This window comes from Mytilus galloprovincialis, chromosome 2, assembly GCF_965363235.1.
Source record: "Mytilus galloprovincialis chromosome 2, xbMytGall1.hap1.1, whole genome shotgun sequence".
Taxonomy (NCBI): Eukaryota; Metazoa; Mollusca; class Bivalvia; order Mytilida; family Mytilidae; genus Mytilus; species Mytilus galloprovincialis.
In genome coordinates, this window is record NC_134839.1 from 13,922,026 (window position 1) to 14,043,921 (window position 121,896).

Consider the following 121,896-nt stretch of genomic DNA (forward strand, 5'->3'; position numbering starts at 1 on the left):
ATCTGAAATTAATAAAAATTGAAAGGGAGCTTACATCAATAGATATAAACAATTCACCAAAGTTTCATGGACATTGGTGAAAGCCTTTTTGAGTTATTGTCCGAAGTGTTAAAAATCCCCCTTTTTTTATGAATAAAGCCCCATAAATCCAAAACTTAAAATCTGAAATTAATAAAAATTGAAAGGGAGCTTATATCAATAGATATAAACAATTCACCAAAGTTTCATGGACATTGGTGAAAGCCTTTATGAGTTATTGTCCGAAGTGTTAAAAATCCCCCTTTATTTATGAATAAAGCCCCATAAATCCAAAACTTAAAATCTGAAATTAATAAAAATTGAAAGCGAGCTTACATCAATAGATATAAACAATTCACCAAAGTTTCATGGACATTGGTGAAAGCCTTTTTGAGTTATTGTCCGAAGTGTTAAAAATCCCCCTTTTTTTTATGAATAAAGCCCCATAAATCCAAAACTTAAAATCTGAAATTAAAAAAAAACGAAAGGGAGCTTACATCAATAGATATAAACAATTCACCAAAGTTTCATGGACATTGGTGAAAGCCTTTTTGAGTTATTGTCCGAAGTGTTGAAAATCCCCCCTTTTTTATGAATAAAGCCCCATAAATCCAAAACTTAAAATCTGAAATTAAAAAAAAAACGAAAGGGAGCTTACGTCAAAAGATATAAACAATTCACCAAAGTTTCATGGACATTGGTGAAAGCCTTTTTGAGTTATTGTCCGAAGTGTTGAAAATCCCCCCTTTTTTATGAATAAAGCCCCATAAATCCAAAACTTAAAATCTGAAATTAAAAAAAAACGAAAGGGAGCTTACGTCAATAGATATAAACAATTCACCAAAGTTTTTTGGAAATTGGTGAAAGTGTTTTTGAGTTATTGTCCGAAGTGTGGACGACGGACACACGGACAGACGGACGGACGGACGGACAGACGGACGGACGGACAGACAGACAACAGTATACCATAATACGTCCCGTCCCGGGCGTATAAAAATTGTTTGGTTTATGTGAGCAAAGCAAGGCCAATTTTTATTTTAGTGATTTCATACAATGATATATCATTCAATCAAAGGAGGTGGGATTCCTGCTACACCACTTGAGTTATTTTATTATTGCTGAAATAAATTTACTGGAGGTTGCCAATTCTAAAAATCCTTTGTTTAGTTACTGTTCTCATCAAGCTTTTAAAAACACTATCAACAGATGTCAACTTTAAATAATAGGCATGCAAGTTCAATTACAAAGTGGATGAGATTAAAGTATTTATTCCTAAATACAATCATAAATATATATATTGAATATATTAGTTATATTTTTATATAGCGGATGTTGTCAAGTGTTCTTGAGCTCTGGACATGAGGCTAAGCAATTGGTGCTGTAGTGAATCAAAGGTGTGAGTTCCAATCCCGTTGAGGGACAAAAATATGTCAGCATAAAAATCTAATTCTAACACTGTTTGGTGTAATTTTCAGACTTATATCAATATATGTATACATACCTTTTCTGTTGAACATCAAACAATGTGACACCATCAGCATCCTTCAATAACAAACATCCAGTGCCAGCATAGAATATATCTTCACAGTTAGGGGCAGGAACTTTCTTTGTAACCTCATTCTTTAGATTCTTGATAACAATCTGGAAAATAAACACAAAGTTAACTAATCATTTTATTTCAAGTTACATGGTCAAAATTTAGAACTTTTAATTACTATTCAAAAGTAAATCCATGAAGTATGGTTTTTATCTCATAGTTAAAGGAGTAACTGTTGCTTGTAATTGCTTATATCCACTTATTTGAACTATGATTGGCAGTTTTTTCATTGGCAATCATGCCACATCTAACTATTTTTAGCAATATTTGTAAAATCTGAATAACATTGTTCATTAACCCTTTCCTTCATAATGACGCCTTTTGACGCCTGTGTAGAACCTCATTTGAAAAGATTTGACTACGAAGTGACTGCATCAGAGTTAATATAATTTGTATCCCATACGAAAAGGATGTTCATAAGAATATCTCACTTAAATCTATTTGATGAAATATTTGTTTTTTGAATGCATTAATACTTTAAGGTGGCTCGGCCCTTTAACAGTGCGCATATTTTAACGCATGTTTCTTACGACGAGTGCCTTGGGAACGGACGCTTTTAGGGGTCTTCTCAAAAATAGCTTTGACGACCTTGGAACGCGGGCGTGTATGAAAGCACCCTTGACGATGTAAACAAATGATGCAAAACGTTCTTCAAAACAGGAAATATGTTCGATCAGAAATTCAGAGTGCTTTCTTCATTTTTCGCATAAAAGTTAAAAAGGACAGAAATATACATGAATATAACATTAAAAAAAAAGAATATATAAATACTGACAAAGTCACATGTATGACGTCGACGGTATTTGGTGCCGTTTCGCTCCCAAAACGCATTCTCATCTTACACGGTCGCCTCTTGGGTCCGTTCGTACCATATTTTAAATTCACTTATATACCGGTTGAATTAAATGATGTCTTGGAGATTTATTTTTGAAAATGTTTTGCCAATGACGCAATGATTAACTGTAAACAAATGATAGCGATGTAAACAACTTCATGTCATCGTACAGCTTTCAAAAACAGGTAAACTTGTGACCCGTATCAGAGACATATGTGTGTATATATGTCTCTGCCCGTATAGTATGCTTTAAAAGCATCGGGGCGGGTTTATTTTCAAGCTATAATCCGTTTGACGTTTTATAACAGTTTGTTTCTGTCATAAATCAATTCAAAACTTGAAATATCTTTATTTCCAAGTATTTTTTGGAGTTTATTCGCCGAGTATGCGATATATTTTTCCACTGCAAAATTTTGATAATTATAGTTAAATATTTTTTATTTTCCCCAAAACAAATTTGAACATGCCAATTTTCTAACAGACTTAATACTTGACAGGCACACCTAACATTTTAATTTAAAGATGTGTTAACCTGCACGAAAATCATTTGAAATTTTTTCTCGTATCACAATTCCATGATTTCCGGTGTCCTATAGCCATTCTTCCCCCATGCCAATTTTCCGGGGGAAAAAACTGGATCGATCCAATTATTCCCCCCGGAAAAATTGGCATGATTCAACTTTTCCCCCTCAGTGTTATGGGAGGAAAACCAGGATCAAGCCAATTTTCCCCCCTAATAGCACGAGAAGCTAATGTTTCCCCCTTGAATTATAAGTTATAACGTCGCCGACGTCAGTTCCAAATTTTTATCTAAAAAGAAAATAGCATCATTTTTTTAAAATTATTTTAGCGGTACGAAACCTTCATTGCATTAATATACAATCCAGCCTTGGACATCACACCATTAGAAAAAATGTTAAATATCAGTTGCAATTGTCTTCACTAAAAATGTTGGTATGGTGTACTCTCGGTTACTGAAAGCTATTTCAAAACCAATTACAACTAATAACAATCATGTTCTCCAAGACTGGTTGTTGTTTAATAATGAAATGACTACTAACGATTTGTTTTGTATTAAAATGCATACATACTGGTGGACACATAGACAGACCGATGAAAATGTAGACAGACTAGTGGACCAAAGACAGACTTGTGGAAACATACCAAGACTGTTGAGAATGTAGACAGACCATTAATATGAAGACTGATGAATATAAAAACAAACTAGTTGACACATAGAGATGAAGATGTATAGACAGACTTGTGTTAATGTAAATTGACAAAAAATATTTGTCAGCGTAAAAATATAATTCAAACTCTTGGGTTTAATTTACAGAATTGTATAAATATAGTGAAATCTATACTATGGGGGAAAGATTGACTTTGGTGGAAGTGACTATATGTATACGTATTGCCAAATTTCCGCGGGGGAAGAATGGCAATGATCCAAAATTTCCCAGGGGGAATGTTTTCTATTTTTATGATACTTTTCTTCTATTACTTATTTTACTGAATTGTTATTTTGTTGATTTGCAATTTTCTGTTGTATCTATCAATATGTCAACCGAGTTCATATAAAAAAAAAAGAAATATCAGCATTAAAACTAAAATAATTGAATCAGAGCACTGAGTGTTATTAAAATAGACTAATGAATCCAGCAACTTATTTCTCTAAAATGATTATTTGGTTTCCTGTAGAAATAAAACGACACTTCAATAATTTTCTGTTTTCCGCTGTTTCATGAAGATGAAAATTGATCAATCGGGGCGGATCCAGCCATTTTAAAAGGGGGTTCCCAACCCAGGACAAAAAGAGGGTGTTCCAACTATATTTCCCCATTCTATCGTCCAAAAAAGGGGAGTTCCAATCCCCGGAACCCTCCCCCTGGATCCACCACTGTCAAACGTAACCAGGACTGGCCTAGTATTCCGACCTTATATATCGATCTTTGATATAATTCCTCAATACTGCATGATTTGCGGAGAACCGCAAAATTTTTGGTTTCACCATGTCGGGATTTTGCTAGTACATACACCCGCAGCGTGCCGGACAGTCTCAAACACTACTAAAGACTTTATATATAAATAAATCTATACTACTACTAAGTTCAGGAAAAATTTGGATTGTAATTTAAAAACTACTTCCAGTACACAGGAACGCTATATAAGCCGGTGATGTTGGCAAACTTTAACTTCTATCTTAATTTTTGACATGGTTTTTTTAAAGTAAGCTGATAAGGAAAGTTCTTGATTTAAAAAAAAAATATAGTTGAGTGATGTCATTGCGGCAAAAAATGTGAAAGACTATTTTGTTTGTGAACACTGATTTGATCTTACCGTGGCAAAGAAATGCATAACTAATCATCGATCTATGCGTGATGATAAAAGGAGATAATGTTTTTTTATTTATAATATTGAATTTTAAATTTGAACTTTGGTGGATAGTTGTTTCATTGTCAATCATACCACATCTGCTTATTTTAATATCGTATGGTTAACATAGAAATATGACTAATCTGACAGATGATCCCTTGATTATACAGGGTGTTCAAACAGCTGGATGTATACATACGAAGCCTCGTAGGGTAAAAAGGGGGAATTTTGCCTATACATGCACCAAGCATAATTGTCCATTCATTTTCTTATGGCAGTCCATATATCTAGCTCCTCTTACTTTGCATAACTTTCATAATTGATACTTACATGTATCTGCATGTTCTCATCCGTATTATGCTTGAAATATTTGCCATTGATCATTCAGTATGCAAATTAAATTTTCATTATGTGCAATCGTATAAAAAAAGTAATTTCTGGGACTTTTATTTGTTTGACTATGTGGTATATCAGTTAATAGTAATTGTTGAAGTCCGTACGGGGACATTATTGTTATCTTCTATGTTAATTGGTCTCTGGTGAAGAGTTGCCTCATAAACAATGATACCCCATCTTCCTATTTTTATACCCTATGCAACGAAGTGGCGCAGGGTATAACGTTTTTGACCCGTCCATCCGTTCATCAGTCAGTCTATCCAGTGGCAGATCCAGAAATTTTCATAAGTGGGGGCCCACTGACTGACCTAAGAGTGGGCCCGCTCCAGTCACGCTTCAATGATTCCCTATATAAGCAACCAAATTTTTTCCCAAAAAGGGGGGGGGGGCGTCCCCCCCCTTAAATCCGCCTATGCTATCAGTCTTGTCATCACAACTCCTCTCAAACCGACCAACAAAATTTCATGAAACCTGTTTAGATAATAAGGACATACTATGCAGATGTGCATATCGACAGGAATTTACGAGTCAAATTTTTTCTAGGAGTTATGCCCCATTGAACTTATTTGCTTCAATATACTACTGCATGTTTGTCCTTGCAACTCCTCTCAAACCGCACAATAGAATTTTATGAAACCTTTTTAGATAAGGACATACTAGTCTATTTAGATGTACACATTTTTTTTTCTAGGAGTAAGGGTGCTTTGAACTTATTTGCTTCAATAACAGTTTGTCATTGCAAATCCTCTCAAACCGCACAACAGACTTTCATGAAACCTTTTTAGATAATAAGGACATACTATGTAGATGTGCATATCGACAGAAAATTATCATGATTCAACTTTTGTTTCTTATACCATTTTTTTTCTTAGTTATTTTATTTCTCCAGTGGCAATGTGGGGAATGACTGCCAAAGCAGAGCCTGCTTCAGTTATTCACAATATAATCAACCAATAAGCCTGCACCCTATGTCGGAATCTGTAACAATCATCCCATCAACCAAATATTTTGAAACATATTTAGAATTCAAGAAACAGACAAGTCCATGAAAATGAGGTTAAGTTCAGATAAACCCTGCAAGACAGACATATTTGTTTTTCATTCATTATTTTTTACATAAATCACCCATTAGTTTTCTCATTTGAAATGTTTTAAATTGTTCATTTGTCATTTCGAGGCCTTTAAAACCAACTATGCAGAATAGGTTTTACTCATTGTTGAAGTCCATATGGTGACCTACATGTATAGTTATTTCTGTGTTATTTGGTCTCTTGTGTCTCATTTACAATCATATCACATCCTCTTATTTGATATTTTAATTTGTTATAATACATTTAATAATCATTTCATACACCAAATATACATGAAGATGACCTATTTATTTCACAATATAGCATATTAAAAGCGGACTTACTGCTGACCAATGAACCATACAAGTGATTATGTGGTCAATTACAATTGCCAGACAGAATTGTAAATTATTGCACGCAAATAGTTCATCTACTACATGTACCTTTTAGTATTTATTATTTTTGAGTATATGTCCGACATGTTGACTACGGACAGTCAATGGTATACCATAATATGTCCTGAAAACGGGCGTAAAAAAAGCCTCAACTAAATCAAATTTTTGAAAAGTGATTGATTTTATTCCTCTAATATCTATGAGATCAAATTTATAAAACATTTATTAATATAATTAATTTCAATGTACTAGTATACACGTAAGAATTGTTGCCATTTATACATCATGTACATGTACAATTATTAGCTCATCAGCTCTATATTTTCATTATTTTTATTCTCCTTCACTGTTTTTTTTTTTTATAAGACTCATATATATGATCTGTATTCATCACTGGGACAGGTAGCAATATATATTGGTGAAGTAGGTCCTTTTGATTGGATTTTTTTAAAGGATTTTGACAGCACTAAACCATATACATGTAGTTCCAATTTATAGTTGATCTTAGCTCCTTAAGTGGATTGTGGCCACACATATTGCATATATAGTACATGTAGAATGTTGTTCTTAAGTTTCAGCACTTTACGAATAGTTTCCGGTTGCAAGACTAGAATATGATACTGGCTTCTCATGAAATTCTGTCAGTACTTTGCCAATAGTTTCCAAGTAAAGTTGAACATTCCAAGATCACTCCTTCCATTTGCAATGTACATGTACAAATGTACTTGCAGCCTGAAATTAAATATCAGAGTAATTCTGTCAGAAAATCAACAATTATTGACATTCAAAAGCATATAGATTTAGACTAGTTCATAATGGGGAATGTGTCCATGGGACACAGACGAGCAGCCGCTTGCATATATAGAATGAAAAGAGTGACACCACCCAAATTTGTACTTGATCTGAGTGTTGTTGTAGTCAGCATTGCATATAAGTTTCAGAACATTTGGATGAAGCAAACTTGTGTTAAAGAAAGGACCAAAAATTCAGCATTTTTTTTTATTTGTAAAGGGGCATAACTCTAGAACAGTAAAAGCGACCCCACCAAAAATTCAAACTTCATGTTTGTTTGTTTGTAGTATCATATATATGCATTAATTGTGTATTACAGAAAATAATGAAAATGAGACACAAAAAAATATAACCAAAAAATAAACCTGTGATAATATTGCTTCTTTTGGTACCAGGATGCTTTAAATCAATCCAAAATATTTTTTTTGAAAAAATGTAGTTTTAAATACAATATACATTAACAGCTAAAAATCTCAAGTGACAAATACTTATGGCCACACTCTGTACATGTTTAACCCTGATACTTCTATTACTAGACCTTAAGACATTTTTGTATACCTAACAGAATTAAGGGGGGGGGGGGGTAATGGTAAACAAATTGTGATTGATCAAGACGAATCCTTTAAGAAGGTGTATGGTTTATCATTTACAAATTAGGCCAATTATATCATATTCCCAAGAAAATAAACAAGTCAATCAAACCCCTTGAGGACCTTAATTGAGGGGTGGACAGAGGTAAGGAGACAGGGGAATGAGGGATCAGAGAAAAGGGGGTATCTTGGAAATATATTTTGTTATTTTAATTTTGTCTGGGAGCAAGGAGATGGAAGTATTGAAGTAAAGGGGCGGGGGGGTTTAGGGTAAAAAGGGAAGGGAAATATAGTTAGGGCTAAGCCTAAGGAGTAGAAACTGTTGCGAGGGAAGTTATGGGATACCCCATATACATATGACCCTGACTTGGCTACTAAATTACATATTACAAATGATGATTAAAAAAGACTTAATTCATTGACACTAACGGTAGCGTAAAAATGACAGTTGTGGCCATGGTGCTTCATAGTCAGATGTCATCCTAGTCCAAATAATTATGACGTCTGGCAAGGCTATTTTAATTCTTTTCTGGGACGCCTTCCCAGAAAAAAATTAAAATTGCCTTGCCAGACGTCATAATTATTTGGACTAATGAGTAATGTCATCCTTCTTCTTCGGCCGTTTGCACACGGATATTTTTCAAAACTGGCCAAACATGTTTACAACTTGTCTGTAAAGGGTAAAATAAACACATAAATAAGATACCAGCTATAACGATCTATAACATTAAACATGGAACAGAAATTGAGCCCGTGCAAGGTTTCAGCCGCAGTGATTTTCAACAGTAGCGAGTATTTTGAGACAACCCCCAAGTTTGTATTTTTCGTTATACTGAAAACATTTGGCTGCCTAATATATCGAAATCTATGTTTTCTTATGTAATAACTCTACCTTCATCGTTGTATATTTGCCACAATGTCTGTTATGCATGTACATGGTCGTATTCATCAATATAGTATGCTGCTCGGCAATGGCGACCTTGAAATTCCTCTGGTCCTATAATGGCGCCAAATTAGAGGGAAGCAACTCGCGCCAGACAAAATTACCGTATTTCACCAAAATAATCAAAATTTCGCTTTTTGATAACAAACAGTAATACGATATCCACATTTATATTCAGTCATCATTTATTGATATAATTACAAACATTATTTTATTAAAACCATCAATAAAAAATTCACATTTAATGGAGTGCATTGAAATCAGACCTTATGGGGTAGAGGGGTTAAACAAAAGCTCGTAACTTTTTTAAAAGCCTGGTGACCCCCATTTTATTTTACCTTAAAATGTTCGAAAAGTTCATAGCTTTGACATATCTGTTTTTAAAAAAAATCTACCGGGGAAATTTTACGAAAAATCGATTAAACCAATATTTTTTGCCTTAAACTGAAATTAGAAAATGCAAAATTTAGACATTAATCTGAAAATAAAAGGATTTTTAAGTCAAAAACAACCAAGGCAAAGGTTTACATTTCAAATTCTAATGTTTTTTCACATAAAAATCATACTGACTTGGTTTTAAAAGTCTTTGAATTTGATGTAACCGTTATTGTTGAAAGGGTTGGCATGTTTGGAAATAGGGTCAAAATTGCACATTTCGCTTCAATTTGAGGGGAAAACGAGCCTGGTGACCCCCTTTTTTCTTTACATTTTTGGATTCAGCATAAAAAGATCTACAAAATATGTGAAAATAAAAAAATTCTACCGGGGGTCCTTATTGGGGTGAGCCACCTTAAAGCATATTTTTAGCATTTTATTGAAAAATCCAATGCGAATCAAGTATGCAACAACAAAAAAAAATCCATTAAAGAAAGGATTAATCATGTAGTATTTATGATACGTAAAACTTAAATATCAAGTCACTTACACTGTGAGTTTTGTCTAAGACTGCAAATCTGTTCCGGGCAACCCATACAGCGGTCAGTCCAGCTGATCTCTTTCCATCAGGAGCTAAAGAAAATAGCATTTGTAAATCCATTAAAATCATTTGTAAATCCATAAAAATCATTAAGAGCTGCAATAGTGAGGTATCAGTAATACAGTGTATGTCAGACGGACAACACAAAGTTTAAGATATTTAGATGAACAAGGTCCCCTGCAAATTTTGACTCTGCTTTCATGATTATGTTCCTTCTTTTATTTCCTTGTTTTATCCTAAGTTATTCACTAAAATCATGACAATGTCAGCTTTTACAAACAATTTAGTTAAATTCTTGCAATTATTGAAAATTATAACAACATATATTGTTTTGACCATGACCTATTAAAAGTTTCAAAATAAATAATCAGTATCTTTAATAACAGTAATAATCATTTATATGACTTACAATCTGGGTTCTGTGAATCACTATCCTTTGGTATGGGATATAAATCATAGGTAGAGTTTTCTACAACCTGTGTTCTCTAAAAATATTAAATCATTGATAAAAATAAATTTAGTACAAATGTTCTATGTTTGTGAAAAAAAATCTTCTTCATGAATACCAGTTAAGTATTCTGTGAGTAAACTATATTCTAATGACCAAATTTAAGTTAGTTACTGATAGCAAAAGTTTGAAGAAGATTTTGGATAAGCTTTCCCTTGCATCATCATAAATCTATAAAACCTCAAAATATCCTTCTATCATGGTTGTTAGTACAAGTACATCTGTAAAAGGGGGGCCTTTAATTCTGCATTTTTATTAAATTTTGTTTTAAGTGATTTTTGAGTGAATTTTGCACATTTATCTATATTTTTTATATTTTAGCACCCCGTTATTCTCTATTCTTTTTTTGGTTTTTGGTCCTATTCTTCTTTAATCTTTAAATTGTTGGTCCATGTTTCTGTATCTTTCGTTCATTATTCTCTTGTCTGTAGCCCCATCAAGCCCCTCCTTAATATAATCCTAACGACATTCATGAACTTACTGTACAAAGCAGGACAGCATTCTCTGCTGGGTTGTAGGACATACTATAAACTGGAGATCTGCTTCCCCTGAAAAATAACATAAAAAAAATTAAACATTAAAACAAAGCAGGATTGCGAGATGATTACATGTAAAATAACATTTAATTCAAACTGTAGAAAAAAGTAAAGATTGCAAGTCAAACTTGATAGTTTTACATATTTACTATTTTAGTGGTATGTTTAATATGAAATGATCTGAAAATTAGTGTAGGTCATTATACTAACTTTATAAATTTCTTTTCTTTTATTGTTCATATTAGGTTTCAACTGGAGACTGAATACTTTCAAAACACTTTGTTCTTGGCAACAATAAAAACATAAGTTCAAAATTGGTACCCACAAAAATAAATGAATACACAGTATATCTACATACCCTCTGATCTGCATGACTGCACCATCCTTTGAAGTGCTAAAGTCCAGTTTCCTCAGGTATTTGTCTTTAACATAGTACACTATATTGTTGTGAACTGCATGTGCTGGACGTTCTCGTTCAAGCTTGAACACAATCATTCCACTGTCATGACCAGCAGCAAACAAGTTCAGAGTTGGATGAGCAGCCATTATCCAAAATCTATCATGTTCTCTACGGAAAGTCTGTACTCCAGTCCTGTTTAATAAAGATTGATTTTTGAAAAATAATATTTTTTGTTGTTAAATTAAACAATTCTGGATTTTCATGCAGAGGTAGAACCTGCCCACTATACATCTCATAATCGATAATCAATTTTTACTTCTAAAATCTGGTTAAAAATGCAAAATCAATTTAAATGTGCTGTTTAATGGTGCAAATAATTGGCTTTTTAGTTTGGGTCTTGCTCATTGTTGAAGGCCCTACAGTGACCTATAGTTGCTAACATCTTCATCATTGTTTGGTCTAGTAGAGAGTTTTCTTGATGGCAATCATACTAAATCTTGTTTTATATTATTTTACAAACTGTGTTTAACCAACTGCTAATTTATACTTGCATCAGCCCCTAATATTTGCCAAAATTTTTTTTTAAAATAAAGCACAGTAAATGAACAGGCTGAGGTCTTTGCAATGGTTTAATTGTACTTAACTGTTTAAGATCTAGAAGGGATTTATCATAAGAACTTTGCGAGAGTCAATGTAGATTTTCTGCTTTTTATTATATCTTGAATTTCTATTCTGCATTCTGAATGTACTCAACTCCTATGATCATATCAAAAGCTTAAATTAAGTAGTCCAAGCATTCTGAATGTACTCAACTCCTATGATCATATCAAAAGCTTAAATTAAGTAGTCCAAGCATTCTGAATGTACTCAACTCCTATGATCATATCAAAAGCTTAAATTAAGTAGTCCAAGCATTCTGAATGTACTCAACTCCTATGATCATATCAAAAGCTTAAAATAAGTAGTCCAGAAAACTCCAGAAAAGAACAGAATTAAACCATTAAATATGATATATATATAAGATATCAAGAATGCAACCATCAGATATCTTATTGATGTCAGAACTATGTTTACTGAGTTTTGTTTGATATAAAAACACACTTTATACAAACCTTTTGCTCATATCCCAGACCCGAATACTCTTGTCCTCTGAGTTACTAAGTATAAGCTCATGTCTTGGATGGAAAGTACAACAGGAAACATTGTTATAATGTCCTCTGCATGTGTCCACCTCCCAGGCTTTAGCATCTGTTAAAATATAATGTTTTGAATGTTATTTTATTTTATTATAAAATAAAATAATGATACAGAAACATACAATAAAAGAAAGGAGATGAGCTAGTAACCACAATAAATGGCACTGCAAAGGTGTATTTTTTAAACTTCAATTTAAATATTTGAGAAAATCTAAAGTGTTTGTATTGCAAAAAAAATTAGTTTAATAACAAAAATTAAATATATATTCTTCAAATTTATAAATGTTTTAGCCTGAAACAGGAAAAGAGTTCAATTTAGTCTATTATTTTTCTAGGAATTATGTTTGTGACACCTTTTTCGATAAAATACTGTGAATTCATCTATTTACATGGAATGAGGAAATATTATATGCTCCTGGCTTTCTGATTTCGGGGTTATGCTATAAAATCTGTAAACAAGCCGATGGTTAATTTTTAATTCATTGAACATGGTTCACAAATACAAAAAAAAAAGTATCCAGAGAAAAAAATCCACAATTGTATACTTGAACATATATGTAATCACCATTCATTCTCCATAACTTGACTTGTCTGTCGTCTGCTCCTGATACAATCAGGGGGAGTGTAGGATGAAAAGCTGCCCAGTTAACTCCCCTGTCATGACCTTCAAGGACATGTTTTACAACAGCATCAGACATTCCAAATAAATCTGTCTGTCCTGTGGCTCTTAATCTGTCCTCAATACTTGATGGTCCAGGTGATACATTTTTCTTCCTCAGACCTGGAATAAAAGTCAAATCATAACAAATAATAGATAGCCTCTATGGATCCCTGAAATGATGCCTCCTTGGTGAAAAATTTACCACCTCTCTAGCAACTAACATGCAGTGATTATCTATAGTTAGTATAACAAAATATCTTAAGCTAGCCACTTTCTTGTTTCTGCTATTCCTAGACCAATTTATTTTGCTAACAGATGTATTAATGAAATTTTATCAGACACAGTGCTCATAAAAATATTAAATACAAAAAAATCCAAAATTTGATATATAGGATGAGGACCAGGAATATATTTAATTTTTAAAACAGACTAGGGATGCAATTAAAATACTATTTTTAATACAAAGTTACTATATATCTGAAATTCACTAAATCTTAAGCTTGTTTGTGATGTAAAACTTGTGCATTTGATTATCATGTTGAAGCAAAATTGTAAACATTTTAAATACTCAGTTTAATTCTGTCAACTAACAAAGAGAAATCACCCTGCCAAGTTATAGAGAAATCATGCTTTCAAGTCATCATAGCAGGATGCAAATAGACTATCATGATCTAGCATAACAAACTTCATCCATATATACTAGCATTGACCATGGATTTATATACTAGGAAGGATTATTAAAGGCGAATATCTGTTTGTGTTTCTTTTTTTTATTATGAGATGAGAGCAAAAAACATGTAATTTTCATGAGTCAAATCAGTTCTGCAGTTATTAAATTTTAAGGTAGTGTTAAATTATTATAAATGGAATCTTGAAGTATAAATGTTTGGTGATACTATTTGTTTGCTCCTAAAATAGCAAATATAGAAGAAGAAAAAATATATATTTTTAAAATAAGTACACTAAACAATTAAAGAACTACATCAACTTAAGTAATTTATTTGTTGGAAAAATTTCTAAGGCATATAACTTTTCAAAAAGAGAACCAAATGAGTCAAAAATTTTGACACAATGTTAACATCAAATTCTGTAAAAATAAGAATTTAAAGAATTTGTATTTTACATCTTTAAAATAATTACAATTTTAACCAATGAGTAAAAAAATTGCTAAACTTGTAAAAACTAAAGTCTTTTGTAACTTTTCACTTGAAAACAATTGAGATAACTTTGATCTTCAAAGTCTTGTTTGAAGACAAACTAAAAATTGACTTAAATAACTAATTTTTTTATATTTTTTTTTACTTTTGAGGTTAAAATCTAAAGTGTTGCCCCTGAAATGATATTTTCTCTGTCAAATCTGCATTAATTTAAAGACTATGCTTAAAATATAACAGATTTTTACAAATTTGTGTCAAAGACATGAAACTGTGAAACTTCTATATATGGTTAGATGTGGCACATTATTTATGTTTTTAGGTACACTTTAGCAATGCATTCTGGTCTAATTTGTTTAAATGTATAATTAGGATGCTGATATTGTTTTTATTTAATATATGGCAAGATTCTTCCCTAGCAAATTTTATTTTCACTAAGGAAATCAGGTGAGGGAGGCTTTATTAAATATACACATTGAAGGAAGCATAACAACAAACATGCAAAATCTCTCAAACACATTCACATTTTCTTCAATGATTCACATTTTCTTCAATGATTCACATTTTCTTCAATGATTCACTGTTATTTCAATAAAATATAATCATTGATGAAAATACTTACAAAATAAGGTTTTAAAAGAATCTAAATAATTTTGGTAGTTTAAGTATGTCTTATCATAAATTTCTAAAGAATAAAAATTCCATACAAAAGATCTTTTTATTCTCTCATCTTGAAGGAAACCAGGGCAAAAGATTGGTAAGAGTATGAATTAAGATTTAAAGCAGGATTTCTTTTAAATATAAGTTTAAGTTTTGAGGGATTAGGAGCGATATAAAAGGTTGGAATGGAGTAATTTATCTGGGTCGAGTATGCTGAAATATAGTAGGGGTTCACTTCATTTGGACACCTTCTCTCAAATCTTTTAGCCCTTATTAACAAATTAACCCATTCAATTCTTTAAAAAAATCATTCAGAGGTAATTCATTGACTATAAATGATATTGAAGTTTGAGACATCCAACTACCGCCATTTTTTGGACAATTCACATTCATAGCAAATATTAATCAATTTCATTCCGACACCACAGGACAATTAGAAATCTCACCCTCCCCGCTTGCACTTTTGGCAACCATCCCTAGAAGAAAAAGCAAAGAATTACAGCAAAGTAAACAAAAACAGCTGAAACAAGTGACAGACAGAATTTGCAAACACTAATTCCATCCAACTGTGTTATGACAACACCTTGTGCAAATCAAACGTCCTTTCACTCCAGATCATTTAGTCAGTCAAATAGATTGAAAATGAAATCGCTAAAACTGTAATGTAAATTCTGAATAAGAGTTATATTGTACATGCACTATTTTGTTTACAAAAATGACACACTCAATCTTTAATATAAATTCTGAACTAGAATTATATTGCACATGCATTATCTACACTTAAATCTGAAATTACTGAGTGTAGTTTTGAGTATACCTGTCCAAAATAATTCATGAAATTAAATCTATGTGCCCATTCTTAAACAAACGCCATCTTTAAACCAAATGATTCATACACTATATAAACAACTTAGTGATCTTTCCTCACAGAAAAGATACTTGTCTCTATGTAGTATGATAATATTGTACATGTACAAATGTATTCTGATATAACAACATATTCATTAAAGACTAACTGTTCTATACGGTACCAAAGCCTAAAAGTATTAAACAAACATTAGTTGAAACAAACAAAACTACTTATGTGGTTTAGATATGTCTATAAGAATAATACTTAGGAGATAACTGTATTGTAATTTAAGTTCCGACAGCATCAATTGGCAATCTGATGGTCCCAAAGGAGTAGGTTCGACAAGGCCCTAAAATTACCCTCTTTTTTAACTTAAATTTCAAATTAGGATTTATTGACGAATATCACAATGAAACATAGCTAATACATTGACTATATAGGAAATGAGCCTTTTTGTTGAAAAAGTATATCCCTGCGTTCTTCTGATGACGTCAAAGAGTACTTATTTTTTTTTCCACAAAAAATTAATGAAAATTGGTAAATTTTGCATCAATTATTTGACAGGAAACATGGAGTGCATACGTCGACAAAAAAGATCTTTGAACACACTGTTTGTAATGACATTTTGCATGATTAACTTGAATATTAAGTTTGTGGACCCCTGCGCTCTATGTTTCCTGGTCCTAAATTCGGTTGAAATTCCGGCTAATTTTGTCAAATTTCGACAAAATCTCTTATTTTGACCTATTTTGGATGTAGATATCAATGCTTTCGAATAAAACTTTGACACAAATAGGTCAATTTCACTTTTTCACATGTCTTAAGACAACTTAAAACATATTTTATCTTGTACCATTCAATTTTATAATCAAGGCCAAATAGGCCCTTACTGAACTTACTCCTTTAAAAGATTTCTGGCAACTCTTTAGCGGAGCCAGTAAACATGTATTTGCGACCTTCATATGACAAATTAATGCCATCAGAGCTTAAAATACAATAATGGTATCTCCATTCTAATGAAACTGACAGAAAATAACATCAATTAATATATTTAAAATCTGTCCTACATCGTCTGCCCTTGCACATACATTTTGATGCCACGAAAATTAGTGACGTTATCCAATCAAAACAAAGAATGCTGTAGATGTTTTTAATTGAAGGAGTATCAATTCCACAGCTGCAAATATATAAGTAATTTTATTCAAAGTGTTACATTAGTTTATATGTAAAATTAAAGAGTGAAAGAAGGAGAAGGACACAAACAATTTCTTTGCTTAATTTCAACTTTGAACTGCAAGACTTTTTCCATTACAAACAAAATTTTAAACTTCAAATAAAAAAGTTTGAATGTTTTTTTCTTTTAATAGATGTGGATGAGAAACAGAACAAAAACCATTAAAGACTTATAATGTACAAAAATTAAACTCAAGTGAAGAAATAAGTACAACCAATTTATAGGTGCAGAAAGATCAAATAACTGTTAGTAAAGATAATATATATTTTCTATAAAAAAAATGCAATTTGAAAGGCACTATTTTTACAATCAGGTATATCTTATATAAAAAATATACCTGAAGTGTACTATATTTTTTTCAACTTAAATTATCTTCTATTGTATACGATATATCTGATATCACTATTACTGTTCCATCTTAGAAATGTCTTTTACTAAAAATACAGGATGTGTCCCACATTGTCAACAAAGATTTGTCCTAAAAGTTTTGAACTTATAAATGTCCTATATTGCACAAAACTTACTGTGGATTCATAATTATTCGTGGGATACCAATTTTCGTTGATTTCGTTGATACCACGAAATTAGATGTTCAACGAATGACAAATTTTACAAAGGCTTGTATGCAGACTTCGGTAAAACCACGAAATTAAATATCCACAAATATGTAAGTTTTCATGAATCCACGAAAATTGGTACCCACGAAAATAAATTAATCCACAGTATGTGTCCTACATTTTGTTCAAGTTACACATGTCTATGATTTATACATGAAATGTCCCAATTGTTTTTCAACCTATGAAATTTACCTGATCTGTTCCACAAGTTTTCAACTCAGAAATGTCTAATATAATTATACCTGATGAGATTGATTTATTGTTAATATTTAAACGCCACTTTTCAGCTCTACTTTTGGGCTATTTCCTGGCTGTCAGTTTTTATTGGTGGAGGAAGCCAGAGTCAATTAAGATTGGAGTCAAGTGCACCTGTCATAAAGAAAATTTAACTGATACACCCTACCAGTTTTTCAACTCAGAAATGTCTTTCATAATATTTACCTGATGTCTCCAACACATTAATCAAAAAATGTCTTATACAATATATACCTGATATGTCCCATACTCTAACAGTCTGGTCAAGGGAGGCTGACACTATTAAGTCCTCAGATGGATGAAACTGTGCACACATTACAAAATGACTGTGTCCTGCCAATACACTGTAAATGGAAAAAATATTCTTCTTATTAGCAAAATACTTCTTTTAAATAATATTCTATAGTTTTACAGACAACTTAAATGTAAATCTCTCTTTTTATATTTGTACAGCTTGTAATTATGGTTTATGTTTGACCTATTGAATTATCCATATTAAGTTAAATTGATTGATTGACAATTATTTTATCCCACGTCAGTGCAGAAGAGCAATAAGGTGAAATATTTTTGATGTTTGTTAGATAGGATCAAGGTTTTTATCATTTGCCCAAGTTAATATTCCCATTTGTTTTCTTCTTTTGTGAAGCGAAAATAAATTGCACTTAAGAATAAATCGCTTAGTGAAATTAATTGGTTTAGAGTTAATGGCAATGAGACCAACTATCCAGCAGAGTTCAAATAAATGGATTACTATGGATTCATTTATTTTTGTGGGTACCAATTTCATTGATTAAGGAAAACTTACATTTTCATAGATAATTAATTTCATGGGTTTGGCAAAGTCCTTTTTATAATTTGTAATTTGTTGAATAATTAAATTTATCTTACCTCCTATACATTTCTAGGAATAAGATTGGTTAAAAGCGTCCATGTGAAGACCGTGTATATTTGATATTAGGAAGTAGGGAGGTGGGGCTTATTTCATACACGGTTAGTAGTGGTGTTACATCCCTTTATAAAAACAAAACGGAACTGAGAAAAAATCTTAAAGGTTTCAACAGACGAAGAAATTGATGATTAACATTGAAATAAATTCATTAAACACATTACCACTGGGTCCATGCCACTGCTGGTGGACGTTTCGTCCCCGAGGGTATCACCAGCCCAGTAGTCAGCACTTCGGTGTTGACATGAATATCAATTATATGGTCATTTTTATAAATTTTCTGTTTACAAAACTTTGAATTTTTCGAAAAACTAAGGATTTTCTTACCCCAGGAGTAGATTACCTTAGCCATATTTGGCACAACTTTTAGGAATTTTTGATCCTCAATGCTCTTCAACTTTGTATTTATTTGGCTTTTTAACTATTTTGATCTGAGCGTCACTGATGAGTCTTATGTAGACGAAACGCGCGTCTGGCATATAAAATTATAATCCTGGTACTTTTGATAACTATTAACACCACTGGGTCGATGCCACTGCTGGTGGACGTTTCGTCCCCGAGGGTATCACCAGCCCAGTAGTCAGCACTTCGGTGTTGACATGAATATCAATTATATGGTCATTTTTATAAATTTTCTGTTTACAAAACTTTGAATTTTTCGAAAAACTAAGGATTTTCTTACCCCAGGAGTAGATTACCTTAGCCATATTTGACACAACTTTTAGGAATTTTTGATCCTCAATGCTCTTCAACTTTGTATTTATTTGGCTTTTTAACTATTTTGATCTGAGCGTCACTGATGAGTCTTATGTAGACGAAACGCGCGTCTGGCGTATAAAATTATAATCCTGGTACTTTTGATAACTATTAACACCACTGGGTCGATGCCACTGCTGGTGGACGTTTCGTCCCCGAGGGTATCACCAGCCCAGTAGTCAGCACTTCGGTGTTGACATGAATATCAATTATATGGTCATTTTTATAAATTTTCTGTTTACAAAACTTTGAATTTTTCGAAAAACTAAGGATTTTCTTACCCCAGGAGTAGATTACCTTAGCCATATTTGACACAACTTTTAGGAATTTTTGATCCTCAATGCTCTTCAACTTTGTATTTATTTGGCTTTTTAACTATTTTGATCTGAGCGTCACTGATGAGTCTTATGTAGACGAAACGCGTGTCTGGCGTATAAAATTATAATCCTGGTACTTTTGATAACTAATTAAGCTGATTGTTCTTGCAGGATCAATGGAAGTAGTTTCTTAATGTTAACAGTATTGAAGACTGGCTTGCTCATTTTGATAGATCACAAGTCTAAATTTTACACATTAAGATAATTGGTAAGATAAATTCATTACACAGTGTGCTAGTGACGTAATACGGTATATATGGGGTCAGTAAATTCCATATGGGGATTCGAGCTTCGCTCTCACCCCATATATACCGTATTAGGTCACTAGCACACTGTGTAACGTAATACGGTATATATCGGGTCAGTAAATTCCATATGTGTAACGAATGAATCCACAGTATGCATCCTTGAAGTTAATATTACCAAACACAGGTTCTTGATTGCCAGTTCCATACTCTGATCGTCTGATCATCTGAAGCACTCAATATCCAAGGATATTCCTGAAATATTAAATAAAGTCATTTATTAAAGCAACATTATATGATTAAGAATAATTAAACTACACTATTTTGATGTATTTCAAAATAGTTTATTTTATCAAAGTGTCACCAATCTAGAGTATGAATCTTTTGTACTGTCTGATAAGCTCCAAAAAATTGCAATTTTTTTACTGAATCCGAGGTTTTGTTATCCTAACAGCAATTTAAACAGATGATACAGTAAGGATTTCTCAATTACCATTCGAAAACCTTACATTTTAATATCTTAAACTTTATCAAGTGTCATCATTATGGAAAGAAAAAAGTAAAATTGCTCAATTTTCAAGTACATAAAGTACTCATATTGAAATCTATACCTTTTTCAGATTTCCAATTTAGGAAAATTTATACATGAATTGTATACTAGTTTCAATAACATACAAAAGAACTTGTATTTATGTATGAAATCTTACATGATGAAAGAATGTTGTTCTTATATAATCTTGATGACCAAGTAAAGTAAATAGACACCTTTTCTGTTTGTAGTTCCAAACCTGAAAAGAAAAAAATATGTTAAAACCTTGTTAGAAATCTGTTACTTTTTTTTATACATGTGCATACAAACATAAAATGCCCCTTGTGTAGTATATGAAGCAATCATTGCCTAAAGTGTACTTAATATCTGATACAAGATTAAACAATTTCTACAATTTTTCCAATAATCTACAGACAAACATACAAATAGTTGTCCCATTGGCAATCATACCACATCGATTATTACTTTCAAACAGTAACAGTAATAGTTGTCTCATTGGCAATCATACCACATCGATTATTACTTTCAAACAGTAACAGTAATAGTTGTCTCATTGGCAATCATACCACATCGATTATTACTTTCAAACAGTAACAGTGTTACTTTACTTTCTCTTTCTCAACTTATAAAATAAAATTCTGCAAACTTAACAAATCTAGTAACATTTCCCATAAAATCATTACCTATCTTTTTTCCACGACTAATATTTTTTATTAAAACATTACTATTTGTTTACATTACAAACCTTAATTTTATAATCATCACCACCAGATACAAACAATGGTTGCTGACTATGAAAACATATTCCTCTTACCGGACCTGTAAGTACATGTGACATGTTACAATCAATTTATACAACTTCTATGTCAATGATTCAGTTCATTGATTTAAGTTACTCCCATTTGTTAAATCATTTAAGAGAAGTAATGAACATAATGAAAATGACTAAAAATAATAGTTTTTATATTGAAATTAACTTTAATTGATAAATACTTTTATCTTTTCTTTTTATTCTTTAAATCTTCTATAGTACTAAAGATATGCATCCAAATAAAAGTACATTTGATGGCGAAATCTGTTGACCTGAATAAACTCTTACCATGCAGTAATTGATGGGTGTTGCTGTCTTAATTTTCGTTTTATTTTACTTATCTAGTGAAAGACAACTGTGAATACCTCTCGGTATCCCCCACTATTACAAAACTGCACGATTACCACTTCAGGTGTTGGTTAATCTTTTATAAAATGAAAGTACAGTTGTAAGACTAGTGGAAAAAATATAATTATGTAATACTACATTGTACTATAAAAGGTATAATGTATTACCATCATGTTCATCAAACTTGTCGATCAATGTACACATTCTGTAGTCCCATAACTGGATAACACCATTGAATAAACTTGTCAGCACCCATGGTCTCTTAGGATGAAAAGTAAGACCTGAAATAGCAAACATACAGTTTCAACTAAGTGTGATATCAACAGCCTTAAACATTAATACGTACATTGTAGGAATAGGTAACAAAAAAAACATTTAGCACAATGACAATGATATTTAAACTAACAAACAGATGAGATTACCCATAGTCATTTAGATTCTGAAAAGGCGAAATTTCACACATGTAAATATGTTTTTAATGAGCACCATATTGAATGACTTAATTAGTACTTGTGTGATGGGTCTTAAACCCTTTGCATTTCAATGATGTAGATGTAGGTTTAGTATCAAACCATCATAAAATCTACGAGAAGAACACAACCTGTATCATGCCAACAACTGGTTTTAGAATATGTGTTTATTTCTGAGGCAAAGACCCTATGAGTGCGGTAGGTCTTTTTTAGCACCGAACACCATCAAACATGGCAGCCTTTTTTTAAATTTGATTCTCAACTTTATTAATAAAATCACTAAAAATGCACATAAAAATATGAAAAAACATGAGAAATGGGAATAATATTACATAATTTAATCGATTTGTTTTGTGAAACATTACTGTTTTCCTTAAAGTTTAGTGGTCTTTTGGAGTGTTCGGTGGTGTTAGGCGGTGTGCAGTGATGTTCGGTGGTGAAAAGACAAACCCCTATGAGTGAATCAATATTTAAACATCAAAATATACCATCTTTAAATGACCTGCAACAGTATTGATATTTTATAAGACAACATATTCATTGCGTATATTGATATTTTCAAAGCACATAAATAAAATACATTAGTGATTTTAATTTACAAAAGCGAATAATTTATAAGAGAGATTACCCCAGGTGTCATCAAGAAAAAGATTGAAGACAACGTACTGGCGTACTATATAATCATATTTCGTTTAATAAATGGGTCAAATTTTCTAAATAGTCCACGTATGCAGACAATGTGTAATCGTCGGATGTCGATGATATATAATTTGTAAGATAGAAAAATATGCCTGTGTCTATGATTTTATGAAGTTTTGTCACATTTTAAAGCGTCTACACCTTGTAACTGGAAATAAAGCCTTTTGGACAAAAAAATGCTTTCATTCACCTTTCACTCTTGCAGATTTGGTTTCAAATTTCGTCAACATAATGCCATAAGATGATTCTGTTACTCGTAAATAACTATAATTTGTGTACAACCGATATTTCCACTATGGCAGTTCCACGTAAAACCGGAAGTTACTGTTTTGACTGGTTCCCTGACCGAGTTAATTGACGGTAAGGGAGCAATCATTTCACCTCAGGCTCTGAAGAGGCTCTTGGTGGGGAATCTTTTATAACTTTATTATTGCATTATTAGCGACCAGCGAACAACAATAATAAATATCACCGCAGAATAAATATATGTACAGCAAAATAAGAAATACTATAATAAAGTAATTATTAAATTAAGCAAAAAAAAAAAAAAAAAATGAACTGCTCTCTATTTTTAAGAATATGTGATTTTTTTTAATGTTCCAGGTGGAATCCATATCGCTGGGTTTTATTCACCAGTTTTGTATATTTTTGGCAGTTTTTTCCTTGATAAGTGTATATATTCAGTGTTCTAATCAACTCATTCATCCAAATCATGTTAAGTATTGTATATTCTGTCTTGAAGTCACTAATTCTGCCCTAGTACGGGCACTGTGATTAGCCAATAAAATTATTTGTATTTGTGAAACACAACTTCTTGCCGTCATACAAGAACTATCCGTTACAGACACAATTAAAACAATCAAACTGATTTAAATAATATTGATTTTGCTAAGGCCTTTGATAAAGTCCCTCATTTAAGTCTTCTCTATAAATTACAGTATATTATGATAAGATAAGATATTTTATGTCCTAATCATAGGGCTTATAACAAGCATGTAATCACATAAAGTAAAAATAAAATGCCTTTCTCTCCCACTCGCATACACACACATATACAACTCACTTTCTGATTAAAGATGATTGATTTAGCAGTACAACATGTAAATGAAAAATAAAATACAGTAAAAGTACAAAGGAGTTAAGCAAATATTTAGTTTCTCAATGTGTAAAATGAGGATAGCAATTCACATAATTTAGAGTTAAAATGAGGGCTATCGTTTGACATGAACCAAATAAGCAGATTACTATCGGATATTTGGGATAAATATGGCATCTCTGGACAAACACTTAACTGGATAAAGGCGTTTCTTTCGAACCGTACATACATGTTGTCAAAGATGGAAAGTCATTACCCACTGACCCTGTTACGTCTGATGTTCTGCAAGGTATTGTATTTGGCCCTCTCTTGTTTCTGGTTTACATTAACGACCTTTCAGACTACTTGACCCACAGTAAGCTCAGGCTATTCGCAGATGATAGCATAAGATACAGACCGATTAGATACCAGAGTGACTGTGATAAACTCCAAGTAGTTCTAGACGCGACAGCTTATATAACTGCTTGGTATGTCTGCAATAAATACCATAATACTGAGGGAATATCGTATACCAAATGAAGAAGAAGTCATTTAAAACACTATTTCAAGGCATCTTTTATCAAGTATTCTTATATGACCTGCTACTTTCGATCACTTTCGCTTTGTGAACAAACCCATGCTCTAAATTCAATAAAATTTGTCGCACATGCAGTTCAGTTCATTTTTTTGTATAATCCTCCATTAATTGTTGAGCACTACCCAAAGGGTATAATTTTAGCAACTATATACACCTTAAAACACAAGGAAACATTTAATTATATACAGATAACTGAATTTGGTTATAATAATCCCTTAATAATAAATATCATAAGTAATTCATAGGATTATCAACATAAAGTTTATATAAAAAAATGCGTATATGGACTTCTTCAGAATAATGAACTTTATCAAATTATCACTTAATATATTAAAACACTTTCAAACTCTTGAATGGTGCACATGATGTTACTAATTCATTTATTATGACTGCATGAATGATGTGTTGCATTCCGAAATTGACATATCTGACCTAGATACGACTACCGTACATGCTATGCTGGCTGTTCAAACTCCTTTCTCTGAAAAATCACAGTGCCAGCCGTTTAGCTTTTTTACAAACAAAAAAGGGATGTTCATGGAAGAGCCTACACAAGCGCTTAAAATTACACTTATACTTATCGGACATAGATATTACATTAATTGTCCTATTGAGAATCGAAATAATTCATGCAAGCTATACTTTATTGTAGTTTTATCATGAGTATGCATTATATTCGTGATTATTTTTGCCCGAGCTATGCATACCCATGTTAAAACTACAATATAGTATAGCCTGCATCAATTATTTCTTTCTTTTTTATTAAATCCGGCTTTTTCATGCTTGGACCTAAATATATCGCTTGTCATAACATATATAAAGATCATATTATGTCCAAGTTCCATGTCAGAGTTTTGCGTTATACAGATACCTTATATATTTTATTGAAACCCAAAATGCAAATTATACACATTGAAGTTTTGCTTATCTTCGCTTTTAGTTTATCTATGATGACTCTACAGTCGATCACAACAGAGACATTTACTACCTATGTGTATTATATCTAGGACTAGCTATTGTACTAATAATTATAATAGTATAACAGTCCAAAATTAAATATCTCAATTTATTCTTATATTTAGTTATATAAATAAAAAATGTCTACACTGGAAGTGAAATGATTAAACCAAGGCAATGTATATTTAAATATACAATGCCTTGAAGTTAAACCTATCAATCAAATTATTTCGGTTTAGCAAAGTCTATGCATGTGCACTCACAAGAACCCATGTATGACTTGAATTCATTTAGATATGGTAGTTCTATAGAATTCATGATCAAAGAAAATTAATATTCTCGCAGCATGAGAGGAGTATTTGAGTAGTTCCCTGTCTGTAGTGTCAAAGTCTATGCATGGAAGCAAGATGTAACAGTTTGGTTCTTTGTGTCGTTAGATTGATGTCTCTGATTGGCATAAGCCCTATCTCTTCTTAATCATGTGATTAGTGAAATTTGGTTATGAAGATTGGTCTATGCTTCAATTAGTCCAAATTGTTCCCTGAACACTTTCTTTTTTTATATAGTAACTTTTCATTCAAAGTTATATGTGTAGAATATATCTCCCAGTTGAAACGCTATTCAATTAAGAGCAATATTATTTAAAACGGCATATGCCCACAGGCACTTGTGTTATATTATGGTATACGGGGGCGAGTGGATTCTGAGACAAGTGCCTGTGCATATGCCGGGCCATCAACGTCTTTTTCCGTCATAGTCCTGATTCTGCGAACAAGAAGAGTTGACACCTTAGCAGTATCCACAAGTCGTAAATATGTGGAGTTACTCATCATGCACAAACCGCCGAAACTGGAGTGCTCTCTCTTGCAGTTTTACTAATTTTATGGTATTGTTTTCAGCGCAACACAATGCCAAACCAAGGACAAAATTGAAATAGATCATTACAAAAGAAAGAAATACGATGAGTTTATTTCATTTGGATGAAAACGTTCTTTTCAAAATATTAAGCTGCTGAGATGCCTCTATGCAAATTACTATTTATATAATAAAATACGTAAATCAAATTTAAAAAAATGGTAGTCACTGTCTATGCCCAACAGTTTTACCACAGTTTCGCAAGATAAATTATATTTTCTTTATACATGTATATGTTTTGATGGGGTTTTTCTTCTCAAAATCGTTTTGCCAACGGCTAACTAAAATCCTTGAAATTGTCAGGATTAGCTTTCATTTTATTAAATTTAAACTGGTCTGCCAATTTTTTGATACATATTCTATTATGTATACATTAGTCTGTCAAAATCAAGACTACAGAACGATATCATAATGTGTTAGTGTCATATGCGTAGTAATTAAATGTAGATCTGCTAAAAAAAACCCCGACATCGTTTATAAAAGTTTTAAACAAAAGAGGTCCAAGAATATAACTCTTTGGCCTGCCTTTCTAAATGTCAGTCGAACTACTGAGTATCTAAGTATATGGTACCAACTTTTATTTGTTTTCTATTGTCATTTGACAAATGTGAATTTAAACAAGAGGCTCTCAAGAGCCTGAATTGCTCACCTTAATTTGTTTGGTAAAATCTCTCATCAATGATTATTTTGGCTTTTCAATTTATTTAAATGTTCTTTGAATCGTCCTATTTTCTTCAAAAGCAAAAAAAAAATCATTTTCTCCTATGTTCTATTTTAGCCATATGAGCTATGTTTCTGACATACAAGGAAATGAAATATAAAATTTATACTAGATACTCTGAAACTCATTTAGCCTAAGTTTGGCTGAAATTGATACAGCAGTTTCAAAGGAGAAGATTTTTTAAAGTAAGTCAACATGATGAACAAATTGTGAAAAAAGTCTTTAAAGGGCAATAACTCCTTAAGGGGTCAATTGACAATTTTGGTCAAATTGACTTATTTGTAGATCTTACTTTGCTTAACATTTTTGCTATTAACAGTTTATCTGTATCTATAATGATATTCAAGATAATAACCAAAAACTGCAAAATTTCTTTAAAATCATCAATTCAGGGGCATTATACCTGAAAAACCAGTTACCCAATTCGGCTGTAAATTTCAGGACAGGTAGACCTTGACCTAATAAATACTTTAACTTCTTGTCTTATTTGCTCTAAATGCTGGAGTTTTTGAAATATAAGCCAAAAACTGCATTTTACCCTGTGTTCTATTTTTAGCCATGACGGCCATGTTTTTTGACGAAATAAAAAATAAAGCACAAACTTTATTTTATACACCCTACTGATCATTCAGTTGAAGTTTGGTTGAATTTGGTTAAGTAGTTTTAGAGGAGAAGATTTTTTAAAGTTAGCAAATATGATGAACAAATTGTGAAAAATTGTCATTAAAGGACAATAACCCCTTAAGGGGTCAATTGACAATTTTGGTCATATTAACTTATTTGTAGATCTTACTTTGCTGATCATTTTTGCTGTCTACAGTTTATCTTTATCTATAATAATATTCAAGATAATGACCAAAAACTGCAAAATTTACTTAAAATTACCAATTAAGTGGCAGCAACCCAACAATGGTTTGTTTGATTCATCTGAAAATTTCAGGGCTGATAGATCTTGACCTAATGAATATTTTTACCCCATGTCAGATTGCTCTAAATGCTTTCGTTTTTGAGATATAAGCCAAAAACTGCATTTGACCCCTATGTTCTATTTTAAGTAACAGCGGCCATGTTTTTTGAAGGATCAAAAATCGAAGCACACACTTTGTGCAGGATAATCTAAGGAACAATCATGCTAAGTTTCATCCAAATCCATTCAGTAGTTTCAGAGGAGAAGATTTTTTAAAGTTAGCAAATGTGATGAACAAATTGTGAAAAATTGTCATTAAAGGACAATAACCCCTTAAGGGGTCAATTGACAATTTTGGTCATATTAACTTATTTGTAGATCTTACTTTGCTGATCATTTTTGCTGTTTACAGTTTATCTTTATCTATAATAATATTCAAGATAATGACCAAAAACTGCAAAATTTCCTTAAAATTACCAATTAAGTGGCAGCAACCCAACAATGGTTTGTTTGATTCATCTGAAAATTTCAGGGCTGATAGATCTTTACCTAATGAACATTTTTACCCCATGTCAGATTTGCTCTAAATGCTTTCATTTTTGAGATATAAGCCAAAAACTGCATTTGACCTCTATGTTCTATTTTAAGTAACGGCGGTCATGTTTTTTGACGGATCAAAAATCGAAGCACACACTTTGTGCAGGATAATCTAAGGAACAATCATGCTAAGTTTCATTCAAATCCATTCAGTAGTTTCAGAGGAGAAGATGTTTGAAAAATTGTTAACGACGACGACGACGACGTCGACGACGACGGACGCCAAGTGATGAGAAAAGCTTACATGGCCTTTTAGGCCAGGTGAGCTAAAAAGGACACTGATTCAGATGAAACACCATAAAAGGACAATTTGCCAAGTAAAATTTCGTCAGGTAAGCAACCAAAGATTTGGAGAGACGGTCCTTAGTATAAAGCAATGAATGATATCAAGGCCTAATTCCAATCATCCAAAAGTTTTAGTAGTGTGGACTGCAACCATTGCCTCGTCTTAACGCACACACATACCCCCTCTCCAAAAAAAATAAAATTTGGTTTAAAAAATTGTGATCACCGGCCGTTGCTATTTCTTTCACGATCATTTTGTAGATAATCTGAATGGCATCCGAGTTGTTTAAACCAGGGGCGGGTCCAGCCATTTTAAAAAGGGGGGTTCCCAACCCAGAGTAAAGGGGTCGTTCCAGCTATATGCTCCCATTCAAATGCATTGATCGGCCAAAAAAAGGGGGGGTTCCAACCCCCGAACCCCCCCTCTGGATCCGCGCCTGTTTCAACCCTCCTCTCTCCGGATTGTTCTTAGATCACCCAGAGACATACTTTTGTCTGCAATTTTATTTATGCAAACCAATGCCTAATGTTTTCAAAACATGTAAAACAAAAAAGTAGTCACAACTTAATTAGCTTTAGAACATGGAAATCAAGAAATAATAGAATATGTACTATTTGTAAACATGATATAGAGGATAGTTCCATTTCATCCTCATTTTTTTCAAGGTTTTAGAACAATTTATATCAATCCATAATATTGGAAAAAAATCATCAATGTACAAACAATGCCGGTTAAAGAACTGTGTAATCTAGAAACTGTATATCGAATATGGTGTAATTTAGGTAAATTTATATTTGGATCTTTTAAATTCTGACACATATTTTGTGTTGATGTGTATAATGTCTCTGGTTTACTGTATGTATTCAAGGAACTATGATATACGTCCTTGATGTATTGTATATATGTGTAATTTAAATGTTTACCTATACTTTAAATGCTTTATTTTATAATGAAAAATAAAAGTTGATGAAATATTAATTAATTATACTTTGAAAAAAATGGCATGGAAAATGTAAGTACTATATTTTAAAAAGTTTACAATTAGTTTTTATATCCCTTTTAGGACCTCTGTCATAGGAACCGGGTACTATCTCAAAAGTCGCTTCTTTTATGTAAAGGTACCAGTTCGTGCATAAGTCATAAAACATAAGACGATGGAAAAAGTATGAGATAACCGAAAGGTAAACAATTTCCTGTGACGTCACTTCTAGAAAAGCTGCCATTTTCTTAATGCAAATGCGAGTTGCCCGAAAATTATAACACAGTTTTAAAGAATTGAACGAAGAACAGGTATGGTGAAATCAAAAAATGAAATTGTTAATTGTTTTGTCATCAATTAGAATTGAATTGCCATCGATTTAGCTAATGACTAAAGTGTTTGCAGCGAATGCGTATTAAAGGTCCGACACTCCACTCCTGCTTCAGGTTTCCAATTTAATATCAGTCCAAATGCTGTTAGTGTTACTTGACTGCCTTCTGCCTTTTGATTTAGAGCAAAATAAAAATACGTAATAGAGTATTTTGATAGGTATGGTGAATCGATGGCTGTTAATTTTGATCATTCCTATGTTCAGTAAGTCCCTTCAATGAACGTTTCTCCTCAGAGAAATTATGTTGATATTTCTGATACCCTTTTACCCATTCAATGACCACAAAAGGTAATTTTCTAATTGTTATACTGTCAGATTCCATTAACCAAGAATTTGCTGCTCATTTTTATACATATTATTAAGACTTCCTAAACCTTCTCTAAAATAATATACTGCTGAAACTGAAATTATAGACCTTATTCATTATTGCTATTTGGAAATCAGTGCCACTTGACCTGCGAATCTGCACCTCTTCTGACAGGCTCCTAAACTATTGACATCCTACAACAATAACTTTTCCATTAAATCCTTAGATATATGTTCTATGATGAGGTCTAAACTTTGTGATGTCCAGTATTAGTGGCAAGTTGTATAATTAGGCTGAGAAAAAAAAGATCTGTGTTTCCGGTAACCCGACCGACCCTGTTTTTTAGCCCCGACCCTAACTTTTTTATTGGATCTTCCAAAAAAAAAAAAAAAAAAAATTATCAACCGACCCTGTTTTTGACACAGGCTTCTGATAGATGACATAATATTTTTTCTCTCTTGCTTCCTCTTGCATAGAAAGCCAGAAAAACATTTTATTAATGTCAAAAGGTATTCCAAATAGGTTAAAATCCAAGAAATTTGCACAGCAGGCGCTTCAAAAACATTGCAAATGGCACACTTCCGGTTTTTGAAACTAATTACGGATCCGGACTTGGAAAAAACATGATAATTTTCCGGATTTCATTTACGATGTCAAAAAAAAAAAAAAAAAAAAAAAAAAAGAATTCCGACCTACCGACCCTATTTTTCAAAATGATGTTACCGGAAACACATATCTTTTTTTTTAAGGCCTTATTGATACCCTGTGAACTAATTACACATTGCATGTTTTAGTCAATTGGTAATTTTTAATGGCAAAATATCTACAACCAAAAATCTACCAGCCGTCAATTGAATGTCTGAAAAAAACTTGCAGGCCAAGAGAATAGTGTTTGCACATAAGTTTAGGGCATACAATTCACTAGCATAGGCTTCTTGAAATTTACTAGACTGGCCAAATAAAATATTTGTGTGGTTCCAGTTACATTCTTTTAAAAATAGGGTCGGTAGGTCCAGTCTTCACGCTGAATGGCAGCCCAGACAGCCCAGGCTTATAAAATTGCTCTTGGGCCTGTAAAAATCATATTTACAGGCCAACAGCATCTAACTAAAAATTTGCAAAAATTGATCTCGGGGCCTGTAGATTTAACAGTTCATCGTGAAGACTGTAGGTCGTCAATTTTTTTTCTGAATTTTTATTTTGGATTGTCAAAATCCGGGAAAAAAATTATGTCTTTACCTAAATTTATTCCGGAATTATATACCTTCAAACAGGAAGCTTCAGTTCTCCATTTACATGAGTTTGGTTGTAAAATGAACAGTCATGTTCCTTTTTTTGTTTATTTTGCTTCATTCCGTTCTGAATTTGTTGCATTTTAGCCCAAAGAAATATTTCTGAAGGCAATGTAGATGACAAGAATCTTGGAATTTAATTATTTAAATTTACAATCCTCAAACTTTGATCATTTAAAAATTCAATTTTTCAAAAATGAAAAAAAAATTCTAGGGGTTGGGGGGGGGGGGTTCAGCTAGGGATGGTCAGGTAACTGGAACCACACATATATTTTTATTTGGCCTCAGTCAGATGAATAAAAGATAGGTTATCTGACAGTTATATTTGTTGTGTATTGTTAGTTTGATTTTAATGATTACAGCTTCTGGTGTTAGTGTTACTGTATCATGGTCATCTACATTTACCACATAAAATACTGATGAATATATTAAAAATATTTTATTATTAAAATGCAGCTCCTGAAAACTTACTCCCATAATGTCTGATGGTTTTTAGTTTTAGAAGAAACTGATAAGTTAAGAGCAAAGGATATATTATTTTTACACCCATTATTCCATGAGCATGATAATGCTGAGGACATCATTACAAGAGAAAACATCAATAGCATAAAATAAGAAAAATACATAACAAATCAATTACAAACAAACTGCGCGCCGCGACAAAGTTACTGAGAATTATTGAAAATTATGCCCTTACCACAGCGCTATCCAAAAATCCTGGAGAGAACACTGGTGTTAGAAAAAAACAGTATATCAAAGTTTCAGGGTTCCAATGCCATAGAATAATGGAAAATAATTTTGTGTGATACATGTGTATATGGCTTGGAGTGTTGCAGTTTCCTGATGTTGATCATGATATTTCTGAAGTTTACTCTAGCTATTAACTTCAAATGTATTGTACCATTAACACGATAAATTTAGTAAAAACATCTGCAAAGGGTACACAATTTAAAATTCTATTAGAGCAAAGAAATCTTAAGAATTCAAGAAAAGAAGAAAGGATGATTTTTTTACTTATACAAGTAAAAAATTCTAAATGCCTAAGGGACATAACTAAGCCAATTATTTTTTTACCTATACAAGTAAATAAAATTCACTTGTATAAGTATCCTACAAATTTACTTATATGTGTATATTTTTTTTTACTTCTTCAAGTAAATAAAATACACTTGTACAAGTAGTACCCCTGACTGTACTTTGCATTTAGTAAGTAACACTGTTAACATATATTTGCTCGTGTGTGCTCACAAATAGCATGCATGTTCCACTATATTGCATTATTTTAAATACAGTTGTTGTAATTGAATTATACCTTGTACATGTAATATGGAGAGAGCTTTTATAGGCTGTGCCTGTTGCTCAATCCTTTTCATATCTTAATGAATAAAATATGTTTAAAATCAAAAACTATAGTATTTGCATTTAAAAGTCTTAATAAGCATGCTGAACTTGTGGTTTTTTTTCAGAAGGTGAGCAATATAATACAGGCAAGGTTGTGTGTGCTCCTTGTTTATGTTGAGATAGGGCATTTTTAAGCCATTTCTTTGGATATAAGTACTATATGCTGTATGTTGCATTTACAGATTCATCACTTAACAACTTCCTGTTTACCGAACACTTGTATAATTTTAGACATTATAGCCAAGTTGAAAATTTTTGTCACATTTTTCTCAGGAACTACAATACAAGGATTTCTGAAATTTGGTTTCAAGGTTTGTATATGTCAGCTATACTGTGTGATGCATTTTCAGATTTATCACTCACAAAATTATCCACTTGCAGCGGGGGTATCATCATTGAGCAGTAGCTCACAGTTTCACTTGTTTCTTTTTGTTTCATTATAAATAATTTTGATTCCAGTGATATCTTGTTTTATACAAGTATCTATAAACAAAACCACCACAGGCACTAAGGGTATGGGTAGTAGGTGTTCCTTTGTGGTAGACTGCAGTAAGTAGTATGAAAAACATGTAAGCCTGTGGACAGAAATAGTAATTGCAAAAAAAAAGCCAATACAGGTGACATTGAAGCTCTATTCTTATATTCCAATCTTCCCTATCACTCCTAGAGATTTGAGTTAGATCATATTTTTATGCTTCAGTTATGGGAATTTTGTTTTTTGGTCTGTGCGTCCCTTTGTTCGTTCGTTTGTCCTGCGGCTGCCTCAGGTTAAAGTTTTTGGTCAACAAAGTTATTGATGGAAGTTGAAGTCCAATCATCTTGAAACTTGGTACACATATTCCCTATGATATAATCTTTTTGATTTTGATTTAAGTTGCAACCCCAATTTCACAGTCCACTGAACAGTGGGGCATTCTGGCATATACTATGGACACATTCTTGTTTATATTTAGTACAAGTATATATAAATTATCAATTACAGATTGTCTGAATGGGATTTTCAAAATTATAGTGATTATAGATAAAAAGTACAGAAAAAAGTGGCAACACATATAAATACAAAAAAAAGAGAAAAATTAGGCAAAAAAAATAAAAAAAATAGAGAATAATGTCTTATCATGTCTACATGGGCCAAAAATATAAAGAATAGAGAAAAATGACCTTAAAATTCAAGAACTTGCAGAACTGAATTAATGAAGGTCTCCTATACGAGAACCTCATTACAGATCACTCCTAGTTGACACTTTAATTTGTGTAATGAAAGTTGCAGGTTGATCCTGATGTTGCAACCTGGTAGTGTAGAAAAAAAAATCATGTACATTATTTATTGAACATTAAAATATGTTACATGCTGTAACAGTTATATGATTATGGTAGCATACTTTATATATGGTCTGTTTTCCAATTTACAGAAGACTCATTTATTGCATATTTATACTATGCTGGCAGCTGATTTTTGTCAGGTTGTCATGGTAACATGTCAACAGCTTCCTTACTGATTTAATCTTGAAAAAGTTGTTAAAGTGTTAACTATGTCTAAACATGAACATATGAAAATAACTTGCAAGTTAGCTTGACTTTTTTTGTAAGAATCAATACAAGCAAATGTTTTGCAGAAAATATTTAATGTTTATTTGTTGTGGTGATTCGATTCGATTAGGTCTCCTTTTTACAAGGTTAAATTGGTTTTCATTGCGTTAAGACTGGTTTGATAAAAGGCTTGTTAATGACATGTAATAAGAGTATTTTTATTATAAAAACTAGGTTATTAATTTAAATATAGAATAGTCCATTTACAGCTGAAATTACAAACTGTTTGTGCTTTCAAGGTGGACTTTTATTTAAATATATATGTTACATTGTGCATATTATAAATGTTGATCACTTTTCCTTGTAATTGATAAATCTGAACAATAGTTGTAAGCCAAAATTGTTTCTCTATTTATTTTAAAACCCAGTTTTACATTTTGTATACTGATAGAATTAGTATACAGAATGTATATATCGTGAAAATGCAGGTGAATGGTTAATACTCTGAATCTACTTAGTATGAGCCAAACCAACTGTTGTATGACTTCAAAATCTTCCTGATTTGCCCTCTCTTCATAAATTAAATGGGCACAGTTTTACAGGAACAATTTTTGAAAGGTGAGCATTCTGAGGCCTTCAATACCTTGCTATATCATATGTGTGATAATGGCGTTGCTGATTGTTGAAGGCTGTATGGTGATCCATAGTCGCTTATCATTTGGTTTCTGGTGGAGAGTTGTCTCATCAGGAGTCCATACCACATCTTATTTTTACAATACAACAATCTAGTTAAGTATTGTATTACGGAAAGTTTACAAAAATGTAAACTGTTCTTGAATTGAAAAAAAAATATAACTATTTGCTATGTACCCTATTAAATGTTACAGTATTTTCATTATTCAGTACCTTTACACAGTTGAAAGTATTGATTTTTTTAACTTGTTTATTTTATTATAAGCACAAATATTATTTGATGGAATTATTAAAGACAGCATCCTACACATTTGACAGAAGAGCAATATAATTTCTCTTTCTCACTGAGTCCATCCTGTATTGATAGGATTGCCACCCTCGGCACACAGCAGAATTTTAACCTGTGAAAATAACATTTGTTACTCCTCTGACCTTTACTTTAATCTTCTTACAAAAACCCTTGGGAGAATTTAAATTGGTTATAATTCTGGGTCTTTCTCAATTTAGTCACAAGAATTGAGGATAATGAATTTGATCTCAAGAAACGGAGTCTCTTTAAATTAATGTAGGATGTATGACTGACATTATCAAGGTTCTAACCGAAATCTTATTCTTAGAAAGTTCGCTACACATGAAATACTGTACAGATCACCTTTCCAAGAAGGGGATCAGTGCCAATTGATTTATATGTTTTTTTCTTCAAATTTTTTTATCCATTGTCTTTGAGATAGAAGATGTTAGATGTATGTCTCATTTCTGTTTATTCCTATATTATAACAATTCTCTCTTTATTTAGCAGCTAGATTTATAACTGCCTCCAGCATACATTGTATGTATATGTTTGGTAACAATAAATTTGTGGTTATTTTTAAATTTTATTTTTACCTTAAAACAATGCATAAGTCAATGATTGGGACCCATTTACATATTTACACTTTAATTTAATCAAAATCATGACTGAGAGATGATCACTATTTAATAATTCAGTATTAATGTGCAAAATTTGTATTCATTCAATGCAAAATACTGTACTGAAATAGAAGGCACTATATTTATACATTTTGTATTAAGGACAAACTGTTTTTGACTTTGACACTTTGTCTGTAGACATATCTTGGCATCAGGGGTATGTACCTATCTCTTGTTATTATTCGATTTTTAGGCAGATGCACCAACAAAGAAATTAAGTATAGAATGAATGTTGTCTGACATCTTTCAGAAGTTTGTTGGTATAGTGATCTACATGTACATACATGTAGTTTGTTTAGCTCTTATATATAGATGGTTATCATGAATTTAATTCATGTCCACACAAAATGTGTATGTATCATTTGAAAATTAGTTAAATCTTGACCATGGAAGCATGAAATGTAGGTCATTACAAAATTGTTTGGATCAGAAATGGTTAAACATTTTGCATTTACAAGTATGTCACTTCATATTTAGGGAAATGGTTTCAGATGATAACTAAAAGATCTTATACAAAATCTATATAGATATTTAAACAATTTCATGATCGTTAAATACAGATTAAGTTAGATTTTGAGAGTAACCTGTATGGCAATTTACATTCATAGAGTTATGCCCCTTAATATTATGTTTAAAATTATAAGTTTTGTTCATTTATCAGATGATATCTAAAGTACTGTACCACTTTACAGAATCAGTTTATGTTTCATAGTTTATTAAAGAAAACTCAGCCGCAGAAGACTGTGTAACAGGAGCATATTATACACAATATAAATTACAACATAGTTCATAATACATACAGTACACATTTTTAAATTATACATCTTCAGAAATAAATCTTTGTTTATTTCAATTTTAAATCAGACAAGCATCTTTTCTACCTTTTGAATAAAAGTTGACAGCTTAGACAGCACATTACTATTACAATATTTAAGCACTTTTTTAACATTTGGATATTTTAAATAATATGGAGGTATGAACTTCCCCCTTAAATTCTTAACTTCACAATTAGGACATTTACATATGGACAAATTCTCTCATATCGTGGTACCATTTCTCCATCTTCCTGTTTTGATGGGAAACTTTGTATTACATACCCTTAATTTACATATATTATAAGTTATCTACGTTCATATCCGTAGATATGGATATTTTAACACCCTGAAGTACCCAAGTACACCATGAGGCGTAGCCGAAGGGTGTACAGGGTACTGAAGGGTGTTAAAATATCCATATCTACGGATATGAACGTAGATAACGAATTTATCCCCGGTCTTAGTCCGAATCGGACGAGTTTTATGGAAATTCGGGTACTAAGTGTAACGTGAAAACAACGTTTTTTTCATTATCTAAAAAAGTTTTATTGAAATTTGGAAATTTTACATACTTTCTACGGGGTGTAGGGTACTACCTTTGGTAGAACCCTACAGGTAGTCAAATATAAGACGTTTTTAATACGGAGACAGAGAAACTTGATTGAGTCAAATTTGGCGCTCAATGTTGTGAGAGTTATGTCATAGATAGTGTGACGTCAACGTGGGTCATTTGCATTGCTAGGTCAGTAGTCCCATTCCTTGAAAATGTGGTAGTCAAGTGATGCATTAAATGAAATGAGTGTAAATGATCGACATAATAGGACAAAATTGAATTAAATATTTCATTACAAACATCATGGATAATCTACAGAATTCAATATTTCACAAGGAGCAATCATGGAACGAAGTAAAACTGGCGTGAAGTTCCCCGGGACAATAGTTAGCAACGTCCGGGGATATGGGTTAGCAACACCCAGGGGATATGGGTTTTGTAACGACGTGCGTTAACCAATCAAAATCCTAGATATATACTAAGCCGGGGATAATTACTCTATGACCCTGCCTCAATTCTAATAGATATGGTTCTAAGCAAAACTCTTCTTTATAAAGTGTAAATAAAATTCCCCCTTTGATGAGTTGTTTATATCAGAGAATCATTTTTTAATAAACTGGTCCTGGAGATGCTGCCTTACATTAGTTTTAATATTATTATAATCAACTTGCTCCGGAATATTATGTTGATATGGAAAAACATTAACTGATCAAGAGTGTAACTCAGTTTCCACAAGAATACTTTTGAATCCCCAAGACTGAGGCTCGATTTTACCAAAATGTTAGTTAGATTCTGCTGGCTTGAAGAGAAGCAAGTTTACAAGCCTGTAAGCAATTTTACAAGACTAGGCTGGTGTGAATATTGCAATGTTGCACCTACATATATTCTCTTTTAAACAAATTAAAATTTTATGCCCTATTTATGGACATTATGATTTCTGATCTGTGCGTCAGTTCGTTCGTTCATTCGTCTGTTTGTCCATCCCGCTTCAGGTTCAAGTTTTTGGTCAAGGTAGTTTTTGATGAAGTTGAAGTCCCATTAACTTGAAACTTAGAAAACATGTTCCCTATGATATGATCTTTCTGATCTGTGCGTCAGTTCGTTTGTTCGTCTGTTCGTCCATCCCGCTTCAGGTTCAAGTTTTTGGTCCAGGTAGTTTTTGATAAAATTGAAGTCCAATCAACTTGAATTTATTACAATTGTTCCCTATGAAATTATTCTAATTTCAATGCCAAATTAGAGATTTTATCCAATTTTCACGATCCACTGAACATAGAAAATGATAGTGCGGATGGGGCATCTGTGTACTAGGGACACATATTCTTGTTTTACTTTTCTTTTCCTTGATTTTCCACTTGACAAAGTTTTATTGAATTTCAACAGTATATTTTAAGATCATTGACCATAATTTTAAGAATTTTTTTGGCAGTAAAATTTATTTGTTTATTACAGCTAATTTCCTAATGCATGTAAAGTAAGACTTTGATTATAATTAGCTTGCTTGATTTGTTTGTAAATTGTACAATTGTAATTGCAGGGCTCACACTACTTCAGAATTATAGGGAGAAGTGACTTCTCTTTTTGAAACTGATAGGGAGAAGTGGTGAGATTTGAAAGAGAAGTGCTCATTCGCGCGGTGTGCTACAATGTTTGGATTTTACAATAGGGCCATATGTAAATAATGTTCTTTTTATGTTGTTCAATTCATATGAGTTTAAATTTGATTGGACATTATCTCAATTATTGAGATAATGTCCAATCAAATTTAAATATGATACATACATGTACAGGTTAAAATATGGCCATATTTATATTATACATGTATATTGTTTGTAGGTGTCAATCTTAATTACAAAGCTTGAATTAACATTTATACACACCTAGCAAGCAAGCCTACCAAAGTTTTACTCTACAAGAATTAGGAAATTAGCTGTAATAATGCTGATGGTGTTAGTGAACACGAGATCATCTAAGTAAATTAGTTTATGTGCAAGTGTGTTTTCTCAAATATGGTCAGTCATCTTAGTAATTACCTAATGGCATAGTGGTTTGTTTTTGTGTTTTAAAATTTATAACATAAACAAAACATTCATATTCATGTCAGATATTTATTGTGTGGGTGTTGTCTTGTATATTGTTTTAATTTATGATTTTCAATTTTATATAAGTAATTATATACCATAAAACGTATTTACTTTAAAGGAGTGATTAAGTAGAGTGCATTCCTATGAAAAATCATCAGATATCATGTATTTTTGGTTACACTTAATCATTTATTTGATATTGGCTGTAGGGCAAATTTAAAACAAAAAAACAAATTAAGTGATGTTTAAGTAGGGAAATATCAGAGTTATAATTTATAATTGGAAGAGAGAAATAAAAGTCTGGAATATACATGTATATCAAATACATGTACCTGATGTTCAGGGTTATCGTTTGTTGATGTGGTTCATAGGTATTTCTCATTTCTCGTTTTTTGTTTAGATTAGACCGTTGGTTTTCCTTTTTGAATGGTTTTACACTAGTAATTTTTGGGGCCCTTTATAGCCTGTTGTAAGGTGTGCGCCTAGGCTCTGTGTTGAAGACCGTACCTTCACCTATAATAGTTTACTTTTATAAATTGTGACTTGGATGGAGAGTTGTCTCATTGGTACTTAAACCACATCTTCCTATATCTATATATGAGGTTTATGATGGGGGAAACTCAGTTGCTAGTACCCAAATGTTTTCTTAAAAGATGTGTTATGGATTGACTTAGACCCTCATCCCGGGAAAATTTGAAATTTTGTATAACCTTATATAAAGCCCCATCCTTCCAATTCTCTAATCCTTTAAAAGATTTAATGGGAATATAACTGAGCCCCGTCGAAGTGGAAATTAAAAACGCATATTTTATGGTGAGAATGTAACCATGGTGATATTTTCATTAAACCTGTAAACATGGTCTAATTGAAGTTGACTGACGTATTAGATGTAGTGACGTAAATGTAGTACTGCTAACTGATCAAGGAATATCATATAATCAATTCTGAGAAGTCTAAACATTGTATAATACTTCCACATCTAAGATAATTGATTCCTTAAAGTCAACCTTCGTCATTGATTCATGTGTCGTTTTCTGGAGGAGACTGTACATACTTACTAATTGTCATTTTCTTACTACCAAATCTCTCAATATTTAATATGCTTGTCTTTATTTACATGATCATACAATTTCACCAAACATATATGCTTATGTATTATATTTGTGAAATTTTGAATAACAACCTTATTCTCTGTTTTATACTCATTATGTCAGATGATCCTCAATATTCAATCTTATGGCCTTATTGCCCAACTTTGTCCATTGGTGCATATTACACCCTAAGTGGATCTCCCTCCATGTAATTTTCTCCATGTACTTAAATTTTGTTTTTTCTGTTACAATGCTGATGTTCTGGTAAGTCAAAACGTCTTGTTGTTGCAATAAAGTCTGAAACGATTTCTAACTTCTGTTTATATTCTTCTGTGCTTTCTTGTTCTAATCTTGCTAGTAGGATGCCTGTGTTTATATTACAAATTTATGGGTTCCTATTTCCTTTGTAATTTGGTGGTACATTACTTCTCTGTAACATTCCTTGTTGGAGCACTCTGAGGTAATGTTGTGGTGTTTCCCTAGTTCCACAGCTCCACAATTAGGCGGTGTTTTGCCCAGTGCGTTGTTTGTAGTGATTACGGTTGGTATATCCAGTTCTTAGTTGAATAAATGACATTATTATTTTAAATGTTTCAGATTTAGTATTAAATGAAATAGAGGTTACAAAATAAGAACATGTGATATGATTGCCCATAATTTACTATTGAGACAACTATCACTAGACTCCAAATGACTTGGATTTATACAATTATGGGTCACTGACCAACCTTTAACAATGAGCAAAACCCATACTGTAGAGTAAGCTATTAATTATAAAAGCCCCGAACATGCAGAATGTGAAATAATTCAAAGGAACAAAATAATAGATGAAAAACAAATATAACAGACAACAAACACTTCATTACAAACTCCTGACATGGGACATGTTATGTACAAACAGATTAACATGAATGATTTATAATTGGCAATCTTTTTAAAAAACATCAGACATACTCATAATAATCCAAGGATGGAGTTACAGAGGTTGGTTAAGGTGGTAGGGTCCCTGGCACTCCCTTATGGAGCTACATTTAAAGATAAGAAGATGTGGTATAATGTCAATGAGACAACTCTGCAGACCAAATGACATAGCAACAGAGAGAGAATACGTTTTTTCAGTGACTTTCATTGGCACCATATTTGATAAATACAATTTTGTCTAGAATTTTTATCTAGTAACTATAATAAGTATTTTCTAAAAATTTCTTCATTTTATATGCCAGCATGATATTTTTGGAACACTAACCCTGAACTTATAAATAAACGTAATTGACCAAACATCTCTTGTGGATGGTAAACAGTTTTATGCAGTGTATTAAAAATAACCCTGGGGTCAAATATGAGAGTTCTACTGATATAACCAATGACAGATTATCATTACATTGTCTTTAACATACATCTATCATTGTACACTGCAAGTCGACAGGCTGAATGTGCTTACCTTATGAAATGACCATGTAGATCATAATATGACCTGATACATGTGTGTGCTACTTGTATGTAGCTTTTCAAAGAAAAACTCTATAGTCTAATTATAAGTGGAACATATTCTAAGAAGAGGAAAGTCTCTAAAATGTAATGTTAAGTTGGAATCGAAACATTTTGTTTATTTTCAGTTTGTTATCAAAAACAAATAATCAGATATAAACCACTTTGCACTACTTTGCTATAATGGCTATGATCTGTGTTGTTTGTGTTTTAATACTGAGACTGCAAAATTTGTAATTATGGTATTATATAACAGTATGTGCCTTGCATGTCTTTATTGTATTATCTATAAATTTTTATTGAAAGATGCATTAGGGAATAATTTTCAAGGTCATATCTCTTATATATCGGTCAAAAGTTGCATGAACATTAGTACATACATGGATAATTAATCACAACATACTATAATAGTGAAAAAATAACAAGTTTTTCTCGAAACATGAACAAATTAATGTCAAATAAAACAGTTTCATTGAAAACCCCTATGGCCTGTGACAAGCATTTGTAATTTTAAGAAGATCCTTCTCACCTGCTTGTCAGGTATAAAGGTCATGGCAGGTCAATTAGTTCTGAGCATGCTTATTAAGAATTATTGATCTTAGTTAGTTGAGTGTTTTTCTTGTTTTCTCATCAGCTGATCAGACACACTTTAGAAAGGAATAGGACTGTGATGTGCAATTAACGATTACTATCTTGGCCTAGTTACTACCTTTTATTAGATCCATTTTATTCCTTTGGAATTTTTTGTCTGGGATTGATTAATTAATTACTGCGCTTTGTAGAATGTCATGTGAGCAATAACAGTGGATATTTGTTTTAACAATGACAAGGTAAAGATTTTATTTTTATTTTTATATTTAATATATTGATAGAAATTTATTTTATCAACGTTTACATATTGACAAAATGTTATTTCTATATTGAAAACACAGAAGTTTTCATCTTCAGGGTTTTAGGATCTCTTTCTAAACGTTACAATAAATAACCTCACTACTTTTTGTTTTATTCTGATTCTGAAATCAAAGAAAAATAATATTTGCAGGTAAATGTTTTTTAACTTAATAATTATGATCTAAAGTTTAAAAAATAAAAGGTCAGCCCTAGTATCCAAAGTTAACTGTCAAATTGTTTACAACTGTTAGTGACATCACAGGTCTTCTGCAACATTAACTTGGACTGTCTGACTGTTTCTGACTGTGTTTACACCACCTCCGTGTTTAGGGACAGTCAGAGACTGCATTTGTGCATTAATTCATGTGATATTGTCCTTGACAGTCTGCAAAAGCATGTTCACCACTTCACATTGTGAGGCAGGCTTTTGAAAACAATTTTTTTTTTTTTTTTTTTTTTTATTTTTTTTATAGATTTTTAAATTTAAAAGTTTTGTTTGAGTAAATGTTGATGAGACTCTAAACCAAAGTAGAAAAATGTAAGTCATAAGACATCTTTATCTCGGAAAACAGTTTTAAACGAGCCGTAAATTGCCAAGTTGTGAATTGATTTAAGTTAGCCTATCAAAGATTTGTCATTAACACAAATTCCCTAAAGGACAAAAAACATAAAGCTAAGACTAAAGTCAATCTCTGATGAAGCTTCTTACTGGACAAGCACATAAATATGTGACAAGGTTTCCCGTAAATTTTTTGAGCTGTCATCAACACTGTTCTTTTTAATCTGTCAGTAAAATAGCAAACAGTGCATTTTGAAATAGCACAACTTTTTAATTGTAAAAAAACACTTGTATATGTATGTACACTGCCTACTTGCTGCTTTGAAGACCCATTTGTGAACTTGGGCTGTTTACTGATCAAAGGTTCGACGCCTTCTCTGTTTCCATTCTAAATTCTATTATTATAGTTACCTGTACCTTCCACTAACTACAGATGAGTAGAATTTTATTATATATGACAAATGTTATCATGATTCTTTCGGCGTTTTGCATTTGCGCCGATCTGCATTTCATTTGCGCCGATTTTTGTTTTCATTTGCGCCGATTTTTTTACAGGTAAATTACAGGTGAATAGAGTGTCAATGAGAGAACTCTCCATCCAAGTCATGTTATATTTCATTTATCATTATAGACCTCTTCCATTTGCCACTTGTACAAATGTAATGAATTGTCAATCACAACATGTATATAACTGTTGTCCCCTGCTCACCACTGGGAGGTGGAAGAAGGCCTACAAGATACATCTCCAGACTTTTTTCCTTGTTCAGTTGACTGTATCCGTAGTTCTTTAGCATCTGTCTTTCGGACATTTACCACATGGTTATGCTCGATCTGTGTTTTGACAATAGAATCCGTGGTAACTGGCTTTACACGATTTTATGGTACATTAGTAAGATATGTAGTTATGTTTGAGAACACTGACCTTCCGATATGTATGGCCCTCGATGATTTAAGAATTTACTTCTCGGTCCGTTTCAAAGTGCAATATGACCATCAAGTTACAACAAAGTTCCAGAACAATATGAATCAAAATTAACTTAAACATGGATGAAAAACAATTATAACCAGATTTTACCAATGGTATAGCACAGTACATGTACAAGTTTTAACTTACCTGTAAATCTAATTAGGAGCAAATATAAAATCGGCGCAAATGAAAGAATGAAAATTTTCAAAATCGGCGCAAATGTCATACGCCCGATTCTTTCTATGAATTCATGTTTATGCTAACTTACTAAATGTCAGTATATTATTATTAAAAAATATTTGTAGTAAACTGTAAATGAAGGAAATTTTAATTTATACACCTTGAATTTACAGTTTTTTTCTTGGGAAATGTTGTTGTTCATTTTGAACAACTAATAATTTATTATTTTTTTTTAATCTTGTTTTATCAGAACATTTATATTGTCTTTTGAATGTCAAATGTTCTTGGACTTTCCTGGTGGCTGTTTCAACATTTTCTGACATTTCAAATGATATTGAGATTGTCATAAAATACTTCTTTCCAATTCATGATTTTCTTATTTATCACTACCTACAGAAGATAATTATTTTCTACACCTACTTGTAATCAGAACTTTGCCCGCCAATCAGCTATTTTTACCTGGCTATTTCCTACTTAGTTTACCTGTTAATTAATACTTCATTGATTGATTACTTCTTTGAAGGTGTAGACACATTGTCATGATCAGAAATTATTTTTATCATCTTTTTTTCATAAGTGAAAACCACAGTGACATACTGATTACTTGTTTGAATTTCTAGATGTACATAAAAATGCTGTTATTATTACAGGAATATATAACCTTCATTGTATTTGGCTAAACCATTTAGATTTGAGGTCCTAAATGCTCTTTAACTTTGTATTTTATTTGGTAAAACCTTTCAGAATTTGGGGTCCTCTGACAATGCTTTTCAACGTCATACTTTATTTGGCTTTTTTTTTTTTTTAAACTTTTTTGATCCGAACTCACTTATAAATCTTTTGTAAGGAGTATCTGGCTTATAAAATTTAAGACTGCTATCCATGATAAGTTTATTATTCTTTCAGATCTGATGTTGTATTTTGGCTTTTAAATCTGGTACATCAAATTAGGAAAATATTAAAAGGACATTCTGAGCCATGCAGAATCATGTTTTAAAGGAAATTTCCTGACATATCCTACTTTAGACTGTACCTTGTGGGAAAACACATTAAATGAAGTGTAAACAAGACATGCACATGTTTTAATAAAAGTATTTGAATATTAATATACCTCCCCATCTTTAGTCATTGTTTATTTCTACCCATGAAATATAAAAAGTTAACTGATAACAACTTTGTTCTAATCCCTTGAGGCTTTGTTAATTTTTGTTTTTTCATGTGAATCCCAAAGGTCATTAAATTTCCTTGGAATATGACTGCTTGAAAATTCGGCCTCATAGGCCCAATCTGAGATCTTTTTGGCCATTAAATGGCCTAAATTAAATGATCTTCCGCCATCATCAAATGATGCCTGCCATTGTCAAAATTTGTTTTATTGATATTGGAATTGTTATTTTTGTGATTTTACTTATTAATAGGGATGAAAAATTATTGGTTATTCTTGTATCAAATAAATATAATAAGAAATATATCAGTCTGTTCCCCATTCCTTACATAGAAATGAAGGAAAGAAATATTTAAATCTTTTGATCATGTCATGCCATAGATGCGAGTTTTGTCCTGGTGAAAGTTCCTTCATCGTTAATTTTTCATCCATGGAATTCCCTGTCAATGAAATAAATTTTACATTAAATGTGTTCCAAGATAATGTAAATTCAGAAATTATTTCGATGTTTTTATTATTGTGAAAAATGCGACAGAGTTATAATCACAATAATTAAAACTCGCATTTTGGAATGTTTTATATGAATCAAACAGAATTTTTCTAAATATCGCAAAAATTTAAAATTGCATAAATTTTAGTCTAAAAAAATTGCTACTACAGAAGCCAGGTGTAAAAACTTAAAGTATACTGTAACAATCAACTGATATAGGGAGATGTTTACATGACGTTTAAGTTTGAGATAGGATTATCTACCTTTGTATTGCAGTAAATGTCATGGCTGCCATCAGTCAAATTATGTTTTATTAATGGAATAAATATAAAATTCCAAGAAGCACTCAGAACACAAAACCCACATTTTTAATGTTTTTCAATGTATATTAAAAGTTCAGATTACAGAATTCATTTCCAGAAATGATAATCCTAGTTTCCTACACATTTATCAATAAAAACAATATTCCTACACATTTACCAATTGAAACATGCACTGTATTTTGATCCATCCTGATCTGGTGTTAATATCTGGATTGACATTACTTCTCTTAATATCAGCTGCACAAAAAAATTAAATCTGCAAAGTAAATTTTTGTTCTTCCCTCCCTGGGATTCAAACTCATGCTAGTATTAGGATATTGAGACAACACCGCCTGCACTCTATCCAGCTCTCTCTATAAATATGTATGTAGCCATTGGTAGAAAGATATTTGATATATCCACAAGGTAACAGTTGGCAGGAAGACATATCACCTTACTCTAATTTTTAGGACTCCAAGACAACCAGTATTTACCCATACTCCTAAATGCAGCATCTTTAGCTGAGAAGCAGCAATTAACAATTTTTCAAATCTTTGCTTTGACCCTGCTAGGTTTGACCCATAACATCCTGCACTAGAACCGATTAATGTTTATAAGAGTTTGTATCTGTCTTGAGTATGGCTTAGAGTTTTAATTTTATTTCTATGCTTTATTGTTCACTGCCTCAAGAAAGGTTTGTCATGATTCCAAGTTGATGAATTTGAAAGTTTTGGCTTTACGGTGAAGGTCTCAACCATAGTTTGATAAAGATTGAAGGATTAATTCCTCTTTATATTTGAAGTACTGCTTGGAGTTAATTGATGTCGATACTTTGTATTACTGTTCAATAACACAACAAGATTAAAGCAAACAATTTTGAAATCTCTATATTGATGGTCAAGTTGCTAACAGTGTCTTTTAACCTTGCAGGATTGTGTAAATATGATTTGACATCATGTCCCTTCTATATGTTGAGTACTGCTTTGAAATACAGATGTAGTATGATTGTCCGCCTCTGCCTTTAAGATTTGAACCCTTACCTCAAAGTTCAAGGTCATTTACTTTGTGTAATCCAATTATTTTTTTTCTTATACAACTTGGTTTATTGTGTATATAAGTATCAAATGTGGATCCAGGATTTGATTTTACAGGGGAAGGGGAAGGCACACCTGGGAATTAGGAGTTAGAGGACAATATTTTAAATTAAAATTATCTTATTTGCATAATTCAATTTATTTTATTTTTTTTTTGGGGGGGGGGGGGGTACCAAGTGCGCCCCTTTCTAAATCCATGACTGAGAAAGAATATGCACTTGTTGGAAAAAAAGATTGTAAATGAAAGACAAATAAGGCCATAAAGGGTACGTAAAATCAGGTCCCTCACTCAATAGTCTCTTAGTAGTAGTATTTATACAGTACAAGACATCTTACTGTTAGTTATACATTATTGAACAACTATAATTTCTCATCAAATGAATGGAATAGGATATGAGATATAATATTAATTGATATGTTGTTATTGACTAAGAATAATTGCAAAGATGTTAAAGGTTAAATCTGATTGATGATTGACAGGACTATATTCAGACAATAAATCACACATAGGTTTAGACTAATATAACTTTATAGTCTTGATTATGGCCAGTAATAAAATTTATATATATATATTTATAAGAGAAATCAATAAAAACTTTTTGGATCATCTTGATGTGATGGTAGGGTTTATGGAAAGATAGAGGGAAGGATGATGAATTTTAAATGTTAATTAATGGGAGAAAAAAAACTGATTCAGAAATTTTTTGTGAGATTTTTATTTTTGTGAAAAATGTGACAGGATTATATTTGCATTTATTGTTATTGTATTCCAATCACATTAATTGGTTGCAGAATTATGAAATTGCGTAATTTATCTCACATTTATATTGTCCTGTTATCCAGAAATATATTTATGAATGCACAAAATAATTCTTGCACATTGCCAGAGGGTAACAAGGTTGGAATGTTTTTTTCTGTAAAATAAAATCAGCTGTTTTCTGTCTTCTGTCTTCTGCTCTTTTAAAATTGAAACCCAATTTCAATTTCTCTCCATGATATCAAATTGAACAACTGGTTAGAAATTTTACCAAACTGCTCTTAGGAGATTAATCAATTTAGTAGTGTATGTGAAAAAATGTTAAAAGAGATTTGACTGGGTTATTTCCCTTTGATTCTTTGTTGAAAATTTGTATGACTGTATATTTTACATTTTAATTTAATTTAATTGAATTCTTCAGGAGAGCTGTGGTGTAGTGGTTAGCACATCAAATTATTAAAACAAAGGTTCCTGGTTTGATCCTGTTCCAGGGAGAAAAATTCATGGACTTAATTTTTCGGCTCTCCCTGGACACCATTTGGGTGTATGGTCTTGAGAATGATGATAGTCTGTTTGAAGGGAATGATAAAAGGCAGATCTGTGTTAAGAGAGAGCCATTTCTCTTGCATGTTACAGACACCCTTGTAGATTTGGAAAAAAGAGCAGGCTAATGCTGCCTTGTGGCAGCACTTGCACCAGCAAAGTGGAAAGGGATTAATATAAGTTGCAATAACTTGTTTCCAAATACACTATAAATAAATTTGTTAAAATGCCTTTTTGACTACAAAATCTTATCAATAGTTTCCTATAGGAATCCTCTTACAAACCGTAAACAGCAAAAAAGGATGATTAGCCAAGAAAAGTAGGTCACATGACCAAAACTGTTTATTGTCTGCTTATTGGAGATAGTGCTATATAAGAATAACTTTTTTACACCCATTTATTTGGAAATTATCTTGAAAGCTAATGGATAGAGGGAAACTGTAAGCAGCAAAATGGACAAAGAGGCTAATTGAGATCTACAAAATGTTTTTTTGGTTTACAATATTGTTATGACTCGGTGACCTCAAAGTGAACATGGAGGGGCCATTTGATTTGGGGAAGGGGTCTTGAAAGTTATTGTTAATTTTTCTTGTTCTGACATCTTAATTTTTTACACATTGTGTTCCTGGAAATCAAGAAAGCATAATCCATGTAATGCATTTGACTTATCAGTAATTGATTTTACATGAACCAAGCAGTGGCGGATCCAGAAATTGTCTTAAGAGGTGCCCATTGATCTTCTAAGAGGTGGCACGCTCCAGTCATGCTTCAATGATTCCCTATATAATCAAACAAATTTTTCCAACAAAAGGGGAAGCCCGGGCCCCCTAAAAACACCCTCTAAATCCGCTTCTCCAAAGTTCTAGAACAGTTGTATTTGGAAAAAAAACTTTATTTTTTGGGAAATAACTGATCCCAGAAAAGATACTGTAAATTCAATAATTATTGCATGCATTTATTATTGTGATTTTGTCATTTAAGTCTATTTGCGATTTGCGATATAGAGAAAAATCCTGATGTACAAAATTTCAAATTTGCAAGTTTAAATTATTGTTATTATAACCCTGTTGCATTTTTCACAAGAATAAAAACATCCCAATAATTTCTGAACTTACTGTAGTGATAAATATTGAACTGATATAAGTTTGACAGGTAAATGATTCAGAGATGATATAATAATTTGGATGTAGATCTCACAGATTTCTCATGCATGACAAGTAAAAAATTTATGTTTTCAAATTAATTTAAATGAAATAAAAACGACTAATAAATATTGAATTGGCGGAGCCAATAAAAAGTTTTCAAAGTAAGTTGTAGGTGTAGAGTTTATTGTGTTTTTTTCAAATTCAATAAATCTAAGAAAATATGTTATGTTAGATTTACCATCAATAAAATATAGGATAGTGGGCTCATTCATGTGTTTTTTTCTTCCTGACAGAGTGTGGGTGTTTGTTGATTTTGCTAATAGGTTTTGAGTGTTTCCTTGGCATGATAAATGTCCTGTTTCTGGGATACTTCTATATAGTATTCTATATACATCCTAATATGAGCCTTTGTGGGGCATTGCAATTTGATCAAAGAGGATTCGAAAACTACGATTTATTTTACAAATTGAGCTCATTCTGTTAAAGTTATTAGTAAAATCCAAGATCATGGTAAAAAAAATCTCAGTTTTCTGAATTTTGATAGGTTGATAGCTGGTGTATTATTTCATCAGTAAATTACTTTAATATTAATCACTGTCATGAGGAGGAGTAGGGGGATATTGTACTATAGGGTTATTGCATGAATATTGGGGAATATTGTCCCGAGTAGAATTTTATATTGGACAAGCTTGCGAGTGCAATATATGTTCTACGAGGGAGAATATTCCCCAATATTCATGCAATAACCCTTTTATTGTATAGCAATATAATATTTGACAGTAAAAATTGGTTTAAACTAAGATTTTGTCGTTGGTTACTTTCTGTGGGGAATATTATATTGCTATGCAATAAAAGGTCTTACTTTGTGTCTTTTTAACCATCTCTGACAGAAGCCTAGATGTATATGACTTTTTTACCCAGTCCCTTCACTGATAGCTTGATCATTTGTGTGCTGTTTTTCCATAGTAAAAAATATAAGATATATATTTTATTTCTAGGGTAGTCAGAACAATTAGAAATTTACATGTCTTTAAACATTCAATTTTATTTCTCATGAAAAAGTGGGACATGTACAATAATCGACATTTTGAAAAATTTCTTTAAAACCATTTGAATGAAGGAGTTACAAATATATGTAGTTTTGGTTGTAATTGTTAAAACATTTGTTTAAAATTGACAAGATAGTCTTATGATTGACATATCTTATGCTTGTTGAACATATATTTGGTCATAAAAATAGTTTGACATCATTAAATATTAAAGCAGTACATCTGATTTAAGTTCATTAATGGATATTAAAACTAAAAGGTAATTTTTTTAGAACGTAACTATTTTTTTTTTTTTTAAAGAAATGTTGTACTTTGATTGAAAAAAAATAATTTCAGTTGTTACTAGTATATATGTGTGTGTGTGTTTATTATACTAGACATTTAACAACTTGAAGGTATTTTCTTTTCTACTAAAGTGCTGTGGATTTAGTGTTGTTAGTTATGTAGCAATTTTTTCTGGATTCATGGATAAAAGACATGATAGATAAACTTGATTTTAAATATTCTAACAAGTATTAATTTCTTTTAAATCTGTTAAAGCCTCAAAATCAAGTAAATTTACATAAAAAAGACCTGTTGGTGACCTTCTGCTGTTGTTTTTTCTATGGTCGGGTTGTTGTCTCTTTGACACATTCCCCATTTGCATTCTCAATTTTACAATTTATCTTCAAATCAGGAATTATTGGATCACAAGGCAATGATTCCACATTGGACCAAATATGATATGCTGAAACCTTTTTGTTTGACTTTCTTTGTTATTTGTTATTTTTTTTTAATTTGTATTAGATTGATAAGCTTCCTACATTATTACCTAAAGGAGAGCCAGCTCCTAATAGAAGATTGGTCAGTAGTTCAAATATTAAGATACATGTTTAAGGTTCAAGAAGGGGGATATGATATTTCAGAGTGCAAATAATAAGAATAGAAATTAATTTTTGTACCAGATTATCTCCCCCTTAATCCCCATTGCACCAGTTTTATTGCACTTTACATGCTTACGTTCTAGTGTCTTTACTAAGGTTTAAACATTATAAGTGGACAAAACGATAACAATGGAACCAGACACATGTTTTTCAACTGAGAAAGTTTTCTTCACTATTCTTATAGACAGCTGTCTTGTTAAACGATTTAAGAAGTATAATATTTTTCATAAAATCTATATAAAAGCAAGAATTTATATTCTTATAACAATATGGTGAATTGTTGTGGTAGACATTTATGGATTATTCTCACCTGTATATATCAGAACACTCCACAAATCACACAAAGTTTTCTGTGGCATTTCAAACAATTAACTGATTAAATCATTCTGTTTGTTACAAGAAGCTCAAAAAATTAAATAAACATTCTGGAAAAGTAGATTAAAAAACAATAAATCTTCTTTATTGAGATGTATGATTAAATGTACATCTAAACACTAAGAAATCTGCTGCAAGAATGAAAAAGATAAAGCCTATATATAAACATGTTGCTGTATCAAGGATCCGGAAATTTTTTCACCTAATTTCGGTCATTTTCATATAACTTAAAAGTTGGTGCCCCTTTTCAAAAACAGATTGTCAAAATCTCATGACTGCATTAGTATGCTCCTACTCGAAGAATCAACGAACTTGTTTAACTGTTGCATCGTGTTTACTTCATGATTTATCCTACCATTTTCCTAAAATCGATCAGAAATTAAGGGAAGGCAACAGTTTAAGAATAAAATGATTTTAATGACTCAAAATCGTAATTTTCTCAGTCATCGCATACGTTTCTTTCGATTCTGAAGTCGAAATTCAAACCGGTGTCATATGGTATTTTGAACCCCCTAAAAAGTGAACCCGGGGTCAAAATACCATGCGGTAAAATGACCCCGGGGTCATTATACCGCATGGTATTTTGACCCCGGGGTCATTTTTCACATATGGTATTTTGAACCCCCCTGCGGTATATTGAACCCCCCTGTTTTTGATAAATAGTATTGCAGATAATCTAATTTACAATTTATTGGCTATCATTTTTTTTTAATTTGTGGTTTTAAATAGGGGGTTCAATATACCGCAGGGGGGTCAAAATACCATGGCTAAGCAAAATTTTCAAAATATCTTTTCCAGCATGTTTAACACATACAAACCACTTATTGGAGTATTATAACTATGTTAAGGAGTTAGAATAGCTTGAATTTTTGAAATTCAAGGTCTATAGTAGGGGGTTCAATATACCGCAGGGGGGTCAAAATACCATGGCTAAGCAAAATTTTCAAAATATCTTTTCCAGCATGTTTAACACATACAACCCACTTATTGGAGTATTATAACTATGTTAAGGAGTTAGAATAGCTTGAATTTTTGAAATTCAAGGTCTATAGTAGAGGGTTCAATATACCGCAGGGGGGTCAAAATACCATGGCTAAGTAAAATTTTCAAAATATCTTGTCCAGTATATTAAATACATACAAACTACTTATTGGAGTAATATAACTATGCTAACATTTTAGAATAGCTTGAATTTTTGAAATTCAAGGTCTATAGTAGGGGGTTCAATATACCGCAGGGGGTTCAAAATACCATGGCTAAGCAAAATTTTCAAAATATCTTTTCCAGTATATCAAATACATACAAACTACTTATTGGAGTATTATAACTATGTTAAGGAGTTAGAATAGCTTGAATTTTTGAAATTCAAGGTCTATAGTAGGGGGTTCAAAATACCATGGCTAAGTAAAATTTTCAAAATATCTTTTTCAGTATATTAAATACATACAAACCACTTATTGGAGTATTATAACTATGTTAAGGAGTTAGAATAGCTTGAATTTTTGAAATTCAAGGTCTATAGTAGGGGGTTCAATATACCGCAGGGGGGTCAAAATACCATGGCTAAGCAAAATTTTCAAAATATCTTTTCCAGCATGTTTAACACATACAACCCACTTATTGGAGTATTATAACTATGTTAAGGAGTTAGAATAGCTTGAATTTTTGAAATTCAAGGTCTATAGTAGAGGGTTCAATATACCGCAGGGGGGTCAAAATACCATGGCTAAGTAAAATTTTCAAAATATCTTGTCCAGTATATTAAATACATACAAACTACTTATTGGAGTAATATAACTATGCTAACATTTTAGAATAGCTTGAATTTTTGAAATTCAAGGTCTATAGTAGGGGGTTCAATATACCATGGCTAAGTAAAATTTTCAAAATATCTTTTCCAGTATATTAAATACATACAAACTACTTATTGGAGTATTATAACTATGTTAAGGAGTTAGAATAGCTTGAATTTTTGAAATTCAAGGTCTATAGTAGGGGGTTCAATATACCGCAGGGGGGTCAAAATACCATGGCTAAGCAAAATTTTCAAAATATCTTTTCCAGTATATTAAATACATACAAACTACTTATTGGAGTAATATAACTATGTTAAGGATTTAGAATAGCTTGAATTTTTGAAATTCAAGGTCTATAGTAGGGGGTTCAATATACCGCAGGGGGGTCAAAATACCATGGCTAAGTAAAATTTTCAAAATATCTTGTCCAGTATATTATATACATACAAACTACTTACTGGAGTAATATAACTATGCTAACATTTTAGAATAGCTTGAATTTTTGAAATTCAAGGTCTATAGTAGGGGGTTCAATATACTGCAGGGGGTTCAAAATACCATGGCTAAGTAAAATTTTCAAAATATCTTTTCCAGTATATCAAATACATACAAACTACTTATTGGAGTATTATAACTATGTTAAGGAGTTAGAATGGCTTGAATTTTTGAAATTCAAGGTCTATAGTAGGGGGTTCAATATACCGCAGGGGGGTCAAAATACCATGGCTAAGTAAAATTTTCAAAATATCTTTTCCAGTATATTAAATGCATACAAACTACTTATTGGAGTGATATAACTATGCTAACATTTTAGAATAGCTTGAATTTTTGAAATTCAAGGTCTATAGTAGGGGGTTCAATATACCGCAGGGGGGTCAAAATACCATGGCTAAGTAAAATTTTCAAAATATCTTTTCCAGTATATCAAGTTCATACAAACTTCTTATTGGAGTATTATAACTATGTTAAGGAGTTGGAATAGCTTGAATTTTTGAAATTCAAGGTCTATAGTAGGGGGTTCAATATACCGCAGGGGGGTCAAAATACCATGGCTAAGTAAAATTTTCAAAATATCTTTTCCAGTATATTAAATACATACAAACTACTTATTGAAGTATTATAACTATGTAAAGGAGTTAGAATAGCTTGAATTTTTGAAATTTAAGGTTTATAATATAGTAGGGTGTTCAATATACTGCAGGGGGGTCAAAACATCATGGCTGAGTAAAGTTTTCAAAATATCTTCCAGTATATTAAATACATACAAACTACTTATTGGAGTATTATAACAATGTTAAAAGTCTAGAATTTAAAAAAATTTAAGGTCTATAGTAGGGGTTTCAATATACCATGGTAGGGGGGTCAAAATACCATGGCAAAGTAAAATGTTCAAAACATCTTTTCCGTCATGTTCAATACATACAAACTACTTATTGGAGTATTATAACTATGTTAAGGAGTTAGAATAGCTTGAATTTTTGAAATTCAAGGTCTATAGTAGGGGGTTCAATATACCGCAGGGGGGTCAAAATACCATGGCTAAGTAAAATTTTCAAAATATCTTTTCCAGTATATTAAATACATACAAACTACTTATTGGAGTAATATAACTATGTTAAGGATTTAGAATAGCTTGAATTTTTGAAATTCAAGGTCTATAGTAGGGGGTTCAATATACCGCAGGGGGGTCAAAATACCATGGCTAAGTAAAATTTTCAAAATATCTTGTCCAGTATATTATATACATACAAACTACTTACTGGAGTAATATAACTATGCTAACATTTTAGAATAGCTTGAATTTTTGAAATTCAAGGTCTATAGTAGGGGGTTCAATATACTGCAGGGGGTTCAAAATACCATGGCTAAGTAAAATTTTCAAAATATCTTTTCCAGTATATCAAATACATACAAACTACTTATTGGAGTATTATAACTATGTTAAGGAGTTAGAATAGCTTGAATTTTTGAAATTCAAGGTCTATAGTAGGGGGTTCAATATACCGCAGGGGGGTCAAAATACCATGGCTTAGTAAAATTTTCAAAATATCTTTTTCAGTATATTAAATACATACAAACTACTTACTGGAGTATTGTAACTATGTTAAGGATTAAGAATAGCTTGAATTTTTGAAATTCAAGGTCTATAGTACGGGGTTCAATATACCGCAGGGGGGTCAAAATACCATGGCTAAGCAAAATTTTCAAAATATCTTTTTCAGTATATTAAATACATACAAACTACTTACTAGAGTATTGTAACTATGTTAAGGATTTAGAATAGCTTGAATTTTTGAAATTCAAGGTCTATAGTAGGGGGTTCAATATACCGCAGGGGGGTCAAAATGCCATGGCTAAGCAAAATTTTCAAAATATCTTTTCCAGCATGTTTAACACATACCACCCACTTATTGGAGTATTATAACTATGTTAAGGAGTTAGAATAGCTTGAATTTTTGAAATTCAAGGTCTATAGTAGGGGGTTCAATATACCGCAGGGGGGTCAAAATACCATGGCTAAGTAAAATTTTCAAAATATCTTTTCCAGTATATCAAATACATACAAACTACTTATTGGAGTGATATAACTATGCTAACATTTTAGAATAGCTTGAATTTTTGAAATTCAAGGTCTATAGTAGGGGGTTCAATATACCGCAGGGGGGTCAAAATACCATGGCTAAGTAAAATTTTCAAAATATCTTTTCCAGTATATCAAGTACATACAAACTTCTTATTGGAGTATTATAACTATGTTAAGGAGTTGGAATAGCTTGAATTTTTGAAATTCAAGGTCTATAGTAGGGGGCTCAATATACCATGGTAGGGGTGTCAAAATACCATGGTAAAGTAAAATGTTCAAAACATCTTTTCCATCATGTTCAATACATACAAACTACTTATTGGAGTATTATTACTATGTAAAGGAGTTAGAACAGCTTGAATTTTTGAAATTTAAGGTTTATAATATAGTAGGGTGTTCAATATACTGCAGGGGGGTCAAAACATCATGGCTGAGTAAAATTTTCAAAATATCTTTTCCAGTATATCAAATACATACAAACTTCTTATTGGAGTATTATAACTATGTTAAGGAGTTAGAATAGCTTGAATTTTTGAAATTCAAGGTCTATAGTAGGGGTTTCAATATACCATGGTAGGGGTGTCAAAATACCATGGCAAAGTAAAATGTTCAAAACATCTTTTCCATCATGTTCAATACATACAAACTACTTATTGGAGTATTATTACTATGTTAAGGAGTTAAAATAGCTTGAATTTTTGAAATTCAAGGTCTATTGTAGGGGGTTCAATATACCACAGGGGGTCAAAATACCATGGCGAGGTATGTATTAAACTTGTTGGAAAAGATATTTTGAAAATTTTACTTTGCCATGGTATTTTGACCCCCCTGCAGTATATTGAACCCGCTACTCTAGACCTTTAATTCAAAAAATTCTGGCAATTCTAACTTTTTTATGTAGTTAGAATACACCAATAAGCAGTTTGTATGTATTAAACTTGCTGGAAAAGTTATTTTGAAAATTTTACTTTGCCATGGTATTTTGACCCCCCCTGGGGTATATTGAACCCCCTACTCTAGGCCTTTAATTTCAGTAATTCTGGCAATTTGAACTCTTTTATATAGTTAGAATACACCAATAAGTAGTTTGTATGTATTAAACTTGCTGGAAAAGATATTTTGAAAATTTTACTTTGCCATGTTATTTTGACCCCCCTGCGGTATATTGAACCCCTTACTCTAGACAATTCAAAAAATTCTGGCAATTTTAACTCTTATATGTAGTTAATATACACCAACAAGTAGTTTGTATGTATAAAACTTGATGGAAAAGATATTTTGAAAATTTTACTTTGCCATGGTATTTTGACCCCCCTGCGGTATATTGAACCCCTTACTCTAGACCTTTAATTAAAAAATTCTGGCAATTCAAACTTTTTTATATAGTTAGAATATACAAATAAGCAGTTTGTATGTATTAAACTTGCTGGAAAAGTTATTTTGAAAATTTTACTTTGCCATGGTATTTTGACCCCCCTGCAGTATATTGAACCCCCTACTCTAGGCCTTTAATTTCAGAAATTCTGTCAATTCTAACTCTTTTATGTAGTTAAAATACACCAATAAGTAGTTTGTATGTATTAAACTTGTTGGAAAAGATATTTTTAAAATTTTACTTTGCCATGGTATTTTGACCCCCTGCAGTATATTGTACCCCCTACTCTAGACCTTTAATTTCCACAAATCTGGCAATTCTTACTCTTTTATGTAGTAAGAATACACCAATAAGTAGTTTGTATGTATTTAACTTGCTGGAAAAGATATTTTGAAAATTTAACTTTGCCATTGTATTTTGACCCCCTGCGATATATTGAACCCCTTACTCTAGACAATTCAAAAAATTCTGGCAATTTCAACTCTTATATGTAGTTAATATACACCAACAAGTAGTTTATATGTATTAAACTTGATGGAAAAGATATTTTGAAAATTTTACTTTGCCATGGTATTTTGACCCCCCTGCGGTATATTGAACCCCTTACTCTAGACCTTTAATTAAAAAAATTCTGGCAATTCTTAGTTAGAATACACAAATAAGCAGTTTGTATGTATTAAACTTGCTGGAAAAGTTATTTTGAAAATTTTACTTTGCCATGGTATTTTGACCCCTGCGATATATTGAACCCCTTACTCTAGACAATTCAAAAAATTCTGGCAATTTCAACTCTTATATGTAGTTAATATACACCAACAAGTAGTTTATATGTATTAAACTTGATGGAAAAGATATTTTGAAAATTTTACTTTGCCATGGTATTTTGACCCCCTCCCCCTTTTTTTACTATGGAAAATCAAAACTGCCCTTATATATATATATATATACATATGTTATAATTACAAATAATTAAAGCATTCAAGCTACATATGGTCTAGTTATAATGTGTCAATAAGTATTTCGAATGACATTTTGTTGGTCAAGACCTCAGAGCACTTATACCAAGCAAAGATATTTCTTTTAATTAAGCATCGAAAATGTACCTCCCCTTCTTGTATGAATGATTTTTTAATCTATGATAAGCTTTAGAATAATGTAAAATGTTCTAATAATCATCTAGGATGAAAAAAACAGGGGGGTTCAATTTACCATGGGGGTTCAATTTTCCATACAAGGGGGGTTCAATTTACCATGGGGGGTTCAATTTACCATAGCGGTATTTTGACCCCGGGGTCAATTTACCATGGGGTTCAAAATACCATATGACACCGGATGTAATGCGACAATACTAAAACGAACAATTCCGGACTTATTCCCGGGATTAGTTTTGTGTATAAATCAAATTCACAGGAAAACATCGTTTTTTTTTAATATTTTACCTTTAATAGTGTAAGAATATTAATGAAAATAGTTGCACTTGCTTAATTTAGCAAGAAATCATTTTAAATTTACGATTTAGTGTCAAATCTGCAGAAGAGAATTTTAGGCATGCGTATCATAGTAAACAAAGCACGTGTGTTAGTAGTGAAAAAAACTTTTTTCTGCGTAAATTAAATCAATTTTTAATTTAATTTTAAATCATAATTGACAATTGTCTTAGCTGAAAAGTAATTAAATAATGAAGACAGTTGGTATTGAATTTTAATTTCTTTATAATATTAGTCCGGAGCTTGTAATTAATAGCCAGGTGTGAATTAAAAACACAGGTAAAAAGATTAGCGATCATTAGCCAATAGCTCCCCGAGGCACTAATATAGCTATTAGGAGGGCCCTCAGGATTATAACACTTTACTGGAGTGGCAGTTTAATTACATAAAATCGATAACAAAACAAAAATATGTTTAAAATGGCGATTTGAAACTCAATCTCAACGAAATGACCGAAATTATTTGTGTTGAAAAATAAAATTTGACCTAAATCCCAATAAATGATTTAGGACTTTTGAGTTTCCAAATCGGTGATGTCTGGCATATATGACCGTTTCCGGACCCTTGTGCTGTATACCATATTTGTTTTTTGGACATAAATCAGGCCGTTAGTTTTCTCTATTGAGTTGTTTTACATTTGTCATTTCTGGGCTTTTCATAAATGACATGCATTGTGGATATTGCTTATTGTCGAAGGCTGTACAGTGACCTCTAGTTTGTTTTTTTGTCATTTGGTCTTTGGTGGAGAGTTGTCTCATTGCAATCATTTACAATTTTTATAACGTATTTTTAAACCTTTGTTAGTTGTTACAGTTTTAAACAAGTTTAAAGAACAGAATAAGGGATGGATCAGATGTAACTTTAAAGAAAACTATTTGTCACTGGTTTTGAATTTTCTACTGAATTATTGGAAAGTTTGCTCTTAAATGGGATAATTATAAAAATCTATAAGGGTGTATCAGTATGTAGAAATTTGAAGAGACAAAGTAAAGCTAGTCCAACTAATTCCTGCAAACTGTTGATTGAAGTGATTAACCAGCATTATGGTATATAATGGCCTTTCATTGATATTCTTCAGTGCGTTTGATTGCCACAATTCATCATTGAATGTAATCTTGTGTATTCCAGGTATGATTAGCGATGGCCATATGACAAGGACACTAAAGATTTAATGCCTTGGACAACAACGAAGGTGACAACATCCACGAACCCTGAAATATTTTATTACATATTGATGTTGAACGTCCCTGGTCAAACACTTAGAATTGCCATGAGTTGGAACAGTGAAAACTTAGTGCTTTAGAATCTAACAGATCACCCTAACTATAAAGACTTACCAAGGATATTTATTTATGTGCAATATATACTTCAATATTGATCTCAACATTTTTGTTCATATTTTTCATTGCAAGGTAAGTCAAATTCCATAAATAATAAGTCAGAATATAGTGATAAATGAATGTAGATGTATTTAGTGCTGTTCGGGGAAAATACTGTTGTCCACAGAAATATAAGTTAGATCAACACTCCTTTTGCATTTTGGTATTTTGTCATTTGAATACAACCACCCACATTAAATTTTTAAAAAATGCCCTCCCTAGTGGGACATGGTATTTCCTGGAACTTCCTTTACACTTTTTGTATATAGCTGAATTTTGTTTCCAAATGACCATAGATCAGTCTCTGACCAACCTTCTGATGTCAAGCTGCAATCATTCATGATGTTAATTTCTGAAATATATTGTTACATTTTGCAGGGAACTTGTGTGATTTTACAAAATGTCAGATAAATTTGCATACAAGTACCAGTGTAATTACATCTTTCTGATACAATATGATATTAAACATTAAACATTAAACAATGTCATCTTTGCCTATATACAACCTACTAGTACTACATATATAGGCACTTAAATATCGAGCATATTTAAGTGAGAACATGGGAACTTCATGTCAAGTTATGTGTTTAAATCATTAATTCATGTTGCTATTTTTAATAAAATTTTAAATTGATTCAAACATGTGAATTTTAAACAGTTGATATGACTTTAATATTTTTATGTAATTCCTAAACAAGGAAGACTAGACACAAAAAGGCCTGTTAAATGAAGTGAAAAAAGAACATGTCTAATATGTATATATTGTGAAAATACAGACAAACTGTACGTCTATTCTATGGTCTGACATTTGCATATATGTTTGAAATATAATTTTACTGGACTGATTATTAGTCCCTTAGATTTGGTGTATATGGTTTCAGAAAAAAAGATTTGTGTTTATTTATAGTGAAGTTGATTAGTAATCCATTGATTTTTGTCTGAACATATATGTTAGAATATTTAATATTGAATCATTTGAAACTACAATTGTCAACTTGTTACTTCTAGTCTGTGATTCCAAGAGCCTAGGTCATAAAACTGTTCTCAGTGATAAGAGTACAACATTTGTGCTCAAAACATAAAATCAATTGTCATCAAAGTCACAATTTGTAAAAGTATTTCAGTATATTCATAGGGTTTTCTGATACATGTAGCTCACAAAATATGATCTCTATGCATTTTATTAGCAAATATTGGCTTGCATACAAGCCTTATGGTCCGAGACCACAATTGTCGTCCCTTGATTTTCGTTGTTCACGAATATAGTCCCTAGTGTTAACAGTGGGTTACTTGCCAATAATTTTTATACCTCTTCCAAATTTATTTCTCCATGTTTAATGCCTCAAATTGTAAGTAGGGGGGTGAAATTACACTGTAAAAAAATTTGGGTCCAGAATTTTACAGAAAAGTAGTGATTTGGTCCAGCTGAAAAAGGTTAAAAATTAGCACTTCGGAAGCTGTCAAAAGATTTCAAGACACCCTAAACACAAAATTGTCCATATTTTGAGTTAGAGGCGATGAAGTTTTCTATAATTTTGATATAATTTGTCCCAAAAGTAGTACAACACACTGTAAAAATTTCATTGAGAAAGCGCAGGTGGGAATTTTTTAATTTTCATTTATGTTCTAAAAGAAATGCACTACGAATTAATTGTGTTCTCGGACCTAAGAGGTGAAGTCTGTAAATATAGAATCTGTACTTTGGCATCTTCCCTAAATGATTTGGTGGTGTCAATTTGTCAAATAGCATGAAACTAAAGGATTTAAACTTTTATTTAATAGAATATCTGCAAAAATGACCAATTTTGGCATTTTATGGTCAAAATAGGCATTTCAAGGCTTTTTCAATACTGATGCATACATGGCATCCTGACTTTCTATCTGACAGGCTTTCATGTGTCAATACTTGTGTTTCTATGCCTTTATCTAGTTCTTTTACTTGTTTTTGAACTCAGAATCTACAGAAAAGAAGATTATCTCAGACAATATGTACAAAATGTGTTGTATAAATGACCCTTGTCTAACGCCCTGTTTGGATGAAGTCAAAAGTGGGGTTCTTGGTACATAAAATTTGAAGTCCACAATAAAGACCTCACTAAATTTGTATCAAAAGCACTTTACAATGTCTATTGTACCTGTTCCATCTCACATAATATCTTTCTTTTCTTCTGTAGGATAGCAAGTGGTTTAAATATAAGCCTGTTGAGACTAAAATTACAATCAAGTTTTTCATTAAAAAGGCAAAAATCTTTGTATCAGACCATACTGTCTGTAAGAAAAGTTAATTGCAAGAGCCTTTTTGTGCTCAGATTTGTTGTATCATATCACATGAGTATAGAAATGATAAAAAAGACACAATTTTTTATTTCTTATAGCCTCAATATGCATTTTTTAATGTAAATATGTGGCACGGCCTAAATTGACCCTTATTTTTTTCCAGTCTTACTTGGCTTAAGACCCTTTTAAACTAATATGATATGTTATTTGTGACTTTTCTTTCCATTTAAAGTACATTCAATACATATGTAAGGATTATTTATAACCAAAAAGCTTCACAAATTTAAAATTGCTGGAAAATATTACATCTTCATGTAAGGCCCCCTTTCATTGAAAAACCTCAATTTTTAGGCCCAGGCTGATATAAATTTGACTTTTGAATAATTATGCTAACTCTGATAAATCAAATGAGTACTCTATTGCTTTTAGTACATAATAAATGATATATTAGGGCATTCAAAAAGTATTTTTTTGCAATATTTTAATTTTCAAAGCCCAAAATGTTGATAGTTGAAATTATTCAATTTTAACGTCAAAATTTAACACGCAAAGATGAGTATAGAATTTAACATATTGTCTATAATATATATCCTATTGTTACGAAACTTTGCAAGTAGTGTTATAATTTATTAAGCTTTGGTCATACCAAGTTTTTTTAAGATTTGTCAACTCTTTCTATCCTATTAGGTCCGAGACCACAATTGTCGTCCCTTGATTTTCGTTGTTCACGAATATAGTCCCTAGTGTTAACAGTGGGTTACTTGCCAATAATTTTTATACCTCTTCCAAATTTATTTCTCCATGTTTAATGCCTCAAATTGTAAGTAGGGGGGTGAAATTACACTGTAAAAAAATTTGGGTCCAGAATTTTACAGAAAAGTAGTGATTTGGTCCAGCTGAAAAAGGTTAAAAATTAGCACTTCGGAAGCTGTCAAAAGATTTCAAGACACCCTAAACACAAAATTGTCCATATTTTGAGTTAGAGGCGATGAAGTTTTCTATAATTTTGATATAATTTGTCCCAAAAGTAGTACAACACACTGTAAAAATTTCATTGAGAAAGCGCAGGTGGGAATTTTTTAATTTTCATTTATGTTCTAAAAGAAATGCACTACGAATTAATTGTGTTCTCGGACCTTATACAAGTTTGGTATCCCACAAGTGATTATGAATCCACAGTACTTAGCCCTTTTCCATGAGTAAGTCATCCTTATTGACGCATTTTAGATGAACTAACTGGATGTTAAGATTTAGAAAGAAAAATATCAAAACATGGTCAAATGTTATATGTATATTAAAACGAAAAATTCCTTATTAGTTAAAAGGAAAGCTTCTTAGAAGAATATATATACGAATGATAAATTGATTTGTTCACGCTGTTATTGTTTACCGTGCTCACTACCAAAGAAAACAAAATATTTGTGTTAAGGTTTAGTGCTTAAGGTGAAATGTTAGCTTATAACAAACAGTAAGAACATTTGTCTTCTATATCTTGACTGTCATCAGTCTACTGTGAAATAGAGACAATAGAGCTCACGGCTTTAGTTTGGCCACCCAATCCTTGCTAAGTGACGTGATGCATTATAACTTCATGTTATTATGAAAATAAGATGATCTGGTACTATTGCTAAGAGGCAAGTTCTCTCCACTAGCTATATATAGAGATCACATGAAGTTATCAACTATTGGTCACTGTACAGCTTTCATTATGGTACTTGGTATACAGTACAAATGTAGATGTAACAGTTTTTTTCAGTTTTAGTTTTTTCATCACTTGCTTGGGTAATGATGAGGTGTCCATTGTCTATCTTTTAACATGTGAGAAAATCTTTTCACAGATTTACCATGTTAACATAAACATTAAGATTCAGACTTGATCTGAATTATCATTTCTGCACATTTTTACTGGGTTTTGCTCATTGCTGAAGGTAGTAGAGTGACTTAACCTTATACTTAATTTGGTCTCTGGTGGATAGTTTTTCCCCCATAGAAACCAGGTCAACTGGGGCAGTTCATTCATAAAATGGAAATTGTAATCTTATGTATTGGCAATCATACCACATATTTTTTCTTTTATAATGATGGAAAATATGTCTTCCTTAAAATTTGTAATTTATGCCTATATGTATCATGGACCAATTGTCAAGACTGCCACAATTTTTGTTTAACATTGACTTTTATTTTATGTTTCCTGAAATTTTTAAAGTCTTATTATTTCACATTCACCTACATTGAAACAAATGATTTGTATACAAAATTGCTATAAATAATGTGGAAAAATACAACTTCTAGATTAACATGTCTGGCACTAATAACATTGTGGAGGAGGCTTCAGTATTAAGCTATGCAGTATATATATATGTATTTGAATTCAATTTGCCACACAGATTCTGATTGTGGACACAAAATTCTCAATATCTTTTGGGGATGTGCAACAGTTCGATTACAGGGTCTGTATACACCATTGACTGAATAAGTCTGAATTCTGTATACACCACTTTTAAAGCCCTTCAGTTCTTTGGCAATCTCTTTGTCTCTCCCTTCTTCCATGTGTTCATTGTACAAATATTTTTGTCCCATTTTTCTCAACCCGTCAGCTCTTTTCAAATATCTTTGTCTCTCCCTCCATCCATCCATTCATCTACAAATATTTTTGTGGCACTTCTTTTCTCAGGTGCTACAGTACAGAATGACTTCATGACAGTGATGTGTTGTAAAGTGAGCACTTTTATTATCTGTCTGACACCTCCTTCCTGTTGGCCCATAGTCTGAATTTTTCAATACCTTGAATGAACTTAACATTTCTGTCCCACATTTCTATAGTAGTATTACATGTACGAAATAACTTTGTATTCGTTCTGCAGTGGAATAGTGATGACCTGTACTGATTTGTCCCACACTTACTTCCTATTTTTGAATATTTTGAATTGGGAGATGGGGTAACATTCTCCACTACAGTTCTAGTCGGAAGACAAATATTCTGACATTTTTTCTTATGAGTCTGAACAAAGTTTTGCAAAATTGGACTGATCGAAATAAAATTTTACTAGTCTAGGGCATTGGACTAGTGGCTAAAGGTAAGGTGGGGTATTTTTAGCAGAACAATGTGTGCCACTTCTTGATTATCCTATCCTTTTCAGATGAACAATGCCAAGAATACATTTCAGGATCCTGCTGATATGGAATCAGAAGGTCATCCTGTCAATTATCCTGGTCTAAATATATTGTCAACCACATACGGTAGAGACTTAATTTAAGCATCAGCTATTAGTTCATAGGTCAAATTCTTTACATGTAAAGTTGAAAAATGACATGTGCTTTAATTTTATTGTTGTGCATCAATGAAGTCGAAAAAGAGAGACTTAAGTGTGCTGATTCCAGCAGCGGCATTGGTGGACTCAACAATGTTTTAGTTTGTAATTTAGACAGTTTATAGGGAACCTGACTACAGTTGTTTTAGCATTGGCTAATCTCATACACCTTCATTCATGGTTCATTGACTTTGAATGATTTCAATCTACAAAACCTAAGCATATCTCTGTTTCAACAGTTTATTTCATTTAACTACTTTCTAACAGGTTAATGATAGAAAATTATAAGAACAATAATTTATTTGATACTTATACATATTTTATTATCCTTTTTATCTGTAGCACAAATTTTGAAATGTTTGTGATTGTAAATATCTTGTTTTCACAATGTTTCAAGTCAGTTCATGTTGTTTAAGGAAGTTACAGTCCAATAATTAGGTTGTATTCTTAACATTAATGTCTGGAATATATACAATTGATCTGTAATATAGCATGTTTTCACGCAGTTCTGAAAATTGAATTTCCTCAGAAATAGATTTTTTCTCAAAACAATTTTAGAGCATTGAAGTTTTCTAATTTTCATTACATGTATAGTAGCCATACTATTTTGATGGAAGGATATATTGCTTGAAACATTTTTTGTTATGTTTCTTTTACAAGAAGGTTTAAAATTTACAGTGCCATATCAAATTGAGATTTTCCCTTGACAGAGTACAGATTTGTCTTAAAATAATTAGTTTTATCCACAGTCCTTTAAGTTTGACACAATTCAAAAGTACTGTGACCAAACTCCATATTTGGTCATTAGGCAGACATTTGTTGTGTTGTTTTGAAACATTATTGGAGATGAGGAGACATAGTTGAATATTGAGGTTCTGTGTATAGTGTCAATCAGGAAGTAGGGAAACAGTCATTGTTGGGTAATGTTGGCATGTCAATCAGGAAGTAGGGAAACAGTCATTGTTGGGTAATGTTGGCATGTCAAACAGGAAGTAGGGAAACAGTCATTGTTGGGTTATGTTGGCATGTCAATTGACTAAATGGCTTTTCCAATAGAAGAAATTTTATTTTAACAATTTTAATAAAGGATTTTTGTAAAGATTCAAAGTTTTCCATTTGAAATCATAGGCTTAAAACACAAAAGCTGTAAGTAATATGGATGACAAAACTCTGAGCTTGATTATTGCAATTTCAGAAAAATCTGCATTCTGAATTTCACATATATGTATTGAATTCAGATAGCATTTCAAATTTTTATACGACCACAAAAAACTTTTACGGTCATATATTGGTATGACGTTGGCATCATCGTCGTTGTCATCCGAAGATACATTAGTTTTCGCACTATAACTTTAGTTTAAGTAAATAGAAATTTATGAAATTTAAACACAAGGTTTATGACCACAAAAGGAAGGTTGGGATTGATTTTGGGAGTGTTGGTCCCAACAGTTTAGGAAAGGGCCCAAAGGGTCCAAAATTAAACTTGTTTGATTTCATCAAAAATTGAATAATTGGGGTTCTCTGATATGCAGAATCTTAACTGTGTATGTAGATTCTTAATTTTTGGTCCTGTTTTCAACTTAGTCTACTTTATGGTCTGAAGGGTCCAAAATTAAACTTTGTTTGAATTAAACAAAAAATGAATTTAGGGGGTTATGATATGCTGAATCTAACCATGTATTTAGATTTTGGATATGGGACCGTAATAGGTAAATGACCAATTTAAAATTTTTAAGATTTTAAGTTTAAGTTCTTAGACCACATTCATTCTGTGTTAAAAACCTATGTTGTGTCAACTGTTTAATCACAATCCAAATTCAAAGCTGTATCAAGCTTGAATGTTGTGTCCATACTTGCCCCAACTGTTCAGGGTTGGAACTCTGCGGTCGTATAAAGCTGTGACCTGTGGAGTATTATTGCAAAACTCACACCAGTCGCATTATTAGCGATAAAAAAAAATGTCAGTCTCTGTCCTAGAAATTAACAGCTTAGGCTTAAAGCCATGCTTTTCTTTAATAAAACCAACAAGGATGATTCTTTTTTTGAAGGTCAAATAATTTTTGTGTTGACCAGGTGCCATAGTAATTGTTCATTATTTAAGGTTGGTAATTCACATCATTCATAGGGACATTAACCTGGTATGTTAATGGTCATTTTCTTGATATATGGTCACTTTCTCAGGTCATTTGATATCCACACACAAAATTTGGCAATGACCACACTTTTTAGGAATTATTAACAAGAATAATGATATGCAGCTCTGTCATGAAATATTGGTTCATACGTAGGCATTTTTTTTCTGGGATGTTTATTGGAGCTACAATAATTCACATAATAGGAGGGAAAACTTTCATTTGAAATGAACTTGAATGAGTGAATGATATTACCTGGTTCATCATTTACATGGTAAAAAGGTGAAAATTGACAACAGTAATTAGCTTATAACAAATATTTAGATCAAGACTTACTTATTAGATATATTTACGTAAAAAAACCTCTGGATTTTTTGTCAAAAATAATTTTTGATATTCAGTAATTTCAAGACAAAAATATAGGTGATTTTAGAAAATGTACCAGTTTATGTGACTGCTAAAATATTTTTATTTCACCACAGTTAAAGAGGAGACGCTAATTAATCATAATTTTTTAGGATTGTTTACAAATTTGTAACAAGGTGTTTGTTTACTGTGACATAACAAGTTGTAAATTATCAAACCTCATTATATTCTACATGAAAACTATAATCATCTTATGATGTGATATTTCCCTAGTGAAAACAGCAAGGAATAAAATTCTGAAAACTGTCCAAAAGGTACAGTTTATAGACAAAACATTGACACATGAATTTTCTGTACTGTATTGCAGATTATGAGATGGGGAAAGGCTTATTAAATGTAATTCCATAATATTTACACAGTTTGTGTAGGGTTCTTGTTTCTATGCTTACATGCATCCTGTATGCTAAAATTTTACGTCTGGAATAATAATTGTTTGCAAGAGGACTAAAACTAAAATTAATCACAGGATTATTTTCTCTAAGATGGACATTTTTTTGTTCTTCAACTTATACAAGGATACATGAAACATGTGAAGGAAAAGCCTGGTTTATCTGTAAATTAATTGATTTAAATTTACATTGATTCTAAAAACCATACCAAAAAATTGTTTTCTATAGAAACATGGTAAGTTATTTGTGAAAAATTATATGAAAATGTAAGAGGTTTAAAGATGTTGGCATCAATTCTAGGAATTCTTATCTATGCAGAACTTAGAGATAACTTGTTATGTAATTCTGTAATTGAAAAGGTGGTAAATACATAAGATTACAAAAAACATAACAATTATAGTCCAAGTTCAATTTTAGTAGTTCAGTTTCCTTGAGAAAAAAAAGCCAACACCTAAGGTCTATTATAGAAATTGGTGTCTATTTCTTCTTATCCTTGCATTGTGAAGGACCTAACCTACTATAATTGGGGAGACTGAAATACTCGCCAATCTTTGTACATGTGTATATTGTATTATGTTGTCACGTTTGGAAGAAAATAAGAGATGTTCAATGTAGAGACTTTAAATAAATGAATTAGCTTTTCACCTCGGAGACAATTTATATGGGTCTGATTGTGGACTGCTGTACATGTAGAGCAAGATTTTGTTCAAAGACACAGATTAATGTAATAAAAACCTAGTTTTCTGTCATTTATACCACCTATTTCACATACAATGTTTATCTTAACATTTTGTTAAATCTTTGATAAAACTAAAGAGGGTTTTGAATTTAATCACATTAGTTAAACCCCAATATGTGTTAGTTGACCTGTCAGACCCAAGACTTGAACCTTGTCTGTAGAATTTTGGTAGTCTTCTATACTCTTCTCACCACTGGTCTCAGTTGAATGTGAATATGTGGTGTGGTTTAACTAAATTTTTTGAGGTCTTGGCCCTCTTCCTACATTTTATCTTTATCAATGGACTGACCATAGATGGATATATTCATATTTAAAATTCCATTAGCTAGCAATGCATGCGACGGCAGCATTATGCCAAGATACTCTTTGAGTAGACTTTGAAGGTCACATGATCACTCAAGGCCAGTACCCATCTCTTTAAGCATCTCAACAATTTTTAGAATTCTTAAATGGAATTTTTCAATGTTACATATTTATTGTTAATTGCTAATTAGTTATACATCACCTGATCAGGTAACAGTGAATAGGTAATAGCTGACAACGATTTGATGATTTTATTAGTTTGATTTGACAGGTAATGGGTGTATGGTATATTCCTGACAGTGGTAGCTTTGTAAGTTAAGACACAAATGTGATGACCCAAGTCTAAACTAGTCAGTTTTGATGAATGGCATATTTGAGGGGTACTACAAACAGGGAAATTATCACCAGGGTACTGCGTTTTAATGAAGTATGCAATCTTGACGATACTATAACATGAAATCACACAGTATAATGAATATACTTTCAGGAAGCTATAAATATCTTTTGTTTGTCATCTTATGTCTCATCAGATCAGCTTCATTACTGAAATGATTTATAACTTATTATTCTTAATTTCCTTATTGACAAATTAAGAAACTCTGGTTCCTACTCCCCAGGCAAAGTTAATCATTGATGAATTTGACTATATATTTTAGGTGTCTTTTGGTCTGAATGCTAATGTTTCTACAAACCTGGTTCTGATTTAAGCTTCCTGATGAAGGTCAAAACCAGAAAAACACTTAACCCTGTTGAGGAATGACTGGAGCAGGCCTCCAGTTATGGTAGTTATGGCAGTCAGTAGGTCCCCCTTATGAAAATTTCTTTATCTGCCACTGATTCACCTTTAGTACTAATTTAAAAAACAAAAGAAAATTGGACCCTCACATATCTTGTTAAATATGCACAAAAATGAATGAAATGACAAATAGCTGGCTGAGTAATTTATTATCCTCCAAATTAGTCTGCACATATAATGCAATTTGATACAAGAAAATAGGGAAATAAATTGAAAAGTGAAAATGATAATGTTGTCATAAGAGGAATAATTACGACAGTGATATTAATAGGTCGTTTATTGTTGTAAAACACCGATTATTATGACACAATATCTGATCGTTATGACACCAGGAAACTGTTTATGGTATGGAAGCAAAAATATACACATAAATCTGAGACTTCTCTCTTCTTACAATTATCTGTTATGTGGCATAACTGGATATTGAAGGATTTAAGTCTGTATGTTATTGTAAGTTAGGCAAGTATGTTAATGTTGCAGGATTGAAATAGAAGTTTATGATTCTTAAATTTGTATTTTGATTCCATTATTGATGGATGGGCTAGTTGTTAGATTTCTATATTGACTTGTTTTCAAAAAAATTGTGGAGAGGGTACACAGCCCCCTTCTATCATCCAAAAAATTATATCATGTGAATCCTTATTTAAATAATGTTCTGAGTTTTGCCATTTTCTCAAATGTTATGAAACTGATACACAATGCTTATTATCACAAAACAGAGCAAGTTTAAATTTTGGAGGTGTCACTTTAACCATTCTAGAGTTATGCCCTTTACAAATGCAAAATTTGCTGAATTTTTCAAAATTCGATCTGAAATTTCTGATAGCCTCAACCAAATGTTATGAAAATTATACACAATGCTTATTACCTCAAAATACAGATAAAGTTAGATTTTTAGGGGGTGTTACTTTTATTGTTCTAGAGTTATGCCCCTTTACAAATGGAAAACTTGCTGTATTTTTTCGTTTCCGTTCTCCAACTTCAGTTTGCCTCAACCAAATGTTATGGAACTGATACACAATTATTATTTCCACAAAACTCTGTTTAAGTACAAAGTTGGGTAGCATCACTTTTACCGTTCTTCAGTTATGTCCTTTATAACCTTATACAGTATGCAAGTGGGGCATTATCTGTGTCCCATGGTCACATTCCCCATTAAAATAATGATTGGCTCTTAAAGTAAAGGTAACATTAAGTACTTTATAAAATGCACTTGTAAGTTTGTTTATTAAAATTTCATTCAAGTGTAATTTTATGAATTATGACAGTCCTATGATGCAACTACAGGATATAATTTAACAAATTTTAACAGGCAAGCCCATTCTCTTTATAAGTAGTGTCCTATGATAGAGGTGTCTCCTTACTTTTAATTTTGATTAGCTCTGGTAGCTATTTAAGGAGTATTCACTGACTGAAGTCTAAGTGTAATTCATCTACAAGTATAGATATGTTGATTCAACAATTTTTCTTTTTCCAAATTTGAAGCATGTAACAGTGTTGTGTCCTATATAGAGGCTAGTAACACATACATTAAAGCAATAAAGGAAACTACATAATAGCCACTTCTGTTGCTCATAATCAACATAATTTGAGGATAAATGCAGACAATTTGATTAGGTAGAGTTATTACATTAGGGACCAATTAAGTAATCTTATGTAAGGAAGTAGGTTACTATGACCAATTTTTTTTTTGGATGAATCGACGGAAACGTTGCTTCTTTTATAAAACCTCTTCAATTAGTGTAAGAAATTAAATTATTTTTACTAAAATTAGATGATAATTTAAAGTCTCAGAGTCTACTCTACAGAAAACGCTAATTTTATGGATTTATTAGTTTTGAAAAGAAATAATTGACCAAATTCCATGTATCTGTATAGCTAGTACATGATGGATCTAATAAACAGAAATACAAATGTCTTCAGTGAGTCAGTGAGGATATTAAAAGCACTTTACAAGGCTTCAGTAATTATATCAATGTGAAGGAAACGTGATGTGGTGCACACAGCCCAACCAAGCAACCCAACAAGATTAAAACAAAAGACAGCAGTATTTATAGATTTCAAGATTCTACATTCTTAATCAGAAAGTTTTTCTAAGGCAAAGATCTGAACTACAAATGATAGTAAGAAAAAAAAGTGCCCAGTTATTTGTATTGTAGTTTCACTGTGTATGTAGGTTACGACAAAGTATAGTCCGAAACAGTTATTCCATGCCTGATGTCATGCTTGTATTTTAATTTTGTGCGAAGCAATTTCTATCCAAAAACCCTTATAAAGTCTTTATACAAAATCAGTTGGAAGATAACTTTTTTTTATTCCCCACTTAGGGACATTATGTTTCACATTCTATGTGTCCTTTCATCCATACTTCTGTCTGTCTGTCCGTCTGTGAAGTTTTTTGATCAAGGTAGTTTTTAATGAAGTCCAACCAACTTGAATCTTAGATCACATGTTCTCATCATGATTTGATCTTTCTAATTTCAATGCCAAAGAGTTATGACACCAATTTCACAATCCACTGAAAATAAAAGTGAACATAAAAATGATAGTGGAGGTGGGGCGTTCATGTACTATGGACACAGTCTTGTTTATAGTTCTTAAATAAACAGCTACAACTCTGTCATAAGTCATAAGGGGATGATTGAGCTTTCATAAACATATAAGCCCCTGTCACATTCTTATGCCTCAGTATGATATATTCTTTACGTGCCTGTCCCTTTCTAGAAGTATGTAGTCTGAAGCTTAACCCAGGCCATTGATAAAACTGTCCCTTTTGAATACGTATTTACTGTAGACAATTATTGCCTGCATTTATTATTACAATTTTGTCATTTTAGACTAAAATGCAATTTCAATTTTTGCAATATTCAGAAAAATCCTGTTTGATTCATATAAAAAAAAATTCAAAATGCAAATTTTAATTATTGCAATAATAAAAACATCCCAATAATTTCTATATTTACAGTATAGGGAGTCTTACAAGAGTTTGTTTTAGCATAATTTACACTATAGGTTTTGTGATTGATTACAAAGTTGTCTTTTTATGGATATTTATCTCATTGGCAAGCATGCACCACATCTATTTATTTTTATATCTCTTAATTGATTTTATGCAAAATACAAAAAACATGTATGCATGCATCAAGCTGTTATTGTTACATCATGTTATTATTGTTTCTTTTCCACCAGAACATTAAATACAAATGTGTAATGGTTTCTGTAATTTTAAAAAGATCTATTTATTTAATCAACTGAAATAGAACTACAGGTATTGTATTAGTATTGAATCAATTAATTCATTTGGAAACAAAACAAAATATTATCAAAGAAAGAAAATCATTAATTTTCTGATAAAGATGGTTTTATCAACTGAAAATGTCATAGAAATGTTGATTTGTTGTAAATTGCTGGGTCAATAGTAATTTAGTGGAAGAAAGATATTAGGTTTATTACAATTATCAAAGATCAGAAATGGTAATTACAACAAAAAGAAAGTTACAGGAGAATTAATCAAACAATTAGAATGTAAACAGAATCCATTATTACCTGTAATTGATATTTTGTGCACACAGATGTGGGGCTATAAGGCAATCACCTTGTCCAACTGCCTGTCTGTTCAAAAAATATTTTTTGTTACACTTTTCTAAGTTAATAAAAAATAGCAGGTACTGATGCCAAATTGTCTTTTGAACTGTAATAAATTTTGTCTGTTAGAATACCGTCAGAAGCACTTTTCTGGACTTGACCTTTATCAGGAAATCGTGAATCCATATGAATTTGACAACCATGCAAGAGAACAAAATGTCAGTAAGTTTGAACTAGTACATTTACTCTTTCATATCACAAATGAGGGCAGGGCATAGCTGTGTCTCATAGATTAATACAAAAAAGCTTTTTCTATTAAATTTGTTTGTCATGCATTTTTATGGAAATGCAGGAGACAATTTTTATACCTGTTCATAACCTTACTTGATTTTTTGCAAAATTCTGGGAATCGGTTGATTTGTGGTCATTTCTAGTTATATGTTCTGAAACTGCTTTTTAATTAAGTTTAAATCACCTGTTCTGCATCAATTTGGGGTGCATTTTACCTGTGTTGTCATCCAGGTAAACATGTTTTTCTTTACTATTAAATAACATATTGATTTCTTATTTCTTAGACAAAATTTACTTTTATCACTTAGATTACATAAATTACTCATCACAAAGAGCAATGGTCTAAAATCAATCATTGCATGCAATTTGTAACAATATTTACATAGAAAGTGTCAAGGCTTCTCATTCAGGACTACTAAACATTGATGATAACCAGTGACAAATTTAGGCTCTGGACTGAATTGTGAGTATAGATAATGGCAACTACTGACAAGGCTCCTGACTGTTTAATGAGTATACATTGTGACAACTACTGACAAGTCTCTTGATTATTTAGTGAGTATATATGGTGACAACTACTGACAAGGCTCTTGATTGTTTATGGAGTATAGATGGTGACAACTACTGACAAAGCTCCTGACTGTTTAGTGAGTATACATGGTGACAACTACTGACAAAGCTCCTGACTGTTTAGTGAGTATTCATGGTGACAACTACTGACAAAGCTCCTGACTGTTTAGTGAGTATACATGGTGACAACTACTGACAAGGCTCCTGACTGTTTAGTGAGTATACATGATGACAACTACTCACAAGACTCTTGATTGTTTAGGGAGTATACATGGTGACAACTACTGACAAGGCTCTTGATTGTTTATGGAATATACATGGTGACAACTACTGACAAAGCTCCTGACTGTTTAGTGAGTATACATGGTGACAATTACTGACAAGGCTCTCGATTGTTTAGGGAGTATACATGGTGACAACTACTGACAAAGCTCCTGACTGTTTAGTGAGTATACATGGTGACAATTACTGACAAAGCTCCTGACTGTTTAGTGAGTATACATGGTGACAATTACTGACAAAGCTCCTGACTGTTTAGTGAGTATACATGGTGACAATTACTGACAAAGCTCCTGACTGTTTAGTGAGTATACATGGTGACAATTACTGACAAAGCTCCTGACTGTTTAGTGAGTATACATGGTGACAACTACTGACAAAGCTCCTGACTGTTTAGTGAGTATACATGGTGACAACTACTGACAAAGCTCCTGACTGTTTAGTGAGTATACATGGTGACAACTACTCACAAGGCTCTTGATTGTTTAGTGAGTATACATGGTGACAACTACTGACGAGGCTCCTGACTGTTTATGGAATATACATGGTGACAACTACTGACAAAGCTCCTGACTGTTTAGTGAGTATACATGGTGACAACTACTCACAAGGCTCTTGATTGTTTAGTGAGTATACATGGTGACAACTACTGACGAGGCTCCTGACTGTTTATGGAGTATACATGGTGACAACTACTCACAAGACTCTTGATTGTTTAGTGAGTATACATGGTGACAACTAGTGACAAGCCTTCGGACTGATTAGTGAGTATAGATGGTGACAACTAGTGTGAAGCCTTCTGACTATTTAGTGAGTATCGATAGTGAAAACTGCTGACAAGGCTTTTGACTATTTTGTGAGTATAGATGGTGAAAACTATTGACAAGGCTCCTGACTGTTTAGTGGGAATACATTGTGACAACCACTGACAAGGCTTGTGACTGTTTGGTGAGTATAGATGGTGATAACTACTGTAAATGCTCGTGACTGTTTAGTGAGTAATTATGATGACAACTACTGACAAGGCTCTTGACTGTTTAGTGAGTTTACATGGTGAAATCTACTGACAAGGCTCTTGACTATTTAGTGAGTATAGATGGTGAAAACTATTGGCAAGGCTCCTGACTGTTTAGTGGGTATAGATGGTGATAACTACTGACAATACTCCTGACTGTTTAGTGAGTAATTATGATGACAACTGCTGACAAGGCTCTTGACTGTTTAGCGAGTAAACATGGTAACAACTACTGGCAGGAACCTGACTATTTAGTGAGTATTCATGGTGACATCTACTGACAATGCTCCTGACTGTTTAGTGAATATAGATGGTGACAACTATAAACAAGGCTCCTAACTGTTTAGTGAGTATAGATAGTGACAACTTTTGACAAGGCTCTTGACTGTATTGTGAGTATACATGGTGACAACTACTGACATGGCCCTTGACTGTTTAGTGAGTAAACATGGTAACAACTACTGGCAGGAACCTGACTATTAAGTGAATATTCATGGTGACATCTACTGACAATGCTCCTGACTGTTAAGTGAATATAGATGGTGACAACTTTTGACAAGGCTCTTGCCTGTATAGTGAGTATACATGGTGACAACTGCTGACATGGCCCTTGATTGTTTAGTGAGTATAGATGGTGACAACTACTGACAAGTGAGTATACATCGTGACAACTACTGACAAGGCTCCTGACTGTTTAGTGAGTAGTCATTGTGACAACTACTGACAAGGCCCTTGACTGTTCGATGAGTAAAGATGATGTGCGACTACTGCTATTGAGGCTCAGGACTGAGTGTTTTAAATGGTGGCAACTACTAACAAGGCTCATGACTGTTCTGTGAGTTAGATGGTTGCAACTAATGACTAGGCTCCTGACTTGTGGGTAGATTTAGATGGTGAAAATGCAGACAAGGCTCATGACTTACAAGTGGTGACAGATAGTGACAACTACAGTCAAGGCTCTGTACTTGCAAGTGGTTACAAATGGTGACATCTGCTGACAAGGAAGGCTCTGTACTTACAAGTGGTTACAGATGGTTACAACTTCTGACAAGGTTTTTGACTTACATTTTTTAACATATGGAGACAACTACTGACAATGCTACTGAGGCATGAGTGGTTACAAAAAATGTTCATTTTAGTAATTCTGAAAGAAAATAGAATAAATGATCATGACTACAATGAAAATGTTAAATAAGTAAGGAAATTGATTTTCTTATTTAAGCTTAATAATGTATTATGGTTTAGGTATGGAGGTTGAATCATAAATATATACTATAGCCTTAATAAAACTGATCATCAAAATGCAAGATTGGAAAAAAGATGTAGACTAATTGGAATTCTTGAAATTAATTGACAGACATTTATGTAATGTTCAAAATGTACTAGTGGGTGCTAAAGCATTGTATCAAAATCTCCCACTTAATCTCATAAATGTTGATTTTGTTTTATGGGCTGTTGATTGATTCATGTAAAAAAAATGTTTTGTCTTTAAAGGCAGTTTCTTCCTTTGTTTTGTTATGCAACATCATATTAGTTACTAACTGTTTGAATACCTGAAATCCAAGTTAAAACACTTGGTTTATTATTTGAAATTTACAATCACATATATTATTTGTTTCAAGATTAAGTCAATGTATGTTTTTGTTGAATTTGATAAAGATTGAAAATAGTTTCGGTTCGATCTTCAAGATAATTAAGTGCTCTGTTGTTTAAAATCAATATACAATAGATTTTATGTATATGATTATATAATTCTAGGATAAATTCTTACTAATTAGCCAATAACTAATCAGGGCTCTTTTTCATATAAAAAAATAGTTTTAAGATAATCTTAGGATTATTTTTGACTAATTAGTCTAATTATGTGTCTTTTTCATATAAAAAATAGTCTTAAGAAAATCGTAGGATTTGTTTTGATTGTACAATATATATTGATGTGCAATGAATTCTATAAATGGAAGTACTGAAACATTCTGACATCATGTGGGTGGACTTCTTAATGAATCTAAGCTTGATCCAATACACATCATAGAAAATAAACTCTTATTGTGACGTGTTCTGTCTGCTGACGTAGTAGTGGTATTTAAAATGTTTTGATCATTTATCGCCTTTTTAGGCAGAAGTTTCCTAATCTGGAATTTTAATTTGCATCGACCATTTTAGTAGCATCCGTATTTATCTGATATAAAAACATGAACATTTTTTAAGTGGGTTTTCTTGTCTTTTTATACGCCCGTCGTCTTTTAGACGGGACGTATTATGGTATACCGTTGTCCGTCCGTCCGTCTGTCCGTCCGTCCGTCCGTCCGTCTGTCCGTCCGTCCGTCCGTCGTCCACACTTCGGACAATAACTCAAAAACGCTTTCACCAATTTCCATGAAACTTAAGTGAATTGTTTATATCTATTGACGTAAGCTCCCTTTCGTTTTTTTTTAATTTCAGATTTTAAGTTTTGGATTTATGGGGCTTTATTCATAAAAAAGGGGGGATTTTCAACACTTCGGACAATAACTCAAAAAGGCTTTCACCAATGTCCATGAAACTTTGGTGAATTGTTTATATCTATTGATGTAAGCTCCCTTTCAATTTTTATAAATTTCAGATTTTAAGTTTTCGATTTATGGGGCTTTATTCATAAAAAAAGGGGGATTTTCAACACTTCGGACAATAACTCAAAAAGGCTTTCACCAATGTCCATGAAACTTTGGTGAATTGTTTATATCTATTGATGTAAGATCCCTTTCAATTTTTATAAATTTCAGATTTTAAGTTTTGGATTTATGGGGCTTTATTCATAAAAAAAAGGGGGATTTTCAACACTTCGGACAATAACTCAAAAAGGCTTTCACCAATGTCCATGAAACTTTGGTGAATTGTTTATATCTATTGATGTAAGCTCCCTTTCAATTTTTATAAATTTCAGATTTTAAGTTTTGGATTTATGGGGCTTTATTCATAAAAAAAGGGGGATTTTCAACACTTTGGACAATAACTCAAAAAGGCTTTCACCAATGTCCATGAAACTTTGGTGAATTGTTTATATCTATTGATGTAAGCTCCCTTTCAATTTTTATAAATTTCAGATTTTACATTTCCGTGTTATGAATTTTTATGCTTAAAAAAGGGGGGATTTTCCAATTTTGGGACAATAACTAACTCTTTCACAAAATTTTATGCAACTTTAATAAATTGTTTATATCTATTGACATAAGCTCCCTTTCCATTTTTATAAATTTTAGATTTTACGTTTTCTTAAGTAATGAATTTTTATACTTTAAAAAGGGGGATTTTATGAAACTTTGGTGAATATATTAATGTAACATCCCTTTTGATTTGTATATATATTTCTAGTTGATCATATAAATTCATTTAAAGCATAAAAGACAAGTTAAAAGAGCAACGGGCGTATCATGCGCTAAAGCGCAGCCCTTTATTCTATTTTAACATTGGACATTAGATAAATTGAGAATTGTCAGCGATGGTTTGCAAATGACTCTAATAAGTAGTAGATATACTCCTTTGAGGTGTCAACTCAGTGGTTTTTTTTCACAGTGTGCAATTTGCACCAATAACAAATGAAAGTTTTTAATAATAAAAAAAAAGCATGAAGGATGTCTATTGAGAATTTATCCTTATTTTTCGCTATGTTTATAGAGCATACCTCTGTATGCAGGTGCTGTTGGTACTTTGTGTCTTTTGTCTTTTTGAAAGATGTAGAAAAAATAAACACTTTCAAGCCAGATGATTTTATATAAGGTTTTGCCCAAGGCTTTTCAAATTTGTTTTTGCTTGATTCCCATAATCTTGCCATAATAATGAACTGCAGAAATAGTTTTATAACTATCCTCTTAAAATATATAAGATAGATTGTTTTTTTTTTGCAAATTTGTTCCAAAATAAATAATCAAGTAAAACTATTATTTGAAAATACAACTAAAAAAATTAATACTTTAAAGTTATGGATATAAAAAGTGTTAATTCTAAAGAAGCATCTGGTTATTTAATTCACAAGTTTTGTTTTTCTGACGTCATCTTTTTGTACTTTCCATAATATTTACAAGGTTTCATTAACCTCCTAAGTTTTCCATATTATTTACAAGGTTTCATAAACTCCTAAGTTTTCCATAATATTTATAAGGTTTCATAACCTCCTAAGTTTTCCATAATATTTACAAGGTTTCACAACCTCCTAAGTTTTCCATAATATTTACAAGGTTTCATAACCTCCTAAGTTTTGAACAAATCTTTTAGGTATATCTCTAGTACCTTTAATGATATGCAAAGTGGTGGTTTTTTTTTGAAAAATGTTCTTTGTACAGGGAAAACTTGGGTCCAACTTGCCTTACAATAAAAGATTATTATAAGCACCATGGACAAATTCAGTATAAATTTAAGGACCCAAGTCCAAAATTCAGAACCCTGGGCTACTGAGCACCTGCACATCTTTATCCCTGGTAAATTTAAGTGGTGGCTAAATAATATGGCAACAATTTTAAAAACATGTGAAATCAGTCGGCAAGACAATTTTGAACTAGATTAATAAGTTATGCAGTGTTAATAAGTGGCCACTGCAAAGTGCATCTAAATACATTCTGCTAAAAAATTTAACTATTTAATATAATGATAATATATTCTGCTTTATGACTTTTAATTCAAATGTTAGTTTTCACAGTTTTTTTTAATCCCAAGTTATAGTTTTGCGTCATATCATAACATTTAACATAGAAATCTGCTTGTACAGAAAATGTGTTAATTTTTCAACTTATATATTAAATAGCGATTTTATAGGAAGTAGGTTATAAGTGTCATAAATGACTAGAACAGGAGCCTCTGAACTTTTTCCTTTAGAAAACAATATTTATGGTAAATTGTACTACTTTTTATGAGGATGATGAGACAGTATATATAAGTTATATCTTTTTAGGGGATGTGTATTTTATATCCTCAATACATGTATTTTTAGCTCACCTGGCCCGAAGGGCCAAGTGAGCTTTTCTCATCACTTGGCGTCCGGCGTCCGGCGTCCGTCGTCTGTCGTCCGTCGTCCGTCGTCCGTCGTCGTCGTCCGTCGTTAACTTTTACAAAAATCTTCTCCTCTGAAACTACTGGGCTAATTTCAACCAAACTTGGTTACAATCATCATTGGGGTATCTAGTTTAAAAATTGTGTTCGGTGACCCCGCCAACCAACCAAGATGGCCGCCATGGCTAAAAATAGAACATGGGGGTAAAATGCAGTTTTTGGCTTATAACTCAAAAACCAAAGCATTTAGAGCAAATCTGACATGGGGTAAAATTGTTTATCAGGTCAAGATCTAACTGCCCTGAAATTTTCAGATGAATCGGACAACCCGTTGTTAGGTTGCTGCCCCTGAATTGGTAATTTTAAGAAAATTTTTGCTGTTTTTGGTTATTATCTTGAATATTATTATAGATAGAGATAAACTGTAAATAGAAAAAATGTTAAACAAAGTAAGATTTACAAATAAGTCAACAGGTCCAAAATGGTCAGTTGACCCCTTTAGGAGTTATTGCCCTTTATAGTCAATTTTTAACCATTTTTCGTAAATCTTAGTTATCTTTTACAAAAATCTTCTCCTGTGAAACTACTGGGCCAAATTTAACCAAATATGGCCAAAATCATAATTAGGGTATTTAGTTTAAAAATTGTGTCCGGTGACCCGCACAACAAACCAAGATGGCCGCCATGGCTAAAAATAGAACATAGGGGTAAAATGCAGTTTTTGGCTTATAACTCAAAAACCAAAGCAATTAGAGCAAATCTGACAGGATGAAAGTTGTTTATTAGGTCAAGATCTAACTGTCCTGAAATTTTCAGATGAATCGGACAACCCTTTGTTAGGTTGCTGCCCCTGAATTGGTAATTTTAAGGAAATTTTTGCTATTTTTGGTTATTTTCTTGAATATTATTATAGATAGAGATAAACTGTAAATAGAAAAAATGTTTAGCAAAGTAAGATTTACAAATAAGTCAACAGGTCCAAAATGGTCAGTTGACCCCTTTAGGAGTTATTGTCCTTTATAGTCAATTTTTAACCATTTTTTTCGTAAATCTTAGTTATATTTTACAAAAATCTTCTCCTCTGAAACTACTGGGCCAAATAAAAGCAAACTTGGCCACAATCATCATTGAGGTATCTAGTTTAAAAATTGTGTCCAGTGACCCAGCCAACCAACCAAGATGGCCGACATGGCTAAAAATAGAACATAGGGGTAAAATGCAGTTTTGGGCTTATAACTTAAAAACCAAAGCATTTAGAGCAAATCTGACAGTGGAAAAAATTGTTTATCAAGTCCAGATCTATCTGCTCTAAAATTTTCAGATGAATTGGACAACTGGTTGTTAGGTTGCTGCCCCTGAATTGGTAATTTTAAGGAAATTTTGCTGTTTTTTTGTTATTATCTTGAATACTATTATAGATAGAGATAATCTGTAAACAGCAATAATGTTCAGAAAAGTAAGATTTACAAATAAGTCAACGTGACTGAAATGGTCAATTGACCCCCTAAGGAGTTATTGTCCTTTATAGTCAATTTTTTAAAATTTTCATAAAATTTGTAAATTTTTACTAACATTTTCCACTGAAACTACTTGGCCAAGTTCATTATAGATAAAGATAATTGTAAGCAGCAAGAATGTTCAGTAAAGTAAGATGTACAAGCACTTCACCATCACCAAAACACAATTTTTCATGAATCTATCTGCGTCCTTTGTTTAATATTCACATATACCAAGGTGAGCGACACAGGCTCTTTAGAGCCTCTAGTTAAAAATGACACACTTGATGTTTTTTTAATTGTTGTTGATTGAACTTTAAGAAAGAATAAAAAAATGTAGACATTTTTATCATGATTTTCTATTGTTTTTATTTCAGACTATTTTTTCCACATGACCATGGCAACAGACCAAAAAGTGGACTGTAGAAATAACAAAGTTCCATTGCGGAAACAGTCAGAGATTGAGGATGTAGAGGAACAGGAAACCAGTCCTGGATCGGACCAGTCAGATGCCACTATCACTACAGGTAGGAAAAAAGACTTTTTATACCTAGTATTATACATCACACATACAAGGGGCCTGGGTGGCCAAGTATTCTTAGTAGTTTTCCTACTGTAATCACTAGCCAGTCAACACTGAGGTTGCGAGTTCAAAACCTGCTTGTGCTGGTGCACTCTACTCTAATTTTAATTGACTAGGATTGTCAGTTTTCTTATCTGAGGTCTGTGGTTATCACCGGGGACTCCACTAATAAAAAGTGGCTGTCACGAAATAGTCCAAAAGTGGCGTTAAAAAACCAACAATCAATCAATCAATATATCACATAATGTTCAAGGAATACTATTGATATGGCCCTTTTGTTTGTACAATGACTTAACAGTTAGTAAAAGGTTCTTTTTACATTAACTATTCAAATTCAGTGAAAAGTTGCTGATTTATATCAACTTTTAGGACAGGAAACAAATAGTGCATGCATTGACTAAAAAACCAAAATAACCTTTTTGACTTGACTTTTTCGTATGTTGAAGCCCAGCACACAATATGACAAGTTAAAATGCTTCAAGCAAATAATTTCTGGAATTTTCTAGGTGTATGTAGTATTAATGTACTACTCACTGCAAAAAGCAATTAACATATATATTAGAAATGCTGTAGATTGCATAACTTATATCCTATCATCAGAAACTTCTACTGTCATTGGCTTCATTACTATACTGTACATGTGTTACATCATCTGAGAACACTAAGGTCATAGGAACAGGCATGATTTCTTTGCACCAACAAAGTTTATCCAATAATAAACATATCAAAAATAGCATTTGTACAAAATAACAATTTTTTTAATGCCCTGTCTACGATAGTTGAGGACTTTATGTTTTCTTGTTTGTATGACGATTCGATTTGTCTGTCCTATTTCAGGATTAAGTCTTTGGGTTATGGTAATTAACCATGAAACTGAGTTAACATCTTATTTTATGATAAAGTTAGTACACATGTTCTTTAGAATGTCAGTATAAAAAAATTATATGTCAAAATTCAATTTTGACCGAGATTTTACCATTCATTGAAAGTAGAAATGTGTAAGTCTGAGAGGGGTATGGTTTTCAAAAGACAGTATTATTGTTGAACTTTTGCATTATAAGGTAAAAAAAAATATTGCAAGATAGTCACTTGGCCACCAGAAATGAAAAAACTTCATCCCCAAATGCCAATTTTTTTTTGCAGTTGTAGACTTCGGTCTGCTTGCTTTATTTTTCTTTGAAAATTACTTTACAATCATGGTATGAACAATAATATGTTGGTCACCTACAGTCAAATAGACTGGACTCTGGTGGATAGTTGTCTCAACGGCAATCTTTTCACATCTCCTGATTTTTATATTAGAAAATTTATGTATACTAAAGACATAAGGATATATATAAAGACCAATTAAAAGTCTTTGATTATAAATTAGTTGTTTTAGATTCAGGTCAATAACAAATTTAAGTACATGCATTGCCTTAGACACATTAAGAGTTGATATTTTAGAGGGTTAATGGTACTAAATGAATCTGTTTGTTTAAACACCCTTCCTGTAAAATTCTTGTCCAGATTGTTATAAATTATATCAAAGAATTACATCAGCAACTTGTGTTGGAGAAGGTAATAATTTAGTGCCAATCAACTAATTTCTTAAGGGTTATGTCCCTTGGAAATATTAAATTATATTGAAAATTTGCATTGTAACAGTCTCATTTGTTCAGCTTTTGCCAGACATTTATGAAATTAATGTAAACAGCTTATATCTGTTATTTGCCAATTAACTATTTTAAAAAAAGATATGGCCTTTGAAAATATTACTTATATGGAAAATTGTGGTGTTAGCACTCTCAAGTTGACAATCTAATTCGAAATTTATATAAAAAAATAATCTTTTGGAATAGGTTTATTTGGCGAAAGGTTGAGATATTTTGGCAGGTTGAATATTCTAAAAGTAAACATAAAACAAGGTGACTGTGTTCTGCATACCTTAGACAACATCAGAGATAATTTCTTTGGTTCTTGATGTGCTATCTTGGCAATGAGGATGTAATGTGTGATATTATAACAACACCCACATAGTAATACATCAACTAGTCTCTTGCATGTACACTACACAGTCACAATGTTATCCTAATAACAAATTGTAAAACAAATTGTATTTTGAGCCTACTAAGGTTTAAATTGCTGTGATTGATCTTTAAGGGCAAACCCAATTTGCTGTCATCTTTGAATTTGGAAGCTGTTAAAAGTGTGAACAATCTTGTTTGATATGTATTATGTTAAAACCAGTGGTAGACGTAATCTGTGGTTGCACTGTTGATTATGATATGTGGTTATATTGGGTAACATGATAGTATGTATTAGTAAAGATAGTCAGTGGTTGTATTTGATTTTGTATTATAATTGTGTCACTGATTGATGGATTTTTTTGGTGTTTAGCACTATTGGCTATTTCATGGTGATCAATTCTGATTGGTGGAGGAAGCTTGAGGGAATCATTCTGACCTTCAGCATGAAAACTTGCAATCCTAGTCAATAAGAATCAGAGTCACATGCACCTGCCATGTGACCTGTCACATGCATGGTTCAAAATGGAAACCTCTGTGTTGACAGGCTAGTGATACAGAAGATGAAATACTTAAGCCACCAAGGCCCCATAAATGGTGTTACAATTTGAAATAAGGAATAAAATAATTTAGTATTAGCATGATAATGGAACCATACAACCTGTTACTACAGTTCTCATTGATGCTGTTTTATTGCTGCTAGCAAGATCTGTTAGCACTATGCCAATTGTTCTATGCTTTCATCTATTTATTGTTTGAACAGCCTTGTTGGAAATCATAGGGTCAATAATGCCAGGCAAAATCCCACTTTCCTTTTGTGTATTGTTAAAAATTATATTCATTCATCTTGCATGTCTTGCATATTAGTAATTTAAAAGTTAACATAAATTATTTGAGCCTGATGAAGATAATTTAACAAATTTTTTCTATGGTCGGTTGTTGTCTCTTTGACACATTCCCCATTTCCATTCTCAATTTTATTGTGTATTGGTTTGTGATATCCTATGTTTGTATTCACCTCTCTACTGTGATGCTTTTATTTTCGTGAATTATACCTTCCTGAATTTGTCGATGCTGTACCAAGGTACAACATATTCAGAAAATAGAAACAAATTTCACATCAAGCAAGTAACTATGGCAACAAACCATGAGGAAATTTGTAAAGTTTTTTAATTTCCTGATTTTCCTGATTTTACATTAACTTTCAATTTTCCAAAAAAAGCTTGGGGATAACAAAGTACATGGAATTAAGGTTAATGACTCTATCAGAATTATATGAAAACAGCTTCTTAGGCAATTTCACTTTTTAAAACAAATAAAGCTTCTTTACATGCAATGTTTGTAATGTCTTCCAATGGCAAAGTTATTGATGATTTTCCATTTTTTACAATCAATCTTTTTTTCTTCTTAACATAAATTGAAACTGAGCCTCTGGTTCTATCATGGTATGGAAATTAAGAGAAATATCTATTATTTATTTGTGATGTTTGGTTGTTGTTTCATTGACATTTACCCCCCCCCCCCCCCCCCCCACATTTCTTTTTATTCACTTTTATTAATGAGAACCATTAGAATTCACATAACATTGCAACATACATCTATCAATTAAATTCTAATAAATGCAGACAAACAAACAAATGAAGAATAAAGATATATGTTTCTTGAGTAGATACTTTTTTTTTTGTGAATGAAAAATGAACACGACTTTTGTTAAGACTATGGTTCAATGTACTTTTTCACTATTCCTTACTTTGTATAATAAAGTTGTACTCTAAGCCTGTTTGTTAACACCCACACATTCAATGATTTTTTATGTAGATAAGGAGTATAGCCTGATTGCATTCCATACAGTGTTGTGGGAAAAACTAGTCTAATTTTAGAACAGATCATATGTCAAAAATAGATATGCATCTGTCAGTGAGGGTTTTGTTGATTAGTATTTGGTTTACATGCATTCAAACATTCAACTGATCCTAACTTTTATTGTACTTCCTGAACTGAAGTCCTTCAACTTGATACTTTAATGTAAAATGGATATTCAGAAAAATTGATCAGGCTCAAATAAAAGAATCATTGAATGACTGTAATGATAGGATTATAGTGTTTTATACAAGTTGATATGGATGAGTTATCAGGTGATGGCGATATCATTGTTGACATGAATTGTAAGTAACTGTTTCAAATTTTAACTATTTAGTCAATAATTTAAAAATAAATGTATTATTGAATTCAATTGTGTTACTGTGTTAGTAAAAATGTGAGAGAGTCTGATTGTAATAAGTTAAGTTGTCTTGATTTTAGGGTTTTATGTATGTTAAAGAAATTTAATTTACGTTTTAAAATTGATCACACCTAATTGTTAAAGAAATTAAAACTGACAAATTTTAAGTAATATGAAAAAGAATAAATGATGTGATTGCCAATGAGACAATTCCACAAGAGACCACATAAACGGTACATGACGTAGAAGTTAACATTTATAGGTCGCTGTACGGCCTTCAGACTGTGTAATAAACATATAGTAATTGTTTGGTATATAGAAGCTTATAAATAATTAGACATCTCTATCAGATTATAAAGGTTGCTTGAAACTATAAGATTACATGAGATTGTATCAAACAGAAAAAATATATTTCTTTACATTTGTGAATAGGGATCTCCCTCAAAGAGACAGCAAACCCATTGACAAAATATAGGCCCTTTCTATGTGTCTGTTTATAGATGGTCGTCAAATTTTTGTATTTCTACCTGCTTCTAAACTGTTTAACAGGACTTCGTGAATTTTTTACAGTCTAACTGACTTGATGTACGATTGTTCCTTCTATTTCATTTCTACATCTCCATTATTTGATAAGGGGTTTACTGTTGTATGATATGGTCTTCATCATACATGTATCTGCACACCATAGTACTCATGTGTATCTGCACACCATAGTACTCATGTGTATCTGCACACCATAGTACTTATGTGTATCTGCACACCATAGTACTCATGTGTATCTGCACACCATAGTACTTATGTGTATCTGCACACCATAGTACTCATGTGTATCTGCACACCATAGTACTTATGTGTATCTGCACACCATAGTACTCATGTGTATCTGCACACCATAGTACTTATGTGTATCTGCACACCATAGTACTTATGTGTATCTGCACACCATAGTACTTATGTGTATCTGCTTCTTTTCTGAAAATGCTCATCAAGATTTGATGAATCTTTCTTAGAATCTTTACCATATAATGCAATTGTGCACTTACTATTTTTTTCCCCATATTATTCTTTTGACTTCCATGACCATAGCATGGACTCTGCAATTGCTTTATTTTGAAGTATCCATTATCATTTTCCAGAAGATTCCTCATATCTAAATCCTCTATAACAGTTTATTTAAACTTTCTCTCACTCTTTATCACACCTTTTTTTTTATCAGAAATTTCGGAGTTTTCCCTTATCAAAGCATGGACTTTGCCAATAGTGAATACTCTTTTTTGAGGGTCACTAATTTTAATCACAACTACTAGAAGCTAGTTCAAAGCATATTCAAACTTAATTATTAATAAAATTGAGAAAGGAAATGGGGAATGTGTCAAAGCGACAACAAGCCGACCATAGAGCAGACAGCAGCCGAAGGCCATCAATGGGTCTTCATTGTAGCGAAAAACTCCTGCACCTGTAGGTGTCCTTCAGCTGGCCCCTTAAAAAATATGTATACTAGTACTATGTTTGTTTAGACCAAAGAAGAGGAAGTCTGAGAACAGAATCATTCAACAATAGTATTCTGTTATCTGTACATGTAGTGTCCCTGGTGCAAGACTAAAAAATCTTGCCATTCATGGCATGACTATTTTCCAATGGCATTTTCATTTATCTGCACCATACTTAATTGATGTTTTGGACATTAAGTAAATGGGCAATAAGTCTTCAAGTTGTATTTCTAATGGTTTTAGCACAGTTGTCAAGTAAACAAAAAACTAATTGTCTGCTGATGAAAAAAAGCAATTTGTTAATTACGTCCGGCTTTTGTTGTAATATGTAACCATCATTATATGTTTATTTTACTTGAAATAAATTCCACAACCCTCACTTCAGCTAGCTTAAATGGCTTTATGTGCTTTTTTTTCAGACAAAGAACTGGTGAGTGTAGAACCAAGAGATTCTAGTCCTACAGCAGAAGATGTATCACAAAACAATTCATCGGAGTGTAATCATGTACAGGTATGTTTTACCGCCTCTATTACACAACCTGTCGTCAGGTGTATCACAAAACAATTCATCGGAGTGTAATCAAGTACAGGTATGTTTTACCGCCTCTATTACAAAATCTGTCGTCAGGTATATCACAAAACAATTCATCGGAGTGTAATCATGTACAGGTATGTTTTACCGTCTCTATTACACAATCTGTTGTCAGGTGTATCACAAAACAATTCATCGGAGTGTAATCATGTACAGGTATGTTTTACCGCCTCTATTACACAACCTGTCGTCAGGTGTATCACAAAACAATTCATCGGAGTGTAATCATGTACAGGTATGTTTTACCGCCTCTATTACACAATCTGTCGTCAGGTGTATCACAAAACAATTCATCGGAGTGTAATCATGTACAGGTATGTTCTGCTGCCTCTATTACAAGTCTGGGAAATTACTTTCTCTAATTTTTGTGCTATTTTCACATTTCACGATCGGTGGGAGAAAAATATTTCTCCTCACTAGTGAAATATCTGTTCTCTGCAAATGATAAGGCGAATTTTGATTATGACATCAAAATGTTTTGTTCTCTTCGGAATTTTCCTATCACGAAAAACGGCGACCATGCCTGATGACGTCGCAAATGAAGAACACAAGTTTCTGAAAATCTTTGAAAACGAAGAATAAAATCATTAGAGAAACAGATTCTGACACTTACTCTACAGTTAAATTTTAATTATTTAAAGAGCTCGGCAAGCAAATAATAAAATTTATAACTGTCTTGAGTGGAGAAATATCGTAATACACTTGTTGCAGTGTAGAAATCTATATGTAATAAGTTACACAGCCTGTCATCAGGTGATATTAAAATTCATCATACAAATATTTGTATTAGAGCTCAGAAAAAAGTTAGGTGACTTGTGAATCTTGGAGAGTGTTGGTCTGAAAAAAAAAAAAAATCTTTTCAGATGATAACAAATTTTCTTAGGACATGTTAAAAGTCAGTCCTCTGGCAACAAAACAACTTGCCATGATTGTTCATTAAAATTTCATTTTGTATTTGAACATTTCATAAAGTTTGTTAATATCTTTAAGAGATAAATCATTGAATTTAGTGCTAAATAATGCAAAATGCAAATATCTGAAGAATTTTATATTACTGAAGGCAAGAGTGTTTAATGCAATTTTCATAATTGTAAAAAGTGGAAATTTAAATGGCAACAAATATGTTATACTGAAAATATAAAAGTAATTATAAATATCTGTGTGGTTTTTTATGGTGTGTGAAGCTGGTAGTTTACTTAACTTTAATCAATTTGTTAGTAATAAGAATATTCTAATAGTTATTGTTTTTGCTTTTTACAGAACAATCCTAAACAAGGGAAGCTAACTAGAAGTAAAGCATTTGAAATTACCTCGCCACCTTTAGAACAACAAAATCTTTTAGAGAGTCCATCAAATGGCATGCTTACAAAATCTCTTGTAAGTATTATCTCTTTCATGCCATATACTTCTGAAAATTGACTGAATTATGTTGGACACTTTTTCTTTAAATTGCTTATAACTATTATTGATTGATGATTATTTGACAAACAGCTTGATGTTAAAGAGATAGATAATATGTGTAAAAAACTTGTTGTTTATGAAATCAACTGCAACACCTTAATTTTTTTTCTGTCAAGGAAATGCAACAGTTGTAAGAAATTAAAATTATATTTAAAGTTTAGATGCGCAGTATATTTTGGCTGAAATCCAAAGCATTGATAAATGTTGAAAATAGTAATATCATTATGTTTTGAAAATGTGTATGTATGTTTCAGAATTAAGCAGTATTCTTTCTAATTGATATTTTGGACCCTTTCCACTTTGTAAAGCATAACATATGTACTATTAACTCTCTCAGATAAAGTATCTGCCATTAAAAAGCAATTAATATCAAATTATGTATTGCTAAATGTTTTAATGTTCTTTTGCTTTTAGTCAGCAAGCAAATTGGAAAAGCATGGTTCACAAAGTTCTGAGGCCGGCACCTCATCAAGTTTATCTAGAGGTATGATGAAATAAAATATTAGATTTAAAGACAAGGTGATGGCCAATAGCTTGTTGATGTCTGTAGTCATGTATAAATTTGCTGAAAAATAAAATTTTGTTATCTGTAGCTATATATTAACAAAATTGCATTGGAAAATGTTTTATTTGATATAAATGATGTGTGTATATTTAAATCAGTTTTGGTAAGATGGTTCTTAATAACAGCAAGTTATTATACGAGTACAAAAAATTTGGTCGTATATTGGTATCACGTCAGCGTTGTCTGCGTCGTCGTCAGCGTCGTCTGAAATGGATTGTTTCCGGATAATAAATTTTGAATTAGTTTAAAGAAATCAATAAAATTTAAAACAATGTTTATAACCTCAAAAGAAAGGTTGGGATTGATTTTGGGGGTTATGATCCCAAAGGTTTAGGAATTAGGGGCCAAAGGGGCCAAAAACAGCATTTATCTAGTTTCAGGACAAAAAGTTGTGTATTAGTATTTCAATTGTTCTGAAATTGTACCACAATGTTTAATACCATAAGTAGAAGGTTGGGATTTATTTTAAGGGGTTATTTGGCAAACAGTCTAGGAATTAAGGGCAAAACGGGGGCAAAAACAAGCATTTTTCTAGTTTCAAGACAATAACTTGTGTGTAACTGTATGGATCTCTCTGACATTGTACCACAAGTTTCCATATAACACAGGGAAGGCTGGGAATCAGTTTGGGGTTAATGTTTCCGAATATTTAGGAAAAAAAGGCCAAAAATAAACATTTTTCTAGTTTACAGATAATAACTTGTGTTAAAGTGTATGGATCTCTATAATTTTTACAAGAAGGTTCAATACCTCTAAAGGAAGTTGGGATTGATTTTGGGGGTTATGGTCCCAATAGTTTAGAAATTAGGGACCAAAAAGGGCCCAAAATAATCATTTTTTTTTTAGCCTTCGACTTTAGTCGAAAAAGCGAGACTAAGCGATCCTACATTCCGTCATCGTCAGTGTTGTTGTCGGCTGCGGCAGCGTCGTCCACAAATATTCACTCTGTGGTTAAAGTTTTTGAAAGTTTAATAACTTTCTTAAACTATACTGGATTTCTACCAAACTTGAACAGAAGCTTGTTTATGATCATAAGATAGTATCCAGAAGTAATTTTTGTAAAAATAAAATTCTATTCTTGTATTTTACTTACAAATGGACTTAGTTTTTTTCTGCCGGGAAGCATTACATTCACTCTGTAGTTAAAGTTTTTCTCATTTTAATAACTTTCTTAAACTACCCTGGGTTTGTACCAAACTTGGACAGAAGCTTTTTTATGATCATAAGATAGTATCCAGAAGTAAATTTTGTAAAAAGATAAATCCATTTTTTCCATATTCTACTTTTAAATGGACTTTCTGCCAGGAAACAACACGTTCACTCTGTGGTTAATTTTTAAAAAAAAATTTCTTATACTATTTTAAATTTGTACCAAACTTGGACAGAAGCTTGTTTATGATCAAAAGCTTGTATCTAGAAGGAAATTTAGTTAATATTTTGTACCTGTGTATCTGTATTTTACTTATAAATGGACTTAGTTTTTCTTCCAGTTAACATTACATACAATCTGCAGTTAAAGTTTTTAAAACATTGATTAGATTCATAAACTATCCTGGATTTTTACCAAACAGAAGCATTTTACAATTAAAAGATAGTATCAAGAGGAATATTTTTATTGATTGTCTTACTCATATTTGTTGAGCCTGTGATATACAGCAAAAGTAGGCTAGACACTGGTTTCCGCGGATCCCTTAAGAATTTTTGTAGTTTTCAAACAATAACTGAATTCTCTGTATGAAATTAAACCACAAGTTTCCATACCATGAAGGGACGGTTAGTATTGACTTTGGGGGGTTATGGCTCAAAATGTTTCGGAATTAGGGGCAAAAAAGGGGAAAAACTAGGTATTTCTGGTCAATGGACAATTAAGACAATTAAAAGCAGCGTAAGGAAGATAATTCCAAAACATTTAACATACAATGTTTGGTATGTTCAGATTTACTTCCCTAACACTACTTGTATATTATGTATAAAGAAATGTCAGGTTTTGGACTAATTGCAAAATAAAGGGTGGGTGGGTAGTTGTTTTCAATTTTTTTTTCTCCAAATTTCTCAAATTCTAAATTTTTGAAAAGTTAAAAGAAGAAATTTTGAATTGCACAATATTACGCAATAGATTTGTAAGATCTTGACATTTGTTTCGTGTCAGAAACTCATACTATGTCAAAAATTTGATCGCAATCCAAATTCAGAGCTGTATCAAGCTTGAATGTTGTGTCCATACTTGCCCCAACTGTTCAGGGTTTGACTTATGCGGTCGTATAAAGCTGCACCCTGCGGAGCACCTGTTTGTTTTTTTTTACATGAAATGCAATTATTAGATCACTTTGTCAATGCTAATTGTAATTTAAAGTTAAAGAAACTATATATATATATTTAAGTTCTCTTTTGTTTTATTTTTCTAGATTCAAGTTTTGATAAAAGTCCTTACAAAGATTCTACTGGTATAGATTTAGAGGAATTTATTCGTAAAACTCTGAACAAAACACAGAAAGACAGAAGTATGCTTCTAAAGCTGGAGACTGATATCAATAACTTTATTAATGAACCAAAGTAAGTAGAACTACTTTGAGTGAACATTGAAAATGTGAAACAATCCAAACCAGGCAATTTTTTTTTTATTAATAATACCAAAACAATTTTTAAAATAACAAGTATGACAAACATTAACCAACAATAACCACTGTTCTACAGGCTACTAACTTGGGACAGGCACATGAAGAATGTGGCAGTGTTGAACATGTTTGTGAGCTCTTAACCCTCCCTTTACCAGGAACAGTGGTGTAACAGCACAAGACAAGAACAAATTGTAAAAACTCAAAACAATTGACACAAAGCACCAAAATAAAAGTACACCCAATTACTGAAAACTAGTTCAAAGTCAATTACAAAAAAAAAAAAAAAAAATTCCAGTACAAAGTATCAATCAGTACACATCCAACCAATTTAGTACAAAAACTCCATAAACATTCTGTGAAACATATGACTGTATTTAAGAATTTAAATTGTCTCTTAGATATTTGTGTTATTCTGTTTATTAAAAGCATGGAAATATATGTTGGATATTTAACAGGTACATGTAGAGGTATTCAGACTTTCTAGAATGAGTTGAATTTCTGTTTTTGTCATGATTAACATCTCTTGTAACTTTATATTTCAATTTTTTTCAGGCACCATTACCTCAAGTTCCCTCAGATGTCATCGTATGATCGAATGTTGGTCCACAGAATCTCAGCTTTCTTTGGTTTAGACCACAATGTAGATCAGACAGGCAAATGTGTTATAGTCAACAAAACATCTAATACAAGGGTGTAAGTTCTCCTTACTGTAATATATCTCAACATGTAGATAAATATTGAGAATTAGTTATGTAAACCCTCAAAATCAAATATCCACAAAAATACAATTTTTCCCTAATCCTTAAAAATAAATGAATTCTCTGTTAAAACAAAGTTAAAACAAATCAAAACAGCCTATAATTTGGGGTTTTCACTTTAAATTCAGGTATAGATAGCATTACTTTAAAAAAAAATACAATGCAACTTGTTTGCAAGTTAGGTACTAACATATAGGATAGAAAATACACAAAAAGGAAATCAGTTAAACCAAACTACATGTTTAACAAGAAACAGTGCCTGGCAGCACAGTTATAAGAAGCAGGTAAAAAAAAGAGACATTAAAATGTACTGGTATAATATGAGAAGTATGTAAAAAAAAAATATAGACCCTTAAATGTATTAGGAAAGCACAGATCTGAATTTTAAAGGCATTACAAGTTTCCAATTATTTGTAAATCTTGTTAAACTAGATGTGACATTTATATATTAGATAATTTTCATTGCCGAATGTATATATTAAATAATTTTCATTGCAGACCTGACTTTAGCTTTAGAGAACACATAGAATCTGGGGAACCAGGTCATCTTTCTCTTAGGAAACCAAAGATGATAATGAAGAGAAGTGTAAATAGTTTAGATGACAGAGAGGTAATACATTACTTAGGAACAAAACATGGTTGACATGTTATATGATAGATCATTGGTAGTTTCTGGAAGAATTGGAACTTGTTCTAAATCTTTCTTGAGGCACCTGCCTCCCTAGCAACAAGTAACTAAGCAAAAGTTAGCTTCTAAATCTGCAAAATGTATACACACTCAAATATAGTTCCAACATCATATAGTTCCATTTCAAAGGGTGACAGAACTGAGATTAGACGTAGCAGAGAATATTTTTTTGATGATGAATATTCTAGAGTTCAAAAGTCCATTGATAATCTGTTGATAACTTTTTCCCTAGGCAATGTTAATGGCATAGGTCATTAAGTCATACATATTCTTTCTACCTGATTGAGAAAAACCCATATCACTCAAACAGTATGATATGGATAAAATCAGAAAGAAGATAAAAGTTAAATTTGAAAAATAGCTATAAGCTACAATATTGCATTGAATTTATTTTAACTTGAATATTATTAAAATAATTTGTTTTGCATCAATTTATTTTTTTTGGATTACAAATTTCAATAGCATATCCTCTTCTTTATATTCCTATTTTGTTTCACAGGTTCAAACATAACTTTTTCATAGGGCAATTAACACCTATTTAATCACTCTTAATTGCCTCTATTGTCTGACTTAAGGGATTACAGTTAAAGGTGATATAATTTTTATGATCATAAGCGGTAATTAGATGAAAGTTCAAAATTTAGGACATGGATTTGCGATATTGAAACTAGAAAAATAGCATCTTCAAAATGATTATAGCGTCGCGGAAATTATTATAGCATCACAGGTGAAAAATATAGTGTTGCGTTACCGCGACGCTAAAATGGCCTGGGGAGAACACTCAGAAGTATCGCCCTTTTGAAACAATTTTTAGATGGGAGTGTAAAAGGGCACAAGATGTTTTTTTTTTCTATACAAGAACAAACATATGAATTATAAAAACCTCTAGATGTTAATGCCCAAATTAACACTTAAACTTATTTATATAGAGCCATTACAAGCTATCTGCTAGAAGTCTAGGGGATACAAGAGGGAAAGCCAAGTCATTTGAAGAGCGAAAAGAACAATATGAAAAAGTCAGAAGTAAAATATTCAAAAGTGTTGATGATTCTGGACTACAGGTAAGTCATTGTTTATCTTCTAGTATCCCACTACACTACTTGTTCTCTCTGACTGCCTATCAGTCTGTCAAACACGTTATTTTTGCTTTGAAGTTTGCATTCTTGGTAGGTTTACTTTCCTTATGTTAAGTTGATACTGTCTTTTAATTTGACAAAATTTCTTGAATTTATACGACTTTGATCAATTGAAGCATAGTTACCCCTTGTTATGTCAAACAGATACAATTAAATATATTTACATTGTCAAGGCTCACAGTACTTAATAGTTCATGGGGAGAAGTGACATCATTTTTATACGACCGCAAATTTTGAAAAAATTTTCGTCGTATATTGCTATCACGTTGGCGTCGGCGTCGTCGTCGTCGTCGTCGTCGTCCGGCGTCCGAATACTTTTAGTTTTCGCACTCTAACTTTAGTAAAAGTGAATGGAAATCTATGAAATTTTAACACAATGTTTATGACCACAAAAGGAAGGTTGGTATTGATTTTGGGAGTTTTGGTCCTAACATTTTAGGAATTAGGGGCCAAAAAGGGCCCAAATAAGCATTTTCTTGGTTTTCGCACTATAACTTTAGTTTAAGTTAATAGAAATCTATGAAATTTTGACACAAGGTTTATGACCACAAAAGAACGGTTGGGATTGATTTTGGGAGTTTTGGTCTCAACAGTTTAGGAATTAGGGGCCAAAAAAGGGCCCAAATAAGCATTATTCTTGGTTTTCGCACAATAACATTAGTTTAAGTGAATAGAAATCAATGAAATTTAAACACAATGTTAATGACTACAAAAGGAAGGTTGGTATTGATTTTGGGAGTTTAGGTCCCAACAGTTTAGGAATTAGGGGCCAAAAAGGGACCCAAATAAGCATTTTTCTTGGTTTTCGCACCATAACGTTAGTATAAGTAAATAGAAATCTATGAAATTTAAACACAAGGTTTATGACCATAAAAGAAAGGTTGGGTTTGATTTTGGGAGTTTTGGTCCCAACATAATAAGGGGCCCAAAGGGTCCAAAATTAAACTTTTGTTTGATTTCATCAAAATTGAATAATTGGGGTTCTTTGATATGCTGAATCTAACTGTCATGACTGTGTATGTAGATTCTTAACTTTTGGTCCCGTTTTCAAATTGGTCTACATTAAGGTCCAAAGGGTCCAAAATTAAACTTAGTTTGATTTTGACAAAAAATGAATCAGTTAGGTTCTTTGATATGCTGAATCTAAAAATGTACTTAGATTCTTGATTATTGGCCCAGTTTTCAAGTTGGTCCAAATCGGGGTCCAAAATTAAACTTTGTTTGATTTCATCAAAAATTGAATAAATGGGGTTCTTTGATATACCAAATCTAACTGTGTATGTAGATTCTTCATTTTTGGTCCTGTTTTCAAATTGGTCTACACTAAAGTCCAAAGGGTCCAAAATTAAACTTAGTCTGATTTTAACAAAAATTGAAATCTTGAAGTTCTTTGATATGCTGAATCCAAAAATGTACTTAGATTTTTTATTATGGGCCCAGTTTTCAAGTTGGTCCAAATCAGGATCTAAAATTATTATATTAAGTATTGTGCAATAGCAAGTCTTTTCAATTGCACAGTATTGCGCAATGGCAAGAAATATCTAATTGCACAATATTGTGAAATATCAAATTTTTTTTTAATTAGAGTTATCTTTCTTTGTCCAGAATAGTAAGCAAGAAATATCTAATTGCAAAATATTGTGCAATAGCAAGATTTTTTTTTAATTGGAGTTATCTTTCTTTGTCCAGAATCAACTTAAATCTTTGTTATATACAATATACAATGTATATTCACTTTTTACTACCAACTGATAAATTAAAATAATCTTTACCATTCAGTGATAACAAGCAGTTTTTTACATCTTAATATTTTATGATGTATTTAAATGAGTAGTTATTGTTGCAAACTCCATTAGAAATTTTAATTGAGATTAGTTTTGGAATAAGGGAAAGGGGGATGTGATTAAAAAAATTGGGTTCAATTTTTCTCATTTGAAATTTCATAAATAAAAAAGAAAATTTCTTCAAACATTTTTTTGAGAGGATTAATATTCAACAGCATAGTGAATTGCTCTAAGAGAAACAAAAATTTTAAGTTCATTAGAACACATTCATTCTGTGTCAGAAACCTATGCTGTGTCAACTATTTAATCACAATCCAAATTTAGAGCTGAATCCAGCTTGAATGTTGTGTCCATACTTGCCCTAACCGTTCAGGGTTCAACCTCTGCGGTCGTATAAAGCTACGCCCTGCGGAGCATCTGGTTGAAAGTGATATAGAGAAGAAGTGAGACTTAAAAGAGGGAGAAGTGGTGAGGCTTAAAAAAGGGGATACAAGAGAAAGTGCTCATTCATTCACAGCATGATGTTCCTATTTTACAATGATATATCTTGACATTTGTATCCTGTTTATTTAATTCATCGTTCAAATCATCTCTGAGAATACCATTACTGTAACAGTTGTCTCAGTTTATGTCTTAATTATTATTTATAGTTACACAAATATATTATTCCACTAATCACTGTCAGGAACTGCCAACAAAACATCTAGTACTATTGAATATTTAAAACTGAAATCAAAAGAAAGTCATTATCATTTATCAATTAAGAGTTCAATGAGGAAAACTAGTCTGTTTATGATATACATTGATTCTCATTAGGAAATACATTAAATATAAAGCGACTTAAATTAATGAATGAAAATGACAAGTTTTCATTATACAAAATGTATATACATGTAACTATACATAAATCAATATGTCTAGTAATTGATGCAACGATATAGATATTTTTCGCTTTTTGGAATATTATTCTTGTCAGCTGTGCCGTTTGTGAGTCTGTAGTTCTTGTCCTAAGAGATTTCCATCATAAATATATAGTGATACACCATTTATGTACTTGATTCATCATCATTCCTAACATTATAGAAATATCTGACAATTTTCATTGCTAAATAATCAAAGATGATATTGAATTATAGAAAAAATTTTACTCACAATTTTGCATGTAAAACTGTGTACAACATCTCACACTTTGATTCAGTATGAATTAGAATATATGAGTTACAAATGTCAGAGTAGTACATATTCTTTATAACTTCATTGTAGCAGTTGAAATTTAATGCAAATTAATGGCCTGTAAAAATGTTGTTTGGGTTTTTTAGGTGGAAGCATTTACAGAAGAAGAGATGGCTATCACACAAATGTAAGTCACAATAATGACTTATTAGTCACAATAATGACTTATTATATTGCAGAATTGTCTTTAGCTTTAGGGATCATGTAGAATCTTGGGAACCATGTCATCCAACTCTTAGGAAACCAAAATGATAATATCCTTTGTTAGGCTTTTAATAATTTTAATTTTAGTTCATTATGTTTTGGAGTTAAGTATGATGTTCTTTTTCACTGAACTAGTACATATTTTTGTTTAAGGGTCAACTGAAGTTCGCCTCTGGGTGCCAGATTTTCTTGCTGTGAATAAGACCCATTGGTAGTCTTAGGCTGTTTAATTGCTCTTTGTTTGGGTTGTTGTCTCTTTAACACATTCCCCTATTCCATTTTCCATTTTATTTTTTATTGCTACAAAAATCAGATGAAGTGGCTTTATTGCCATTCTTGCACTGCTTTGTATTGAAAATAGAAATGAAATTTTGAGTAAGACAAATTATTTTTTATTTATTAAATAAGCAGTGGAAGTTACTACTAGAAGAAATTAAATACATGTTGAGCTATATAACAATTGATTGTTAGTAATGGATATAGAAATGAAAAAAAGTCTAGACTTTCTTTGATATTAAAAAGATTTACAAATTGTAAAAGTATAATAACCATATGTGTGGTTCGGTTGAATCGTAGATAAAAGGCAAGTGGAGCAAGTTCTTAATATTAAGGTTTACAAATTGTAAAAATACAATAAGCATAGTGTGTTTTAGTAGTCTGTAAGTATAAGGTAAATGGAGCAAGTCTAGACTTCCTTAATAATTGTAAAGTATAATAACCATGTGTGTTTTTATTGTAGATATAAGGCAGATGGTGCACCTGTTCGACCTAGTAGCCTGAGTAGGAACGCAGAAGGTAATCACCTTGGAAGTAGCACTGACTCTAGTGGATACGGGACTGATGATCGGAGTTCATCTAGGGTCAGAGGTTTACCAAAAGCTAACAGTTTTGGTGGAATCACACATGTTAATCAAAAACAGGGAGGGATACATAAAGGTTACAGTATGAACAAAGCAGGTATTGCATAAAAAAAAACATTGTTAGCATTTTAATTTTTTTTTAAACATTTTTTGGGAAAGTTTAACTATACCTTGAAACCTTTAGGGTTATGAGTAAGTTAATTATTTCCCTCATTTCAGAGTTGGGGGTTTCCTAAATCAATTGTCTGTCCATTTGTTCAACAAATATTTTCATCCCATTTTTGTCCAGCCTGCAACTTTTGTTGCAGAAAGCTCGACATAGGGATAGTGATCCAGCGGCGGCATTAGCTAACTTTTTAAAAGCGTTATATTTTAGAAGGTGGAAGATCTGAATGCTTCATACTTTGTATATAGATGCCTCATGTTACTAACTTTTGGCCAGACACATGTCCAATGTCCTTGACCTCATTTTCATGGTTCAGTAACTACTTGAAAAAAAAAAGTTAAGATTTTTTGTAATTATTTTTTTTGGCTATTTGCCAATTCCCGTAATTGACCCTGTAATTAGAGATCCCTATTTCAGTTGTCTCCCTTATGAGGGACATTAATTTTTATTTATAATGGAGAGCTAGCAGAATGAGCAAATTTATCTGTGAGTAAAATGAGTAATCAATTCATCATACTTTGCATTGTTAAAAGCTAATTTTGTCTGATATGGAACCAGTCTACGATTGAGAAAGGGAATTAATTTGTTTAAAAAGTGTGTAATAACAGAATCAAATCAGTAATTGGCAAATGGACTATTCTCTCTTATTATAAGTAATTGGATAACTATATTTGGTATGTGCGTACCTTGCAAGGTCCTCATACCTGTCAGACAGTTTTCACTTGACCTTGACCTCATTTCATGGATAAGTGAACAAGGTTAACTTTTTCAAGTCCATATCTCAGATACTATAAGCAATAGGTCTATTATATTGTGTGTATGGAAGGACTGTAAGGTGTACATGTCCAACTGGCAGGTGTAATCTGACCTTGACCTCATTTTCATGGTTCAGGGATTACAGTTAAGTTTTTGTGTTTTGGTCTTTTTTCTTATACTATATGCAATAGGTCTACTATATTTGGTGTATGGAATGATTGTAAGGTGTACATGTCTAGCTGACCTTGACCTCATTTTCTTGATTCAGTGGTCAAAGTTAAGTTTTTGAGTTTTGGTCTATTTTTCTAATACTATTTGCAATAGGTCAACTTTATTTGGTGTATGGAAATATTTTATGATCTACATGTCAGTCGCACAGGTTTTATTTGACCTTGACCTCATTTTCATGGTTCATTGTTAAGTGTTAAGTAATTGTGTTTTGGTCTGCCTTTATTAATTTATAAGCAATAGGTCAATTATATTTGTGGTATGGAAGAATTGATAGCTGTACATGTCTGCCTGGCATGGTTCATTTGACCTTGACCTCATTTTCATGGTTCATTGATCAATGTGTAGTTTTCTTGGGTAATGTTGAGTTTATGTGACAGTTGTAATAAAACTTTATATTTAGGACTATCAACATAATATCAATGTTTAGTAAAGAAGACGAGACATTTCAGGGTGTGCACTCTTGTTCTCAGGAACTTCAGAACAGAAAGACTTCATATTTGGTTAGCAGCTTTGTGGTGATGAGTTGTAATATATGAGCACTTTTTTATTCCACCCCTTATTTCCCAACACTCCCCCTTACATGGTACAGTGGTGTTATGCTACATAAAAACAAACTATAAAAATCAGTTGAAAAGGGCTTAAATCATCAGATTGATACAAATGACAAAAACACAAAAGACTCAAAATACAGACCTGAAAGTACTCACAGTTGCTGATAGCTAGTTCAAATCTGACAACTTATAAAATCATGTGTCTAAAACTTAGTATGTGTAGACTAACAAAATTCTGCTATCAACACCAAATTTCTTTAATAAGTTAATGTAAATTCAGAAATTATTGCAATGATTTTATTATTGTAAAGAATAGCATTTATTTAAATTTTGTATATGAATTAAACAGGATTTTCCTCAATATCGCAAAAATTAAAATCGCATTTTAGTCTTAATTGACAAAATCACAATAATAAATGCAAGCAATAGTTTCTGAATTTAAAGTACAACAATAACAATAACTGACAATGTTTCATATGTATGTAATTTTAGACTCGTTTAACTGTGGAATGTCCATGTCCATGGGAGGACAAAGAGGAATTCCAACTCCACCTGGTAGTAGAACTGATAGTTCACCATTATCTAGATGTAGTTCATCAGGGCCAGTACAATCACCAATACAAGGTTTGTACTTATACATCCTTGGCAATCTCTTTATTATATTTAGGCCACAATATAGCCTCTTTGCTCTCATGCTGCATAAAGCAAACATCAATCAATCATTATTTATTATGGCCCCGCTATGAAGTTGTTGGTGCCAAATAGTTTTCCCTTGTCCGTCATTCCGCAACAAACCATTATACAGACTTTCTTTCAAAACAAATTCATATATTGGGCTGAGTAACAGATTAAGTTTTAGTTTAGTTTCGCTCCACTGATTTTTGCCAAAATTAAGGGTTTACGACTTTGAAAATTGTTGAAAATCAGTTATACAGACTTTTTCTATACGCCTTCAGATTTTGAGCTGATTTATGATATGTGAGACTACCATCATGTTTGTGTCCACATGTGTTGTTGAAATTGCAGATTGTTCTACTTTTTGAAACGGGCCATTCGTGTCGTTTCGACTCATCTAGTTCATAACTGGAATAGCCAATATGTTATTAATAGACGGTAGTATTATATATTTTAAAAGGATTTCTTTGTGTTTTAGGTATATTCCCAGGTCAAGGTGGACAACAAGTATACATTGTAGCTACAGATTTAAATAATATCCCACCTGGCAGTGTTATTTTAGACCCCAGAACAGGTACATATTTAATTAGCATAATAAAGGGGCGGGTTATAGATGTCATCATAAGCTTTTGATGTTCATAGCATTAGACATTTCAGTAAACAATTCCTGAGACAGAGACAAAAGGCCTTTCAATAATTAATCTATATGGAGTATATCTTTAGTAACTTGTCTACAATGAGAAATTCCCAGCACGCATGTATATAATGGTATTTTTATATGACAGCAAAAATTGAAAATTTTTTGGTCGTATATTGGTATCACGTTGGCGTCTGCCTCGTCGGCGGCAGCGGCGTTGTCAACTGAATACTTTTAGTTTTCGCACTATAACTTTAGTTTAAGTAAATAGAAATCAATGAAATTTAAACTCAAGGTTTATGACCACAAAAGGAAGGTTGGGATAGATTTTGGGAGTTGAGGTCCCAACAGTTTAGGAATTAGGGGCCAAAAAGGGGCCCAAATAAGCATTATTCTTGGTTTTCGCACCATAACTTTAGTATAAGTAAATAGAAATCTATGAAATTTAAACACAAGGTTTATGACCATAAAAGGAAGTTTGGGTTTGATTTTGGGAGTTTTGGTCCCAACAGTTTAGAAATAAGGGACCCAAAGGGTCCAAAATTGAACTTTGTTTGATTTCATCAAAAATTGAATAATTGGGGTTCTTTGATATGCCGAATCTAACTGTGTATGTAGATTCTTAATTTTTGGTCCCGTTTTCAAATTGGTCTACAATAAAGTCCAAAGGGTCCAAAATTAAACTTAGTTTGATTTTAACAATAAATGAATCCTTGGGGTTCTTTGATATGCTGAATCTAAAAATGTACTTAGATTTTTGATTATTGGCCCAGTTTTCAAGTTGGTCCAAATCGGGGTCCAAAATTAAACTTTGTTTGATTTCATCAAAAATTGAGTGATTGGGGTTCTTTGATATGCCATATCTAACTGTGTATGTAGATTCTTAATTTTTGGTCCTGTTTTCAAATTGGTCTACATTAAAGTCCAAAGGATCCAAAATTAAACTAAGTTTGATTTTAACAAAAATTGAATTCTTGGGCTTTTTTGATATGCTGAATCTAAACATGTACTTAGACTTCTGATTATGGGCTCAGTTTTCAAATTGGTTCAAATTAGGATCCAAAATTATTATAATAAGTATTGTGCAATAGCACGAAATTTTCAATTGCACAGTATTCAGCAATAGCACGAAATCTTCCATTGCACAGTATTGTGCAATAGCAAGAAATTTTCAGTTGCACAGTATTGCGCAATAGCAAGAAATCTTCAATTGCACAATATTGTGCAATAGCAAATATTTTCAATTGCACAGTATTGCGCAATAGCAAGAAATCGCTAATTGCACAATATTGTGCAATAGCAAGAAATTTTCGAAAATTGGAGTTATCTTTCTTTGTCCAGAATAGTAGTTGAATCAACTTAAATCATTGTTTTATACAATATACAATGTATATTCACTTTTACTACCCACTGATAAATTAAAACAATCTTTACCATTCAGTGAAAACAAGCACTTTATTTTACATTTTAATATTTTATGATGTATTTAAATGAGTAGTTATTGTTGCAAACTACATCAGAAATTCAATTGAGATCAGTTTTGGAAAAAGGGAAAGGGGGATGTGAAATAAAATGGGGGGGGGGGGAATTTTTCTCATTTCAGATTTCATAAATAAAAAGAAAATTTCTTCAAACATTTTTTTGAGAGGATTAATATTCAACAGCATAGTGAATTGCTCAAAGGCAAAAAAATATATTTTAAGTTCATTAGACCACATGCATTCTGTGTCAGAAACCTATGCTGTGTCAACTATTTAATCACAATCCAAATTTAGAGCTGAATCCAGCTTGAATGTTGTGTCCATACTTGCCCCAACCGTTCAGGGTTCAACCTCTGCGGTCGTATAAAGCTGCACCCTGTAGAGCATCTGGTTTTAAGTTGGTTTACTTAAACAGTGGTTTTCTCCAAGCACTCCACCTACAAAAACTGGCCGCCACAAAATAGTCCAAAAAATCTAGTTTGTTATAGTAATTCATTTATTTGATTAATTCTTTATGAAAAAATCGACAGGTCAAAATTGATTGAACTTTTATTATGCAAACAGATTTCCTTTAAAATAATTTCTCAGTATGGCCTTTGCAGAGGGCCACCTAGTTTTCTGGTCGGCACATACTTTTGTCCATACCATATCAGGTTCAAGTTTTTGGTCGAGGTATCATATGCCAAATTAGTTTTGAGTTGATTTTATGGTTCACGACTTTGAAGTTGTGAGATAGTTAATCCAGTACAGTTTCAGGTTAAAATATTTGGTCAAGAAAGTTTTCCATGAAGTTGTTATCTCATCAACTTAAAACTTAAGTACATATATAGATATGAGAAGATGTGGTATGAGTGCCAATGTCAATGAGACAACTCTCCATTAAAGTCACAATTTGTAAAAGAAAACCCATTATAGGTCAATTTACAGACTTCAACACGGAGCCTTGGCTTACACTGAACAGTAAGCTGTAAAGGGTCCTGCAATATGACTGCTTTTGTGTAAAACAATTTAAACAGGAAAACCAACGGTCTTATCAATATAAAAATGAGAAACGATAAACACTTATGAACCACATCAACAAACGACGACAACTACTGAACATCAGATTAAATATTATATATATTTTAATTGTTTTTATTGAAGGTCATCCCTATTCTAATTCTGATGGTAGTGTATACCACCACACACCTGGCCATCCACCACCTCAACATACTACCATGGTACAACAACAACAACAGATGCCTCCAGAAATGTGGACCAATGTAAACATATTACATATTTTATTACATGAGGGATAAATTTGATAATTTCTGAATGATTTATGGGGTATACCTGAATTAGAACAGCAATTCAACATAAAAAATATCCAAACGATATCTGATGGGTAACAAATACAGTACTCATCAATAGTCAGATGTCAAGGCAACTACTGACAAAGGTTCCCAACTTGGTAAAGCCAAATGAAAATGTGGCTTCATTAAACCTTAATTTAGTTTACAAGCCCCTTGAAACTTTCTTAAAACTTTCTTGAAAAATGTTATACAGAGAAATAGTTATCAGCAAGTTTAAAAGACCTACAAATAAGCTAAGGTCAACATGGCAGTAATTGTCAATCAACTATTTTAAATAGTCATGTGTTTTTCAATTTCTGCTATTTTCTTGAATGTAGTCATAAGAACTATTCGACTGAAACGATGGCACTTAGTCAAACATAGAAAACTTGCACCTACTTTTTATACTTTGGTCAGTACTACATTTCTGGTTTTTAATTTTCAAACATTAATCAAAATTACATATAAAACGTTTTCTGACAACTCAATGCTTTAAGAAACTTGATGTGGAGAGTTTTTTTGAAGTCATAATTATGTCTTATATTCCAATTGACCAATTTCTTTTATATATTATATATCATGTTAGTTGAAGAAGAAAAAACAATTGCAATAATTCTTTGTCACCCTTTTGAAGTTTAAACTGTTGTTCCTAATTTTGTATTTCCTTATGTTGAAACTTGTGAACTTTGGTAATTTGTATCATGTAAGCTTAAGGAGAAAACTATTTCAATTGAACTTATTGACCTTAGGTACCACAGCCTGAATGTCAAGGAGTACCAGAAGTTTGTCATCATTTGTCATCACTTAATCTAAGCCAGCAGTCATCTCTAAGTCACCAGAACTCTTTAGACAGTACAGGAGAACCACCAGGTTGTCAAACTTCTTTACAAGGTGGTCAGCAGATTGTCATGGCAACACAGCCACAAATGCAAACAGTATTTTCCCAGCAAGGACCTACTGCACAGGTACATAGTATATATTTTTTAAAGCAACATGTTGTTTTTTATTCAATGAAGTTTAAGTTATTAAAGAATACTCCATATTATTTCATGTCAAGCCTTGTTCTGTTTGCGACCTTGAGTCTTTGTATTTTTAAAAATTGCCAAAAAACTGATAACAAGGCGAAATGAGGGAGGTAATCATGGGCACTAAATCATTAGTAGTACTTGTTATTGATTATCTCCCTTGTAGTTAAAAGTGTTTGATGTGTTGTGTAAAAGAGACCTTCATGACAAAATGTGTTTAACTTGGCTTCAAAAAGAACACTAATAAATTATGTAAACTTTTTTGTGTAAAAAGACATTTATACATTGTGACTTGGAAGAGGAGTTGTCTCTTTGGCACTTGTATCACATTTACTTATTCATATTTATAACAAATTTATACAATGATTAATTCACTTGCAAAAACTGAAAAGGCATTTATTTTTTGTAAATTTGTAGGGGCAATTTTATCCTTGTCCACAGAATATGCAGACCTCTAATGTACGATATATGTACCCTGTTCAGACAAGTATGGCACAAGGACAGCCATCTGTAGCAGTAGACAACCAAACTATCATCCAGAGTGCACCATTTCAATCACAAATGACAACTGGATATCCTAATTATCAAGGAAACACTGTACAGAGTGTTGAGACAGTTAATCAAAGTTCATTTCCTATTCATGGAGCATCAGACAGTTATCAAACATATCCTGTTCAATATCCTAGCCAAAGTACATGTAATTACGGTCAGATGCAATCAACTTTGTATTATAGTAATGTGCCCACCTCAAGCCCACAAATGGGACTAATTTATAATGGAAATCAGGGACAGTTTCAGAGTCAAATTCAGCCTAGTCAAACAAACCCGCCTTTAGCAATGCAAGGCTCTACTCCCATGTTAAACATGGGTCAGCCTGTTGCAGTGGGAAATGTACAAACACCTAACACGCATAATTACATGTATCAAACAATGGCTCAGGTAGGCCAGCCTCAACAGCAGCAAAGGACACCTAATCCCCAGATAGTTCAGATACCAAATGTTCAAGTGCATAATCCTACACAGACAGTTCCAATCATTAGAAATATGCAAATGAATATGCAGATTCCTACACAAGTTGGTGGTATTCAACAACAGCAAGGATTGGTTGCAGGTCAACCATCACAAGTGACAGTTAGTGCAAAAAATTTGACAGTTGAAGGAACAATGCCAAAATATGAACTGGAAAATAAAGATTGTGCTATGGGAAATTTTGGAGGCCAAGTGGTGGCTGGTCCACCCGCTCGCCAGTTCGTACCAGGTTTCAGAACAGCTACACAAATAACAGGTAATACACTTCAACTACAAAATCAGGACATGATTTGTGAAAATTTTGATTTATGAATGATAGTATAGTTTGTGTAAATAAAAGAAAAAATTTGACAAAATTTCATTGAATTTTGAAGATGGTTAAGTTTGACAAATTTTATATTTTCCGTTCATGGGTAAGGTACCTATTTGACCTTAACAGAAATAAGAAAGAATTTGTTTTTCTTGTTTATGAAATGTTTATTAATGCCATTTTTTTCATAGAACAGGTGCACATGAATTTGAATACTTCTAAAAAAAATTGTAGAAAGTTGTTTATAATCTAATGCTATAAAATTGGATATGGATATATTGCCTTACAGATTTATGGATTCATTATTGCTAATTTTGGGTCCAGTTAAAATATTTCATGACTGACAGGAGGCTGAGTTGAGAATTGAATAGATTTGTTTGCATTTTTAGTAAGAATTTACTTCTTTGTGGAAGAAAACCTATTAGGAAAACAAATTATGTAAGACATGTTTTAGTGGAGTATAAAATAATTTATGTTCTCAGTCTCACTTACTAATTTTATTTTTTAGATTGTCGATTATTAGGTCAGCAAACCTTTCGTCCACAGCAGCAGGTTCAAATTCACCAACAGTCATATGTACAGCCGCAGAAACAAAAGTCAGTAATTAGGTATTGTTGTTGATATTGTATTTAAAAAAGATCACAATTTTTAAATGAGTACTGATAATGTTACAGATATTGAAATTAAAGGTCTGATATTTCCTTATTTTAAAGTTTAATGAAAATTTAATCCTTAATATTAATATAATTAAATGAAATTATAAAGACACATTTTTCAAATGTAAATATATTTTTTTTAATGCGTAATTTACTTTTTATATGACCGCAAAATTTTTTTCTCATTTCAGATTTCAGAAATTAATTAGAAAATTTCTTCTTTTAGGATTAATACTCAACAGCATAGTGAATTGCTCAAAAGCAAAAAAAAAATTTAAAGTTCATTAGGCCACATTCATTCTGTGTCAGAAACCTATGCTGTGTCAACTATTTAATCACAATCCAAATTCAGAGCTGTATCCAGCTTGAATGTTGTGTCCATACTTGCCCCCACCGTTCAGGGTTAGACCTCTGCGGTCATATAAAGCTGTGCCCTGCGGAGCATTAGTTATCTATTCATTTGTTTTTTCATTCCTTTCCTTGTCTCAAATTGACCACTTTTCAGTGGAAATTAAAGAAAATCTTTAGAACTGTTTAATATTATGCACCTTATATATTTTTTGTTGCCAAAATTTGTTTAGTTTAACCATTGAAAAATATTGACTAATACATTTGAATGTTATGTCAGTTGATTTAGCCATTTAGGTATTATATCAGTGTACATTTTCATATTTCACTCAGGCCTAAAATAAAATTTCATTTGTTTGGCATTGCCGCCTGACCCACTGAAAAACTTGCCGCCCAAATAATTTTATTTGCGTTTCAGAAATTTATTTTTTTTTATTTAAAAAAAAATCGAAATTGTGCCGGAATTTGATCGTATCCGCCGAGTTTGTTCCTGGCTTTACTTATTTCAAATCACGATCTTAAAAGCGCTTGCCTTACACAGTATTGGGAGCAAACATTTAAATGACATGGAATAGAAAAAGTTTGCCAAAATTAATGTCAAAGAGGCCGGCAGGGGAAAGCATCAATGCATTGGTTAAGGGAGATGGATTTTATCAAAAATCAAATGTTCAGCTATTCTTTGAAAGAAACGTTCTGAGAGACCTTGTAGAGGACTCAAGTTTTATCTTTTGTAAAGGCTAAAAGCAAAAACAGATGATTTCTGCTCGACTTTGTCGCTTCATGAGATAGAAGTTTTTCACCGGGACATGCGTGGCTCTTACATTTGTTGAACTTATTAAATATTTGAAATGTATCATTGACAAATTTTCCCTTGAACCAGAGAACAAAGTATCTACTATAGTCAGAACCACAATGATGCATTCAAGATAATTATGGCTGTAAGCACTAAAGCCCATAGACCAAAACGGTCCCAGATTTACAGGTTTATAGTAGTTTTGTACCAGTAGATGCTAGCCTGGTACAAAACATACATATTTTAAAGACTAGCATCTTGTGTCAATTGAAGTACTTCCCCCTTTTCTTGCCTTTCTTCTTAACATGAATAAAATAATTCTTAAAACATAAAAGATACCGACAGAAACATATTTATAAATGTATCTAGTGTACTAGTGATGAATAAAATCCCTTCCTTTTCCACAATTCTAAGGGCTCATTAATTTATCTGTATTCATGTAATGCATGTCCAGATTTCTGTTAATCAAACAAGCATTACAACCCATAATTTATTTATCTGCAAAAATTCTCTGTCCTGCTGCATATTTCCATTTTGAATTTATCATACGTTTTAAACCTATAGCCCTGAAAAACCTTGCACTAATGGATAATATTAGTATAAACACCATGTCTATTTGTGCCAACCTTCCAAATTTTTAATATTTTGCTATCCTTATTTGGTACAGATCCTATATCCTCAAAACTTATCAGGGGCAGTAGGCGTGTTTGTATGGTAGTTCGTCACACCTTTCATGTATGATTACTAGCCTCTAGGTATTGGGTTGAGCCCTAGTTGGGCAGTTGCAAAATTAAGGTTTGTTTTTTATGTCATGTGTGATAAGGTTAGTCAGTTTCTTCCCGCAGGTTGCCGCCGTTTTCCTTCCAAGTACTACGGTTTAATAGTATGCCAACAAAACTGACTGCCATGAAATTACATACAGTGTAGAAAGTGATGTTTATAAAACCAAAGCAAACAATAAAAGTTTTAAATCTTTGTCCATTTGTACAAGGAGCCGTAGTGGTTGAGCCATTTAACTTATGGTAATTTTACCAAACTGTGACCACAAGATGTGACATCAGGCCTCTGTTCAATTGGCAGTCCCACAATAAAAGTTCAATTTTCACGTCATACATTGTACATTTATATGGTTAATTTGTCAGTTTCCTGCCTCAGTTCTGTGTTTTTTTCTGGGTCCTTTGGTTAACTCTGCCAACAAAACTGACTGTCTTACATGAAATTATCCATATGATGTAGAATGTGACATTGACGGTTGACCCCGTTCAAAGAAACCACCAGCATGTACACACAACAATGCTGCAATGCTTTAGACAACATTGGTCTAGAGACTTCATGATTTACATGTATAAAGCTTTTAAATGTAAAAAAAAAAAAAAATCCCTACCTACCTACCCACCTGCTGATAGTGTGGGTCGGCAATGCCAAACAAACAATTTTTTAAGGGTGGCCTCAGTTGATGTGTTTTTTAATTGCAAATATGGAGTTCACTATAACTACACCTATATAGCCGTGATCAGTAAAACTGGCAAGAAATTTCAGATTGTGTAATCTTGTTGAAGTGCACTTGTAGTGATATACCTAGATAATGTAAATTAGGAAGATTTTTTTCACTTATATTTGTTGTTGATATTTACAGAAGTACTGGTACAACATACTCTAATAAGCAACAAAAGTTGAGGAAATCTCGTAGTAGAGAAAATGATTCTTCACCCCATCAGAGTATTGATAGTAATGATAGTCAGACTGGTTAGTATACAAAAATATAATTAAAGAGGAAAATATATTAAAGGGACATTCAAACTCATAAGTCAAAAATACACTTCCAATACCATGGAAAAAACAAAATAAAGACCAAAAGACATAACGACTGTATATAGACATAACGACTGTATATAAAAAAACATTGAAAACTACAAACAGAGGAACAGAAATCTGAACAAGTTGTTTCTCTATGAGATGAAACACAAAAGTCATATCTGGGAACCTGTATGTAAATAAAACAAAATATCTATATATCTCCTCAAAACAAGTGTGACTTGTGAAACAGCTGTATTTTCAAAGTGCAACCTATATATAGATATAAGAAGATGTGGTATGAGTGCCAATGAGACAACTTGCTCATTCAATTCACAATTTGTAAAAGTAAACCATGATAGGTCTATGTACGGCCTTCAACAGAGATCTTTGGCTCACACCGAACAGCAAGCTATAAAGGGCCCAAAAATGACATGTGTAAAACCATTCAAATGGGAAAACCAACCGTCTAATCTATATAAAAAAAACGGAAATGAGAAACACTCAGTCAATGTATTGTGTACATGTATTATTAGATGGATTTGAAGAAAAAGGAAGAGTCAATGTACACAACTCAGTCTGTACAGCTTTCAAAAAATGACAACATTAGAATTAATTAAAATGCGAAAAGTAAACAAGCAACTTGCTTAATGATGGTGTGGATGGGGTTAACAGAATAGAGGATATATTGTGCAAAAAGTCAGATTAAAGGGTTAGAAAAATAGGCCCCAAAAAATTATGAATAAAAATAATTGGATGTTAAAATATTCAGAATAGAGAATAAAGGTCAAAATATACATAGAAAAGAGAAAAATTATCTAAAAAATCAGAATATAGAAACAGTGGACCCAACGATCCAGACAATCATTAAATTAAACATTTACAACATCACAAAACTATTTAAAATTGACATTTATTGCAGAAGATATATCAAGCTACATGATACATATACACGTTTGCACAAACAATTCAAAGTATCTACACATTGTATTGTATGTAGCATGTCAAGGAATAGTATTTGTACACATAATTATTTTATTTGTAAGGATATCATAGGCACCATATTAGAAATTTGTCTGTAAAAATGAGAGATATGAGCAAACATTTGGAAACTTGCAATAGAGGAAAATTTAAAGTATTTCCTTTTTATATAATGAGCACCTCTTATATTATAAATAAAAATGACTCATGAATATACCTTTTTTTCTTTTTTTTCAGGTCATATTTTGGAAGTGTGTGACTTGCCTGATACAATGATGCGTTCAGAAGCTGATAAACTTTTGAAAGATCTGGTTACAAGTGGGGCACAAATACAGTTCATTCATCCTGAAAATATTCAGTATCAAAATGAGGTCGGAAGTTTACCAGTGTCAGCATTTCACAAAATTCTTGCTATTTACCCAAGTAGTTCTGGAGCCAATCAAATTTTGAAGACTCATTCAAATAGCAAATATAAATTAAGACCATCGACTTTAGATAATATAGGAGTATAGGAGCTTATATTTATTGATATTTTGTGATCTGTTCTGTACTTTTTTATTTGAAAAAAAATAGATACAAATTTTATGATATTTTACATAAAAAGTATATTTCTCTGTTGATCTGTTAAGAAGATGAAAGAAAAAAAAAACAAATCTATGTTTCCCTGTTTTGTTTTTGTGCCATTTATTATGAATGAGAAAATCTGTTACATAGAAATTGTTATAATGAGAAAATTGTGTAGGTTGTTCAGATATGATCTCTGTTGGTCATCTTGAAATAGATATTGGATTTTCTCATCATCAAAAACTTCACCATGGAAAAAAAATGTTTTACTTGTGCCTCCAATTTGAGATATTTGGGAACTTTTCTGGATTTACTATTTTGTAATCTTGATAAAAAAAGAAATCAGGAAATTTTGGTTGTCAGATATCTTGTATATCTTTCTTAAAAGTCAATCAATAGAAATTGTTTGAAGTGGGGGGAAATGTTGGATGAGAAATTAAATATTTGTTTCAGTGGCCTCACACTGCAAACATTCAGACCTTAAATTCTTATTGATATTGAAAGAAAATATTGCCTTAAATTATGAAAATAATGAAATTTCAAAAAATATTTTTATAGATTGTTTTCCAGATGAAAGTTGTTAGCAAGAATAAGATATGGTACTCAAAATTAAAACAACTATAATAAGACATATCATTTAAGTAACAAAGAGGCCTTTATATCATTATTTTTGTTTGAAAAAGGAGAATAAAAGGTTTCATGTTTGCAGATAACGTGCCAGTCAGAGCAATATTTTCATTTTACTTTGGCATTATTTGATTTGTTTCACAATGAAGGAAAACAAAGTTTAAAGGTTTGTTAATTTAAAGAAATTTGTTTTTTTCTTCATGAAGCTTAAGAAAAAGGCATGATTAAAAAATATATATTGCTCTACTGGGCTCCCATAGTTTTTGTGTAGTTATTTAGGGGCAAGCTTGATGCAACCAGTGTACACTACTAATTACATTATTAATACAAAAACAATCAATTTGCTCTATGTTGGAAATGATATTTAATCTTATATGATAAAAGCAACTGAAAAGAGTCTTTCATTTATGTTTCCTATAAGCATTTTAAAAACAATATATTTAACAGAACAGCTGTCTGCTCTTTATTCGGGTTGTTGTTTCTTTGACATATACCCCATTTCCATTCTCAATTTTATTATTTTCAAATTTTCAAATTAAGATTAATTCGCTTTATTAAACAAAGAATACAGTTTTCTTTTCTCAAGATTGTAATATGTGTACACTGGTTTTGTCCTAAGTGTTCATTCCTTGATTTCAAATGTGAAGCTATCTCCCGTACTCTTACCTTTGTTTAACCATACGACACCACACCTTGTTATCTGCACATTGTATGTGATAAGATTTTATAGAATTATTTAGATTTTGATAACATACTTTTCATTGTAGTTTCTTCCTTGTGACATGTATAAGAAGGAAAAAAACATATTATTATAAAAAGCAGTTTTAGATGAAAAATACAGAATGTGTTGCTGTGTTATAATTCAAACCCTATATTATACTCTGTAGTAACTAACAGTACCTACCAGTTATTCTTATGGCATTGTGAAAAATCACTCTGACCTACACTTTTGGATATATAAGGGGGAAAAAATCTTTTGATAAAGATATGTCTTGAGGTAGCTTTATATACCAGTCACTTAAACAAATATGTTTTTGCCTTTATTTTTCATCGATGAGCTGTAATTTTAGTCTATAATGAAAAATATCTGAAGCCATTTAAAGTGTATCCTCATATTGTGTTGATCAGAATCCAAGTCTTAAAACGAATCAGAATAAAAATGCGTGAAACGTTTAAAGTTGCAATTTTGTATTTGGTTACCGATACATCAATTTTCTTGCAAATAAATTTTCGTTATATAGTAAGTGCTTGATTATCCTGGAAACCTCAATCAAATTTAAGTTTTTTTATATCCGGTGTAATACTATTTTTACCAACATGTGCCTTACAAATTGTATGTAACTCTTTAATATAAACACTGTGCTTAGTTTTTAAGAAATTTCTGTGTTGGTAAAGAGTGGAAAAAGTCTGGCGGCTAAATATCTTCTACTTTTTATAACTTGATTGTCTGTGTATGGATACTGAAAGGAAAATTGAAGCAACAAGTTTTATCATAAATTTTCCTTGATGTTTGAGGGTTAATTCTTTACAAAATTTGTGTATATATTTTATAGATATCTTATTGATTCCACCATTAAAAAAACAAATATACAAATTTTGAACACATCCAGATATGAATCGAAATATACTATAAAAAAGAAGATGTGGTATGATTGCCAATGAGACAACTATCCACAATAGACCAAAATGACACAGACATTAACAACTATAGGTCACCGTACGGCCTTCAACATTGAGCAAAGGCCATACCTCATAGTCAGCTATAAAAGGCCCAGATAAGACAATGTAAAACAATTCAAACGAGAAAACAAAGGCCTTATTTATGTAAAAAAAATGAACGAAAAACAAATATATAACACATAAACAAACGACAACCACTGAACATATACTTTCCATTAAAACACAAGATAGGTGACCGAGGACTGTTGGCATTTAGTTTCCTTTAGTTTTGATTTTGTTTGAAGGAAGGGTCCCAAATAAGGAATTCTTCCTGAAAGAAGTTTCGACCATTTGATTTTCTTTTATTTTTTCGTTAGTGTTTTTTCCTTATTTTGTTAAAAGAGAAACTATTATGGTCAGATTAAGTTTGAATTTTTATGAAACAAACCTTTCATTTCTTTTTTTTTTTCTGTTGAAGTTTTAAATATTTATTAATTATTTTCAAGGTTGTAGACTTGTGTTAATATATAAGAATATTCTGTTTTTATGTAATTTTATTGGGTTGTAAAAACATTGTTTAAAGCGTATTTTGTAAAAAGTATGGAAGAACATTCTAAATGTTTACAACCCTATAAAATTATAAGAAAAAAAGAAATATTCAATTCTTATGATTATATTTTATGCTACAACCATTAATTTTTAGTTATTTAGTTATATCAATATTTTCCTTTGTTTTCTTTTGCATAATTGTGACATTGTTATGGAGAAAACAAAAAAGGTCTTTAGATGTCCCATTTCATTGCGTGCCATGAAATAGCCCAAAAGTGGCGCTTAAAATTGGTGTTAAAACACTAACAATCAAACAGTAGATACCATGAAGGACAATAATGGATGACACCAAAATATTTTGATATGATTAACCTTTCAGTATGCCAGCACAGACTATTGTTCATGTGAAGCTTTATTATTGATCTATTAATTTTGAATAGGTTGTACGGACATTTTCACACTGAAAAAATAAAGGCTTCAGTATGCCATTCCTATTTCTGTACCCACATGACATGATACTTCTCTATTCACTGGCCTTTAAGTATATATGTACATAAGATACAAGTATAGTTACTTCTGTAGAAACTTTCTCTTAGTGACGTTTAAGGAACTGTAACATTGTAAGGAATAAGTTTATTAGGTTTTATACGATAACTAATTTTCCCTATAAAAACTATAGTATTCTTTCATACCTAGATTTTTTACAACAATGTCAGAATGTATAGTGCACTAATTATTAAATACTATTAGTATTGTATAAAAAAAAAATTGTAGTCAATTCCTTTGTATTCAATGTTGCCATGGTGATAATATTCAAGTTGTGTAAAACTTTTCTATTAGTCTTTCTTATATTTACACAAAAAACTGGTGTCCATGAAAATGTGTTTCCTTTTATACATAATTGATAATTGTGTGATGAAAAGGGTTTCTTCTTATCATGAGAGAGTGTTTAAACTGCCTAGGTGTCATTTAGTTACTTTCGCAGATACATAGATTTTCTATATTTTTATAGAATTCAAATAAATTATACAGGTTAAACAAACTTCAAAATTATCATACAGAATGTATTTTTGATTATTGATTTAAGTAAATAAACTGTTTTACTGTTCTTGAAAATAGATTTGCTTTGTATACCTTCTAGAGTAAACTTTCCATTATTTCTGTACCCAATTACCTAATCTATGGTGTTGTTTCCATGACCTTCCAAATCAGTGCTTCACATGTTGTAGATGTTCTGTATATTCTGTTAAATTTTCTCAGTGTTTTAATAAAAACATATCTATAAAGTTATTGGTTGTGTTGTTATTTAAATAAAGGCAACAGTAGTATACCGCTGTTCAAAACTCGTAAATCTATGGACAAAAAACAAAATTAGGGTAACAAATTAAAACTGAGGGAAAAGTATTAAATATAAGAGGAGAACAACGACACAACATTAAAATGTAACACACACAGCAACGGACTAAGCATTAGACAAAATCTGATGAGAATAACCAATATAACATCAATACAGTTTGAATGTGTTTGTCAGTGCATGCAAAAAACATGGCCATACATTTATGTTATCTATAGTTCCATCTGATCATGTTAAAGGTAGTTTATTGTGATGAAAAAGTGTAATCTTGTCAATGAAAAAGTGAAAATTTAAACTAACTAAAAACTACTGCCAAAATGGTGTGACCTCAATTTTATGGGGCAATTATCATAATGATAATCAAATAAGGAGTTGCTGAATATTGTATCCTCTTTTTTTCCAGTGATTAGATTCCAGCCAAACAGTAATGCAAATTTCCCCAAATTTTTCCCAATAGTGGTATTTCCAAAAAGTGCTATCGAAACAAAAATAACATTATCAGAGTTTCATTTATTACTTCAGAGGTTATAACTACATTGTGTTGTGTTTTCATGCTAATTTTGAATATAAAGATGTCAATTGTAGATATTTTCACCACTTGACATTTGTCAGTCAACATATTGAGTTGTCCCCTGAAACTGCCTTGCCAATAGTCAATATGCCAATTACCTATTTCATTATGTTATTACACATTTTTTAAACAAATTACTTCACTTTGTCAATCATAGACTTGTTCCATACAAGACAAAATTGGCTTTTGTCAATGCAAAGTATGATGAATTGAAAGTGATGTATCGGAGTTTAACTAATTTTTCATAAAAAATAATTTCTGATGTCAAAAGTATTTAGATTAACAACAAATTAATGTAATTAAAACATTTGAAAACCTTAAAGATTACTCACATTACACATAGGTAAATTTGCTCTTTCTGCTAGCTCTCCACTGTAAATACAAATTATGTGTATATATGTCTCTGGTTATAGTAGTCTCAGCGCCACTGAACATAGAAAAAGATATTGGGAGTTTCAGATTAAAGTTTTTGGTCAAATCAACTTGAAACTTAGAACAGAGGTTCCTTATTATACGATCTTTTTAATTTAGATGCGAAATTAAATTTTTGACTCCAATTTTACAGGCCACTAAACATAGAAAAATGATACGTGTGAGTGGGGCTTCCGTGTACTGTGGACACATTCTTGTTCTATTACTGTATGCAACAGGTCAACTATATTTGGTCTATGAAATGATTGTAAGGTGTACATGTCCAACTGGCAGGTGTCATCTGACCATGACCTCATTTTCATGGTTCAGTGGTCAAAGTTAAGTTTTTATACGACCGCAAAAATTGAAAATTTTTTGGTCGTATATTGGTATCACGTTGGCGTCGTCGTCGTCGTCGTCATCGTCGTCCGAATACTTTTAGTTTTCGCACTCTAACTTTAGTAAAAGTTAATAGAAATCTTTGAAATTTTAACACAAGGTTTATGACCACAAAAGGAAGGTTGGGAATGGTTTTGGGAGTTTTGGTCCCAACATTTTAGGAATTAAGGGCCAAAAAGGGCCCAGATAAGCATTTTCTT

The 121,896-nt window shown here is 31.9% G+C and overlaps 2 protein-coding genes across 8 annotated transcripts in view; one reads left to right on the forward strand and one right to left on the reverse strand.

The window, feature by feature from the left end:
* LOC143062957 (coatomer subunit alpha-like) overlaps window positions 1–23,594 on the reverse strand; it is a 36,943-nt gene extending 13,349 nt beyond the window's left edge. Inside the window, exons 1-14 of one of the 2 annotated variants that reach the window (XM_076234816.1) lie at window positions 23,449–23,594; window positions 22,257–22,370; window positions 21,676–21,749; window positions 21,088–21,168; window positions 20,559–20,635; window positions 18,291–18,400; window positions 15,547–15,576; window positions 13,191–13,406; window positions 12,542–12,677; window positions 11,388–11,621; window positions 10,975–11,041; window positions 10,395–10,470; window positions 9,935–10,017; window positions 1,520–1,659 (exon numbers count right to left, since the gene is read on the reverse strand). In XM_076234816.1, the coding sequence (XP_076090931.1) occupies window positions 1,520–1,659; window positions 9,935–10,017; window positions 10,395–10,470; window positions 10,975–11,041; window positions 11,388–11,621; window positions 12,542–12,677; window positions 13,191–13,406; window positions 15,547–15,576; window positions 18,291–18,400; window positions 20,559–20,635; window positions 21,088–21,168; window positions 21,676–21,749; window positions 22,257–22,370; window positions 23,449–23,488 (1,478 nt within the window). In that variant the 5' untranslated portion in view covers window positions 23,489–23,594. The remainder of the gene's footprint in view (window positions 1–1,519; window positions 1,660–9,934; window positions 10,018–10,394; window positions 10,471–10,974; window positions 11,042–11,387; window positions 11,622–12,541; window positions 12,678–13,190; window positions 13,407–15,546; window positions 15,577–18,290; window positions 18,401–20,558; window positions 20,636–21,087; window positions 21,169–21,675; window positions 21,750–22,256; window positions 22,371–23,448) is intronic. The other variant, XM_076234817.1, reaches the window with a different exon arrangement.
* A 6,896-nt stretch (window positions 23,595–30,490) lies between these two features.
* On the forward strand, window positions 30,491–120,251 carry LOC143062958 (R3H domain-containing protein 1-like). Of its 6 annotated transcripts, none has more exons than XM_076234818.1 (20): window positions 30,491–30,604; window positions 61,718–62,001; window positions 84,977–85,126; window positions 91,319–91,410; window positions 92,752–92,868; window positions 93,367–93,436; window positions 95,923–96,070; window positions 96,688–96,828; window positions 97,392–97,503; window positions 98,511–98,642; window positions 101,821–101,861; window positions 102,678–102,895; window positions 104,995–105,126; window positions 105,656–105,751; window positions 108,439–108,557; window positions 109,376–109,591; window positions 110,069–110,936; window positions 111,499–111,598; window positions 114,424–114,533; window positions 115,800–120,251. In XM_076234818.1, exons 3-20 carry the CDS (start codon window positions 84,991–84,993, stop codon window positions 116,072–116,074), a joined length of 3,123 nt encoding a protein of 1,040 aa, XP_076090933.1. In that variant the 5' UTR covers window positions 30,491–30,604; window positions 61,718–62,001; window positions 84,977–84,990; the 3' UTR covers window positions 116,075–120,251. The 6 variants fall into 6 exon arrangements, with proteins under 6 accessions (XP_076090933.1, XP_076090935.1, XP_076090938.1 ...); XM_076234820.1 differs by having other exon boundaries at window positions 111,499–111,586; XM_076234823.1 differs by having other exon boundaries at window positions 102,678–102,733.
* Window positions 120,252–121,896: the final 1,645 nt, after the last annotated feature.

What these genes read in the sequence shown, in the direction of transcription:
- LOC143062958 (XM_076234818.1), top strand. Translation starts at nt 84,991, where the DNA reads ATGACCATGGCAACAGACCAAAAAGTGGACTGTAGAAATAACAAAGTT. An exon ending in GAGATGGCTATCACACAAAT is followed by an intron (nt 101,862 to 102,677) that starts GTAAGTCACAAT and finishes TTTTTATTGTAG; the next exon opens with ATATAAGGCAGATGGTGCAC. An exon ending in AAACAAAAGTCAGTAATTAG is followed by an intron (nt 111,599 to 114,423) that starts GTATTGTTGTTG and finishes TGATATTTACAG; the next exon opens with AAGTACTGGTACAACATACT.